Here is a 143,222-nt window from a genome sequence, read left to right as displayed (position 1 = left end):
TTGGGATGTGGTGGAAAAGGGTCGCGGGAATAAGGAAGGATCACGAGAGGATGTCCAGAATCCCACTATGCCATAAGGGTCACGGGAATAAGGAAGGATCACGAGAGGATGTCCAGAATCCCACTATGCCATAAGGGTCACAGGAATAAGGAAGGGTCACGAGAGGATGTCCAGAATCCCACTATGCCATAAGGGTCATGGGAATAAGGAAGGGTCACGAGAGAATGTACAGAATCCCACTATGCCATAAGGGTCACAGGAATAAGGAAGGGTCACGAGAGGATGTCCAGAATCCCACTATGCCATAAGGGTCACGGGAATAAAGAAGGATCACAAGAGGATGTCCAAAATCCCACTATGCCATAAGCACATGGTAACCTCCCCATGTCATGCCTCACTTTGTATAAGTTTTTAAGACAAAATTAAATTTTAGAAAAACCTAGCCTGGTGTTGAAGTCCAGCCCTCAGCCTATTAAAACGCCAATGGATTTTAATTAAACGACCAGGCATGAAAAACGAGACTCAGCTTTCAGCTCCGTGGTATGTCGTTGGCAGCTTTGATGGGCCAGCCTACAAATCATACAGAGAAGCCCGTCTCTGAATGCCCGTCTCCCTACCCTCTGTGACCACATGGGGTCCGACAGCAGGGCGGCCAGAGCGAGCTCCAACAGCTAAGAATTAATGCATCCATTATGGGAAGGAGTGGGAGGAGCTAGAGCTGTCATGTGATCCAGTCTCCCAAGTCCTGGGAGTTCACACAAAGGAATCCACGTGTGACTTGTACACTAACAGCTCAGTGACCAACACTGGGTCACGAAGTGGCCACAATTAGCAAACCAAAGCAGAGGCGTGTCCAGGTGAATTGTACGCAGTATGGTTGAGTTCAGTGAAAGCAGACCTGCAATATTGCTGGGTGATGCTTTTATTTGAAAGGGTCCACGGGGGCCAGCAAGATGCCTCAGCCATTCACAGGGATTGCCATCAAGACTGACAACCTGAGTTCAATCCATAGGACCCAATATGGCAGCAGGTAAGAACCCACTCCTGAAAGTTGTCCTGTGACCCCCAAATGGGGGTTGTGGCACGAATGTACACATGAACAAATAAAAAGATTTTAAAAAGCTGTCAAGACAGCTCCATAGGTAATGGGAATTGCCATACAAGCCTGGCAACTTGAGCTTGGTTTCCAGCACCTATGTAAAGATGGCATGTTAGAACCAACTCCACTAAGTTAGCCTCTGACCTCCATGTGTGTACCACATGTGTGCCCACTCTTACACACCCACACACAAATACATCATGCACATACACATGATCGTCATAATAATAATATATAATTTGTTTTTAAAGAGCAGTGCTCATGGGGACTAGAAAGATGGCTTGGGAGGTAGTGCTTGCTGTGCAGGTATGACAACCTGTATCTGGACCCCCCAGCACTCACATAAAAGCCAGGCATGGTGGTGCACACATTGCTGGAAGCAGGAAAAGACAGAAAGAACCCTGGAGCTCACTAGCTAGGTAGTCTAGACCAAATGGCAAGCCCAATCCGATGATAGACAGTGTATCCCAAAAATATAATGGAAAGTGATGAAGAAAGATACTCAAAGTCAACCTCTAGCCTCTACATATAAACACACATAATAGTGTTCACATACATGCACACAGATGCAAACATAAATGCATGTATACACATAGGTGTGCACACATATGTGCAACAGACACACAGATGTGCACACATATACACACGGATGTGCAGCACAATGCACACACACATACATATAGGTGTGCATACACATGTATGCATGCATATACACACAGTGTTTGTTGCTAAGGTTGGTCACTAGTTATCAACTTACAGTAATATGAAAGCAGCACTCTGGTGTGCAATTGCACAGAAGTGTGCCTCTCCACGCTAACTCAGATATACATCTCCCCCCCCCCCAAAAAAAAAAGCTAGAAGGAAGTGTTGCCTGGGTTTCTGTCCTGCCCGGTTCCCGCAGTTGTTAAGTCCCAAAGAAATAACACAGAGGTCTACATTAACTATAAACTGATTGGCCCATCAGCTCAGGCTTCTTATTAACTCTTATAATTTGTATTAGCCCATTGTTCTTGTCTATGCTAGCCACGTGGCTTGGTACCTTTTTCTGCAAGGCAGTCACATCTTGCTTCTTCTGTGATGGGCTCACAACTGCAGATGAATGGGCTTCCTCCTTCCCAGAATTCTCCTGTTCTCAATGACCCACCTCTACTTCCTGTCCAGTTGTCGCACCTATACTTCCTGCATGGCTACTGGCCAATCAGCGTTTATTTAAAATATAATTGACATAATACAATTGTCCCACACCAAGGAAGGATCCTTAATGTGTTTGCCACAAAGAAATGTTCAGTACCAGATGGGAAGAAATTCTTCCTGATCTGAACATTAACAGTGCATACGTGTACTTCAGCATTGTGTGCACAGGGCCACTTCTATGTCAGTAAAAATAGCCAACTGCTAAGGTCTAGAGAGACCCTGCCTCAAAAAAACAGCAAAGAATGATAGAAGCAGCCCCTACACAGCATTCTCTAACCTTCAGATACACAGGACTTGAGGCCAAGTGTTCAGTGACTCCAGAATTTAGGAGGTTGAGGCAGGAGGATTCCAAATTTGAGGCAAGCCTAGGCTACAACCCCACGTTGGGTGCCACTCTGTAGTACAGAGGAGCAGACTGTGTCCTGCCGCCCAGCTAGCTTAGCCCCAGAAATAACCACACAGAAATTGTATTAATTAAAACACTGCCTGGCCCATTATCTCCAGCCCCTTATTGGCTAACTCTCACATATTAGTTTAATCCATCTCCATTAATGTGCATCGCCACTTGCCTGTGGCTTACCGGCATGAGTCTAACCAGCATCCGTCTAGGGCAGGAGAATCATGGCATCTTCCTGTTTCTGCTTTCTTCCTCCCAGAATTCTGTTCTGTCTTCCCCGCCAACCTGAGTTCTGCCCTATCAACTAGGCCAAGGCAGTTTCTTTAATAACCAACGAAAGCAACACAGATGCAGATGGACCTGCTACACCATACAGTTGTCTCCAATATAGTAAAAGGATTTTGGAAATTTTCTTCTTCCAAATTGTTCACATGCTAACCACAGAAAAAACGGAAGTCCCAGTTCAAGAGTGACAGGAACATAACAGTGGTCCTAACTATTCAAAGCTGTGCTCTCCAAGTCTCAGAGGGCAACTCCTACCATCCCATCCCTTCCAAACCTAGAGATGCTTCTGGCATATCTGGTATCTGCCCTCCCTGATGAAATGGAAATTCTAGACAGTGTTGTTTCGAGTGTTTGAACACAGCTCCCTCTGACCCCGGTAACACAGGGGCTGACATGTCCAGGAGGGTTCAAAAGCCCAGCCTGTGTGGCTCAGACCCCTGACTTCTCTCCTCTCTCCCTGTGCCCCATTCTCTCTTCTTCTCTCTCTCCCTCTCTCTCTTCCTCTCTCTCCTTCTCCCTATCATCATAGATTGCTCTTGAAGCCATTACCTATTCAAGGATGATCTTCAACTTCTGATCCTCCTGCCTCCACTTCCTAAGTGCTAGGATTACAGACAGGCAGCACCCCCTCCAGTTTATGCAGTACTGGGAATGAACCCCAGAACTGTGATGCTGGGTGTGTGTTCTATCCTGAGTCATGACCCCAGCTCTTTGTTCTGACCTTAAATATAGGAGGAAAAGCTGATTGAGGTGACGTCAGTCTGTCATCCCAGAACTAGAGAGTTTAAGAGTGTATCATGAGCTGGATGTGGTGACGCACACCTTTAGTCCTAGCACTCAGGAGGCAGAGGCAGGTGGATGCCTGATTTTTAGGCCAGCCTGGTCTACATAGTGAGTTCCAGGACAGAAAAACAAAAAAACCCTGTCTCAAAATAGGAAGATAAATTCAAGAGGATGAGGAGAAGCAGCTGTAACCCCTGGCTTCACAGCGCTCTACTCTACAAAGGACGGGCCAGATTCCAGGGCACTCAGGAGACATGCTTGCATAAAATTCCACCCTGACCCCAGAGCTGTGACAACACAGAAGGCTTGGCTCCTCCATCCCAGCTGCACACTCCAGAGTTCTGAAGTGAGATGTAACCCTTTGCATTCTAATGAGTGGGACACCCAGGTGACACTACTGTTGGTCATCAGAGGTGCCACTTTGGGAACCAACAACCAAAACAATTCTGTTAGGGAATATTGGGCAGCTGGGGAAACTGGGACTCTCAGTGAAGTTGGCACAGTGAAGGAGTGGCAGTCACACCTAGTTCTTTCTGATTACAGTGACAACCCCCTGCATCACCAACCCTGGTGACAACAGCTTTTGTTAGGGTGGAGCACACATGCAGTTTAAGGGACAGGGTTGATAAAACCCAAAGAAATAAACCCTTCACTCTGTGACTCAGAGATGCCAGGTCTAGGAGCACAGGGCGGCACTCGGCAGGTGTCTCCAGTGAGATCTGGTCTCCAGGTGAAGGTGGAACAGCTGCACCCCTCTCCTGACACCCGTGCTAACCAATCTGCAGGGCCGGAATGACGTCAGCCCCAGTGGAAACTGCTCTCCTGCTCTGACCTGTTTAGAGATTAAGAACACAGACCAGAGGGCGCGAGAGAATATCAAAACGCGTGAATGGAAAAATGGGATGGAAACACAGTCACCTGGGAGAGTGCGAGGCTGGCGCGGCAAACTCACACTGTTTGGTCATGGAGTACAAATGGGAAAAAATTAACAGAGAGGTTTCCAAAATCATCTGGGGATGGGGGTATAGTCGCATCATTTTTTTTAAAAAAAAATCCTTTATTATTTTTCTAAAAGTATTAAATAATGACTTCAAAGTAATGTTATTGCCACCCTTCTTTAGGGACTAGCGAATCACTGAGAGAGGATTCAAAATAATGGCATGCTTGGCTTCTAGAGAGAAAAGGACTAACTGAAAGTTCTAATAAAGCCAGAAGATTCTAGAAGATTCTGTCAGGTGAAAGGAAAGAGAAGACAGATTGCAAACTTTCTCATGGTATCTCTTTTCTTTTTCTTTTATTCTTTGAGACAGAGTCTCACTCTGTAGCCCAGGCTGGCATCAGACTCACAGCAATTCCCCTGCCTCAGTCTCCCACATATGGTATGAGCCACCACACTTGGCTTTCAATTTGTATTCCAAGTTGAAATAAAAATAATTCACATATGGAAAAGCAAATCTGAGAACATATTTAAATGAGTTTCTCATACAACCACGTCGAGCTGTTTCTAAAGAAACGTCAGAGGAGAGGAAAATAGTTTAAAGACATATCAACTATGGCTTTGCTTGGCTCTGTTTGTTTTTCCCTAGGACTGATCATTCGCTGGTCTGGCTTTCTCCTGGATGCCATGTCAGAACCCCTCAGCAGTGCAGATGGAGCAGGGCAGCTTTATGAGGCCGCGAGGCTACTCACATCTGCACAAATGCAGCCACGTAGGCTCTCCCCATTGCTTTTAAGGGAATGCACCGACACCAAGTATTCCTGGGCAACACGCCTCAGGAACAGAGCCATGGGCAGAAACGAGAGCCACGGTGGTGGCGCACGCCTTTAATCCCAGCACTCAGGAGGCAGAGGCAGGCAGATCTCTGGGAGTTCGAGGCCAGCCTGGTCTACAAGATCTAGTTCCGGGACAGGCACCAAAGCTACAGAGAAACCCTGTCTTGAAAAACCAAAAAAAAAAAAAAAAAAAAAAGAATGTCACAATCTATACATGTCTGTGACACGGAGCCAATTATCAATTAGCTGTTTTCAGATCCTCCACAGATCCGCACAATTCTCCAGTCAAATATCTTTTTTACTATTATTACACTTATTCGAGCATTTGGGGTTGGGAATGCCTGGGTGCCATCGTGGACTTTTGCTGGTCAGAGAACAATTTGTAGGAATCAGTTCTTGCTTTCTATCAGTGGGTCCCAAGGACTGAATTCAGGTGTGGTGGCAAACGCCTTTACCCACTAAGCTATCGCAGCAAGCCCTGCCAAAGATATTTCATGTCAGTCACAGACTGAGGCAGGAGTGTCATGGATCTGAAGTCAGTCTGAGCTACAGAGTAAGGCCCCACCTCAAATGTAAGTAAATGGGTTATGCTAACATAGAATACCAAGTTCCATTGCTTCAACAAATATTCTGTTACCAAGAAGAGGCATGCGTGTCAGATAGACCATATGTGAATTCCCACAATGCACTGCCATGAGGCAGTGAAGGACACTAGCCCATTTTGATATGACCAACTGCAAGTGGAGAGCTGCATCTCAGAACGATGGAAGTTCAGCACCTCCCCACCCAGTTGTGACTGTAATTCACTCCTGGACACTTCTGCCTTCCACCATGGAAGCTTGGGGGACTGAACCCAGGTTGGTCAGGGATAGGCTGCAAGTGCCTTTACCTTCTGAGCCAGCTCATTGGCCCCAAGATGCCAAAGCCCATCTGTAAGGCCTCTTCTGTCCAACCTTCTTTAGCTGTGACCAATATCAGTTAACGTTAGAGAAAAGTTATGTCACTTGGGAGGGCTGGTTACTTGGAAGTCTAATTCAGAGTGTTGCTCTCTCTCATCTCCCTTGTTAAAAAGAGAGTAGGGTTGAGAGAAGAAATAAGTTCCTCTGTTCAGTTGTACAAGCCTGGAGGTGGGAAGGTAGAGACCTGGTGGCTATGATATCTGTGTCCCCTTCTGCTTCCCAGGCAGAGTGCTCCTTCCCCAGGTGGCCCCACAGCAGCAATGTCCTGGGATTTGCATAGTGCATTTCTGGACCAGGACTCCAGGACCTGGTTTCTTTGAGCTCTAAGTAGCTCCTGTGTCACTGCAGCAAAGGGAGCTCAAGAAAATGTCTGAACCCGTCCAGGACACGGTGACCTCTGCCGGGTTTTGTGGAGAAACTGTCACACCTCATCTTGTCCAGCGCTTCCACAAAACCAGCCTTAGCTTCTTTAGGTTCTTGGTTGTCCACACAGTGGGCTCCATACCATTCCCCTAGGATTCACAGAAGAATGTGGCCTTGCTTAGAAAGAGCATCCTATGTGGACGCAAGGGTGGAAAGAACTGGGAGGGATCCCGCTAAATCAGCCTGACCCTAAATCCAAGGAGAGCATCCTTATAAGACATGGAAATAGAGCATGAGGTAGAGACAGAGAGAAGGCCACGTGAGGACATGGGCAGAGGAGCGTCACACAGCGAAGAGTGAAAATATACTGAAAGAGACAGGAGTCTCCTCTGCAGCTTTTGGATGGGACATGGCCCAGCTGAAACCTTGATTTGTAGACTTCTGTGGAGTTCTGGCCTCCAGAACCACAAGAGAATACATTCCTGATATACCAGCCCCTGAGTTGTGATGGGCTGACCACTGTACAGGGCTGATGATACATTCCTGATACACCAGCCCCCGAGCTGCGATGGGCTGACCACTGTACAGGGATCCTGATACACCAGCCCCCAAGTTGCGATGGGCTGACCACTGTACAGGGATCCTGATACACCAGCCCCCAAGTTGCGATGGGCTGACCACTGTACAGGGATCCTGATACACCAGCCCCTCAGTTACGATGGGCTGACCACTGTACAGGGCTGATGCGCTCCTCTTCTGCCCTGAGGGTCTAGGCAGCCTGGTTCATTGCCATCTGTCTGGAGCCCAGCATACTCCGTACCAACCTCTCCCCAGGCCTTGCTTCTCTAAAAGCAGTGGGCTCCAGGGCTCCACCCACTTCCAGCCGGGGTCAGATGGTACATCCTACACCCTGCTTAGCAGATATCTCAATCGGGCACTAGGAAGAATAGCATTCTGGGACCATGGTGCCCTCCAGAGGACCAAAAACGTAACCCATGCAGAGCACATTACAACATTTGGGGAACACGAGATTTTTTTCCCTAATAATCAGCACAGCTGCAATCAGCCTTCACTGTGCCTTCATTAGCCTTCCCGCCTAGGGTGTTCTTCACTGTGCCTTCATTAGCCTTCCCGCCGAGGGTGTTCTTCATAGCCTCAAATGAAAACTGAGCACGTTTGTTTGAATAGGCAGGGTCCCCATAGACTCATGTGTTTGAATGACTGGCCTAGAGTGAGTGGCACTTTTAGGAGGTGTGGCCTTGTTGAGGAAATGTGTCACTAGGAGGGCAAGCTTTGAGCTCTCATAAATGCTCAAGTTGCATCCGGTGTGGGAGACAGTTCACTTCCTGTTACCTGCAAATCAAGATGCAGAATTCTCAGCTCCTTCTCCAGCACCATGTCTGCCTGCACACTATGATAATGGACTAAATCTCTAAAACTGTAAGTCAGCCCCGAGTAAGGGCTTTCCTTTATAGGAGTTGTTGTGGTCATGGTGTCTCTTCACAGCAGTAGAAACCCTGACTAAGACACGGAGCCAGGAGGGTTCTGGGACTCCTGGAAGACTCAGAAGCGTAGTCAGTTCTGAATAATAAACTGCGCTGGCATTACAGATGACCGGCTTACCAAGCTGTGATTTGTTTGATTCCTGCAATCACGTTGCAAAGAAACCATTGTCCCAAACAGAAGCCCTGTGAGTTGAGTTCAGACCCAGCTAGCATGTGCTGCTACGACCCTTGATAGGCTCTCTGGTGTATTCCCCTCGCTACCCGTGCCTGTCTCTTGAGCTGGTGATAGATGAGAGCTGATCACGTATTTGTGTTTTTAATTATGTACATGTATGTGTTGGAGTGTGCACATGAACACAACTGCCCTTGGAGGGCAGAAGAGGACATCAGATCTCCTGAAGCTGGAGTTACAGGAATAAGTGACTTGGTCACCGTGGGAGCTGGAACCATACTTGGGTCTGCTATAGAAACCATGGCACACTCAACCACTAAAGCGCCTCTCTAGCCCCAAGGGCCAGTAATCTGATAAAAGGAGAAAAGTGATAAAATTCTACACATTGTGAGCTGTGTTCACGCTGTGAGAACTGGGGCTGGGTCGTCGGGTGGGGGTGGTGATGCCAGCAGAGCATCTTGGAAAGACAAGGCCATTAGTGAGCCCTCAAGGAACCCAGAATCTCAGTTGTGCAATGACAGTCCAATAGCAGTTAGGTTACAAGGCACCCAAAATCACTACTGTACCAGGAACACTCTGTGCCCACTGATAAGGATTTTGAAAAGCCCTAATTTGGGGGTTCCTCCACTGATGCAATAAGCCAAATTAAATTGAATTAATAAGATCAGATTTAAAAGAGCAAAACAACTCCTGGGTGACTCTCTGAAAGGCAGGAGAGAAATCCCGAGGTAGGTCTAATGGACCCGTCTTAAATACCCCGTAGGCATGGTCTTGAGCAGCTCCAGGGGAGGAGCTGACTCTTGGCAAGCTTTCTGAGGGGTGGGGTCTGGAATGGGAGGAGTGGGGCCAGGTTCCCAGATGAACATCTGGGTGATGATGTTTAGAATGGGGGGATGAAATCGGAGCAGAGATTCCCAGCATCCACGGTGACTTTTTGCCATGCCAAAAATCAGGATTCAAGATCTAACACTGGGCTGAGGAGATAGCTCAGCGCTAAAGTGTTTGTTTCAGAGAGCAGTCATGATGACTAGAGTTTGGGTCCTCAGAACCTTGTAAATGCCACATGGTTATAGCAGCCCGTGTAATTCCAGTGCTCAGAAAACAGAGACAGGAGACCCCACAGCAAGATGGCAAGTGAGATTAGTTATATTGGCAAGATCCAGGTTCAATTGAGAGACCCTGCCTCAAAGAATAAGGTAGAGAGAAATCAAGGAAGACTGGACATCAGCCTCTGACCTACACACACACACACACACACACACACACGTTCACCTGCACATTTGCAAATACTCATGCACACCACACATGCACGTGAAAACAAGGAGTGCTAACAAGCCCCACTGACCCTTCTGCTTCCATTTTGCTGCCATGACAAAGCATTATTGGCCAGGCAGCTATAAGCAACAGACACAACTTCCCAGGGTTCAGGAGGAGCAAAGTCCAAGAGCCAGGTGTCACTGTAGTCTAGAGAGGTCTCTCTTGGAGCCAACAGACAGCTAGATTCCCACTGTGCCCCCACATAATGGAAAGAAAACAAGAGAGCTCACTGTGTCTCTTTAATGAGGTCACTAATCTCACTCACAAGGGCCCCACCTTCAAAGCTCCTAAACCACCAAATGCCCACCACTGACATCATGACCTTGGGGGCTTGGATTTCAACACAGGAATCTAAGGGGTCACAGACACCTGCTGTGTTCAGTTTATAGAAACACTGGGGCAGGGTCCTTTCAGCTGAGGTGACCTTGAACTTGCTCTTTGAAATGACATTTAACTAAATTCTATAGAGATAAGAAAGTAAGGAAATAGGGTTAAGAAAGACAGAAGCATCTCTCTCACCAGGCTGACCCAGGAAATCCCAGGCAAACCATCAGCCCTCTGTCTTTCCGACAAGATTAGAGGAGGTGGCTTGAGACATGCCGAAACAATCTCATTTCTTCCAAGACTGGCTTCTAAAGCCACCCTCCCTGACATCTTTCCCCAAGGCTCGAGGAAGAATCCAGATGTCTCACTTGCACATCTGGATTGCTTTCCCACGCCCCATCCCCACCCCCATCACGTACGTGTATATACTCAGGATCACCTTCTCTACCACTGAGTGGGTTTGAATCACTGACTGGATTTCCAGGAAATAGCCAATCTGTCACTTCCCAAAGTCAATTATCCTACCTCCAGTTGTACACACACACACACACACACACACACACACACAGAGAGAGAGAGAGAGAGAGAGAGAGAGAGAGAGAGAGAGAGAGAGTTCTAATTCATCCTGACACCAACCATGTCTGGAAACCAAGATACAGGTATGTCAAGGGCTCCCAGGTGAATTCCCAGAGGTCTCCTCTAAGTGCACACAGGAATTTCATATCATTGTAAAAAGATCCTGTGGTATAACCATGAGCTCCTGAGCACATACCCAAGCCAGCGAACCCCAGAGATGCCTGCCCGCGTGTGTTTACTGCTACATGGGCCAGGGTAGCCAAGCTATGGAGTCAGCCTTGATTCCCATCAACAGACAGGTGGATACAAGGAAAAGCTGTGATCTGGGGCTGGAGAGTCACTGCTCTCGCAGAGGACCCAAGTTCACTTCCCAGCACCCACGTGATAGGTCACACAGGCTCTGGCGCCCTCTTCCTGCCTCCATGAGCAGCAGACATGTACACAGTACACATGCAGGCAGACACTCATAGACATAAAACAAAAATAAGTAAATCTTTAAAATAAGAAAAGAAAATGTGATGCACACACTGTAGAGTTTTATTCTGCCATAAAGAACAAAAAGTTATCATTTCAAGAAAATAGATGAAATTAGAGATGATTCTATTAGGTGAAATAAACTAGACTCAGAAAAGCCTGTAGAACCTAGGAAATGGGGGAAAGGAAGGGGAGAAGAAGACGGCAGTGGGGAGAGAGAAATGGGATATGAAAAGAGAAAGAGCTATTTGGGAGACAAGGGGAAGGGGTGAAGCCGGGGGAAGAAAGGACAAGAGAGATGCTGGCTGATTATGGTAAAAGTACAATCCATACTACACCAAAAAACGGCATCGTGAAACAGCGCTTTGTTAACAAAACACACCAGAAAAAATGGCAGTGGCTGATGAGGTTGGGGTTAGGAGGCAGTGGAAGAGCATTCATGGTTCAATCCCCAGAACTGCCCCCAAGCCAACTCCAAAAATGTCCTGGTGAGGGACGGCCACCCTGAAACCCCAGCATTTGGGAGGTTGAGGCAGCAAGACTGCTGTGTATTCAAGGCCAGCCTGGTCTATACAGAGAGATTCTGCCTCAAAATAAGAAGTTTTTCTTTTGCTTTTGAGATAGGGTATAACTCGGTAGCCCTGGCTGGCCTGGAACTCGCGGAAATCCCCGTCTCTGTATCCTAAGTGCTGGGATTAAACATGCATACTCTGCACACCTGGCTAAGGAGTTTAGCCTTGCTTTCATTTTTTTTATGGATTTCATTTATTTTTATTTTATGATGTGCATGAATGTTTTGCCTGCATATATGTCTGCATGCCGTGTGCATGCCTGGTGTCCATAGAAGCCCGAAGAGGGGGCCACTGGGACGCTGTGAGCAATGCATGGGTGGTAGGAACTGGGCCTGGGTCCTCTGCAAGAGCAGTCAGTGCTTTAAACTGCTGCATCATCTCTCAAGCCTCAGAAGTGTTTTAAAATAAAAACTTCAAGTTCTTATTTCAAATTTAAGTTTTCAGAATGGAACCTAGGCAGCATACCTGCTGGGTGACCCGAACACCCAAGCTAGAAGCCAGGGCTGCCAAGGGCTCTCAGCAGCTCTACCGTAACACAGCTGGCACCAAGCCATACCACTTTAATTATCATAAGCTAATGAGAATTGAACTTCAGCAGATTCAATACACAGGCTCATGTCCCATCCCCCGAGTGAAGACCAAATATAGTCACTCCTGTGGCCCATTCCTCCTGACACCTCAGGAAAACTAAACCACCAAATGCACAGGCCTGAGGCTCACCAGGGACCAAATGACCCACACAAGAGCAGGTAGGGCCCATTGAATTTTAATGAACAGTTTATTCTCAGCAAAATATCTGCCTCATTGGTGTCAGGCAATGACATGACCTGATTTTGCAAAACTGCCTGGGCAGGTTGGTTTGGGCTTCACTGCTGCTGGGCATCTCTGGGAATTAGACCCAATGGCTTGGTGCGGACATTAGAGTTTCGCTTGAGCTCTGCAGGTGCTTGGGGTGGGTCATCCTTCATTGCGGTGAGCTATTCTACTGTAGGATGCAGATTACCCCCTGCTCTATTTGCTAAGTCCTGTACAATATCCTCAATCAAGTCACACTCACAGAAAGTCTCTAGACTTTAATAAATGTCCCAGGCTAAGAACCAGTCTTGCGGGCCAGCAAGGTGACTCGGTAGACAAAGGCATCGCCTGCCAAGCCTGGCGAGCAGAATTCAATCCCTGGGACTCACATGGTGGTAGGAGACCACTTCCTCCATGCTGTCCTCTGACCTCCACACGCAAGCCATGTGTATATAGCAACAACAGTTAATAAATTAATTAATTTAGTAAAAGAGCTTGACTTGTGTTGGGGGCTATTTAAGTAACAAGAAAAATAATAATATTTGTGGAAGCTATCTGAGAGTTTTTTCCTTTATTAATAAAGTAATCAGGCAAAAAAAAAAAGCACAGAGAGAGATTTAAGCCAGGCAGTGGTATGCACACCTTTAATCCCAGCACCTGGGAGGCAGAGGCAGGTGAATTTCAGTGAGTACAAGGCCAGCCTGATCTACAGAGCGAGTTCCAGGACTGTTACACAGAGAAACCCTGTCTCAAAAAACAAATAAATAAATCCATACATACATAAAGTAGCCAGGCTTGAGAAGCCCCAGCCAGCACAGCAGGTGCCCCAGGGAGGGATGATCCAGCTGCAGATGTTGCCTGGCAGCCAGGCTCTGAAGCCACACAGTAGGTGACCTCCCTGTGCCCCACTCGATGTCACAGCTCCCAGACCAAGTGCCTTTCATGTGTCACGTTAGCTATCAATCAGACTTTGAAGTGAGGAGACATTGAAAATGAAAATGTGGAGACTGGAAGGTGGCTCAGCAGTTAACAGCACTGGCTGCTCTTCCAAAGGACCGGGGTTCAATTCCCAGCACCCACATGGCAGCTCACAAGTGTCTGTACCTCCAGTTCCAGGGGATCCCACACTCTCACATAGACATACATGCAGGCCAAACATCAGTACACATATAACAAAATAAGTAAATCAAAATGTGAAAAATCTGAAACCTGGGCTAGAATTCAGGAGTAGCTCCTTCAGGCTTGGGTCCCAGCGCCTCCTCCCCAGCCCGGGTCTCTTACTATCATCTTGTCCCAGTAGAAGCAACTCCTCTGTGGATGAATTTCTGATGAAAAGAAGGAGCCACACGGGGTTTCCCAGACACCAGGGCAAGGACAGCACGAGAGCTGCTGCTGTTATGGACACTGTGCATCTATTGAGGAGGTGTGTCCCTGGAGAGATGGAAACAGAGGTCCTCCCCCTCCTTATAGAGCCCAGACCACAAGCCGAAGATTCCATGAGAGTGCAACTTAGGAAACCAATGTGTTTACTGGGCTCACTTTCAGAACAAAGGTGACCCCAAAACAGCCACACCCTGAAAGTTTCACCCCAGGATGAATGGTGTACCCCAGCTGCATGGATGGAGTCTCCCCTTCAATTAATACTCCCACTCTCCAGAGACTCTCAATTAGGGCAGGATTACCTGCTCATGGCCAGGAGTTACAGAGGGAGCAGGACTCTCTGGTGAGAGTCTGGGGACCAACCCCACCTCGCTGTCTCTGAGGAAGGTCAGCAGGCTGAATCAGGCTCCTTGCCAGTGGTCTCAGCCGCCCGATGATGGTGACAGTTGTCAGTTCAGCAGACAGTGTTCAGCCACTGCCCTGTCCGTACTGTGACTCCTGGGGAGTGTTTGTTAGTTTGTTTGTTATCTGAAACCCTGCACCAAATCCTAACATCTGCCTCCAGCCATGCCCCCTTCCTGCCCATGAACTTTCCCATTCCTAACTTCTCAACAAAGCATGCAATGCCCTCGACAATAAGGTTCAGTCCACAGCCAAGATCTTCAGACTTCAGCCGCAAGCCCTGCAACCCCCCTGCCCTGTCGTCCTCTGTGGTCTCCTACCAGCTTCTCAGTTTTTCCTGGTCTTTTTTAAACCACGCCTGACATGGATCCTGCACTCTCAGCGACTTGCTGGTGAAAACCCAGAGTCCCCCCGGCTGCACAGATCCACAACAAGACTGAGATTGTCCAGATTCCCCATGAGGCCCAAAGCACAGGATTATTAAGCAGGATTTTTGCAACGTCGATGGTTCTTAGCAGCCTTGAACAGGGCAATGGGTCAGGAGGAACTAAGCATGGAACATCAACAGCTCTGAACACAACGGGCCAGAATATCAACCACCAATAGCGCCTGGCCAACAACTCCATACAGCGAGGCTTGTAATGGCAAGCCCCTGAGTGGTCTGTGGCGGGAAAGTGACTGAGGAGACTGAGACTACCACACGCATACGATAGAAGTGGCTCACACTCACTGACTTCATCAAAGATCACGCATCCAAGCTGAGGAGTGGCTCAGAGGAAAGTGACTGCCTTGGCTGTGGAAAAGCTGGGGTGAGGTAGAAATGAAATTCCAGAACTAGGTGGCTAGCCAGACTAGCTAAGCCACCGAGCTTAGGATCCAAAGAGAGCACCTCAACATAGAAGAGGGAGACACCTGCAATCAACCTCGGGCCTCCACTCCCTCTCACCCCCTTTCTGTGCCCCCCCCAAACAAACAAACCTACACACATGCAAACATGGATCCCATACACACTTGCACACACAAGTACATATACAAAAGAGAGGAAAAGACAAAGAGAGGGAGACAGACAGACAATACATCCTTCAAAGTGAGGCATGACCTTGGGACCTGCCTGGCAAGTGAGTCCCAAACAGAGGGGAAGTATCCACATTCTAGGGGAAGCTTTTAGGAACCAGTGCATCTCAACCCTGTTCTGCCATGGCTATGTTTTATGTGTGTGTGTGTTTACACCATGGCTGTGTGGAGTTACACCATGGCTCTATGGAGTTACACCATGGCTGTGTGGAGTTACACCATGGCTGTGTGGAGTTACACCATGGCTCTATGGAGTTACACCATGGCTGTATGGAGTTACACCATGGCTGTGTGGAGTTACACCATGGCTGTGTGGAGTTACACCATGGCTGTGTGGAGTTACACCATGGCTCTATGGAGTTACACCATGGCTGTGTGGAGTTACACCATGGCTGTGTGGAGTTACACCATGGCTGTGTGGAGTCATACCATGGCTCTATGGAGTTACACCATGGCTGTGTGGAGTTACACCATGGCTGTGTGGAGTTACACCATGGCTGTGTGGAGTTACACCATGGCTGTGTGGAGTCATACCATGGCTGTGTGGAGTTACACCATGGCTCTATGGAGTTACACCATGGCTGTGTGGAGTTACACTATGGCTCTATGGAGTTACACCATGGCTGTATGGAGTTACACCATGGCTGTGTGGAGTTACACCATGGCTCTATGGAGTTACACCATGGCTGTGTGGAGTTACACCATGGCTGTGTGGAGTTACACCATGGCTGTGTGGAGTTACACCATGGCTGTCTGGAGTCATACCATGGCTGTGTGGAGTTACACCATGGCTGTGTGGAGTCATACCATGGCTGTGTGGAGTTACACCATGGCTGTGTGGAGTTACACCATGGCTGTGTGGAGTTACACCATGGCTGTGTGGAGTTACACCATGGCTGTGTGGAGTTACACCATGGCTGTGTGGAGTCATACCATGGCTGTGTGGAGTTACACCATGGCTGTGTGGAGTTACACCATGGCTGTGTGGAGTCATACCATGGCTGTGTGGAGTTACACCATGGCTGTCTGGAGTCATACCATGGCTGTGTGGAGTCATACCATGGCTGTGTGGAGTCATACCATGGCTGTGTGAAGTTACATCATGGCTGTGTGGAGTTACACCATGGCTGTGTGGAGTTACACCATGGCTGTGTGGAGTTACACCATAGCTGTATAGAGTTTCACCACAGCTGTATGGAGTTACACTTCTACCAGTCTAACTTCTTGGATAACTCTAATCCGCAGTCCACTGCTGACCAGCATTGTACACTTGTAGAAAACACATGCATGTTGTGTAAAACCACTGAAATTTGAAGACTGACTGTTTCTGTGGCATATCCTAGCCCATACTGACTGGTATATGTCCTATGGGAAACAAGACAGTGGATTAAAAGCTGGGACTAACTATTACAAACATATACGCGCCCAACAACACAGTCCAAAAATACAAAAAACAAAAGTCCACAGACCTGAACAGAGAAGCATGGTGTGATAGTAGACTTCAATACTATGTGGCCAACTGTGGTAGAGTAACAAGACAGGCTGATCAAAGGCAGACAGTCTCAGGAGACTGAACGTGATGGTGCACACCTATTGTCCCATAGAGAAGCCCAAGAAGGGGTGTCATGAATTTGAAGCCAGCTCGGTTAAACAGTGAGAACCTGGCTTAAACTGAGGAGTAGTCAAAGTGGGTGGGAGTTAGCCTTCTCGGTTATTAATGAAGAAATGCTCTGTGCATGGTATATCAATTTATGAATTTTTTGAGACAGGGTCTTGAGATTTAGACCAGGCTAGGCTACAAATCACTAGCCCAGGCTGGCCTCAAATTCATCCCAGTCCAACACACATGGCTTGGATGACTTTAAATGAACAAAAAAGAATGTAGGTCTAGGATGGTGGCTTTGATTCACATCTTAAGTATGAATGAAACAGATCAATAATGGTAAATCTTGGCTGCCATTGGCTGAGGCTCCCTGTGTGCCAGCTGCTGAATCAGCTATTTAGTGTATATGAACTTGAAACCTCAGAGAAGTCCCATGGGGGAAATACAGTTAATGTTTGAGGGGCGTGTGTGTGTGTGTGTGTGTGTGTGTGTGTGTGTGTGTGTGTGTGTAAGAGAGAGATCATGTTTGTGTGTGTGCATGTGTGCCCACATGTGGCAGACAGAGGGCATTGTCATAAATCTTCTCTATCACTTTTCACTTTATTTTTTCCTTTTTTTAAAAAAAAAAAATCCTTTGAGACAGAATCTCACTATCTCACTATGTAGGCCAGGCTGGCCTGAAACTCACCAAGATCCTGCTGCCTCTGCCTCCTGAGTGCTGAGATTAAAAGTGTGTATCACCTCCTTAATTTTTGACACATAGGGTTTCTCACCGATCCCAGAGGTACATGGGCATGTCTTTCTCTGTCCTGTCCTGCCCCAATACCTAGGGTAATAGACAGGGCCACTAATCCTGGCCATTACATGAGTGTTAGAAATCTGAGCTCAGGACCTCATGCTTGTGTACCAAACTTGCTGTGGAATAATGCACTTATACTCTGTCACTCGTATTGGTTTAACAAAACTTTGATTGGCCAGAAGCAGGCAGGAAGTATAGGCAGGGGAACCAGACTAGGAGAACTCTGGGAAGAGGAAAGCCTCAGTCTGCAGTTGCCCCCCAGACACAGAGGAGCACGATGAAAGAAGCTGCACTGAGAAAAGATACCAAGCCATGTGGCCAAACATAGATGAGAATCATGGGTTAATTTAGTTGTAAGAGCTAGTTAATAATAAGCCTGCGCTAATAAGCCAAACAGTTTGTAATTAATATAAGCCTCTGTGTTTCTTTGGAACTGAAAGGCTGCAGGACTGGGCAGGACAGAAACTTCCATCTACAGATACTTTGTTCATTTATTTTGCTTTTTAGATAAAGAAACAGAGAGATGAACTCATCTTCCTCCCAGTGCATCCTAGTACCCAATCTTTTATTTTTTAAAAACAAACTGAACCCCAAGGTTGAAATGGCAGGTGCCCAGATCAATGCCCACCCCATAGACAGGGAGGATTTGAGTCTAGAAACCCAAGAATTCCCAACCTGCAAAACACCCTGCTTCAGTAAGTCTGAGACCAACAGACAGGGCATTAACATCAGCAAAACTGACAAATTGGAACTCACTCTTGGTAGACACCCCAAAGCCCTCCCAATTCTCAGTCAAAATCAACTAGACACTGTTCTCACTCCCAATAATGTTTTTGATTTTGTTTTTTTAAATTTCAGACACAGTAGCAGTGTATTGAGATGACTCAAGTTGCTGGCACCTGCATGCTTACATGAATCCAGCCTTTGCTGACTTTGCTTTCTTATTTAACCTCTCTGGGCCTCAGTGCCTATGGTGTAAAAGGAGGCTGCCAAGAAGACCAACCTTGGAGGGTTATTACAACGATTCCTTATGTCGGTATATGGAAAGAACTCACAACAGGGCTGTGGAGATGGCTCTCTCGGTAAAGTACTCACCTCACAAGCATGAGGACCCAAGTTCAATCCCCAGAACCCATGATGTTTTAAAAAACCGGGCATGATGGCACACATGCCTGTGATGCCAGCAGTAGGAAGGTGGAGATCCCTGAGGCATGCTGGTCCACCAGCCTAGCCTATTCTGTGAGCTCCAGGCCAGTGAGAGACACTGTCTCAAAAAAATAATGTGGAATGTGCCTGAAGTATGAAATTGAGGATGGCCTGTGCCCTACACACACACACACACACACACACACACACAGCTCAGGGCAGTGTCAGTCATGATCAATACTGGGTAAACATGGGCTGCTGCTTGTTGATACCTTTCACAGATGTCAACTTCGTAGCATATATATCCATAGGATAGGAAATGATACGCAAATGTAATAATACCACCTTCAAGGTCGCAGAGTGAGGCTGTATTATAAAGAGGATTTAGAGACACCACTCAGCACGGTAGTTCAGGTACAAGATTGGAGTCCTGCAGACCTAGACTCTGCCACTTGTAGGCTGTGTGGTCCTAGGAAGCTGACTTCTGAGATTTGGCTTCCTCATCCGGGAAAGAGAGATAATGGCACTCCTGCCTAAGCAATCAATAGGAAGCTCTTAGTGAGGCAAGCTCATCAAGTGAGTGCAGCCAGAAACTGCGAACCCTTGCCTCGGGCTCGCCTAATGAATAGGACCCCTTCCATGAAGACAAAGTTCTAACGGGCCCATCATCTAACTAATAAAGCAGCGTGGATCTTCCAAAATGAAGCCACAGGCAAGCCAGAGGAGCCCCCTTTCGTGGATAAAAGCAATCCCTCTGTGTGTGTGTGTGTGTGTGTGTGTGTGTGTGTGTGTGTGTGTGTGTGTGGTGAGGGGGTTAGTGACTGTGTTTGTGTGGCAGCTACTTAGGGAAGCCATAGGATTTTATTTCCTTGAATCTGTATCTGAAGATGCTAATGGAAGGCGTGCTCCAGACAGAGCCAGGACGCTTTCCCAAGCTCTTGGGAAGGTTGGCTCTCTGCAGGCGTGTTGACGGTGGTATATGTAGGGTGCTAATCACACCCAGAAACAGTCCCACCTATCTCAAGACAGGGCAAACCCAGCAGAGGCTCAAATTAGCAGCACCCTACAAAACCCCACCAGCCTTGAACTACTCAGGAGAGTTTGCTGGGAAATTCTTCCCAACCCTCTAAGGTTCAGCACTCAAGGTCAGCTATAAGGACAGCCTCATGAATGACCCTCCTGCCTGACTCCCTGGGCCTGAAAAGCGGTGTGCCAATCACCTTTAGGTAAAAGAAGTACCAGTTTATTAATTCCTTAAAGAAAATCCAAGGGGAACAGCAATCAGGGTTGAAGCATTTGGGCAAATTTCACACCCTCTGGACATCATGGGAGCCACCCCCCCGCCACCCCTCCCCCATGCCTGATCTCCTAACGGCTATGCCAGCTCTAACCTGTACTAAGAAACAACTAAGTATATTTCAGAACAATAGAGAAAGAAATAAACCACCTTAAATACAAGTATGTAGAACCCCAAGGATCAAAGCTGGGAACGGTGATACCCAACTGTTATCCCAGCACCTGGGAGGCTGAAGCAGCAGGATGGTGAGTTCAAGGCTAGCCTGGACCACATGCAAGACCAATCTCAAACAAATAACCATTCAGGAAGCAGAGACAGGAGAATTATCTGGGAGTCTGGGGCTAGACTGGTCTATATTGTGAATTCTAGAGCTTCCAGAACTGCATAGCGAGACCCCGTTTTAAATTAATAATAAATAAATAAATAAATACATACATACATACATACATACATAAATAAAAGGTACACAGTCAGGGCCCCACCCTTCCTGGGGATCACATCTCAGGCTGAATGGAACATGAAGAAGAAAGAAAAACTCCACAGAGCATCACAATTTGAGATCATGGTTTGTAGTCTTGGCTACGCATTGTAATTCATTCATAACCTCAAAATCAATACGCATGAGATTCCCACGGTCACCCGAGGACACTTGAGCGTATAATTTGTCCAAAGACCATGTCCCTAGCCATGCTCAAGTGAGGTGGCATTCGGCTGGCTTGCTTTTGTCCCTTTTATTGTAGTTGTTGGGTCTCAGGCAGTCCATATTTCTAGAAATGAGCTCAACCTGGACTGTGGATGGGTTTCTGGCAGTTAGAGAAAAGCCAGTATTCCTCAGGAACTTGGGAAACTGGTTCTCATCGGCCAAAAGGAGTCCTTTCCCTTACTCCTGACAGAATCTACCACAGCATATTAAAGTCCATGCTGGCTTCCAGGCTCCTTCAGTCTCACAGCTATTCCATACACATTTCCTAGCCCAGGCTAGCTCCTGGCCTTCCCTCTCCCACAGCTACTCATACTCCTTACAATCCATGCGATTTCTCTCCCACTCTCTCTCCCTCCCTCCCTGTCTGTCCGTCTGTGTCTCCCACTCTCTCTCCCTCCCTCCCTGTCTGTCTGTCTGTCTCTCCCACTCTCTATCCCCCCTCCTTGTCTGTCTGTCTGTCTCTCCCACTCTCTCTCCCCCTCCCTGTCTGTCTCTCCCACTCTCTCTCCCTCCCTCCTTGTCTGTCTGTCTGTCTCTCCCACTATCTCTCCCCCCTCCCTGTCTGTCTCTCCCACTCTCTATCCCCCCTCCTTGTCTGTCTGTCTGTCTCTCCCACTCTCTCTCCCCCCTCCCTGTCTGTCTCTCCCACTCTCTCTCCCTCCCTCCCTGTCTGTCTGTCTCTCCCACTCTCTTTCCCTCTCCTCTTGCTCTCTCACTGTGCTCCTTCTCCACTGTCCTTTCCCACTTCCCGAGCCCTGGCCATGTCCGGTCTGTCTGTCTTTCTGTATACTTTGGACTCTTTCAGATGCCTCCTTCACTGTGCCCCTTGCATACTCCTAGCCATGCTCAAGTTGATTTCAAATCAACAGTACTCACTGTTGATTTCACTGTTTTTAAACAATTACACATTTATTACTTTTTGCAGGGGTGCTGCTTGTAAGTCCACAGTGTGCGTGCGGAGGTCTGAGGACAAACCTGCGGGAGTTAATTCTTTCCTTCCACTATATGGGCTCTGGTGACTGCAATCATGTCAACAGGCTTGGCAGACAGTGCCTTCAGCTGCCACGCCATCCCTGGGCCCCCATGGTCTCCCAGCTAAGGCAGAAACACTATCTCATTTGCCTAAGTGCAAGAAGGGACCATGTGCCTAACGGAGGAAGTATATGTGCCAGCTCAACCTTCCTAACGCTGTGACCCTCTAATACAGTGGGTCATGGTGTGGTGACCCCAACCATAACATTATTTTGTTGCTACTTCATAACTGTAATTTTGCTATTGGTATGAATTGTAATGTAAATATCTGATATTCGAACTCCAAAGGGATCACGACCTACAGGTTGAGAACCAGTGTGCTAGAGGACCTTCACATATGAATACAATATAATATATTAAGAAACACCCAAGAGCAGGGTATGCAGAGACGGAAAGGAGATTTGTAGGACCCTGACACTGGGTCTTTCTTCCGGGATCCTTGATGGTATAGTGTAACCGCTGTGAACCCTGAGACCTGACTACATACAAAAGCTACAGCTGCTGCTGAGTGTGGCAGGATTAAATAAATGGTTGGTTTGTTTGTTTTAAGATACGTCTGTAAATTTGATTTTTAAGAAAAGAACAAAACAGGGGCTGGAGTGATGGCTCATCAGTTAAGAGCACTGGCTGCTCTTCAGAGGACCTTGCTGAAATCCTAGGACCCACAAAGTAGCTCACAACTGTCCATGACTTCCATTTCAGGGAGCCCAGTATCCTCCCCTGGCCTTTCGGATACCAGATACACATGTGGTCACAGACATGCACATAGGAAAACACCCATGCACATAAAAATAACAAACAGAATCTTTAGATTTTAAGTTAGGGTTTCCCATCAGCCTCTGCTGCCTCAGGAACCTCCCAACTGTCATTGGTTCTGTACAGCATGCAAGCCAAGACTACTGTCAACCCCAATCAGGAAACCTCCTTTGCAGTGAACCGTAGTGAATACAGAGAGAGATGCATGGCTGCCCCGAGATGCTGAGAGCAAGTGATGGATGAGGGACGAGGGCTCACCACTAAATAAGTCATCTGATAAACTGCTCCCTCAGAGACTGGGGAACACTGAGGAGACAAAGAATGTCAGAGCCACGAGGCTGAGAGACAGGCTCATTCTGTAGACAGAGCACAACCAATGTAATCATGAAACTCACAGCAGTGAAGATTATTTGTACTGGACCCTCACCACAGTCATGGTGGGAGAGGGGCCCCATGGAACCGCCCCTCACAGGGATATCCCCTCACCATTGAACTACTAGCTACTGATGGACTCTGGGAAAGGGAGTTCTTCAGGTGTGTGCCTTCTGGCGAATCCATCAGGCTCCATTGCACAATTCTAATCCCGAGGCCACATAGATGTCCTTGAACAAACCCAGAGGGACAGACCAAAGCAAAAGGGCGTGGAGGTGGGAAGGAGATTAATAAGAAAGAGGAGAGAGAGAGGGCATGGATAGAGGGGGGAGGGGGGAGAGGGAGAGGGGGAAGGGAGGGAGGGTTGAAAGAAGGAAGGGAAGGAGAGGAGAGAGACGGCTGAGGGCGATCAGAATGCCTTACACAGAAGCTTGAAATTGTAACAGAATTAACTTAATTAATTAAAAAAAAAATCACTAAAAATGCCTCCTGTGGTCTCTATTCTTTAAGGGGAAGCAGTTCATACTAAAAGTTTTTATTATATTTTGCAAATATGGATGTTTTGCCTATATGTATCTGATCACTACATATATGTAGTACCAGTAGAAACCAGAAGAAAGCATCAGATCCCCAGGACTGGAGTTACAGAGCTGCCATGTAGGTACTGGGAATAGAACCCAGGTCCTCTAGAAGAACAGCCGGGGCTCTTAACCACTGAACCATCTCTCCAGCCAGTAGCTTTTAGCTAATTCCAGCGTTTTCCTCCAATGAGTGCACATGCGGTAGGATCTGACATGCCACACTTTAGAACAATGACAGCAGCAACCACTTTGAACATCGTTAATTCCTGTGTAGCTGAATGAAGTTCAGCTTTTCACCTGGACCATCTCATCACATCCCACCCGAGAGGCAGTCCTAGGGATCCAGGGGATGCTACATTCCCCAAGATAGAAAACCAACATTATAGTTAATCAAGACACAGAGCCAATAAGCAACAAGTGAGATCCATGGGGAGGGGGATGTCTCCATGTCTGTATGTATATGTGTGTGTACTACCTGTCTGTGTGTCTATATGGTTATGTGTGTGTATGTGTGAGAGTGTTTGTCTGTGTATATCTGTCTGACTATCTGAGTGTGTCTGTCTGTCTATGTGTGTTTATGTGTGTGTATGTGTGAGAGTGTCTGTGTCATATATATCTGTCTGTCTGAGTATGTTTGTGTGTATATCTGTCTGTCTACGTGTTTATGTATGTTCGTGTGTGTGCCTGTCTGTATCTATGTGTTTATGTGTATATGGGTGTCTATCTGTGTGTGTCTGTGTGTTTATGTATATGTATGTGTGTATGTATATCTGTCTGCATTTGTGTGTTTATGTGTATGTATGTATGTGTGTATGTTCATGTGTGTATCTGTTTCCGTGTGTTTATGTGTATGTATGTATATTCGTGTGTATATCTGTCTGTCTGCATCTGTGTTTATGTGTTTGTTTATTTGTGTGTGGTCATGTGTGTGTATCTGTCTATGTCTGTGTGTATACATGCATGCACTGCCCAGGACACTGAGCAATGGCTTCCTTTGGATTTTGATTCAAACAATATAGAAAGAAGGAAGCAAGGCGCTCTCCCCCCACCACCTGACTCTCAGCTCCCTTGCTAGGCAAAGCCTCTAACAATCCACCCTGTTCTCTGCAGCACACACAGATGCCCTGAGCGCTCACTGACAGGGACTCGGGAGCCCCGCTGCGATGCTCAAAGCGGCCCCTGTGGACAACATTTAAAGCAGCTGATAAGCATCTCTCAATCAGGACTCTGGAAGCTACAGCTTTGGAGGCAAATTGCAAATTCAATTTACATTCTGCTTGGCCGCTTTGGATAAGATAATGGCTGGTGGCAATGGAGGGACCCAGCAAGGGCCTCTGCAAGAACTCTGGGTACATGGGCAGCTCCTCTGATGATCCATTCTTCTTGAAGAAAATTCACCCACACTCACAGATGGCTGCTCTTGGCAGCAGCAGACCAGTGACCTTCACCCGCCTCCCACACACCCTCTAAGAAACACTAGAGAAAATGTAAGCTGAGGTTACATATTGCAGTGTAAGCTTGAGGTCAGCCTAGGTTACCTAACAAAACGCTGTCTCAAAAAAAAAAAATCTGCAGTTGTCCAGACTAGCCTACTTTTTGGAAGCATCTTGAAAGGCAGAATACATAATACATATCCTTCCAGCCCTTATATCCTGAGGTTCTCCAATCCTGCCTCCACCATGACTTGCTGTGTGTCGTTATGAGAATTACTTGCCTCTCTATGGTTCCTGTAACCTGTCAGATGTATCCAACCTCCCAGGCTAGCTACATGGATGAAGCTAGCACTGTCCCTAGGAAGTGCTTAACCAGCTCACTGACTCAGTTCAGCACCCAGTAATGCTGAACCTGGTGGATAACGATTTTAACATTATTTAAAAGCAAGTGGAGGACCACATTGATTTCCCAGGCACCAACTAAACATCAGTCAGAGCAAGTGGACCACACACTAGAAGAAAACCAACACCCAGAAAGCTGTTCTTCCCCTTTCCTTTTCCCATTTGTTTACTGCAGTAGAATACGCATGCTCGAAAATCTATCCTTGCTCAGCGCCTTTGAGTGCACCAGCATTGCTGTGCCACCAGCCCCAGGACCTTGGTATCGACACCTAGAGACATTCTGCCCACCAGGGCAACCACCATCCTGCTTCCTCTCTTCATGGCTTTGCTGATCTAGGGATGTGATGTAAGCAGTCACTTACTTGCTTTCTCCAGCCCGTCTTCTCTCACTTAGCACAACGCTGTCAAAGCTCATCTGTGTCATAGCATGTGTCCGTCCTATGTGCACACGTATTCACAGCAGCAGCAATCGTGAGCAGTGCCAAGCCGTGTGCTCATTGGCACGCTCACAACAAACAAAAGGCAGTGTGTCTGTCCATCATGGGATGGATAAAGAAATGCCCTGTGAAGGTAATCGTGTGGAAGGCTCCACCATGATGCTCTAATTTAACTACCAGATCTCTTTGTAGATCAGCAGCTAGATGGACCAACCCTGGAGGAGGCAGGTCATGAGAGGTGTGCATGCTGTCAGAGTCTAGTTTGTCCCTGGCTTCTTCCTGTAAACCACATGCTCTCCCTGGCCACAGGAGAGTCACATGACCAGAGCCCAAAACCCCTAAAGTCGCAAGTCAAGAATACATTCCCTCTCTTCGATTGTTTTATTCTGGTAGTCCCTTGCCAAGCAGAAAATGACCAATATAGCATAGAATGGAATATTACACAGCCTCAAAAAAGGTATGAAGTTTATGTTACAACATAAACAAACCTAGAAAACGTTAAGTGTCAGAAAACAGACTCAAAAATAAATACTGTATTAATCTACGTGTATGTGGTACCCAGAAAAGGAAAATTCAGGCATGCAAAGTAAAGTAGCAACTGTGGGGGGGGGGAGTTCTTGTTTAATGTGTGTAGGGTTTTTATGGAGGGGCAGTGGGAGTTTGGATGACCAGTTATCTTAACATTCAATTGTACAGTTACAAGTCAGTGAAAATGAAAAAGCAGTGAACAATATGTATATTTGACCACCAAAATAATAATAATAATAACCTATTTAGTCTATCTACGACCAGACTCATGTTTCTCAAACTTGACCGTGAGACTGTCCCTGCTGACGACAAAACGCCCCAATGGTAGTACGGGAAGGCAGTTGCCACCTGCAGTCAGCCTCTAGGGGGCGGTAATGCTGCCATGGGTGGAGATACCCAGATGGGCAAGTAGTAAGCACCCCATAACATAGCCCTTGTGTGGGGTGGGGGTGAATAGGGCCACGGCTCAGCAGATGGAGTGTTTTAGTTTGATACCATGGACCCACGTAAAAACCCAGTGGTGGTGGTGGTGTACGCCGGTAAGTCCCAGTCTTGGAAAGACGGGTCAGGCAGATCCCCAGGGCACACTGACCAACCAGTGTAGCCAAAATGGTGAGTTCCGGCTCGGTGAGAGGTCTGTCTCAAAAATTAAATGGGAGAACTATAGAAGGTGATACCCATGTCTGCCTCTACCTCCATGTACACACTCACAGATGCGCGAGCATACACATACAGCAAAAACCTTCTGCTATAATTCTGGTTCTGTGAAGAATGTTGAAGGGCATCCAGTCGCTCCCAATGACTGTCTCTCTGGGATACGCTCACTTTAAGAAACATGCTTCGACTGGCCACCATGGGCCTCACACACCTACCCATCTGCACAGAGCTTTCCCGAGACACCCAACACATTTCCCACACAGCAATCAGATCGCACACAGCAAGCTTGTTTGTTACCATATGAAAAGACCTCAAGCCAAAAGAAGCACGCCTAGGCCCTGGGAATAGGGCTTGCTGTAGCACATCTACCCCCTGCTCTCAGCATCCCTGAACACTTCTGGCGGCTGGAAGCTTGCTTTATGTTGTCAGCATCTGCTGATGGCTCACAAGTGGGAAGGCAAATTGAACAGTCAGGGCCAGGGTCTCAGAGAACAAGGCAGAGGGGCTCGGGCCACACATCCTTGTGAAGGAGGGTGTGTCCTCTTGATGGGGGCAAAATGCACTCAAAAGCCAAGCTCAGGCCCACCCTACCACGGGACAATTAGGTGTGCTCTGAAACACCCGTGCTCAGGAGCCTGGGGCAGGAGGAGCCTGAGCTTGAGGTCAGCCTGGACTACACTGTCTCCCAGAGAGAAAGAGAAAGAGCAGGAGGTGGGGAACAGGAGGGAGGAGGAGGAGAAGGAAGAGGGGAGGAGAAGGGGAGGAACGAAGGGAAGATAAGGGGAGGTGAAAAGTAGGAGGAGGAAAAGGAAAAGCCAGACACTGGATGGTGGTGGCGCATACCTTTAATCCCAGCACTCGGGAGGCAGAGGCAGGCAGATCTCTGTGAGTTCAAGGCCAGCCTGATCTACAAAGTGAGTTCCAGGATAGCCAGGGCTGTTACACAGAGAAACCCTGTGGGGTGGGAGGGAGAAGGAGGGCATGAGGAGGGGTGAGGAGGAGGGGGAGATTTCACTCCCCAATCTAAACTGAAAACTGCCCATGTGGATTAAGACTAAAGACTGCACCTGGTGTTTTGGCTGGGGGAGTCCATCTCCTAGACACAAACCCTAAGCCGGGACATCTCCAAACAGAGCTCAGAAGTTTCCCTGGGGGGGGGGGGGGAGAAACCCCAGTTTTTCCCAGGCAGCTAGATGCAGGCACATAAATCTCCTCCGTTACCATGACAAGCTTTTCTGAAACCCATCATGGGCCGGATGAAGCAGAGCACATTGCGTGTGCTGCATCGGTTCTCAACCTGTGGGTCGTGACCTCCACATGTGAGGTGTTTACATGACAATTCATAACAGTAGAAAATTACAGTTATGAAGTAGCAACGGAAATAACTTATAGTTGGGGGTCACCACAACACGAGGAGCTGCATTAAAGAGCCTCAGTGTTAGGAAGAACTAACAGCAGAATTAACAGCCAGTCTTCCCAGCACTGTGAGGTAATCACACTCTTCTTCCTACTTTGACAGATGGGGAAACAGAGGCACACAGACGTTTACCCCCCCCCCACCAAGGTTGCAGCTCACATCTAGAAGAGGCAACACTGTGATCCAAACCCACATAGCTTTAAATGGCAATTTAAAATGTGATTTACGTAGGCTGGGGAGACAGCCCAGGCATTAAGTGCTTTGGCTGCTCTTGCAGAGGATCGACTTGGGTTCCCAGCACCCACACCAGATGGCCCAAAACTGCCTGCCATTCCAGCTCCGGGAGATTGATGGCCTCTTCTGTGTGTATGCACACACGCACAGAGACACAAATAAGATATAAACTATATCTTTCTTCACAGTGCAGTTCGCGTCCTGTGAGGTTGATGCACAGCCGCAGGAAACCACAGGGAACTGAGACTCAGGAATTCAATCTTAGCCACAGAACCACCATTACAGTGCCCCCAGGGGCTCACAAGCTAAGGGCTAGCTCAGCAGCCTGGGGAGATGTTGGCAGGTGGTAGGACCTTTAAGTAGTGAGACCTGGTGGGAGGAAGTTAGGCATTGGGGAGTGCCCTGGAAGGCTTCCTGGGACCTGCCCCTTCCTGTCTGCCTCTCTCCTTTCACTTACCCAAAAAGAGCAGAGACCAACTATGGGCTGAAACTCTCAAACCACAAACCAAAATGGAACTTTTCCTTTTTATAAATCGCTTTTTCTCAGGTGTTTTATCACAGCAACAGAAAGCTAACTAACCTAACAATAGTTTTTTTAAAAAAAAAAAAAAAAAAAACAGCCGTAACAAAACCAGGGCAAAAGGTAAAGTCACATCCAGCCACAAAACACCAGTAGCAAGGACAGCTCACGATTCTCTGTCACACAGAGAGGGTTAGTCATGAATGGCCATGACAGTACCTCTCCATTATCTCGAGTTGCCGGCTTTGTCAATGCCTTTTCATGATGGTGCTCACAGCTAGCGCGCTGCCCCAGCAGGCACAAAGCCCTGAGCTCCATCCAGAGAGAAAGAGGTGGGAGGCTGAGAAGCAGTTAACCTTGAATTCCTGATACACCGGTTTTTGTTAGTGTTTGCTCACCCCACATGATGCTGGGGTACACTGTGCCCTCTGTATTCATCTGTACAATGTGTCCCGAGAATATATCGCCCAACAGCGTTTTTAGCACAAATATATCCCATGCATATATACAGAGAGACATACTCAGACTCTTGGTTCTTTACCCGAAAGTCAAGTTTGGCAGCATTATACCGACCACCTCATGATCAGCTGCATCATGAAGTCTTGGTGAGTGCACTTGAACCTTTATTAACCTTTATTAATTCTCCCAGGATCCTCCAGAGCTTCATAAGATTATGTAGATTGCCCAGATCACAAAGTGGCGGGGGGAGGGGGGGCAGAATCAGGACCTAGGCACTGGTTTTCTGTCTACTGACTGTCCCCAACAAAGAAGAGGCCAGGCTGTGCACTGTGGGCTGGCAGAAGGCGGGCTACAGCATACGCCCACAGGCACTGTCTGTGCTGACTTGAGATCACCATGGCCTCCTATAGACACCTATAATGCATTCTTTACCCAGTTGCACCAAGGTTGCCGCTCACATCTAGAAGAGGCAACACTGTGATCCAAACCCACGTAGCTTTAAATGGTGATTTAAAATGAGATTTATGGGGGCTGAGAGATAGCTCAGCCATTAAGAGCGTTGGCTGTTCTTGCAAAGGATCAAATTGGATTCCCAGCACCCACACCAGACAGCCTGAAACTACCTGTAGTTCCAGGCTATAATGGCATGAAATGGCTACTACCCCAGGTTGAGACTTCTAGACACACTAGTTTCATCTAGCCATTCTTGTTATGGCCTCTAGTAACAGCATCCTAGCTCTCCTTTGAGGACCATGCTCGCCGGTACATGGTGCTTGGGAAGGGCTGATCTCACTCCCTGAACTGACCAATGAGAGCGATACGTCTTCCAGAAGCACAGAACAGAGAGATGGTCACTCCTGACAGGTAGGCAGGATGCTCCACACATCCACAGGAGCCACTTGGAAGTAAGTGTGCTCTTCCTATACAGAGCTAAGGGGATGGGATGCAAGCGTGGTGTTCCCAGTAGCCACTCTGTCACCATAGGAGAACCTGCTTGACTGAAAACAACATGGAAACAGGTGGGGCCGAGAGTTGGGGATAGCCCCTAACCTTGGTTCTCCAAGTAGCTGGGTCTTCTTTGTAGCTGATGCTACCCCAAAACACTTCTCAGTTATATAAGTCAAGGAACAGCAGGTTTGGGCCAGTTCCTGTTACTTGCAACCTAAAGAGTTCAGATAATTACAACCATAAATTTCTAGGTTTTTTTTTTCCCAAATATCCAACAGGCAAAGCCCAAGTCCTGTTCACAGTCGTGGCTAAACACAACATCCAACCACAGTCCACCAGGCTGAGAAAAGCCACCGCCTAACTCTTCATGCCTGGGATTGCTTGTGGAGTCCATTTTCAACCCACTCTATGAGAGAAACGATGAAAACTCCGAGTAGCTCATGTGACCCCTCTGCCCTAAAAGGAGCAGCCTGAACTGGACCTCCAGCGAGTCCCCGAAAACCCCTCCTCTATACCATCCTAGCCATCAGGGGGCATCTGGCCCCAGACCCCAGCCAGTTTAGCAGACAGGCAAGGACTGCAATTATACAGAGAACGGACTATGGGGGAGTTCGCCTCTTAATCTCAGTTCATTTGCGACTGCTCTCATCCCCGATAATCTAATCAAACAATGGCCGGCCTCTCCGCCCTCTAGAATGCTACTAATGAATTTTTCATAACCCCGCGGAGACGCTTTCTCTGCTGTTGTTGATAGTAACAGCGTGAGGATCGAAAAACATATTTCCACTCCCCCACTTCCAACTGCGCCTCCTCCAGCTCCACCTTGCCTCCCTGAGTCCTGCCATCCGTGCTTAGTCTCCTAGGGTACCGGGTGTGCCACGCTGCTAACAGAACCTGCCTCTACCTTAGGGGAGCAATAAATCCATGTTAGGCTTTCAAATCGTATTTGAGAAGTGGAGATGGTAGATTAGAGAAGCTTATTCAATTTGGTCAATGACACGCCTCGCTTTCCTATGAAAAGAAGCAAGGAAGCCAGCGGAGGGAAGGGAAAATGGACTGCCCAGTCTCTTGGCTTCCCAGAGAGCTTGGGGTATTGGAGATTCCAGACCCATTCGAGTTTGGCTCCTTGAATGTCCATACGTTTCCTGCCTCTGAGCTTCCAAGCATTCTGTTCCCTCTCCCTGGAACAACCTTTCCTCATCACGTTGTCAGAACTCAAAGTCTCGCAGTGAAGAACAGGTCTCCCTTAGTACCTGGGGCTTCCGCCAGCATTCCTCACCCTGCCTCCTACCCAAATCCCCTCCCTTCCAGGGGCGGGGCTTCCGCTTCCCCCAGCCCCCACCAGCCTGAATGCCCTATAACTCAGCCATTTTAAACTTGGTCTCTTAGTCTCTCGGCCCAGGGGCCACCTCTCTTGGTTCGTGGCTTCTCTCTTGCTCTCCATCCCCCTCTCTCCTCTCATGATCCATTTTAGTCTGCAAGCCATGCTCATCCTGGACTCTTGCCTTCGCCGGCTTTCTCCCTTAAGTCTATAATAAAGTCTTCTCCACACTTGAGGAGTCCTCCTCCCTTTTAACTCACTTTTCGTTCCAGATGCCACATGGCCGATGTCTGAGAACTGCCGTCCCTGTCCAGACCATCAGTATTGTGACCTCCAATTCCAACTAACTTGTTCTTAGAGAGGGTGGAGCCGAGCACAAGCTTTAAACAGACAGATGTTGGGCACTTCAGGACTTGGGAGGCAGGGCCTGGAGTGTCTTGAGTTCAAGGTCATCCTCAGCTTTAGTTCAACCTGGGCTATGTGAGACTAAAAGAACAGAAAGGAAGAGAAGGAGGGAGAGGGATACCTGTGACTCTTCAGACTGTCCTCTGCGGTGTTTTCAGAGGTACCTGGGGAGCTCAGGCAAGCGTCTCCCCACAGTGACTGCTTCAAGGAATACAAAATTCGTTTGTGTATTAATATTTTCGTCTGTTTTTCAAGGAAATAACCTGGTTAAGGAATGGCCAGCAGGAGGATCTGACTCTGTTTTAAGAGGGGAGCACTATCGTTTATTAGAAATACAGAAATGCCGGCAATGATGGCACATGTCTTTAATCCCAGCACTTGGAAGGCAGGGGCAGGTGGACCTCTGTGAGTTTGAGGCCAGCCTGGTCTACCCAGTGAGTTTCTGGACAGCCAGGGCTACACAAAAAAAACCCTGTCCCAAAAAAAAAAAAGATAAAAAAAGAGGGAAGAAGGAAGGAAGAAAGAAAAGGAAAGGAAAGATGGGGCTGGAGAGATGGCTCAGTGGTTAAGAGCATGTACTGTTCTTGCAGAGACCAGGGTTCAGTTCTCAGTACCCACACTGGGAGGCTCACAACAGCCTATAACTTCAGGACATCTATACCTTCTTCTGGCCTCTGAGAACTTGACATGCATGCACATAAACACACACAAGAACACACATACACATAAATAAAAATAAATAAACTTTGTAAAGAAATAAGTACAGAAATTTACTGAAGGCAGAAATGCTACAACGTTTGGAGGATGTTTTCAAATAATCCGGGGTAGTTAAAGGGGGAGACCATGGTTGAGTGACCACATGGATTACTGTGCTTGTGCGATAGGCACACTATAAGATCCACTGTTGTCCTGGCTACAGCCATACAGGTTCAACGTGTGTGTGTGTGTGTGTGTGTGTGTGTGTGTGTGTGTGTGTGTGTGTAATGTTTTCTAGCCTTGTTATATTTTTTCCCCGTTTTTGGGACAGTCCCTCATTTCCAGGCTGGCCTCAAACTCACTATGTATCCAAGGCAGACTCTAAAGGTCTGAGTCTCCTGCCTCCACCTCCCAAGTGCTAGGATTGCAAGTGTACAGCGTTAGGTCCCAGGAAGTGCATATGTCTAGAAACAGCAATTTTGGCCGAGCTCAAACTGGACTATAGAAGGATGCCTGGCAGTTATATAAAACTCAGTGTTCCTCAGGGGCTTCTGTCCTCTGGCGGCAAGGACTTGTGGCTCTCTCTTGACATAGCCCTGTGACTGCACATAAAACCTGTGCTGTCTCTAGGCTCCTCCAATCCCCATTCAAGACTCCCACAGTAGCTCCTTGGCCTTCTCACCTCTCCCCCATTCCTGCTGCACTGTGTTTAGTCCCAAGGCTGTTCCAGATCCCCCTTCTCTTTATAATGGCAAGGTTTTTCAGCACCCACTACTCTCCCTTGTCCCACAGATAGGCCTGACCATGTCCAGCCCACTTTTCTCTCTATGCTGGACTCTTCCAGATGCCTCTGGCTGTTCTCTCTCTTACTCACAATAAAGACCTTCCTCTCCATTCATGGAATGGCCATTTCAGAACTTTCTTTACTGTGCCCCTCCAATACGTGCACCACAACACCTGGGGATGGAATCCAGGGCTTTTTGCACACTAAACCAGTACTTGCACACTAGGCCAGCACTTGCACACTAGGCCAGCACTTGACCCAGTCATGTTTCTTGTCACGTTCTCCTCAGAGATGGAATGAAGCTACCCCATTAGGTCACCAGTACAAAGCCAAGAATTCATTGGCTGCCCCTCTTTTCCAAGCTGAACAATTCAAGCCTGATTTTTTAAAAAATTTTATTGTATGTATTATTTTTGTGAGTATGGTCTCTCTCTGTGTCTCTGTCTCTGTCTCTGTGTGTGTGTGTGTGTGTGTGTGTGTGTGTGTATGTGTAGATTAGAGAACAAGGGCCTGCTTCTTTCCTTCCATCATAAGTTCCAGGGATCAAACTCAGTTGTCTCGCTTGCAAGGCAAGGGCTTTTGCACCTGCTGGGCCACCTCACTATCCCTATATGTGTCGTTTTATTTATAACCTACAGGTGTATTAGACTCAGAAAAAAAAATCACAAATACCACATGCTACTAACACGTGGCTCCCTCCAATCACCACACTGTGGGTCCTTACTTTCTTCTTTATATGAACACACATACACGCACGGGAACACGCACATGTGCACACACAGAGATTTACAGGGAATTTGCTGGTACTCTGGACTGGATGACGGCAAAGTCGTATTCACTTCCTATCAAAGATCATGAATACAGCTGTCACTTCATGACCAGAGCGACAGCTCAGGCATGTTCCCACGGGGACATCAGCACCAGGAGATCTGCAGGAGTTGTCACACACTGTAAATTCACCCTCTGCTCTAAAGGCTATCATACCAAGGAGACACAGGTATTGTGAGTTAGAACTCTGAAGAGAGATCCAAGGTAGAAAGTTCACCCAACAGGCTTGAGGTCCCAGGTTCAACCTCCAGTACCCCCACCAAGAAAAGAAAAAAATTAATACTTGCGTGTGCTAGTCACGGTTACTATTGTTATGATGAAACACATGACCAAAAGCAATTAGGAGCAGAAAGAGTTTCTTCACTCACAGTTCCATGAAACAGTTCATCATCAAAAGCAGTGAGGGCAGGAACTCAAGCAAGACAGGAACCTGGAGGCAGGAGCTGATGCAGAGGCCATGGAGGGTGCTGCTTCCTGGCTCCCACGGCTTGCTCAGCCTGCTTTCTTATAGAATCCAGGACCACCAGCCCAGATGGTGGTCCCACCCATAACGGGCTGGGCTTTCCCCCACCAATTACTAAGAAAATGCCCAACAGCTGGATCTTGTGGAGGCCTTTCTCAATTGAGGTCCCCTCCTTTCAGCTAACTCTAGCTCGTGTCAAATTGACATGAAACCAGCCAGTCCACTGTGTCTAACAAATTAGAGGCCAGTAACGCAAACCAGTGATAAAGAGAGCACTCGCCTAGCTTGGGCAGGACCGTGGGTTTGGTCTTAGCACTGCAAAACAAAAAAGTGAACACACACACAGCCTAAGAGAAGCACCCTCATAGTGTCCGTGACCATACACGGTTGATGTTGACGGTCTGCCTGGTTTCATCTCTGTTGTCATGACAAAAAGCAGCTTATTCAGGTTACAATTCCAGGTCACAGACTGTGATTGCAGGGAAGTCAAGGCAGGAACTGTAAACATCACATCCACAGAGCAGAGAGAGAATATCTACACAGATGCTGGCTTGCTAGCTTGTGCTCAGCTAGCTTTCTCCTCTTATATGGTTCAGGAACCCCAGTCTAGGGGATGCTGCTGCACACAACGTACTAGGTCTTCCTGTATAAATTCACTGATAACGGCAATCCCACACAGACATGTCCAGAGGCCAACCTGATCTAGGTAAATCTTCATTAAGATTCACTTCCTAAGACCTGTATGAGAAGAACTTTAAATCTTTGAAGAAAGAAGTTGAAGAAGACACCAGAAAATGGGAAGATCTCCCATGCTCTTGGGTAGGTACCAAAGGCAATCTACAGATTTAATACAATGTCTATCAAAATCCCAGCAAAATTCTTCACAGACCTCAAAAGAACAATACTCAACTTCATATGGAAGAACAAAAAATAACCAGGATAGCCAAAACAATCCGGTACAATAAAGAAACTTCTGGAGGCATCACAATCCCTGACTTCAAACTCTATTACAGAGCTACAATACTGAAAACAGCCTGGTATTGGCATAAAAACAGAGAGGAGGACCAATGGAACCGAATCCAAGACCTAGATATCAATTCATGCACCTACAAACACCTGATTTTTGACAAAGAAACTGGAAATATAAAATGGAAAAAAGTATATTCAACAAATGGTTTAGGCATAACTAAATATCAACATATAGAAGAATCAAAATAGATCCATATCTATTACCATGCATAAAACTCAAGTCCAAATGGATCAAAGACCTCAACATAAAACCATAATGAACCTCATAGAAGAGAAAGTAAGAAGTACACTTGAACTCATTGGCACAGGAGACCACTTCCTAAATATAACCCTAGGAGCACAGACACTGAGTGAAACAATTAATAAATGGGACCTCCTGAAAATAAGAAGCTTCTGTAAAGCAAAGGACATGGTCAACAAGACAAAATGACAACCTACAAAATGGAAAAAGATCTTCACTAACCCCACATCAGACAGGGGTCTGATCTCCAAAATATACAAAGAACTCAAGAAATTGGCCATCAAAAGAACAAATAATCCAATTTTTAAAAAGTGGGGTACTAGCCGGGCGGTGGTGGCGCACACCTTTAATTCCAGCACTCGGGAGGCAGAGGCAGGCGGATCTCTGTGAGTTTGAGACCAGCCTGGTCTACAAGAGCTAGTTCCAGGACAGGCTCCAAAACCACAGAGAAACCCTGTCTCAAAAAAACCAAAAAAAAAAAAAAAAAGTGTGGTACTGACCTAAACAGAGAATTCTCAACAGAAGACTCTAAAATGGCTGAAAGACACTTAAGAAAATGTTCTTCAACATCCTTAGTCATCAGAGAAATGCAAATCAAAACAACTCTGGGATTCCATCTTACACCTGTAAGAATGGCCAAGATCAAAAACACTGATGACAACTTATGCTGGAGAGGATGTGGGGTAAGAGGAACACTCCTCCATTGCTTGTGGGAGTGCAAGCTGGTACAGTATGACGATTTCTCAGAAAATTAGGAAACAACCTTCCTCAAGACCCAGCAATAGCACTATTGGTATTGCTCAAAGGAAGCTCAACCGTGCCACAAGGACATATGCTCAACTATGTTCATAGCAGCTTTGTTTGTCATAACCAGAACATGGAAACAACCTAAATGCTCCTCAACTGAAGAATGGATAAGAAAACTATGTTATGTTTACACAATGGAGTACTACACAGCAGAAAAAAAATAATGCCATCTTGAAATTTGCAGGCAAATGGATGGAGCTAGAAAACATCATATTGAGTGAGGTAACCTAGACCCAGAAAGACAAATATCATATGTGTTCACTCATAAGTAGCTTTTTGAAATAAAGCAAAAAATAAAAACGAAAACCAGTCTACAATTCACAATCCCAGAGAATCTATACAACAAAGAGGGCCCTAAAAGAGACATACATGGATCTAATGTACATGGGAAGTAGAAAAAGACAAGATCTCCTGAGTAAACTGAGAGCATGGGGACCATGGGAAAGGAAAGAAGAGAAAGGGAGAGGAAGGGAAGGGAGCAGAGAAAAATGTATAGCTTAATAAAAACAATAAAAAAATGCTTCCCAGGTGAATCTAGGTGTCCCGTGGGCTGATGACAATTGCACACAGTGATGTGATGGCTACATGCTTCCACTGAGTCTCACCAACCATGTCCCATACCGGTTTAGAGCATCAGAGTCTAATGATACCAGCCTGAAGCTAACGTCTGTGTGTTTGTTCTCGCTATTTATCATATTCATTTTGTTTGCAGGCAGGGTCTCACTCACTGTACCTGGCTGACCTTGAACTCACTGCAACCCTGAGATTACAGGCAAGAGCCACCAATCGGAACTGTTCTTATTTTAGAAACACGGCAGAGAACACAAGAATACATCTTGAGATCAGAAGACAATCTGCAGGAATCATTTCTCTCCTTCTACCACACAGCTCTGGGGATAGAACTTGGCCGTCAGGCGTGGCAGCAAGCACCTTTCCCGGTTGTGCCATCTGACTGGCCCAATATGGATATTTTGTAACTTGAACCCCAACTGATCCCCTGAAAAAGCTTCAGGGAATAGTCACAAGCAGCCACCACACACAGCCATGCACTATGCACAGCTCCTAACCAGAGGTTTCCCAACTGCCCCGCAGCCTGATTCATGGAATGTCGACTTTGGAAAAGGAAAAGCAGTTTCCAGTTTCCTCCCGAAGTATGCTCATCCCTGCTAACAAACAGCACTCACAGAAGCGTTATTCACAACAGCCAGAAAGAGGAATTAAACAGAGTGGCTCTTGACTGATCAATAGATAAACACACTGGACCGTGAAGGCCATGGAATATTATTCAGCTATAAAAATGAAGTGTTGATCAATGCTATAGCACAGATGACTTTGGGGGACATTGTGCTGGATGAAGAATGAGAAAGGCCGTTTTCTGTATGACTCCATGGATATGAAACATCCAGAGCTGGCAAAAGACCTCCCTGTCAGGCGGGAGGCGGCTTTGTGTGATGTCACAAGACATTGAACATGCACGGGAAACTGCCCACCGTACCCTGCAAACCGACTAGAATGCTGATCCTACCTGACATGCATTACAAACCTCAGCTCCCAACAACCTGTGAGAAAATAACCCCGAAGTGGCCACATCAGGAACCATGGGAATAGTTTACAGAGCAAGGGAAATTGCTAAGGATAAGAAAGAAGTGTTAATAAGGTTTGAAGAGCAAGTCAAGGGCTGTAGACAAGGCTTGATGGGTAGCATGTTGCCTCAGACACAGAAGTCTCTGGGTTTAACCCTAGCATATGCCTGTAATCCTAGCACTCAGGAGACGGCAGCAGGAGGATCAGAAGTTTAAGGTCATCCTTGGCTACATTGATTTAAGGGCAGCCTGGGCTACATGAAAACTTGTCTCAAAAGACGGAAGGGTGAGAGATTCTGTGGGAAAAGGTACTACCTCAAACCCCAACATGCTGAGTTCCCATCATAAGACCCACAGGGCCTAAAGAGAAAACTGTGTGCCCCCTTTACCACACACACATGCACATACACACACATACACACACAAAATAAGGGCAAAAATGATCTTAAGAAGAAAAAGTCATCAAGTATAATCATTCTAAATGTAAACGCTTAAAACAGACCAAAATACATAAAGCATAAACTAAGAGGACCATAAAGAAATGGAAAAAAAATCTACAAAACATAGAGGGTGTCAAGATTCCTCAGTCTATAACCAATGGAGCAGCCAGAGAGAATGTGGGCATCAGAGAGAGTATAAACAATCCCATCAGAGCCCGGGGCTCACGTTTACAGAGCACTGCACACACCAACAGCAAAATACTCACTCACTGCAAGCACACAGAGGCAAATTCACCAAGACAAAGTAAGGAACCTTAGACATCTGAGAATGGAAAGCGCACAAACCATAACCGGATTAAACTAGAAAACAAAGGGAGACTCCTAAACACTAGGGATTTGGTCACACACTTGGAAAGATTGTCTGCATTAGGACCAGGCCTGGTAGCCCATGTCCTTAGTCCCAGCACTCAGGAGGCAGAGGCAAGTCTACAGAGCAAGGTCCAGGACAGCCAGGGCTACACAGCCTTGAAAAAAGAAAAACAAGAGACATAAAGAGGAGAGCAAAGTAAACCCAGAGAAGAAAACAGGGGTGGGTGCACAGTTAGAGCAAGTTTTTATTGCTGTTGTTGTTGTCTTCAGAAATTGGAAGAAAAAAGTGATAATAAATGAAACCAAAAGCCCATCTTTCTGAAAAGGTAAAATTAGAATGATAAGCCCTGTCCAAACTGACAAAATCAGGCACAAACAAGGAGACATCACTATAGATCCTATGGGCACCAGATGGGCAATAAAGAAAAGCATGAGGCCTCTGTAGACGCAACAATTTAAATAAAACTTACCAACCAACTCCTTGAAATCACAAGCTACCCAAATTTACCAAGAATAAATTATTCTCTCTCTCTCTCTCTCTCTCTCTCTCTCTCTCTCTCTCTCTCTCTCTCTCTGGTTTTGGTTTTTCAAAGCAGGGTTTTTCTATGTAGCCCTGGCTTCCCTGGAACTTGTTCTGTAGACCAGGCTAGCCTCAAACTCACAGAGATCCGCCTGCCTCTGCCTCCTCTGAGATTAAAGGCGTGCACCACCACTGCCTGCCGCTGCCCTCCCCCTCCCCCAGGTTTTACTTGATCTTAACACTATCGAAGAAATTTGATTTGGGGATTGGAGAGATAGCTGATCAGTTAAGAACACTTGTGGCTCTTCCAGACGACCTGAGTTGGGTTTCTGACACCCATATAGTGTCCCTCACAACTGCCTGTAACTCCAGCTCCAGGGGCTCCAACACTCTCCTCTAGCCCCCATGATCACACACAAAGTAACGCACATGCATAAAGACACATCCACACAAATAAAATAATAAGAATAAATAGTTTTAAATTTTTAATTAATTAAAAACCTTTCATGAATAATTAAAAATAAAAGCATTGTAAAGGAAACAAGCTGTACTAACTGATAAAGAAAATAAACTATATGACCATACTAATTGGCCAAGGAAAAGCATTTGACCAAATGTAAACTCAGAGTGAACCAGGAAAGAAAAGAATGTCTTAATCTTTTAAAGGAAAGGTTAATATACCAAAACAATATATTTTAAATACCCAAAGCAAACATTATTATGATGGAAAAACTGAGTGTTTTCCCCCAAAAGACCAGGAGCAAGGCAGGGACGCCAGCTCCCACTGCTCCTATTAAACATCACAGTAAAAGTCTTAGCCAGTAAAATGAAATATTTAAAAATACAACTATCCCTATCTGCAGACAGCGCAATTGTCCCTGTACAAAATTCCCACAGCATCTACATTTTTAAAAATTCCTAGTATGTTTATTCAAATCACAAGATGTAAGGTCAACATAGAAAAGTTTCACTTGGAAAATACACTACACATAGCTGGAGTTACCTACAGTCCACATACAAAGAAAAAACACGTTAGTTGTTCTGAGGATTTCATGATCAGACATTTAACTCTTGGTAAATTATCAACTACAGGTCTTCTTAAGGGGCATGAAGAAGCCACTTAGAGAAACATAGCTCAGGTAACTTTGCAGCAATAGTGCTGATCGTTCTAAGTGTGACTGTCCCATCCATCTCTTCTATCTTTTGTTCACTTGCTTTGGGAAGATAAACCCTCTCTGACATTGTTAACTGACATAGAAAACATAAAGCTTAGAAGGAAACATTTTAATTAAATTGATTTATTAATGTGAAAAAAAAGAAAAGTTTCACTTGCATTTCTAATGCTAAAAAGCAACAAAAGCAAATGAAAAATCTCTAAGTCATGTCATTTAATACGAATGCAAGACTAAAATGAAACACTTGGGCAACTGCATGCAGGACCCACACACTGAACACCCTGTGCCAACACCACACCGCCTTGACTGTCGTAGTGTTAGACTAATGCTTAAATCAGATGGTTTCAGTTCCTCCTAACTCCTCTTTCTCCTCCTCTGCCTCTCTTCTCTTCCTTTCTTCTCTCCTCCTGCTGCTTCTTCAATACTGTTTTGGCTACTTAATTCATTCCCTTTTCTTTTTAGAATCAGCTTGTTTATCCTTATTTTTAAAACCCTGTTATAGAAGTAGAGAGATGGCTCCATGGCTGAGAGCTCTTCCAGAGGACTTGGATTTGATTTCCAGCAACCCTATGATGAACCACAACTGCCCATACCTCCAGTTCCAGGAGATCAGATGCCCTCTTCTGACTTCCACAGGCACCAGGCACACAAGTAATGCACACACATCTATGCAGGCAAAACACTCCAGCAGGGCTGGAGAGATGGCTCAGAGGTTAAGAGCACTGACTGCTCTTCCAGAGGTCCGCAGTTCAATTCCCAGCAACCACATGGTGGCTCACAGCCACCTAAAATGAGACTTGGTGCCCTCTTCTGACATGAGGTATACATGCAGAGAGAACACTGTACACATAATAAATAAATCTTTAAAAAAACCCTCATACATGAAATTAAATAAAGAAATCTACAAAAAAGAAAGTTTATAAAAAGAAAGAAATTTGACATCAAGGAGCTATGGAGATGGCTCAGACACCAAAGTGCTTGCTACCGTGAGGACCTGAGTTTAGGTCCCCAGAAATCATATAAAAACCCAGGTATAGCATGTGGAAGAGACAGGAGGATCCCTGTGGCTCAATGTTTAGCCAAATCAGTGAGCTCTACATTCAGTAAGAGACCCTGCCTCAAAAAATAAGATGGAGAATGAATAAGGAAGACACCTGCAGCAACCTCTGACTTCCACATGCATCCACATACGCAAGTACACATACACTGTGCTCACACATACAAAGAGACACCACATATCAGCACACCACACCACACCTCATACATGCATCTAGGTACGCGTGTCAATGAAAATTAAATTTTTTTAAAAGAAAAAGTGGGTATTGGTAAAGGTATAGGTAATTGATCCTACAGTCCAGATACAATAAAACAGAGGAAGAAACAGTCTTTGGAACAATATACCCAAAGTGAGGAGGGGGAGAAGAGTATGCAAAAACTGACTCAATACATCATGGGTCTAAACACGGGTTAGCAGATGCAAGGCATTTACAGTCAAAGACAGGAGGCATTCTTTGAGGTCAGTGGAGTTCTCAGCCAGAACGGCAAAAGATACAATATACAGAAGGCACGACTGATCATTTCTGTTTCATCGTAGTTTATAAGTTCTGCTCTGAACAGGGCATGGTGGCGCACACCTTTAATCCCAGCACTTGGGAGGCAGGTGAATCTCACTGAGTTTGAGGCCAGCCTGGTCTACAAAGCAAGTTCTAGAACAGCCTGGACTGTTACACAAGCAAAACCCTGTCACGAAAAACAAATCAACCAAGCAAAAAAGAAAGTTCTGCTCTGTCCAAGACACGATTTAAAGAAAGCACGAAGAGCAGGAGACAGAGCTTGTTCCGGGCCTATAAAGAACTAAGTGGGAGAAAAGTCTCTGCACATTTGTTTTCTGATGCCCTGATTCAAGTCTTGACCAAAAGTAGCTTTAGGAGGACAGGGTTCATTTGGCTAAAGTTTACAGTCCATCACTGAGGGAAGCCGAGACAGGAACTCACTGAAGGAAAATGGAAGCAGGCACTGGAGAAGAGGCTACAGAGGAAGCTGCTTGCCAGTTTGCTTTCTGCCTCTACTCAGTCTGACCACAGAAACATCTGATGGAGGTATTTACGCTGCTGAGGGTGTGTCAAGGGAACAACCAATATTGGCCACCATAGGCTTGAGCCTACATGTTCTCAACGAGCATTTACGGGGGAGAGACATCAGAGCGGCACCACTGGAAACTGTTATGTTGATACGCTGATACGAAAGGGACTGGGAAAGTACTGGGGGCTGGTGAGATGATGCTGACGGTCAGGGTGTCGGTTGCCAAGCTGAAGATCTGAGGGTGCCCCACACCCACAAAGCATAAGGAAAGAACGCCTAAGAGTTGTCCTCTGCTCTCTCTCCATATGTGCCACAGCACCTAAACTTCCCACCCTGATACACACAAACGAGTAAATACAATTAATACAATTTTAAGACAAAAATAAACGGTGCTTGTGGTGGCTTGAATAAGAAAGGCCCCGCAGCTCATCTATCTGAATGCTTAGTCGTCAGGAATGGTAATGCTTGAGAAGGATTAGGAGGTGTGCCCTTGTTGGAGAAAGTGTGTCACTGCGGGGGGGGGGGGGGATGTTGAAGTTTTTTAAAAGCCCAAGCCAGGCCCAGTGTCTCTCTCTTCCTGCTGCCTGTGGATCTGGATGTAGAACTCTCAGCTACTTCTCCAGCACCATGTCTGCCTATGTGCCGCCATACTTCCTGTGCCATGATGACAATGGACTAAGCTTCAGAAACTATAAGCCAGCCCCAGTTCAATGCTTTCTTTTATAAGAGTTGCCACAGCCATGGTGTCTCTTCACAGCAATAGAACAGTAGCTAAGATAGAGACCATCCCAGGAGCTGGTGAAGCCGAGGAGCTTCATGCCAATAGCATGTCAATACAGATGCAGAGGGTGGGGCTTATGAAAAGCAGTTATCAATCCCTATAATCTGGCCACTCCACAACTATGTTTTTATCCCAGAGAAATTTAAAGTTGAGTTCACATAAAACAAGTTTGTGGGGCTGGGGAGATGGCTCAGTGGTTAGCAGCACTGGCTGCTCTTCTGGAGAACCCCAGTTCAGTTCCCAGCACCTACATGGCAGCTCATATCTGCCTGTAAGTCCAGATCCGGGGATATGGTGCCCTCACATAGACACACACACACACACACACACACACACACACACACACACAAACACATTTACACACAGAGGAAGTACTGCCCTGTGCAACCATGTGGATTTGAATCTCACAGACATTGTGTGAGAAAAAAAAAAAAGCCAATCTTGAGAGCAACCTACCCAGTGATTTCATGCATAGAACATTCTTTAAAAGAGTATGAGAAACCTCAGGGAGTAAAGGCGATTGCCACCAAGTCTGAGTTCACTTCCCAGGACTCACAGCATGGTGGGAGGACAGAACTGAACCCCACAAACTGTCCTCTGACCTACAAACACACACTGCAGGGCATGCACCAATGTATACATACACATGTGTATGCATGTGTGTATCACACATACACAATGAAAACATAAATGTAATTAAAATGTTAAAAGCAACTTTTTGTTATGTTAAAAATGCAATAAAGTTCCTGCTCTAATAATTTTTAAGTTGGCAGCTCAGAGGTACCAGGTGCCCTGGAATGGCGAGGAATCACCTCCACTATCGGCCCCAAAAGGAGTTCAGTATCTCCAACAGGATTCCATGAACATTCCATCCCCATCACAGGGACTCCTCACAACCAGCACACTGAGTCTTCTGCTCTACTGTCTGTGTTTAAGTCCCAGCACCCAACTCAAGGGGAAGGAAGCGGAGGAGAGGAGAAGGGGGAAGAAGAGGGGTAGGGAAAAAGGGGAGAAGGGGAGGAGAGGAGAGGGGAGCACCACTATTCCTCACACAAATATCCCTTATGCCACTAACGTTGTTTGAAACTTCTCATCTCCTTAAGGAGAAAGGCACCAAGATACATGTGAATTAACTTTGAGAGAGTTAAGCCAGTATATGTAAAATATTATCATTTCTACATACCCCGTATAAAACATTACTGAACCTCTTTCTGTTCGTTGCTGTGCTCTAAGAGATTAGAACCCTCGGGCAGTCCGATCTCGGGTAGGAACCCACCACATCAGTGAGCGCGGGTCTCTGTGACCACCTTAGGTTGTTTCCATTTCAATTTAAGGACTGTCACTCCAAAAGACAGTGGTCGAACAATATTCCATCATTACAGCCATTATTAATCTATAGCCATCACCTCCATCCACATCGGAAGTAGCCCCTGCCCCATATCTGCTCTGGTCTCACCTCTTTCTCTTCGGGGCAATGCCACCCCTGGAGAATACAGGGTGACCCACGACCTGTTCCTTATCTGTGGCTCCCTTGCCACAATGGCTTGGGTTGAACTGATTGCTTTAAACCTCTGTAAATTCGCTTGTAAAACTGGATCGACCACAGTTACAGTCATGACCAACTGGGGAGGCATTCCAGCCAGCCTGGAGGAAACCTGCAGGAGAAAATCACTCCAGGCTTCACTTTCCTTCTCCTATGTGTGTCCCTTGTCTCTTCCCATCCCTCAGCTGCTTCAGCCTCCATCCCAGCCACCTAGAGCCCTTAGTTGCCTCTGGTCTCGAAATATCTCCCCTGTCCCAGACCCACACTGGGTGGAAAGTGGGGAATAGGAAAGTTAGTCTGTTCTTTTCCCCAAAGTTGAGTGGGGACCTAGAAAACTCCACAGTTAGAAGCCATTCCAAAAGTCAGAGGTGGACAGTGAACCCCTCAGACACAGTTTGCCACTCAGGATTCTGAGAATCTCTACAGTGGAGTTGGGGCTGAAGGGGAGCGTGGGGTTGGATCAAAACCAACACCTTAGAAAATAAAATATGCATTCATGATGAAGATACGGGAAGCAGGCCTTTTCTCACACTGTTCATTGAGAACAATTTGATAAATCTTATTAAAGGTCCAGAAATATGACCTTTGACCTAGCAGTTTCACTTCTAGGGACCAGCAGGCAAGCCCCAGCCATAGGATGTCCAGCACACGCTCATCACAGTGGAAAGTCACACAAAAGCACCTATCTGTAGAATTTTAGTCAGGGATGTGGAACAGCCTAGAATAATATGCAACCATTGAAAATAACACTTGGGGGAGGGAGACTGGAGAGATGGCTCAGAGGTTAAGAGCACTGGCCACTCTTCCAGAGGTCCTGAGTTCAATTCCCAGCAACCACATGGTGGCTCACAACCATCTATAGTGGGATCTGATGCCCTCTTCTAGCATAAAGATAACATGCAGATAGAGCACTTACATAGTGAGGGAGGGAGGGAGGGAGGGAGGGAGGGAGGGAGGGAGGGAGGGAGGGAGGGAAAGAGAGAGATAAAAAAACATTTTAGGGTTTGCGAGATTTCTCAGTGGTTAAATGTGCTGCCAACAAGCCTAGAGACCTGAGTTCAATCCTGGAACTCACATAAAGATGGCTAAAAGAAATCCAAATTCACAAAGTTGTTCTATGACTTTTGTACATGTACTGTGGAGCGCACGCACACACACAGACACCCCAAACAACACCTGAATAATAGGAAAGATGTACTTGGTATAGGGAGTGGCCACTCATCTTGGGGTGGCTTTTTCTGTAGGAAAGATCTATGCAAAGTGCGTGCATGTGTGTGTGTGCAAACCTGGGTCCTCAGGTACTATTCACCTTGTTTTTTGAGAAGTCTCTTCATTAGCCTGGAGGTCACTGAATAGCCTACACTGGTCATACAGCCCTGGGTTGCTGTGCCAGAGACCCCTTGCCCTCAGCAAACCTAGTCTACTCTTCTTCCTGGGCCCACAGCCACTGCAACACATACAAACACACACACACACACACACACACACACACACACACACACACACACACGACCTTCCCAGGAAGTTGCAACTGAACTCTAGCTCAGGGAGGCAGGCGGATGTGACGAGGATGACCTCAGGAAGGAGGTTGTTAAGCAGTTCTGACTTCTCAGCACTCTCTGCCCTTCCTAGAAGTAAAGGAAGATGATACAAGTTGGAAAGTTGCTGCCTGAGAGAACAGGGGTCAGTCAACCCACCGGGAACTGATTGTGAGCAAGGAAGCCACCACACTCTATTAGAGTCTAATTATCACAGCCAATCCCATTTAACTTGGTGGCCACTCCCACCAAGAATGGGGGGCCCTGCTCCCCTCCCCGGCATTCAGGCCGACCACAAGACTCACCCCAGCTCACAGGACACAGTGGAAACAACATGGTGCCACTCTGCAGCCTCATACTCCCTGGCAAGTGCTGTCCTTGCTCTCCTGGGACACTAATACAATAAAAGTCACCCAGTCATTGCCCTGTGAGGCTCATCCTACCCCAACCCCTTCTTCCAGCTTCATGTGGCCCCATGAAGGAGGTCAGACAAGACTAGCAATAGAATCGCCAACTGGGCACAGCCCACAGACTCACAGGAGTCTGTCTCGAGGAAAGTCTGTCTTAAGCACAGACTTTCCCAAATGAACTTAAGTCCAGGGAGGACTCATGACAAAGAAACCAAGAACTGAGGTGGATGTGTGGAAAGCAATTATGGCTAAGTACAGCCATGAAGCCTGTACCACATGAGATGTCATGGCATCTGCCCTTGTCCCCCAAAGCCATCACTTCCCTCTCCTTGCACTCTGACCACCACAGAGCCAGCTCAGAGCCATGTCCCTGTGCACGGCCAGAGCCTTCCAGACCTCATGTCACTTGATCACCATCCAGATGACCCCTGTCTAATCCCATTCCTCCTCCGGAGCAAGGATGAACCAAGTTTCACCCGTGGCCAGTCTTGTCAGGTCCCAAACTAAGAATAGTTCTTTTATATTTTTTAACATATAACAAATCAAAAGAAAAAGAATACATCATGGTATATGAAAATAATATCAGGCCAGGCTGTAGTGGCGCACGCCTTTAATCCCAGCACTCAGGAGGCAGAGGCAGGCAGATCTCTGTGAGTTCGAGGCCAGCCTGGTCTACAAGAGCTAGTTCCAGGACAGGAACCAAAAAAAAACCTACGGAGAAACCCTGTCTCGAAAATCCAAAATAATAATAATAATAATATCAAACTCAAAATTCAGGGGCCACGAATAAAGTTTTACTGGGAAACTCCCCCACGCCCCACACCTCATTGTCGACTGTGGCTACTTCAGGCTGTTAGCTCGGTGAGCGTCTGTGAAACTTGGGTACACAAATCCTAATGTATTTGCTATTCAGCCCTAAACAGAAAAGGCTGGCTAGCCCCTGCTATAGACTGTCAACAGACTTGCTGTCAATCATCTTTTTACAGTATTCACTCCAAAATCTCTAAAGATGTCTATCTCCTCCCACAAAGGGATGCAAATGTTGAGTGTGACTCCCCTGTGCTAAGTAAGACCCCAGGAATCAGGGACTTGAGTTCATTTCCCGTGACATTCCATCAGGCGCCCTCCATCCTGAGCAGACCAGTCCCTGTGCAGCACTGAGAAGTCTAACGGGCCACAGGGTCACCTTTGCTACAATCTCTACCCTTCCCATCAGCCTTTCCACTCTAAATCCCTACCTCCCCAGTCAGGCAGGCCTCCCTCACTGCCTGGCTAAGTTTCCCCAGGTGGATTCTACGAAATAAACACCCCCAGGGCAATCCTTGGGAAAGGCAAACAGCCCAGACTGTCCTCTCAGAGGCACAGTGCGCACAGATGCCAGGGCAAAGGCTCTGAGAGGGCATGCACTCCGTGTTTCCAAACCCTGCCCGAACAGAATTTGTTTTGCCCACAGAATACGTGTTGCATGGTCGCTTCCGGCACAGGACTAACATTCCACATAGCCGTCATGCTCCCTACCATGCTCAGAAATGCCACTCAAGCTCTTCTGCACCCAGCCACTCTCCTGTCATTTATCCCGCACCATCCCCTGCTGACCACCATCACTTTCCACAGGCTCCTGTGTTTGAGCACTTGGTCCCCAACCTGTGTCATTGCTTTAGAACGTTGTCGAAGCCCAGTGGTTCCCAATTTTCCTAATGCTGTAACCCCTAAATACAGTTCCGCATATTGTGGTGACCCCCAACCATAACATTATTTCATTGCTACTTCATAATTTTTGCTACTGTTATGAATTGTAATGTAAATATCTGATATGTGGAATATCTGATATTCAACCCCAAAAGGGTCACAAACCAAAGGTTGAGAACCGTTGCTTTAAAACTGTTGCTTAGCTGATAGAAGTGAGTCACTGAAGGGCGAGTCTTAAGTTTGATATCTGCTCTCTGCTTCCTGACTACTGACTGAACAAGACCCACCGCCTTATGTCTCTGTCACCACGCTTTCCCATCCTGATGGGCTGTGACTGGTTTGTTTGTTTGTTTGTGAGACAGAGACTCATTATGTAACCCTGGCTAGCCTCAAACTCACAGAGATCTGCCTGCCTCTGCCTCCCGAGTGCTGGGATTAGAGGTGTGTGCCACCACCACCCAGCAACAAACCTTCTTTTAAAGTACTTTGCAACAGTATTCAGTAGCAACGAAAGGAAGAGTAATAAATACAATCTGCCTATGCCCTATTGTCTGCTTAGTACCTAATGACACTTTAGCTCATTGGTGTCTTTGAAAGTGTCACCATTGGCGACCCCTACAACTCCCGCTGAGGCAGGAGTTATTACTCAAGATTGTCAGTTTGGCTAAAATGTTTCCCTTCGTATCCAACATAAAGCAGAGCAGCTAGGAGGCCAGCCTCTCTCAAACTCCACAGCACAGATTTTCTTCTCCATCAAAATATCCACTGATATCCCAGCACTCAGGAGGCAGAGGCAGGTGGATCTCGGTGAGTTCGAGGCCAGCCTGGTCTACAAGAGCTAGTTCCAGGACAGGAACCAAAAAAGCTATGGAGAAACCTGTCTCGCACAGGGGTCATCCCGGGCAAGGAAAATGATGGCATTTCCACTGCTCTCTGTCCAGCCTCCCTTGCAGCTAGAACATTTGACCCTACTACGGCCAAGAAAACAGCTGAATGTTGCTGTTGAGAAGGAAGGTTACCACAGGAAAGTCTTTGTTTCCTGAAACCAAAAATGTGAAGCTTTCATCTCTCCACACTCACAGAGTCCTTCTCTTTCCTGCCTTAAATGCGGATATGACAGCTGGAGCAATGGAGCCATCTTGAACCAACCGTCACAGAAAAGCCATCAGAACTTCCTCCAGGTTTGGCCCTCATCGTCACTTTACTGAGAAGTAAACCTCTCTTCCCTACCAAGAAGAAGGCTTTGTGAAGGCCAAGTTCATGTGGCGTGTTTTTATTTCTTGAGGAGTGCGCACTGATTATCATCCATATGTTCAGGTTGGTGTTTGTGAGCAGAGAGTTGTCACCCTCAAACGGCAGAAACAACAGGGAACTTGTCTCTCAACATGTGATGCCTTGAGCCACCTTGGGATTCTGCCCGAAAGATGGATATCATCAACCTTGACAGCCATGAGCCAACTAAATCACCCACATACACAAGGGCTGGCAAGGTGACAAACACTTGCCTTGAAAACCTGAGGACCTGGGTTCAATCCCTGGATCCAAAGCAGAGTGTGTCCTTGTACTCACAAGCACAATAATCAAAGTTCAAGGTGATATTAAAACAAAAATAGCTGGTGCACACATTTATGTCCTAATGGATCAGGGGTTTTGTTGTTGTTTGATTTTTGCTGTTGTTATTTGTTGTTTTTGTTTTTATATTTTTCAGAGTTGCACAGGCTATATTAGGCAAGATCTCCACCCCTGAACCACAATCCAGCCCTCTCTTCCTTTTTAATTTAAGGCACAGTCTCTCTATGTGGCCCAGGCTAGCCTTGGACTCTCCCTCCTCCGGTCCCAGCTTCCCAAGTACTAGGATTACAGGTGTGTACCACCGTGCCCAGCTTGGATAAGTAATTCATAAAGTAACCCTATCAAAACCTGAATCAGAAACCTGGGGTTTGGGGTTATAGTCAGTGGTGGAGCCCTTGTCTAGCTTTTACAAGGTACCGGGATCAATTCCTGGCACCACCAAGGAAAAAGTATACACAGAAGCACACTGTCTGCTTACTAAATGCAGATTCCTGGGCCCTCTTTCCAATTTCAGCTAAATTAGAATGTGCCCACACTTTAGCCAGCACCCCTGTGAGACTTTCAAAAAAGCTCGGGAGGAAAACTCAGTGAATGCAAACATGAAGTCCAGCAGGAGCTTACCCTCCCCAGGGCTCCTTCCCTACCCCCTGGTCCTAGGGACTTAGAAAGTCAAAGCTGACATAATTGTTCCAAAACAGTCACCGGGCAATATGGATCAAGTGACTGGTGTGTCCTGTGGTACCCTCAGAAGAAAGATGTGTTCCCTATTGTGCTGGCTGGTTTTATGTCAGCTTGACACAAGCTAGAGTAATCTGGAAGGCAGGAACCTCACCTGAGAAAATGCCTCCATTACATCCAGCTGCTGGGCATTTTCTTGATAAGTGATCAATGTAGGAGGGCCCGGCTTGTTACGGGTGGTGTCATCCCTAAACTGGTGAAAGCAGGCTGAGCAAACCATGAAGGAACGCCAGTAAGCAACTCCCTCCATGGCCTCTGCACCAGCTCCTGCCTCCAGGTTCCTGCCCTGACGTCCTTTGCTGATAAACTATGATGTAGATGCATAAGTAGTATAAACCCTTTCATAGCCAACTTGCCTTGGTCATATTACTATTATAGCGGCAGTAACCCTGACTAAGACGCCTGTGATTCCAACTTCTTGACCAGTGCTCCTGTCCTCCAGTTTCAAATGTAAACCACCTTGCAGAGAGACAACACAGAACCAAGTACCCACTCTTGTTTTGTGTGTTTGCACAGTGTTGGGAATTGAACCCAGGGCCTTGGCATGCCACAAAAGCACTGGACCACTGAGCTACACCCCAGCCAGAGTGCCCAGCTCTGGCTCATCAGAGGACGGAATAGAAGGGAACCCGTGAGAAACTTAAACTGCAATGATGATCCCAGCATGGTGGGTTCTTTTAGAGGAGACGTGGTGGCCTTCAGGGGTTATCCATATAAGCTTTCCCAGGTATAGCTCTGAACCAATCTACTGTGGGCCCCCGTGCAGAGACCAGGGCTGGGCTAACACATCCCACACTTTTTCTTCCAGCAGCAAATGTTAACTAAACCTTCTCTCGCTCTCAAAACCCTGAGAAAGGCGACGCCTGTGCCTCCCAACACACATGCCACATGGCTGTTTATCTGATTCCATCTCTGGGATCGTGTTACCGCCTGACAGGTGAGCACAGACATATATCCGAGGGTGGCAAGCGCTGTATTAAAATCTACAAGCACAAACTCCTCTTTCCAAATGATAATCTCCTGCGTATTGATTACCTCCCCAAATTTAAAACCCCACTGGAGAAATAAAAGTGAATCAGAGAGGTGCATTAAGATGACCCGCCAGCCAAGACTTCAGGCTTCAAGAACTCACAAGCCAGAGACCAACCAAACCACTAAGCTCCATGATACATGGCCACACCACTAAAAGGGAAACCCTCCTTTGCTCTGATCTCCATGGCCACCACCCCCTGGCAAATGCCAGCTAGTGGGAATTCCCAAATTAAATAAAAAATTGTGGACAGCTGGGCCATTTTGTGGGAAGGATGGTGAGGGGGCTGGATCTGTCTGACATTTTGAACAAGGTGGACACCCAAGGATTTCAGAACACCAGGCCTTTCCCATAACCCTGAAAGTTTCCTCTGAGAAAACGACCTTCGAAGGAAAGTAGTTCCTTCCACCTCTTTGTGGTGACTTTGTAGCCATCCCTGTCACTGTCTCTCAGCAAACTGCTTCCAACTCCACTCAAGTTCTGTTGGAGAGATGCTATTAAGAGCCAAACACAGCTCCTCCCCCCGGCCCCCCATCCACCAAGTCTCACCAAGACAACTCAAGAGGATTTCCCCCACGCCACCTAGTGCAAGAACCACCCAGGCAACCGTAATATTGTTTCTTTGTACACATTTTGGGCCTGCATTCACCCCCTTACATCAAATGACTATGTCAGAAACGGGTAGTTCCCTGGGGACTTTTTGTCATGCATCTTATGTATATGGGGGGTGACGGGTGAGACACAGAGCAAAGGGTCGAATCTTTCAGGCAGCCCCATCAAACCAGTCAAAACCACCTTTGACCACCTGCAGAACGCACAAGGTCACGTGGGTTCCCTGCAGCCCCTACTGTGCCATCAGCACACAAGCCCTCCCGCCCCGTGGCATATAAACAAATCCCCAAACGCAAAAAAAGAAAAGAAGAAAAAGAAAAAGAAGAAAGAAAAAAGAAAAGAAAATAATAATAAAGTGAAACTCCCTCCTCTCACAGGAAAGAATAATCATGGCAACAGCTACAACCCATAATAATAAATACGGAACAGCAATTATTACTGCTACCACCGCCACACACACAGACAACAGCCGCACTGGGAAGGGACATCCGTGCTGGCTTTGCCAGGTAATAAATCATAGCGCATCATTGGTGCCCACCTGCTTCACCCTTCCCCTCCCCAGGCCCTCCTTCCGCAAACAGAACCCCAAAGGGATGGGGTAGGACTGGAGAAGGGGAAAGGAAGGCAGGATTGCCCCCCCCCATCCCAGGCAACACCTACCTCCAGGGTCCGGATCTCCTTCTGCGTGAGGTCGTTGGAAGCTGCACACTTCGTCCTAAGCCCTTCCAGATTGGAGATGCTCAGGTCTATCATGTTCTGAACCAGCTCGCACTGCTGCAAGGCTTTTTGCAAACTCAGAGGTTGCTGTTCTTCGCTTTTCGTCATGTTTTCCTCATCCATCGCTTGCTCTGCAACCCCCCTTCCCCTCCTCCTCCTCCTCCACCTCCTCCCAGAAAGAAAAAAGGGGGAGGGAGGGAGTGGAGGTAGAGGGAGTCCACCCCCCTACGCCTCTCCAACCACTGCGACTTCTCAGCAGTGTCTCCTGAAGAAACCCAACATCTCACACAAGCTTGAGGGGGTGGGGGTTGGAGGAGGGGACAAGAGCCAAAATTTATTATTATTTTTTGGGGGGGAGTATCAGGCAGTCTGCATTAGAATGTCCCTTGTCTCTCTCCTCTCTCTTTCTCTGTGTCTCTGGTCCCTAAAAAGGGAGAGATGCCCGTTTGTCAGAAGCCAACCAGGTGGTAGGGTGCAGTCTGTACACTTAGGAGGAGGAGAAAGAGAAGGAGGGAGAGGAGGAGGAAGGGGAGGAGGAGTGGAAGGAGGAGGCAGAGGGAAATAGAGCTCACGCTTCGCACACCGGCTCCGTGAAGGGCGGACTTATATGTATATAAATCTTTTTGACCGGCTGGATTTTATGTCAAAAAGGAGCGCGCCTGCCCCCCTCCCGGTCGCGGTGACACGGCATGGTCCGCGGGTCTCCACGCTCAGCGCACTCTCAGGATGCAGTGCGCACGACTGGCGCGGCTGCGGCGCCCACTGCGGCTGGCTGCGGTCTGCTCCCCGCGATAACACTGCTGCTGCTGCTGCTGCTGCTGCTGCTGCTGCTGCCGCCGCTGTCGCCGCTGCTGCTGCTGCCGCTGGGCTCCAGGGGTGAAGGCTCCTGCCTCGCTCCACACCGACATCTTGCCTGTCAATCACAGGGCGGGGTGGAGAGCGGAGCGAGGGATGCAGCGCCGACAGACGCCGTGCGCGCAGCCGGTCCCCGGGTCCCCCCACCCCGGGCGCGCCTGGGACCCGCTGGCGGCAGGCGGCGCGTGCACCTGCCCACCGGGCCACCGTCCAGCCTGGGAGGCCGGGTCCTTAGGGACTGAGGGGCTCGCGTGCGGGAGCGCAGCCGCTACGATGCGGTGGGGGTGGGAAGGGGGGGCGGGCTGGTCCCCTAGGTGGCGGGGAGGCCCGGCCCGGGGGCGGGGAGAGGTACTCGGTGGCCGGGGTGGGGGTGGGGGCCACTACGCCAGCCCTGATCTCGCGAGACGAGGCCGTAGCGCGGCTCAGCAGGTGCGCGGGGGCCCGGGAGCAGGTGCGCGCCGGGCTTGCTGGGCTCCGAGTCTGTGCGCCTTGCTTGACTTTGCCGGAGTCTTCTTGTGGCTTGGGCAGGGGACAGGGGTGGGGATGGAGGGCTTAATGGGTTTCCTTGAGTTGGGACGGTTATGGGGACGACGACTACCTGGGCCCGATCTAGCTAGGGTCCATTTGCAGAGAGAGAGGAGGCGTTGTCTTGCTCCCGATTGCTAGCTTGTCCCACAAGGGCCTCTCTGGAGTACTCCAGCTACCAATCCTACCCTTTGTCAGCCGCCTAGGGTCCTGGAGTAGAAAACACCGGTGTACATTTTAAAGACGTTGCGGGCAGGGAAAGATACGTTGTGACAAGAAAGGGCTGAAGATACAAGAAATTCACATTTCACTCCGCAGCTAATGAAGTTTTACTGGAGTGCCTCTGTTACAGATACGCTTTTATTAATTGATGGGGGGAGGGGCGACACGTGCACCGCAGCGTGCCTATGAGGTCAGAGCACAGCTTGTGAAGTCAAGTCTCTCCTTCCACCTTGGGTTCCAGGAATTGAAGTTAGGTATCCTTATACTCGCAGAGTACTCTCCACCAGTTTGTTATAAAGTAGTAATAAAGATATCACCTTTCTTCTTAGCCGCACGTGATGGCGCTCGCACTTTTAACGCCAGCACTAGCAAGGCAGAGGCAGGTGGATCTCTGGGAGTTCGAGTCCATCCGGCTGGTGTATATAGTTAGCTGCAGGTCAGCCAGAGCTATATAGTAAGACCCTGTCTCAAAAGAAGAGGAGGAGGAGGAGGAGGAGGAGGGGGAGGGGGGAGGAGGGAGGAGGAGAAGAAGGAGAAGGAGAAGGAGAAGAAGAAGAAGAAGAAGAAGAAGAAGAAGAAGAAGAAGAAGAAGAAGAAGAAGAAGAAGAAGAAGAAGAAGAAATTATACTTTGGCTTGGCTAGAAAGGAACGAAGATGAATTACCCCCAGGAGGTTTCTTTATTAGAATAGAATCCATCAGGATAGCACATGGACAGCTGGAGAGGCTGCAACCTCAAAATTACCACCCACTCATGAATGGTGCATGGCTACTTCTGCCCTGTTGTAAAGCCAATGGTTGCAGCAGAAATGGCATGGCTCGTGGGAGCTAAAATATTTACTCTGTGGCTCATCCCAGGGAGCTATGCCAACTTCTGATTAAATCGGTGTTCTCTATACACACTCTGCCCAGACCACACTTCACCCTAATTCTCTTCTCTTTGACTTTTTCCTTGTCGTTCAGGGTGAAGTCAAATGTCTCAAGGAGGCCTCCCATCTCTGACGGACAGATCCAGTTGTATCCCTAATGAACTGCCCACAGGCTGTGTTTCCAGTAATGAGTAGCCTGGTGTGGCCTGTATGTACCTGAAGTCCTAGCCCCTTGGGAGGCTGAGACAGGAGGACTGCTTGAACAAAGGAGTTTGAGGTCAGCCTGGCAACAAAGAACAATTACCGTTCCCTCCAGAGAGAGAGAGAGAGAGAGAGAGAGAGAGAGAGAGAGAGAGAGAGAGAGAGAGAACATGTTAGCAAAAGGCATTCTTTTCTCCTGTTTCTGGGATTCTAGAGGGCTCGGCCAACAGCAGTGTGAGATTCAGAACATACGCTAAAGTTGATCATCCATCCCTAGAGCAAGCCAGCAAGCCACCTGTGGCATGGAGAAGACACCACTGGTGGCCAAGTTGGATGAAATTGATTTGTAGACTTGGAGCCAGAGGCTTTAGAACTCACACAGAGTTGCATCTATATGTTCCAAATGTCTGGTGGACTGGGTGTGTGCTTCAGTGGCAGAGCGTTTTACCCAGCATGCCCTGACCCTGGACCCCATCCCCAGCACCACACCTGCAGAACACTCTCTATCCATAATGAGGCCAACCAATTTTAAGCACTACGAAGTCTCCGGAGTCCAGTTCTACCACAAAGTTGTCTCCCTCCTATTTTCTCCATTCTTCTTTGTTTCCCTTGAACTTATTAACATCAGTTACTTTCCTCTGACCCCAGCATCTCTCCACCTTTGAGGAGCTTTCTAGTTACTATGTTTCTCTTTGTTTTTAATGATCTGGTCCTATCAGTGAGCCTTGTTAAATTTTGTTTGGTGGCTATGAGACATATATAGAGTCTCTAAATGACTGTCTGGCCCTGAAGAGACATGGGGAATGATCACAGCTCTGTCAGCCAAGCTGGGTGAAGGGTGTGTTTCTGTTTCAATGTGACACCATCGTCCTTGTTCACGAAGTCCCCTCTCTCTGCCCCTATGACCTAACCTCCTAAATATGGCAAGAGTTTAGAAAACTGGTTTGTTTGGTTTTTTTTTCTGGAACTTTCTACGCGGCTTCTCAGCCTTTTGCTCTGTGCTGCATCCAGATCTGCCAGTTATCCCAAGCTAGAAAATGCCATTTTCAGACTCATTTTCTCTTCTACTCTGGGATATCAACCTCCCAAAAGCCCCTTGTTTTGTCCCTATAGATTGCTGAGCAGTTCTTCAGGTTTCTCTGTCCCACCCCTGCGTCACGCCAACAGTCCATATACTGGTGAAAGTTTATGTTCTCAGCCTTTTGCCTGGCACCCATACCAGCACACCCACTTAGAATTCTTCTGTCTCAGAAGCCTGAAATGGGGCCCCTTGGGTCCCAGGGTCTTCTACAGATCTCTTAAGAGAATTTAGTAGGAATCGATAGTGATGGCGGGAGAGGCTTTGATATTGTTCCAAAATGGCTTCTGTTTGTCATCAAAGATGTTTCTACTGAAACTTAGACAACGAAAATAATCATAACTCATCAATTGGCAGAGCAGCAGCCAGTGCATCTCTGTCCTGTTTGAAAACAGCCCACATTATGGAAACAACCTCTCTATAGGAGAAACACTCTTTTTTTAGAATTGACTTTTTAAAATTTATATTAATCTTTATTATATGTATTTATTTATGTGTGTGTGCTCAAGTGTGCATATATGTGTTTATGTAAGACAGGGTGGGCACATTTTAGGAGTTCATTCTCTCCTTTTACCATGTGGGTCCCGGGGTTCCAACTCGGGTCCTTAAGCTTGACTGACTGCAAGCCCCTTCACCCCTGAGCCATCTCGCAGACCCTGAAGTACTCTTTCGGAACCTTTCCGGCCATTGACACAGCACATGGAGGTTTTAGTGGAAAGGAGACAATGGAGAGGAACCTGATGGGAGATGGCACACCTGCTCTCAGGTGCCCAGGCCCACGTGACTTGTGATGGCTATGCTGAGGGGCCATGTTCACAGGCGGCCCTTACCTCAGAGGCCAAGCTGTCTCTCTAGTCTTCCTGGGAAGTCTTGCTAACCACGCCTTGGTCTGCTCAGGCAGTCCTAAGTAGTGGATGGGGTAGATTCAGTAGAAATCTCCTCCCTCCTAGCCTCCTCCCCTTCAGGGTCTATTGTAGACTGGAACTTACTACAGAGCAAAGGATAATCTGGAATGTATGACACCCCCCCCCTTCCCTTTCAGTGCTGAGATGTAACCTGAGATAGTCCAGGAGTCTGCAGTGGGCTCCAGGTAGGAGTGGATGTCTCCTTCCCTGCCTGCTCCCCATCCCCTGCAGAACTGAGCAGGAAAGGGGCCATCCTAGCTGAGAAGTGATGGGCACAGAGTATCAGCTGCCTCACTGTGTCCTGGTGACCCGTGGGGCACACAGGGACTCGTTAGTGCCTTAAAGACCTAGGAACCCCATCAGGGTTAAGGCAGGCAGGGATGACCTCCCACGCCCCTGCCTCCATTCTTGCTCTAGGAAGCACACCCTCCAGCTCCCAGGGCCCCTCGGTTCAGTCTTTTCAGGGTGGTTCAAGCCCAAGTATGCTTTGAAATTGTCACCTGGCCTCTGGGGAACAGGATCAGCTTGTCAGAGAAACTTCTAGATAAGATATTGATCTTATCATGTATAGGCTGGAGGTTGAGAGTTACAGATGGTCAAGGGACAAGCCTGACCACCTCTCCCCCAGCGAGGAGGCTTACCCTTCCCATCACCTTTACGGATTAGCTGAAATTCTAGGGCACCAGAAAAGTGATGCTCTCTACCCCTGCTTGATTGGTGATGAGCTGCCCTCAAGGTTTTCCAGGTCACCCTGGGCTCAGAGACTGGGGAGTGGTAGATTAGGAGGCTAAGGGCCGTCTGTGTGGAGCTAGCTACACAGGAGCAACATTGACTTCTGAAACACCGAGCAGCCAAGGATGACCTTGAACTTCTTGGTCCCCTTGCCTCCACTTCCCCAGTGACAGGAGGACAGGTCTGTGCCACCGGTGGTGGTTTATACAGTGCTGGGGGACCGAGGTCAGGCCTCCCTGAATGCTCGGTTCAGAGCCAGACCCCAGCCTCCTCTTAAACGCCCGTGTGCATCTTCCCAGGCTGTTTCTCTTGGTAGCTTTTCTTTTTTTTCTTTCTTCCTACCAGTTTTTCAGAGGGAATAGCATCAGAACAGCAGCGCCTGAGAGACAACCAAATATCTCGCAGCTGCATGGGGACTGTAATCCTGTTCTAACACATAGAACTCCCCAAATATAAATGACTTTAAAAATCGCTTTGGTAAGAGCAAACCAAATGCTCCTCTCTTTAATCTTATAAGGTCTCTCTGACATCGAGGAAAACCACTTTTCTGGAGTCCACCTTTGAGGGTCCTTCGTTTCTACATCTTCACTTCCGGAGCAAGTGGGTCACTCTGTCCATGTCAGGATCGTCTGGGCTCACGGGAATGGGCCATTTGGCCCAGGGATTTATGCTGGCTTTCTGAGTAATTATTACTTTGTGGTATACCGTGTGTGTTTTCAGTTACAGCACTCAGGACACAGCGAAAAGTCTTCCTGTCAGCAGTATCCCAGACACAACCTACTTCCACCTCTCTATCCATGGGCACCGCGTGCACGCAGTGCCCAGGAAGACCAGAAGAGGGCACTGGAGCCCCTAGAGCTGATCACAAGCAGCTGCAAGCCACCATGTGGGTGCTGGGATTTGAATCTGGGTCTTCTGGAAGAGGAGCCAGTACTCCTAACTGCTGGTCCATCTCTCCAGCAGCACAAGTTCTTCCTTTCTAATTGATTTATTCTTGGATAATTTTATACATATTACGTATTTGATCACGATCACTCACCTACTACTGTCCCTTATCTTCATTCCACTCCACTTTTACTAAACCCTTTCTTTTCCCAATATACTTCCCTTCTACTTCCAAATCTTTGTGTGTAACCCACACGGAAAGGGTTGTTTGCGTGAACATGGCGGTGGGGGTATTTACTGGACCAAGGGCAACCTACCAGTTACCACTTTAGAAAATACTCTTCCTCCCCAGCAACATTCAGCTGCCAATAGCATCTCTGGTTGGTGAGAAGGTCTGCTGTGCACTCCTCCCCCCACAATAGGCCCAGTCTTGGACAGGTCTTAAGCAGGTAACCACAGCTGCTATGGGTTCATGTGCACAGGGTCATCTCATCCCTGCATCCCTGGCCGTCTTTGGGCTCTTATGCTTTTCCTACCCCCTCTTCAGTCGATGTTCCTTGAGTCTTAGAGGCAGTGACGCAGATGTCACAACTTGTTCTCAAGATATTGGCTAGCAATGAGTCCCTATTAACTACTGCCCACTATAGATGTCTCTCTGACCAAGACTGGAGACAGCGCAAACCTATAGATAGAAATATTTGAAGTCAGTTATATAGCATATCCATTTAGCAAAACAGCAGTCTGCCTAGGGCTTATAACTTCCCTAGCAATGGGATTTTTACCAGGTTCACAGTGCCAGGTCTGAATTTCTTTATGTGGGGCAGACCTCAGTTCCAACCAGAAAGCAATTGTCTACCCGCAAAACAATGGTGCCACTGGGACAGCCGCAGCGTACAGCGTTCGCAGCCAGGTAAGGCTGTGGTGACTTTCCTTCCGGCAGACCTACCCAACTCTTTCAGCACGGTGAAAGCTGGCCAGCAGGGAGGAAGCCTCCAGTTGGGGTCCAGCTTGATGTCTCTGTGTCTGCCACCAGAGTGTGTGATCTATTCAGCTACAGGTCTTGTCATCTAGTTTGAGTGGGAAGCCAAGAACAATGGCACAACCTGTATTGTGGGATAGGGGGATTCTCTGGTTCTTGGGGACTCCACAGCCCACAACTTATAGGGGGTTAACCCATTTCTGGTACTGAGGTTTTTTATTTAATGTCTTGTCTTCTGCAAGCATCCACTCCTTTTTTAAAAAAATTTTATTAGTTTTTAGAAACAGGGTTTCTCTGTGTAGCCCTGGCTGTCCTGGGACTCGCTTTGTAGACCAGGCTGGCCTTGAACCTACAGAGATATGCCTGCCTCTGCCTCCAGAGTGCTGGGATCAAAGGCTGCCACCACCAACAGGCTCCACCCCCTTGTTAATTCTTCTCAGTGTATCCCAGGAGAAGGGTTTGGAGTTAAATGAAAAGTCTGTGTTTAGCTTCTTGAGATAGTGTTGACCTATCTCACAGGATGCTCCATTTCACATCCCCAGCCTGCAATTCCGAGAGCCCAATGCCTTCATACCCCAGCTCATAACTTGTCTTGAATCGAACTATTTTTTTCCTTCCTTCCTTCCTTCCTTCCTTTCTTTTTTTTAAAAAGATTTATTTATTATATATACAACATTCTGCCTCCATGTATGCCCACATGCCAGAAGAGAGCACCAGATCTCATTACAGATGGCTGTGAGCCACCATGTGGTTGCTGGGAATTGAACTCACGACCTCTGCAAGAGCAGTCAGTGCTCTTAACCACTGAGCCATCTCTCCAGCCCCTTCCTTCCTTTCTTATTTTCTTTTTTTTTTTAATGTGATGCTAAGGATTGAACCCAGGGGTGTAGAGTTACACAGCACAGTCACCAAGCAGAGCGATCACCTTCAATGCCTGGCATCAACAACCCACTGCCCTCCGCCGGGGTACACCACATAAAGGCGCCATGACTGCGCAGAACAGCGCCACCATCTGGTGACCCAGTGTTCACACACCTAAACCTGCCTGCTGCACGCCACAGGCCAGTCCTAGCTAGTATACAGGGGACCCCTCCATCATTGGTTAGAGCTCCCTGGGCGCCCTCCTAATATGCAGAATAGCCAATGTTTGAGCAGAACAATGAGAAGAAAAGCAGGTTATAACGGCATAAAATATACAGTGATTTCCACACCCCGTACCTCTTCTGAGCAGGTAAGGAAATTTGCCCTTTAAGTAGATAGTCACCTTGTCTGAAGTGGGAAATACCTGGGAAGTTTCCAGACTTTCAGAGCCTGGGTTCCCTGCCCTTGACATCCTACTTTTCTTTTGATCCGATGGATATGTGGGTTTCGAGGTGTTTTTGAAGAGCGCCCCTCCCCTTAGGTACCAGAGACCAAAGCATGCACCGGTTAAGTCTCTTTCAGTTTTGACTAAAATATCACTTTTCTCATTTTTCCCCCAGATTTACTTATTTTAATTTACGTTTACGAGTATATTCTGCCTGTCTGTCTTATCGTGTGCATCCTGGGACTGACATTGTGGAGCCTTGTGGGACTCCGTGTGTGTGCTGAGAATCGAACCCAGAGCACTCGGGAGGCAGGGGCAGGTGGATCTCTGTGAACTGGAGGTCAGCCTGGGCTACAGATCAAGTTCCACAACAGGCTCCAAAGCTACAGAGAAACCCTGTCTCGAAAAAACAATAATAAATAAATAAATAAATAATTGGGGGAAGAGACAGTGGCTTCATATCAAAAGTGTCTCATAAGACCCCGCTTACCCCATCTGTACCTAGTTGCTGTGAATCATTGTATCTAGGAAACAATTCGACACCCAGCATGCATGTCTACCCATACTAGAAGGCTTTGTCATTTGTTTTGTTCTTGCTTTTGAGACAGGGTCTCACTCTGTAGACCAGGCTAGCTTTGAACTCACAAATATCTGCCTGCCTATGCCTCACAAAGACTGGGATTAAAGGCAGACACCACTATTCTCAGCTGGGGCTGGAGTTCGAACAGGTTTGTCATGGAAGTATGTGCTAGGTGCAGATGTTGTCCCCTTGTAATCCCAGGAGTGGGGAGGTGGAGGTAAGGGGGACCCCAAAGTCCTCTGGCCAGCCAGCCTAGCCTAATCCGTGAGCTCCAGGTTAAGCAAGAGACCCTGTCTCAAAAGATTTAATGGAGAGTAACTGAGAAGACAGCAGCAACACTGACTCCAGTCTTCACACACAAACATCGCTACAAAATGAAAACCTGTCTCAAAAGAAAACAAGGAGAGCTTGATAGTCCTCCTGAACTCTGTCTGACTCCTCAGTACCCTTCAATGGTTCTATTAGGGCTGTCTTGCCAGGACACTCCCAAGGGCAACCCTCAGGGTGCACAGCTGGGAAAGAGAACACTTTTCTCCTCTGGGATCACACATAAGCTGCCAGCCCTGTGGAAGCTCGCCAGTAGGGGTGACTTTTGTTAAGTTTTGTTCCACTTGATTCCTCCATCCCCTTCTATCATGATGTCATACGCCTCCCAGTCGACCCCAATCCATGGAAATGAACGGCCGTGGACTCAAACTCTAAAAGCAAGAACCAGAAGAAATGTGTCCTCTCTTCAGGTGTCTTGTCAGAGCAATGGAAAGCTGCCACCCTGGCACTCTGGAACATCACAGCAGTGAGCTGTGCTTACACCTCAGGAGGAGCCGCTCATCCCCACGCTAGTGAGTGGAAAGGAGGGGCACGTTGAGGTGACTACTTGGCATTGTAGACTACACCTTCACCCTTGTAGAAAGAAACTAGAGAGCCTTATCCACATAAGGAGCACAATGAAGTTGCTCCCCAGCAAAGAGAAAGCCTGCTAGCTACAGTTAGTGATCTCTAGGCGTAGTGGGGCTTTTATGGCTATCTCTATGCTTCTGTCCCTGGGAGCACTTTCTCCTGGTGTGGTAATTTTGCGGTTTGTGTGGAGGGTGGGGAACAATAGTTTGCTGGAGTCTCCAGCTCCTCCTTCTCCAGACCCTTCCCCTTCAGATCGACTGCCAAGCCCCCTCACAGAAAGTCACTCTCGAATGACTTGGCCCAGAAAAGCCTGGTCTTTTGAATTCGGCTTGATCTGGCTTCCTGTGTCGGTGGAAAAACCTATTGTCGGGTTTGAAAACCGATGAAACAGAGCACAGCTGGGTGATTTGCTTGGGTCAGATGCTGCCTTGGGGTCCATTCTCACCCTACTTGTGGTTTTTAAAGAATTAACACGACCTTGATTTTGCCAAGACGATCGTGTTGCCTTCTCTACATTTGAGTACAGCCAGCTCTAACCACTGCAGGCCTCCCTGCTGTTTAAGCAGATGAAGCATTTTGAAATAAGCATATATGGAGGTCTAAGTTCTGTGACTTTCCAATCTGCCACATCACCTCCCCAGCACTCTGGAGTTACGCAATAGGAAATGTTTTCAATGTTGCCCTTTTAGGTGTTAATTTTGCAAAATTAATCCACAATTAGAATTTCAAACCACCTGAGCAACAGAAGAAAATGAGAAGTTGTGCATCAAAACTAGAAACATAGAATTTATTTAGCATTAAGAAGACAATTAGTTAATCGGCACAGACTGAAGATAACCTGTGATCCTGCTCAGGCCGATGTTTGCCAGACTACGACATCCTGAATTGGTTGTTTTTGTCCAATGCTCCTTAATAAACAAAACGTGCCGGGTGGTGGTAGCACACACCTTTAATCCCAGCACTTGGGAGGCAGAGGCAGGAGGATCTCTGTGAGTTCGAGGCCAATCTGATCTACAAAGCGAGTTCCAGGACAGCTAGGATTGTCACACAGAGAAACCCTGTTCTCAAGAAATCAAGCAAAACAAAACACTAAGCCTAAAGCAAAGACTAGCATGCCTCACTGTCTTTCCCCTCTGGAAAGAAATGGCTTTTGTTAAGTTTTGTTAAACTATGTACTTGGAGTAATCTTTAAATTTCAGAACTTTCCCAAAACATTATTGTCCAATAATAATAACAAATGTAACAAATATAGTAAGAAATGGGTGAATTATTAATTTTCCACAGTCTGCCACATCTCTCAGATTTGGAAACCATCTACTTCTACTTGTTTCCCCTTCAAATGTTTCTTTTTTTTTTTTTAAGGGGCTAGAGAGATGACTCAGAGGTCAAGAGCAGCAGCTGCTCTTGCAAAGGACCCCGGTTCAATTCCCAGCACACGCAGGTGGCTCACAAACATCTGATACTCCAGTTCCAAGGAATCTGATGCCCCATTCTAACCTCCACAGACACAGGCACACACATACGTACGTGCAGGCAAAACACTCACGTGCATAAAATAAAAGTAAGTAAATTTTTAAAGTTTTAAAAAGAACTTTCTGGAGCCCATTCCCTATGGTGTGATACCTGCTCAGCCTTGATGCGGGGTGGTGGGTGGGGGCTTGGTCCAGCCTCAAGTTGGTATGCCAGCCAGACCTTGTTGACTCCCCAAGGAAGGCCTTACCCCCTCCGAGGAGTGGATGGGGAATGGAAAGGGGGAAAGAGGACGAGAGAAAGGGAGGGAGGGAGGGAGGGAGGGAGGGAGGGAGGGAGGGAGGGAGGGAGGGAGGGGGAGCTGGGGTCTGGAATATTGGCCACTGGTAGACTGCCCATGCGCCCGGGATAGCCTGCATCTGTGTACTAGTGGGAGGCACTAGTTGGACTCTGTAAATGGAGGTTTCTCTGTTTCACCCTGTCCCCACAGGGCTTCTAGATAAAAACAGTCTGGACTATAGTTCAGGCTTATTACTAACTAGCTCTTTCATTTTGAATTGGTCCATTTCTATTAATCTATGTATTGCCACATGGCCATGGCATTACCAGCCTACTGGCAACTTATTTCTTGGGTAGCTGGCTGGTGTTTTCTGCCCCCCCGCCCCAACTCTACCCTTCAGTTTGACTTTCCTGCCCCGCTTTATTCTGCCTTGCTATAGGCTGAAACAGCGTCTTTATTAACCAATGAGAGGAATGCATATTCACAGCATACAGAGGAAGTGTTTGTTGTCTCACTGCAGGACTTGATGGGTTAAAAAAAGAAGGCACGAAGTAGGAAGGAAGACAGAGTAAAATACTGAAAGAGTTGGGTGGAGGGGGTATGGATAGATATGATAAAAACAGATTAAATAAATGTATGAAATTCTAAAAGAAGAAAATTTATATACATATTATATATATGAACTTTCTGGGTTGAAAGAATTTATGGTGGGGGGATGAAGTCTTAGCTAGGATTACTATTGTTACAATGAAACAGGATGACCAAAAGCAAGTTGGGAAGGGGAGAGGGAAAGGCTTTATTTGTCTTCTCCATCCACATCATAGTTCATCACTGAAGAAAGTCAGGACAGGAACTCACACAGGGCAGGAACCTGGAGGCAGGAGCTGATGCAGAGGCCATGGAGGGTGCTGCTCACTGACTTGCTCCTCATGGCTTGCTCAGCTGCTATCTTATAGAACCCAGGACCACCAGCCCAGGGGTGGCACCACCCATAATGGGCTGAGACCTCCCCTTTTAATAACTAATTGAGAAAATGCCCTACTGGCTCACCTACAGTGGATCCTAAAGAGGCATTTTTTTTTACTCTCGCATGTTTTTTGGGGGGGGGAGGGGAAGAGGTGGAGTTCAAGACAGGGTTTCTCTGTAGCTTTGGAGCCTGTCCTGGAACTAGCTCTTATAGACCAGGCTGGCCTCGAACTCACAGAGATCCACCTGCCTCTGCCTCCCAAGTGCTGGGATTAAAGGCGTGCGCCACCACTGCCCAGTCAGGAGGCATCTTCTCAATTGAGGCTTCCTCCTCTCTAATGGTCAGACTTGGTCTCAAGCTGACATAAAACTACCTGCAGAGAGGGTATCCGCAGGTGTATTTGGCTGTGAGAAGAGAACAGATATCAACGTCACAGGAGCCCTCCTCCAGCACCAAACTCACTTGCGTGTTTGTTTGTTTTTACATAGGGTCTTTCTACGTAGCCCTGGCTGCCCTGGAACTCACAATGTAGACCAGGGTGGCCTTGAGCTCACAGAAATACCCACCTGCCTCGGCCCCCTGAGTTCTGGGACTAAAGGTGTATGCTGCCACGTCCTCCTCTCTCACTGTGAGGTAGGGCTCTCACTGGCACCAGGCCTCCCTCAGCAGGCTAGCCTGGCAGGCCAGCCCCGGGATCCTCCTGCCTCTGCTTCCCCAGTGCTGAAATTATAAGCACCCACGACCTCACACACTTTTTTTCCACATGGTGCTGGGGATCGAACTCAGATCCTCACGCTTACATGACAAGCACTTTACCAACTAAGCTGCCTCCCCAGTCAGATTTTGAAAGAATACAAAAAGCATATTTTGACTGTTTCTACTTGAAACACAAAGATCTCTTCAGGTTTAAAGCTCTTCACGTTGACTGGAAGCAGCCTCTTTCTCAGTTTTTGCCGCTTACTCACACTTTAGGGAGCACGGTGTGTGTTTAAAGCATACGTCTAAAAGCTCATCTGCTGAATTTTGGTTAAATGCTTCGAAGGAGTGAGTTTAGGGGGAATGAGAGGATTGGGGGGACATCTCCAGATGGCCATTCTTTGTGTCGTGCTGCCCACTGCGTTATGAAGTGCGATGACACGTGGCAGGAATTTGTATCTTTCCATCACTGTGTGTCCTTGCGTGGAGGACATGGCCTTTGACTGATGAAAGTCTAGGGACCAGCAAGATACTTTAAAGTTTACGCAAGCCTGACGACCTAAGGTTGAGCCCCAGAACTCACGCTGGAAGGAGAAAACTGACTCCACTCCATGCAGTTATCCTCTGACCTTCACATGTCCAATCACTGTAACATGCATGTGCACACACATACACACACAGACACACACATATACACACATACAGACACAAACACACCCACATACACCCACACCTACATACACACACAGACAAATACACACACACATAAATACACACACAGAGACACACACATATACACACATACAAACACACACATAAATAGACACACAGACACATACACACAGACACACACACATACCACAGTCATACCCACATACACCCACACACACATACACACACATAAATACATACACATACACAGACATACACATATACACACATACAGACACACACATATACACACATACAGACACACACACATAAATACACACAGGCACACACATATACACACATACAGACACACACATAAATACACACACAGACACACACAGACGAATACATATACACACATACACAGACACACACAAATACACACAGACACACACATACACACATACAGACACACACACATAAATACACACAGACACATACACACACACACACACATATACCACAGACACAAACACACCCACATACACCCACACACACACACACACATATACATACAGACACACCCACATACAAACACATAAACATACACAAACACACACAGACAAATACACACACACACTTTGTTTTGTCTTGAGATAATGTCTTACTCTATAACTCCAGAATTCACTATGTAGCCCAGGCTAGCTTCAAATCACAGCAATCCTCCTGCTTCAGCCTCCCGTGTACTACGCCTGGCTTAAGGTTTATTTTTCTCTTCTTCATACCCTTGGGCCCCAGTGTGAGGAGAAAGGCGCCTTGACCATGCTCACTGTGCACACAGTCAGTACGACGGGTTCACACCCAACCTTTGTCACCAGTGGCTTTTCATGTTCACAGATCCAAAGCAGCCTGAGACAAGCCAGGCTTCTTAACACGCTTTCTTAATCATAATGACCCCAGAGATTGTAGCCCAAGGCGATGAGGCTGAAATCAAAGTAGGAAGAATAAGGAACGACTCCAAAAAAGGTTTTGTTTTTGTTTTTTGTTTTGTTGTTTTTTTTTTTAATTCCCCAAGCTGGCAGGGTCTTTTATTAGGGTGACAAAATAGCAGGTTGAAAATTAAGGACTGCATTTTCCGGGCAGATTCATCATAAGAGGGAATTTCCCTCTCCCCCAAGCAATTAAGTCTTAGAGTTCTGGGGTATCGGGATTGCCCAACCCAAGGGAGCAGGAAAGCCTCAGAACAGGGGACAACAGCTGAACTGTTAAACCCCCAAAGGGCCCTAGAGGGAAGAGGTGGGAGTGGAGGATGAGAGGGAGAACTCTTTATTTCTCCACAGAGCTGTTGAACAGCCAGGAAGGGCAGGACAGGGGGCTAGAGAAGGGTGCCCGTAGCTAGGGTCTTACCAACTGACACGGGCAGGTGATTTGCCCAGAGACCCTATTCACAAACAGATACTGGGCCCCCACGTCTAACAAGCCCCCAGGCGCTGGAGCTCACGTTCTGTCTCCACTTAGCTCTCAGAGGAGTTTAAACTAATTGTGTGATTTTGGAGCGATGATAAAAGTTCAGGATTGTCACAAGTCTGTCACAAGCTAAGAGAAAAAAAATAGAGCTGTCAGTATTCAGAGAGGTGTGTCTGTGTGTGTGTGTGTGTGTCTATGCATCTCTGTGTGTTTGTCTGTGTGAATCAGCCTTATGTTACTTTAATGTGACACCTAAGGTAATGAATTTACACACAGAAGTTTCCTTGGCTCACAGTCTTACGGGCATCCATCTGTGGTAGGCTGGTACCTTTGCTTTTAAGCCTGTGGTGAGACAGAACATCATGGCTGGAGCACATGGTGGAGAAAGTATTCATTTCATGGTAGACAGGAAGTGAAGAGAGATAGGAAGATTCTGGGTTCCGGTTATCCCCATCAAGGGCACTCCTATCTATGACCTAAAGACCTCCTACCAGGTACCACTTCTGAGACAGTCCATCGCCTCTTGATAGTACCAAGCAAACACACAGGCCTTGTGACCCTCATTGTGACTCTGGCAGATCTAAACCAACTGACAAAGGGCACCTCTTTCAACAGGCTGCAGGAAGCACTAATGGACCGATGGCCCTCTTCCAACATTTGGGCCAGTTTCTCTACAGTTTCCTGAACAACGTCAAGGGAAAGAAGGGGAAAACTGGGCTCTCAGTCCCAGTGGTCACCTTTGGCCTTGGCCCATGTTCATGGGTGAGAAAGCCTGCATGCATGCATACACTCACACACACACACACACATACACACACACTCAAAAAGACAAAGACAAAATAAACTTAAACAAACTGTTTTTATCTGTAGCTGCTTGCACCTGAATCCAGGGCCCTCCTAAATGACAACGTGGCGGGCCAGAAAGTGCTCCCTGCTATGGGTTGAGGCATGAACTCCCAGAAGTGGTGAGCTCCCCCTGACTTGATTTGCTGGAGGTACTTCGGCCCTTATTTTGAACACAGTTTGTCTCTGCTCTGTCTCCCAGTGGAGTCCTCCAGCCTCCCTACTGATGACACACATGAGACACTGTCTCAGGTTTCCTGATCAAATCTTATACTGGAAACTTGAGCTGAGCGCAATAGCTTGTGCCTTTACTTCCAGTATTTGAAGGGCTGAAGCAGGGGCATTGCCTTGAGTCTAAAGCCAGCTGTGCTACATCACCTAAAAGGAAGAGAGGAAGGGAAGGTGGCAGTGTGTGTGTGTGGGGAGCAACAACACTTTTGTTGAGGGGAGGTTTAAAGCCTCCCCGGCACTCTTTAAAAACCATTTTACTCTGTGTGTGTGTGTGTGCACGTGCGTGTGTGTGTGTGTGTGTGCACGTGCGTGTGTGTGTGTGTGTGTGTGTGTGTGTGTGTGTGTATACAGGTAAGTGTAGGTGCTCTTAGAGGCCAGAAGAGGGCGCCAGATCCCTCTACAGTTGGAGTTACAGGTGGTTGTGAGCCACCTGAGATGGGTACTGGGAACTGAACTCCACTCCTCTGCTGGATCGGTAGGAACTCACATCCTTGCAGCCCATGCCCAAGTAATTTTAATCCTGAACCATCCATACCCATTTTTCAGATGCCAGTATTGAGATCAAGAGCCATGCTAAGTAGCTTACCAACAGGACTCTATCTTCAGATAATGGCCAAAGTGGAAATATGCAGCCTCCTCATGTACACACAGGGCATTAATAGAATACCTCAGTTTTTACACAATGTCCCAGTGAGTACTGCTAAGTCAGACTTGATGGGGCAGGGCACTGGTTGGGACTAAATTCTTTTTAAGTAAGAACATTTACGGCAAACACAGTGTCAGTGATAAGCTTCAAAAATTTACTTAAACCCTGTGCCTCTTTCTTTGAACTATACCACATTGTTACCTCTGTCTCTCATTGGTCTAGAAGCTAAAAAAATTAAATAAAAAAAATCAGATTTTACAGGCAAAAAAAAAAATTCTTTTTAAGTTAGATCCAATACATCTGACCAAAAAAGATGGAATTACCATACCAGGACACATGTCATCAAATGGAACTTTAAGATGAACCAGTTTTCCAAAAACAGACAATATGGGAACAGGTGTCCAAACGGGCCCAGCTGACTGAAGTAGGCACAGTAAGAATGTCCTGTCACTTTAATCATTTATATTATTCTATGTTCTGTGAGTATAGTGAAATACCCAAGTCATGTGTGACGCAAAAAGGTTTATTTAGCTCACGGTTTTTGAAGCTAAGAATCCATAATTGGACTGGGCATGGTGGCACATACCTTTAATCCCAGCACTCGGGAGGCAGAGGCAGGTGGATCTCTGTGAGTGTGAGGCCAGCCTGGTCTACAGAGCAAGTACAGAGCAAGTTCCATGACAGCCAGAGCTGTTACACACACAAAAAAAAAACTCATCTCAAAATAATAATTAATAATAATAATAACAATAATGAGTCTATAATTGGTGCCATCCATTGGATGAGGACAAATGGGGATGGCATCACAGTGGCAAAAAAAGCCAGAGATAATCAGAAGTCTGAATTCTTTGTCATATCACCACAAAACAATACTTAGTCTCCTGTGCGAGAAGATACCAGCCCTTCATAGGGAACCACATTTAATAAAGATGGGAAGACCTACCCTAAATGTGGGCAATGCCAGTCCTTGGTCTGGGGTCCAGAACTATAAAAAGGAGAAGGCAGGCCTGGTGGTGGTGGTGCATTTGCCTTTAATCCTAGAGGCAGGTGGATCTCAGTGAGTTCAAGGCCAGCCTGGTCTACAAAGCAGGTTCTAAGAGAGCCAAGACTGTCACTAAGAGAAACCCTGTCTCAAAAAAGCAAGGGGAAAAAAGGTGAAAGTGTGTTGTGCGTCAGCGTTCATCTGCTTCTGCCTCTTGACTGCAGATGCAACATGGCCAGCTGACTCTCTTGCTCACTGCCATGCCTTTTCCACCATTGTGGGACATCACACCCTTAAACCAGGAGCCAAAACAGACACGTCTCTCCCTTCAGACGCTTTTGTATGGTATTTTGTTACAGCAATGACACAGTAATTACCATAGACACAACTGTAAAACAACCACTTGACTCTCTGACCTTTGTGTCTGAAGGGGATATAATGAAGGGCTGACAGTCTGTTGATAGAGGTTTCTGTCCTGCCCGTCCCCCAGCCATTCAGTTCCAAAGAAACACACAGAGGTCTACAGTAATTATGAACTGGTTGGCCTATTAGTGCAGGCTTCTTATTAACTTAGTCTTACATCTTAAATTAAACCATAATTCTTCTGTGTTAGCCACGTGGCTTGGTACCTTTTAGCAGTGAGGCAATCTCATGTTGCTTCCTCTGCATCTGGGTGATGACTGCAGACTGAGCCTTTCCTGGGTTCCAGGCGGGGGTTAGGCTGCAGCAACAGCTGCCCCTGTGTTTGAGGTCTGTCCTTTCTCTCCCCTCCCCGCCCCCGTTGGTGACAGTCGCTATATCTCCCTCCCAGCATTGCTCCCCGACCCCAGCCTTGGGTGCTCCTTGTGTCTTCATCTTGTCCATTGTGACAGTGTCTTCCCAGGAGTTGGGAGACTGGAAGCAGGGAGTTCTAATCCACAGAGTAAACCCTAGGTCAGTTGAGGCTATAGAGACCCTGTCTTAAAATGAAAGCAAGTAACTAATAATAAAGGCTTTATTGTAGATGCTATGCACACTTTTTATGGAAAATTCAGAGCAACAAAAAAAGTGAAAGTTGAGCTGTTGAGATGGCCCAGTGGAGAAAGGGACCTGCAGCCAAGTTGCAGATGAACACAGATTAATTAATTTTTTTTCAAGACAGGGTCTCACCATGTAACTCTGGCTGTCCTGGAACTCACTCTGTAGACCTTGAACTCAGAGATACGCCTACCTCTGCCTCCCAAGTGCTGAGATTGAAGGCGTGTGCCACCATGTCTGGCTCAAAATAAATTTTAAAGATGAAAATAAAATTGATCTGGAATTCTCTTGATGTAGGGGAAAAGGTATGTGTGTATGTATGTGTATGTTTAGGTATGTGTGAGTGTATGTGTTTATGTGTGTAAGCGTACATGTATCTGAAAGTGGAAATCTATGTATGATGTATGTATGTTTATGTAACTGTATTCCTGTGCATATGTATGTACGTGTATGTGTATGTGAGTGCAAGTGTATGTATTTACATGTATGTGTGTGAGTGTAAATGTATGTGGCTGTTGTGTATACGTATGAATAGATGTATGTTTGCATATGTAACTGTGTTTTCGCGTGTATATGGCCGTACGCGCGCGCGCGCGTGTTTATGTGTTGTTGGTTATGGAACCCAGGGCGTGGAATTGTTTCTGGCTGTGGAACCTGCTGCTCCTTTGCGGCTTGCCCTTGAGCTGGCAGGGTCTGACTCTGACGAGGCCCTCGGTGGCACGGGCTGCAGCGCGCGGTCTCCCTGGACCTCCTGCGTGGCTGAGACAGCTGGCTCCTGCTGGAACGGCCAGCTGTAGCGGGGCAGCGGGTCCGCGCTTCGAGTTACCTAGCAACTAGCGCCTTAGCAACAGGGAGGAGGCGGGCGGGAAGGAGGAAGCCGGAAGCGAGAGCCGAAGCCTCGCGAGGGTTGGTTTGCGCGCGGACTCCGAGTGCGGCCGGTCGGTGGCCCGGTCCCGTAGCATCTGTCACTCATGGCGGCGGCGCCTCCGCAGCAGCGGCCGGCCGAGGCCCGGGCCCGGAACTTGCCCTGGTAGGAGCGGCCCCGCATCCTGCTTCCCGCCCTTCTTTCTAGAAGCTTTGCGACCCTTTTCCCTCTCCCGGCCTGCGGCCCGGATCGGCGCTGCAGACACCCGGCCCTGGCGCCGCAGCCTTGCCTGCAGCCGTCCGCTCGCCCGCGTCCACACCAAACAGCCCCGCTACTGGGGCCTGAGCGCAGTTTAGCCATCCTCGGGTGCCTCGAGCATCACCATTGCGCTTTGATGACCCTAAGAGATCGATCCTGGCTTTCTTTAGAAAGGCTCAGAGACTGGGGGAGTGGGTAGGCTTGGATTCGAACTCAAGTGTCCGAATTCAGCGCTTGCTTTCTTTTTTTCCTTTCATATTACTATTTATTTATTTGCGGGGGAGGGGAGCGTAGCAGCACACCTGCGTGGAGGGTAGAGGACAACTTGTAGAACCCGGTTCCTTCCGCCAACGAGGATTCACTGGATCGAACCCAGGTCCTCAGACTTAGCGTCAAGTGCCGTTACTTGCTGAGCCATCTCGGGCTCCAGGGCTTGCATTCTGAACAGTCCCACAGCACCTAGCGATGTTTCAAGCAAGCCTGACCATTCTTTTTACTTTCCTGGTCTATGCCCGAAGAGGAAGAATTATCTTGGGCCACACGTTAAAATCACAGGACTGGAGTCACAGACTGTGGCATTTTAAGTCTGGCTTCTTGAACTCAAGTTGTCCCATGCTGTAGCATGGCTCGGCCAAATCCTAACTTGCTTGTGGAAATCTGAGTGTGACTTCCTTCGCAAATTCACGTGCCAGTCCAAATTGTTGAGGTTCAGTGCTGTTGACTTGGAGGCCTCCTGTGGGGATGGGGCAACAGGGAGCTCCTGCCCACTGTGGGATGTTCACCAGAAGCCACTACCACCCACTGCCCACGTCTTACAGCTAATGGCCTGACAGATGTCCCCTGGGGGACAGACCCCACCACTGGTTGTGAGAGCTATTGGCTGTGTTGGGATGTGAAGGGGCTTGTTTGCGTGTGACAAAACGTGGCTGTATATGCCGTGACTCGTGCTGAATCCCGTTCCAGGGTTGAAAAGTACCGGCCACAGACCCTAGGCGATCTCATTTCTCATCAGGACGTTCTGAGTACCAGTGAGTATCCCTGTCAGTAGCTCTTGTCCTTGTGGGAGGGCTTGGTTACATCTGGTGATGATGCTGTCTTCCCTGGGTGACAGTGTAAAGGATGATCTGGACTTTATAGGAAGGGGTGTGTTCATTCCTTTTCCATATGTGCACCAAAATACCTACAAGGACAAAATGTGAAAGGTGGATTTATTTTTTTTTTTTTGTTTAGGTGTTTTGTTTACACATTTATGTCTGTGCACCATGTGTGCCTGGTGCCTCTAGAGGCCAGAAGAGGTAACTGGGTCCTCTGGAAGGCAACTGTGAGCCAGTGTGGGTGCTAGGAGCCAAACCCTGTCCTCTGTAAGGACAGCAAGCCCTCACTTGACTGCTGAACCATCTTTCCAATTCCCCACCCCCTAAGAAGACAATTTAGAGGAGGGAAGATCGATTTTCCTTCATGGGTTCAGAGGTTTTGGCCCACAGTCTCTGGATCCATTAACTATAGGCCCTTGGTGAGCACAACTTCATGGCCTGGGGAGCACTGATCTCTCCATGGTAAACAGGAAGTCGAGAGCTAGGAAGGGGTCAGGTACGACCCTCAAAGGCATGTCTCCAGTGACCTGCTTCCTCCAATGAGGCTGTGCCTCTCACTTTTCTAGAACATCCCAAGGTAGCTAGTGTAAGTCCACAGAAGACACAGCCAAACCATGATGTGACTTCCGGACTTACCCTCCCCACATCTGCCTCTGACTGGGACTGGAGGACTTCCGTGAATGTGAGGGTCCCAGGGACTGACGGTGTCTCCTTCCTCCTGCCTCAGTTCAGAAGTTCATCAGTGAAGACCGCCTGCCACACCTGCTTCTCTATGGCCCTCCGGGGACAGGAAAGACGTCCACCATCCTGGCCTATGCCAAGCAGCTATACAAAGATAAGGAATTTGGCTCCATGGTCTTGGAGGTGAACAGGACAGTCTCGCTCTAGAGGGAGTTCAGCCTCTTACTTTTAGTTCCGCTACTTCTCTTTTCCTCCCTGGCCTTCTGGGTCCTGGTTGGGGTGGTGTCAAATGGGGATGCTGTTTGGACCCACTAGGGAGTTAACACTGGGCAGCCTCCACTTCCTGCAGGGCCCAACTCCCCACAGCCTGTTTGACCTGCTCATAGCTCTTGTTGAACCCCCTTCAGATTTAGGGGTGGTAACGACAGCCTCTGTACAGCAGTGGTTTTCAACCTTCCTGATGCTGCGACGTTAATGCAGTTCTTCCTGCTGTGGGGAACCCCAGCCATAAAATGATTTTCGTTGCTACTTCATAACTGTAATTTTGCTAGTTGTGAATTATAACGTAAATATTTGTGTTTTCCATTGGCCTTAGGTGACATCTGTGAAAGGGTCCATTAGATAGATGCCCCTCTAAAAGGGGTCACGACCCACAGGTTGAGAACCATTGCTTTAGCCTCACAAACACCTTTGAAATGTCCTTTTCTTCATCTGGATCTTCTTAGATTACTGCACGGAGATATGCCACCTGAGGCTGGTGGGACCCTGACTGATAATACCCTTAGGTTATAAAAATCTAAATGTTGTGTTTGAAAGAAAAGCATTTGAAGGACTAGGGATGTAGCTCCGCTGTTAGAGTACCTGCCACCATACCTGCAGGCCTGGGTTGGATCTGAGCATAGAATAACAGATGCACACCTATAATCCCATCACTCGGGAAGTGGAGGCAGGAGGATCAGACGTTCATGGTCATCTTAGGCTATGTGAGCTCAAGACCAACTTGAAGACAAGAGACCCTCACTCAAATAAAAGTGTTTGACTTACACAGTAGACATGAGGCTCGGCCCTAGCTGTTCGGTGTTCTTGCTTTAGCTTATTCCACACCTGATGACCTCCAGGGGGTAAGAACTAAAATTAGCATCATTTTCTCATGGTAGAGGTACTGGCTCAGGATCACCAGGCCCCGTGTTTATTCCATAAGTTTATGTGGGTGTGGTGCAGTGAGGTTGAGTACAGGGGATTCATTCTGAACGATGGTATCTTAGCTGTCATTAGGTCTGGAGAACTAGCTGGCACTACTGGAGTATCTTAGCTGTCATTGGATCTCAAGAACTAGCTGGTACTAGTGGAGTATCTTAGCTGTCATTGGATCTCAAGAACTAGCTGGCACTACTGGAGTATCTTAGCTGTCATTGGATCTAGAGAACTAGCTGGCACTACTGGAGTATCTTAGCTGTCATTGGATCTAGAGAACTAGCTGGCACTACTGGAGTATCTTAGCTGTCAGATCTAGAGAACTAGCTGGCACTACTGGAGTATCTTAGCTGTCATTGGATCTCGAGAACTAGCTGGCACTACTGGAGTATCTTAGCTGTCAGATCTAGAGAACTAGCTGGCACTACTGGAGTATCTTAGCTGTCATTGGATCTAGAGAACTAGCTGGCACTACTGGAGTATCTTAGCTGTCATTGGATCTCGAGAACTAGCTGGCACTACTGGAGTATCTTAGCTGTCATTGGATCTAGAGAACTAGCTGGCACTACTGGAGTATCTTAGCTGTCAGATCTAGAGAACTAGCTGGCACTCCTGGAGTATCTTAGCTGTCATTGGATCTAGAGAACTAGCTGGCACTAGTGGAGTATCTTAGCTGTCATTGGATCTCGAGAACTAGCTGGCACTACTGGAGTATCTTAGCTGTCATTGGATCTCGAGAACTAGCTGGCACTACTGGAGTATCTTAGCTGTCATTGGATCTAGAGAACTAGCTGGCACTACTGGAGTATCTTAGCTGTCAGATCTAGAGAACTAGCTGGCACTCCTGGAGTATCTTAGCTGTCAGATCTAGAGAACTAGCTGGCACTACTGGAGTATCTTAGCTGTCATTGGATCTAGAGAACTAGCTGGCACTACTGGAGTATCTTAGCTGTCATTGGATCTAGAGAACTAGCTGGCACTACTGGAGTATCTTAGCTGTCAGATCTAGAGAACTAGCTGGCACTACTGGAGTATCTTAGCTGTCATTGGATCTAGAGAACTAGCTGGCACTAGTGGAGTATCTTAGCTGTCATTGGATCTCGAGAACTAGCTGGCACTACTGGAGTATCTTAGCTGTCAGATCTAGAGAACTAGCTGGCACTACTGGAGTATCTTAGCTGTCATTGGATCTAGAGAACTAGCTGGCACTACTGGAGTATCTTAGCTGTCATTGGATCTCGAGAACTAGCTGGCACTACTGGAGTATCTTAGCTGGCAGATCTAGAGAACTAGCTGGCACTAGTGGAGTATCTTAGCTGTCATTGGATCTCAAGAACTAGCTGGCACTACTGGAGTATCTTAGCTGTCAGATCTAGAGAACTAGCTGGCACTACTGGAGTATCTTAGCTGTCATTGGATCTCGAGAACTAGCTGGCACTACTGGAGTATCTTAGCTGTCATTGGATCTCAAGAACTAGCTGGCACTACTGGAGTATCTTAGCTGTCAGATCTAGAGAACTAGCTGGCACTCCTGGAGTATCTTAGCTGTCAGATCTAGAGAACTAGCTGGCACTAGTGGAGTATCTTAGCTGTCATTGGATCTCGAGAACTAGCTGGCACTACTGGAGTATCTTAGCTGTCATTGGATCTAGAGAACTAGCTGGCACTACTGGAGTATCTTAGCTGTCAGATCTAGAGAACCAGCTGGCGCTACTGGGGTGCCGAGAAGACAGGACTTTATAGCTGGCATAGGGTGTGATTCTCACTGCAGCCTCTCTTCCGAGTGTAGCTGAATGCTTCCGATGACCGAGGAATAGATATCGTTCGGGGGCCAATCCTCAGCTTTGCCAGCACAAGGACAATCTTCAAGTAAGAATTCTATGTATTTCTCTCCCTAGAGGTCTCAGCACATGAAGTCAGGACATAAGCCTCACTGTTTGGTCTTCCCTTTGACCAATGTCTAAAGGGAAGAAGGAATGGCTTAGTTAGAAGTGAACAGACAAGTCAGGGATGGTCCAGGAGATGTGGGGGTGCTAGGGCCGGGTACTGCCTGAACCTACATCAGAAGCAACCCTTGCGAACATCAGCTCATGTGGTCATTAACTGGGCAAGACTGGAAGAGCTGGTCTGAATTTAAACAGGGATAATTGAGGTCAGGAAGGATGACTGGCATAGTGGTCAAAATAAGAAAAGGAAGGGACTGTTAAGATGGCTCAGTGGGTTAAAATATTTGCCACCAAGCCTGATGACAAGTTCCATCCCTGGGACCCACATGGTAAAAGGAGAGAACTGACTTCCACGGGTCATCCTGTGACCTTGTTTGTGCTGTGGCACTCGGTGCGTGTGCACACACACAGTGTCATAAATGGGCTTGGGTGTGTGTAGCTGCTTGGCCTACTACTCATGGCCCTGGGTTCCAGCCCCACAAACAAGCAGCAGGCAAAAGAATACTATGAACAATGAAGAACGATTCAAGAAGAAATTAGCCCTCACTTCTGGCTACGAGTGAAGGCATGACAGGCGTGAACACGGGTGTCAGCCTTCCTCAAGGTCTTTTCTCAGACTAGATGGTCTTGAGGTACCCAGGTGTGAAGATGTAGGCTTGGCCTGGGGTGGGAGGGAGCTAAGGAAACCTCAGCATGTGTTTGTTCTCCTAGGAAAGGATTTAAGCTTGTGATCCTGGATGAAGCTGATGCCATGACTCAAGATGCCCAGAATGCCTTGAGACGAGGTAAGACTTGCTGCCCCACCTGACATGTTGGCCAGGAGCGTACTGAAAGCCAGGAATTATGGGTGAGATTATTTTCCCCACAGGAGGCACCTCTTAGTCCCGGTGATTCAGACAGGACTGTCCTGTAGCCAGGTCCCCTTCATCACCTGAATATGGCTAGTCCCTGTCATCTCGTCCTCCTCTACTGATGGCTTCTGTTCTAGATTTGGAGTCTGTGTCATTTAGTGGGGATAAGGCTTGATTTCCTAATCTACCGGCAGACCCACCACCGTTGGGCAAAAAAACCAAACGGCAGGCAAGACTGTCAGAGTGGCTACAGTGCAGACTGAGCCGTATTTTCCTGTGAATGGGGCTGGTGCCACTCCTGTTAAAGACCCTTCTGTGAGCAGCTCCCACTAACACTCCCAGGGAATCTGCTGTGAGTGAAGAGCAGCTTCGGGAGCCTGTGGAGATGACACCTGGGAGGGAAGGAACGACAGCACTCATAGCAGAGAGGAGGGAACAGAATTGCTTCTGGTCTTAGAGTGTTGGCATCCTTCCTTCAGCATCTTGTTCTGCCAAGTGACTGTCAGTGTGGGCAGATCTCTGGGGACACTGGGTCCCTGCAGAGTGACACTGGTGTCCTGTGCATCTCTCAGCACTGGCTGTTGCTCCCTGGATGCTCCTAGATTCCAGGCATGGCTGCAGTGAAATGTGCACAGAGCCATCCCCTTGAGAAGGTGACCTTGGCAGCCTTTCAGACGGCATCTTACACGAAGGGATGGGACTCATATGCTAGGATTGTGGCAGATCATAAGAAGCAGCATTTTGTGCATTCTAATGATGTGTTTGTTAGCTTTGAAAGTGTAGTGGCAGCTGGGGGTGGAGACTCAGGGCCAATAATCCTAGCACTCCAGGGGCTGAAACGGGTGGATCGCCTAGAGTTTGAGGCCAGCCTGGACCACAGAGATCTACACAGGGAGGTGGCTGAGCTGGACAGGTTGCTCAACACCCCTTATCACCCTCTGCCCTTGCGGGCAGCTAGCGTCCCCACTCTTACTGTCGTTAAACCTTCTGAACGGTCAGAGTGGACTCTGATGTGAGGTGTTTGGTTATCTCCCAGTGATCGAGAAGTTTACAGAGAACACCAGGTTTTGCCTCATCTGTAACTACCTGTCCAAGATCATCCCTGCCTTGCAGTCAAGGTGCACAAGGTTCCGATTTGGCCCTCTGACGCCTGAACTCATGGTTCCTCGCCTGGAGCATGTAATAGAACAGGAGAAGTGAGTTGCTTTATAAGAAGGAAGCGGGAGGGTCTTGGGCATTGAGTGGCATGGAGGCAAGTTGGGCAGAGCGCCCAGTCCAAGGGGAAGCCTTGGGGACCACTGGCTGCTGTCATTTTCTATGGGCCCTGGACATTCTACCTCATGAGCCCTTTTGATTTTTCTTGACCCCTCACCTGCTTTCCTGAAAGCTGTTCCTGTCATGGGAACTGACTTGCTGGGTCCCTCTTTGGAGATACTGCCTCCTGGCTGAAGGGGAGGTTCTGAGACATCCATTCTGAGCAGTCAGATGCAGGGCTGTGGCCTCTTCTTCCCAGAGAAAGTCGTTCATGGCAGCAGCTTCCTTAGGGCCTTAGTTCACAGTTAAGACTCTGGGTGCGGCATGGCTACTTGCATGACTCGCCCTAAGCACTGTGTCAGCTTCTAGATGCCGTAGGTCAGGAAAGTGCTGTCACCGCCATTCTGTTGCTTTTTTTTTTTTTAAAGCTCTAATCATTTGAGGCCATCTTGTTACATGGTTGAGGGTGTTTGTGCTCTTGGGGAGGGGGACGACTTTTTAACTCCTTTTCCTGTTCCCTTTTAGTGTTGATATAAGTGAAGATGGAATGAAGGCCCTTGTCACTCTGTCCAGTGGGGATATGCGAAGGGCTTTGAACATTCTGCAGGTATGAACCTGCTCCAGGCATATTAAACCATTGCTTTGAATAGCTTTACAAGACAGACAGACAGACAATCCATACATTCATTCAGAAGCCTAGACCTGGTAAGACACACCTTGTCGGGGACCAGTTCTCTGCCTGGGTGTTCTCCTAATGGAGACTCGGAGCTGCTGCAAGAAGCTGGGGAAGGATGCTGACTCTACAGCAAGCAGCAGCATTGGCAGCAGAGAGCGGCTTCCTGTGTAGAGAGTACAGGATCCACGCTGTCCTTGACTGTGCCTGTCACTGCTGCAGGGCAGTTGTTGACAGACCCTGGGTCCTCCTGTCTGCAGAGTACCAATATGGCCTTTGGGAAGGTGACAGAAGAGACTGTCTACACCTGCACCGGGCATCCCCTTAAGACAGACATTGCCAACATTCTGGACTGGATGCTAAATCAAGACTTCACCACTGCCTACAGAAGTATCCTTTCTGGTGACTGTTGCCAGGTTCAGGCCTGGGGGGGCCTAGGGGCCCAGGCTGCAGCCATCCAGGTAAAGGGTGTCAGCTGATGGGAAACAGGTGTCCTCAGGTGCAGAGAACCCTTCTCTTCCTGATGGCACTGGCCTGTGAGAGGCTGAAAGGAGGTTCTCCGTCTGCATTGAGATGAAAAGCTGCAGATAACAGGGTGTGGTCTAAGCAGCCACTTGCTCTGCGCCCTAAGAGAAGCCTTATTGAAGATAAAGTGGGACAAATTAGAGTTAGGCCTGCGTGTAGCTCCAAGTGGAGAGGCATCTGTCTGTGCTGGGGTGAAAAGCCTCACTTTGAAGTCTCCCTGCAGCATGTTCTGGAATGGCTGCCCATCCCTTAACTGCTCTTCGCAGACATCATGGAGCTGAAGACTCTGAAGGGCTTGGCTCTGCATGACATCCTGACCGAGGTTCACCTGTTTGTGCACAGAGGTAACTGGTGGCCGGGTGTGGAGTGGGGTGGAGGCATAGGTTTGGGGTAGCTCCCAGGGTATGACAGGAGCAGTTCTGAACTGCTGTTAAAGCTTTGTCCAAACCCTTCCTCATCTCTGGGCTGCGGGGTGAGCAGCGAGCTGTACTTCCTCAAGGGAACGTCTTGGCGCAGCAGGAGGATATTTTACTCTTCACTTGTTGTATGTCCGCACTCTAGGGCCCTGCACATGCATGTGGCTCACCTCGGGTCTCCACAGAGCCCAGGACTGTGGCACCCTAAGCTGCTCTCCAGCTTATGAGTTGTATTTCTAGGACCACCTCTCTTGGAGAGGAGATTGTGTAAACAGCAGCCTTTAGGATCTGCTTCCTGTCTGCTGTGCTGGGGTCGTCTCAGCTTGGGCCATACCTGGGAGTCGGCCCAGATGATTCAGTCAGCAGGGTGGGGGTAGGGAGAGCCAGGTGCCAGCTTTTCTAAGAAGCTCTCAGGGACCCCCTCCATATAACGTTTTAGAAGCTTTTCTCCCAGTAGCCTGCTCCAAAGGGAGAGGCTCCATCAAGCAGCCAGTACCGTGTGTGGAACCTGCTGTCAGGTTTGGCTCCAGAACTCGGTATGAGCTTTCTAGTTAACGTGTGGCTCTCACCCACCATGGACAGTGTTGACTTGTCCGTGTTCCAGGTCCCCGAACTGGGATGCAGACTATGCGTATGATTCAGTGTTCTGTGCTCTGGTGATACAGGTGATGTGATTAATCTTATGCCTGCTAGCCAAGCACTCTTCCTGAACTACATTCCAGCCTGGATATTTTCATAGCCACACGACAAACAAAAATCACAAAACAGCTGATAATGACCTACAGGGCCTGTACCATCCTCAGTTTCCTGGTTGGGTGGCTGTCATGGGCCTGAAGCTCGGCCCTGTCAGAAGTCCCATGGGTGATGGCTGTGGTTTTGTGTTTTGTATTAGGAAGTGACACATCTTACTCGTTTTTCTTTTTCCACAGTTGACTTTCCATCTTCAGTTCGGATACATTTACTGACCAAGATGGCAGACATTGAGTGAGTGTTTTCCCAATTTCAATCCTTTGCCTGTCCCCTCTCCTGCTGTAAGCTTTTTAGTTTCAGCTTGTATGCTCCTCAGACATGGGCGACCTAGCTTGGGTAGTGTCAAGTGGAATGTGCTGGAGGACAGAGGCTGCCTGCAGAACATAGTGCACAGGGCAAGCACAGCCCAGTCCAGGGCTAAGCAGAGGGTCACTTCAGTCCTTAGAGCTCTAGCCTTTGGCTCTGCCACAGATCGGGTACGCAGGCTGTTTGGAGGTGCCCAGCTATCCTCTTATTAAGACATTGGCATACAGGAGCACACTGGAGGAAAAGCAAACAAACTCAATTTTCCACTTTGCCCAGTTCAGTAAACACTGTCATTAGTCCCTAGTGACACTGGTAGCTGTCATATAAGTGGACAGCACACTGGGCCTCGATCAAATGCCAGTATCACCAGCTCCAGCAGCTGTCACTGGCGGGTCATTTTCTATCACGGCATTGGGAATGATTTTTGCTTTCTGTGGCTAGGCATTTAAAAGTGACAAGATGAACAGCCAGTGCCCTGCTTTGCTGCCCAAACCACAAACCTCCAGCTCCCTTCTGCAAAAGTTGTGTCAGTCTATAGCCCCCATCACATGCCCCTGCCGTCTGCAGGGGGTGGAGTGGGTAGAATCCAGAGCCTCCCGGTGCTAGCTTTTCAGTCTGTCCTCAGCAGTGTCAACCAGTTGGTGAGTGAGCAAGCGTTGGGGTGCTCACTGAGCAACTGTTGGAGGACATGGACAGCACCCCTCTGCAGGACGGGTTTATCAGCTCTGGCACCCCCTGGCAAGCCACCGCAGCTCTCACGTTCTCCCACTCACAGGCAGGGCCTAGGTGTACTTTATTCTCAACTTGGGGTTGGTGTCTACAGGTATAGACTTTCCGTTGGTACCAATGAGAAGATACAGCTGAGCTCCCTCATTGCTGCTTTTCAAGTCACCAGAGACCTGATAGTCTCAGAGGCCTAGCCACTCCAAGGCCTGCTGGCCCTGCCTCAGGCCCAACAGTGACAGAGGACTTGCTCACTGGTGAAGTACTGCCCTGGACTACTGGTAAAGATGGTCACAGAAGTCTCTCCCCAGGCATTTGGGCAGTGCTATCTGTGGCTTTTTGGAGCAGGACCTACCAAGCAACTTTAATTTGTAACTATCCACACTGTTTGTCTTTTGTAGGGAAAAATAAATCTTTTTGGGGGTGGGGGGAGAAATGCTTTAAATCTTTACTGTCAGTTGCTGAGTTGACAAAATTGGCCTTACCTCAGGTCTGCAGTGTGATGTTCAAATTGAACGACCCTTCAGGTGTCTTCCAACTTAGGGTCTGCATCCCTGAATTTAAACTTTCTCACTTTTGAATGGGTGCTAGTGGGTTTCTGATCAAAACTGTTTTGTTACAAAGTTTCAAATCGGTCTTTTGCCCAGTGTGGTTACATGCCTATAGCCTCAGGACTCAAGAGGCTGAGGCAGAATTACTAGCCAATTGTAGGCCAGCCTGCTGAGATAAACCCTATCAGAAACAAAACAACTGTCTTTTTCTTTTTCAGAAGGCTTCCCAGCAGGTTCCAAATTCTCTTGTGACAGTCTCAGAGAAAGTGTAAAAATACAGCTAGTCTTCAGACTGTCTTTCTGGGCCAGTGATTGTCCCCGCCTGCAGGGCCGGGCTGCACTTAGACCAGTCCTTCACGGTAGGAGTGGTGCCTGCTCGGTGCCCTGTGCCTGCTGTCTCTAGTGTCACAGGATAAGCTCTCCTTGGAGGCTATTCCTAATAAAGCTGTTCTGGCAGGCTTCTGTACAAGGTAGAAAAGTGTGTGCATTCCCTTGGGACCAAACTTCCCCTGGGCTAGAGAGGAGCTGTGCTCCCTACTCACATGGAGTGCACCTGGTGTGACATGACCCACCTGCTGTTTACCGGGTTAGCTGTGTGAGGTGCATCTGAGGTGGAGGCATTTTCAGCACAGCACCATGGACCCTGAAGTTGAGCATGTGCTGTCTAAAGGAGAGATCTGCTTGTCCATGGAGAGCTTGCTCCCCAAGTCTTCCAGTGGAGTTTGAAGCTGCAGCCAAGTGGTCAGGGCCGGAGGCAATGTCTCAGTCACATGGCTGAACCTGAACTGCCCACTGGAGTCCAACTCTCCCTTTGTGCTTGTTTTAAAAGATTTTTTTTTTAATGGAAAAAAAGGGACAGAGACAGGTTTTTATTCCCTCTCTTTTCTCCCTTCAATGAAAGCCTCATTTTGCAATGTTTCTCTTCAGATAATAGAGGAAAGTTCTCTATACACACACTGTACAATGTTAACACTGCCTCCATAAAGCATCAATTAAGAAAAGTCCAAGAATAAGGTGTTGCGTTTCTTTTAAAATAATTTAAAATATATTAACTTTCCCAAGGCAGATCTTGTGTGAGTGAGGCATCCCGAACAGATAGCTCTGCCGCTGGTGAAGAGCGGTGCTTGGGAGGGGCTGTGTTTAGGGCAGTTGAAGTAGAGGGTGAGTCCCATGAGGTCAAGCAGCAGAGACAAACGCACGCACGTGACAGCATGAGCCAGTGACGACACTGACTCCACACAACTAGACATGGCTTCACAACTGGGCCACGTAAGAACTCCTGGCTTTTAAAGACCACTGAGAAACCATAGTTGTACCTTAATATCTGCTGAGAAAATACAAATAAATATGGTGCTTATAAATGGCCATCTGACCGTCATGCAGTTGAGGAGCACCTCCTCATATGATCTGATGTACTTGTTTGTCATTTCCTACACATGCACACCACTGTTTAAATAAAAGTAAAAGCCAGTACTTGTATTGGTGAGGGGCACAGCCCAGACCACCTGCCAAACACGAGTGTTCCTTTGACCAGAGCATAGGAACCTCAGACCATGCAGCACTGACTGGACACAGGCAGCAGGTGCTATGCTATGCTATGCTATGCTACGTGGCAGGCACTTCCCAGTGAAAGGAGTGTGGACTTGGCCATCACCAGACAGGCTCTGGAGCCTGCACGCTTTTCTATCCAAACAACATCCACAACTGCACTTGGCTTCAAGACAACTAGACTGACGAAGGCCGCTCACAACGGACGAAGACGAGGTAAGGCTGGCACCACGGAAGTGGGGTCCCTCAGACCTACTTGCACATGCCAATGGGGAGAAAGGTCCACAGCGGGTCCAGTGTCGTCTGCTGGCTCCATCCGAGCCAGTCCCTTGCATTGCTTCTCTACAGGAGTCAGGATGGCTCGTGCTACTACAAAGTCCTGTATGTGAGGAACTCTTTCATCTTCTTAGGGATTGGCAGTGCTAGGACTTGGTATGTTGTGAGGAAACTTCGAAGGGCTTTCCTGCATAAATGCTTGAGTGAGGACAGGACGCGGGGAGCCGTCCAGAACTGGACATGGCCATCTCTTGTCCTGAAACAACAGAAACCAATCCTTAGCAGGCCCCCTGAAATAGGGGGCTCCAGAAACTGAAGTGCACTCTTGACTGGGATGGGCTATAAATTGCTAAATAACGACTGTTTGATAGAATTATGAGAGCCCAGGATATGGCCCGTGCCAGTGGTCCCAACTGTTGTATAAGATTAAAGCAGGGGAGCCGGGCGGTGGTGGCGCACGCCTTTAATCCTAGCACTTGGGAGGCAGAGGCAGGCGGATCTCTGTGAGTTCGAGGCCAGCCTGGTCTACAAGAGCTAGTTCCAGGACAGGCTCCAAAGCCACAGAGAAACCCTGTCTGGAAAAACCAAAAAAAAAAAAAAAAAAAAAGATTAAAGCAGGATGCGAGCCCAAGTGTTCAAGGCTGGCCTGGGCAATACAGTGACACTGCCCACAAACAGATGTCTTTGATGACATCATAGCCCCTCTACATACTAACTCAAAAAGAAAAGGGCTGGAGATAGAGCAGAGTACTTGCCTAGCACGAGAAGGCCCTGGGCTCACACATAATAGACATTGCCACTATCAATTACAGACATCATCTGTAAGGTGGCCACATCACCTTATCTGAGGCCTCCTTGTGGAATTGGCCATTCAGGGTAATATGAGCCATATATGCGTCTTTTGCTGCATTTAGGTTAATTATTAACATCTATAAATGACACAGTGGCAGGAGAAAATATTTTATGTAACCGTAGATTTTCTTAGGCAAGACTATTCTAGACACTTTCTTCTCTTAAAGAACGTCACAGTATAGGCAAGAGATACCACTGCCCATCTGTTCAACACAGATACATACCCTGTGGCTATAACTCCACCATGTGGGAAGAATGTGCAGCAAAGACCATTGGTCATGGGAGCAAAGGCAACTGGAGCCTTCAGTTCCAGAGCCCAGATCCTGAGGAGCCTGGATGGGAGAAAGGTTACATGTATGCTGAGTTGGAGGCCAGCGAGGAATGCCTGCCATTACTCACAAGTATCAGCTCTAAGGCAGCCTCCAGCATCCCTCCTTACCTGTCATCTGCCACTGTAGCAAGGTACAGGCCTTCAGGAGAGAAGCACACAGACCGCAGGGAGCTCATGTGGACATCACTGTCATCCATGACAGGTTCGAGCTGGGTGTGGCTACAAAGAAACAGCACCAGGTCTGGACCGTGGTTACCCTCCCCCAGCATCCCCACCTGCAGGTAGTACGCCAAGTGCTCTGGCTGTGCTCCTGTAAAACCATAGCATCTGCAGACGGGAAAACAAGGCCCACTGAAAGCCCCGAGTGTTTTAAGGTGTCAGGGGTTATCAACACTTGTGCTAATTTCCTTATGTGAAGTAGGTCAGCCCCACTTTAATGCCACAGTGAAAACGCAGAGTCCTTTCTAGGCTAGTCTGTGATAATTATAGGATTACTATCATTTGCTTTGGAAACAACAGAAAGTAAGGAAAAAGTAGAGCAAGCTTGCAAGGACAGAAATTTAAACAGGAGGTGACAGTTCTGATGAGAGTCACTCTGAACCTGGTACTACAGTTAACAGGTAGGAAGAGTCACTGGTTTCACATTCTGAACCAAAGCCAGCTGCGTTCTTCCACCCAAGCTGTTCCTCCCTGTCCCAGACTCCAAGGGAGTATGTATAACCCCACAAGGTCCTTACTGAAGTGACCTCAGCCTCTCGCCAGTGTAGGGGTCCCACATAATCACGCTGGTGTCGTAAGAAGCTGTGACGAGCAAGGCAGAGTCAGGAGAGAAGTCACAGGAGACAACACTGCTCTGGTGGCCTTCCAGCTTCCGGATTAGTGTGTAGGACCGCATGCTCCACAGAAAGACCTGCAACAAGACAGAAAGTGCTCGCACAGACACCAGAGCAATCACAACCACAGCAATCCCCATCCTGCCCCTCAACCAGGGAAAGTATAATTTTTTTTCTACAGCCTTCCTAGGACCCACCATGCAGGTTTAAGCACTTACAAGGTGCACTACATTTTAAGAGCATAGGCCAGGCTAGACAGCAGAAGGTTGCCTACTCAACACTCTCATGGCTTTCTGAGCCCTCCTTGTGCCTCTCTATCAAATAGCTTGTTCTGCTTGAAACCAAGCATAGCATCAGATGAGGTGAGGAGTGGGCCCCATAGACCAAGCAGTAGCACCCTTCCCAGACACTTAACATTTACCTGGTTTAAGAACCTTAGCAAGCAGGGCTGTGGTGGCACACACCTTCAATCCCAGCATTTTGGAGGCAGAGGCAGGTAGATTAATTCAAGGCCAGTCTGGTCTACAGAGTGGGTTCTGGGACAGAACTAAGAAGAGAAACCCTGTCTCAAAACACCAGATGACACACACTTGCACCCTCCCCTGGTAATCATGCCCATGACTGCATCTGACCTAGCTCATAACTTTAAACCTTGCTGAGACTTGTCAAAACAGGGGTCCTTTCTTCCCTTTTTTTTTTTTTTTTTTTTGGTTTTTTGAGACAGGGTTTCTCTATAGCTTTGGAACTCACTCTGTAGACCAAGCTGGCCTCGAACTCACAGAGATCCGCCTGCCTATGCCTCCCAAGTGCTAGGATTAAAGGCATGCGCCACCACTGCCTGGCTCCATTTTTCCTTTTTATCTTCGTAATTCTCGAGGCTGGAGATGTAGCTCAGTAGAGAGCTTGCCTAACTCTCCCCAAAACCCTGGGTTCCATCCCCAGCACTGCATAAAATGGGCCTGAAGGTGCAGCTTGGAGGGTCAGTTCAGGGTCATCTTCAGCTACAATGAGTTTGAGGCCAGCCTCAATTACCTAAGATCCTGTCTCAAGAAAAAAAAAAAGAAAATGCCTCACTTGCTCATTCCAAACATTACATGATCAAGTTCCTGAGCTATGCTAACAGTCACCCCTTCTAAACTGTCCCATCCTATCACATCTAAGGTCAGCCAAGTTGCACAAACAGAACAGAAACCCCCTCTCCAGACTGTCCCTGGGCTTTAGCACCTTTAAACAACAGGCCAGGACTGCTGCTATCAGGGTTTGAACTGCAAATCCTAATCAGAAAGCATCAAACTGGAGAGATTCCAACTCACAGGAAATAGGTCGGGATGTGGGCTGTAGATTCTAAAATCCTGGCTGGGCTGTGGTGGCGCACGCCTTTAATCCCAGTACTCAGGAAGTAGAGGCAGGCGGATCTCTGTGAGTTCGAGGCCAACCTAGTCTACAAGAGGTAGTTCTAGGACAGCCACTAAAGCTACACAGAGAAACCCTGTCTCAAAAAACCAAAAATTAAAAAATTTTAAAAGTTAAAAAAAAAACACGCCTGTTAAAATCCTGGACTCCAAAGGAGAAAAAAATAATTTAAAAATACTGTACTTGGCCATTCTGGAAAAGGTAACACTCCCAAAGATGACGTATTCATTTCCAAATCCTTTCCCATTGTCATGTTCAAGTATCAGCTTCCAGAGAGTTGTGTAGGGCTCAGGCACACACATGCTGTGTATGTACACTCACATACAGGCACACACATGCCGTGCACACAGGCAGAGTGCTGTGCACATTCACACACTGGATGCTTACCGACTTCTCACCAGCTGCGGAACATAACATGCTGCAGTCAGGGGAGATAGAGCAGCAGTAAACCCACTGCAGGTGGCCAGACAACACCTGGATCTGCTTACCTGCCGGAGAAGAGCAGAGGGAGAATCAGCCCTCAGAACGTGAGAGACCCAGTGTAACCATCTAGTTCTCAGCCAGAGCCCAAACCCAATTCTAGTGCAGGACAAGACCTGGCATTTTAAGCACTAGGAAAAAGTCAATACCTACAGTCTGTGAATGCAGCAGCCAGAAAGCCAAGGAACTCACGCCCTGTGGCGTCCTCTACAGAGGAGCAGGGCAAAGCTGCACAGCACAGAGGACAGTCTTTTCATGAACCCAGCACTGTGTACTTAAGTATCACACGTGCTGTGCTTTTTCAAGGCGAGTTAATGGGGCGTATACCTAGCCCATCGGACCAGAAGGAATAGAAAGAGATTTTCCCATGTGGGGTATTGCTTAATGAAAACTGCAATATACAGGAGAAAAGATGAGGAATAAGATTCTGTTTTTGTGAAATGACCTCAAAACCCTATGTGTGTGTTCAGGACTACGTGTGTGTTCACAAGTATAGACAGCATGGACAGAGGTTTGTGACATGTGCTACCAATTGTAAGGGAAGTGTAGAAGACAGAAGAGGGAAGGTAGGAACAATGGGGACATAAAGAGCTAAGCAAGAAACACACAAGAATTCAACAAGTTCATGTGCACATGTGGCTATAAATGATAAGCTGTGGAACTCAACCATGGTCTCTTCTATAGCAATTTAGCAGTCATAACTGAATGTAATATGGCAAGTTGGGCTAGTAAGACAATGCCTGGCACCTGGTAACACACCTTGTCCCTTTTCTTGGAAAGCCCTACTTGGGACTGGAGAGATTGTTCAGTGGTTAGAGCACTTGCTGCCCTTGCAGAGGACCCGGGTTTGGTTCCCAGCACCTACATAATAGCTCACAACCATCCTTAACTCCAACTTCAAGGGATCTGACAGGCCCTGACCTCTGTGAGTAGCAGACACACGCACTCTCACTGTGTGCATACATCCATACACATAAACTTAAAAAAAAAAAGTACTCCCCAAAATCCACTTTGTCCCACCCACTCTGAGTCATTGTCACCTGGTCCATTCTCTCCATCAGCAAGGGATTTACTGAGCCTCGCCTCAAACCTTCCCATCAGGTGTGCTCAGCACAGGGAAGGAGGAAACACAATCGCCAATGAAGTCCAGGGCCAGGCTAGGCTAAGCTACATGGTGAGCAAGCTCTACACACATAGCATGAAAAATAAGAGAGCTGGGAATAGAGGTATAAGCCTTTAGTTCTAGTACTTGGAAGGCAGAGAGGTCAACTTGGTCTATGTAGAGAGCTCCAGGACAGTCAGGGCTACATAGAGAGGCCCTGTCTCAGAAAGAAGAGCACACAATGGTTCAGGCTGGTGGGCAGAAGCCCATTTCAGACTGCTTGTTTTCAAGCTCCAGGCACAGACAGAAGCCACCAGGGTTCTAGTAGTGAGCAGGTGGTGTGGATGAGGACACTCCAAACACCTTTGTAACTGTTCAGCTACAAGCTGCTATGGACTGTGGAGACCCCAACATTCATAGGCTACAAACATAATCTCCAAGGTGAAGGCATTTGGAATGGGGTCTTTGGGAAATTAAACTGGTCATGAGGGGGATTTAGTGCTTTATGAAAGCAAGCAAGCCTAGAGAGCTTTCCTGCCCTTTTTGTCTTGTGAAATAGACATCTACAGACTGGAGTGAACTCCCTGTCATCAGCCATGTGCCGCACCCTTAGACTTCAGCCGCCTTCAGAAAGAGAGGCAGATGCTTACTGACAAAGTCTCCAAGCAGCAGTACAGTGGTTCTCAACCCCTTTGGGGTGGTCCAACTCGTAAATCCAGGAAAACACAGATGTTTACATTATGACTCATAACAGTTACAAAGTAGCAATGAAAATAATGTTATGGTTGGGGGTCACAACATAAGAAACCATATTGAAGAGTTGTAGCATTAAGCAGGCTGAGAACCACTGCTATAGTATGTACTATGCAAGCCCAAACTAAGGCAATAATTACCATTCTCATTTCTTTGTTTTGTTTGTTGTTTTTTTGAGACAAGGTTTCTCTGTGTAGCCTTAGGTATCCTGAAACTTGCTCTGTAGACCAGGCTGGCCTCAAACTCACAGAGATCCACCTGCCTCTGCCTCCCAAGTGCTGTAATTAAAGGTACCATTCTCTTTTCTGAGAAGGAGAAATGTTACATAATGGCAGGCAGAACAGCCACCAGAGCTAAGTTCTGACCCTTCTCACTCGGGGTTATTAGCCTCTTCTACGACTGCCTCCTTTGCCATTTCTTTCTACCATGTGGGTTCATACTTGGCAGCAAGTTCATTTAGCATTAAGCCATCTTGCCTGCCCAGATACCCTTTTTTAAAAAGGCATTTCAACCTATGTTCAGTTACAATAAATCCATATGTGTGTTCCTGGGTATGTGGACTAGCTGCATATTAATGTTCTAAAGTGCGTCTGTGCTCTATTACAGGATAGCATATCAGACAATCAGACATTCCCGAGTGCTGCTGCCCCTAAGGATGTGAGATCCAGAACAGGTTTTCGGTATGAGCTAGCCTGTGCATTCCAGGCTGTCAACCAGCATGCCATGTTGTCTTTTTAGAGGACTTTTTTTTTTAACATTTATTTATTTACTATGTATACTGTGTTCTGTCTGGGTACCAGATGAGGACACCAGATCTCATTACAGATGGTTGTAAGACCATGTGGTTGCTGGGAATTGAACTCAGAACCTCTAGAACAGTCAGGGCTCTTAATATCTGAGCTATCTTTCCAGCCCCTAGCGGCCATTTTTTAACTTCTTCAGACATTGCTGGTACTCCCTGGAGGAGAATGCCTCCTCTGGCTGGGAGGCCATGGTCTGGAGTCCAGTTGGGGGGCTTCCTGAAAGAAAAGGTGTCTTTGTGAAGTAGGATCTCAGCTTAGAGTACTTGTCTCTCTGAAGGTGGTCATTTTTTATGGCATTCTATTTGAGATAGCTGTGTACAGGGGACAGTTCCATACAGCTCTGGTGTTGACCCCTGAATGGTGACAGAGGGAAGAAGACTTTATTGCCATCATTTCCCCACAAATGGCTAGAAGGAGAGAACTCACTCCTGCAGTCTGACCTCCATGCTGTGGCATGTGTTATGCTCCCCAAAGACAATAATAAATTAGAATTTTAAGAAAGACTATCTGTATTGAGGATAAAATCTTGTCAGTGCTGCCTAAACAAGACAGTGTAACAACTGTTTTCGGAGCACTGCCCACATTAGGGATCAGGAGTCCTCTAGAGATGGCTTACAGTAGGGCGTATGTGTGAGTTCTGGGCACAGTCTATGGCAGTTTATATAAGAGGCACAAGTACTCTCTGGTGTTGGTGTCCTGGGGGTCTAGAACCTGCCCCTACAGGAGAACATACAGTGAACTTTTGGTGCTAAGGTATCTTTAACTCAGTACTTTGGGAACACCGGGTGACAAAAAGAACATCTTTGAAAGACTTGTTGGGTAAGAAGGAGAAGGAACACAACTCTAAATAAAATGGCATTGGTGAGATGAGGAAAGCAAGTGCCTCAGGCGCCTCTCCTACCATGTTTATTCAGGTCCCAGATTCGAAGAGTCTTATCCCGGGATGCAGAGACCAAAATCAAACTTCCACTGGGTGTGAAACTCAGATCTCTCACGACATCTTGGTGGCCAGAAAGATTCAGAAGCAGGAGCCCTGGAGGGAGCAGAAGCCCTTGGTCAGTGTAAGGCGAAGCAGACTGGGTAGTCACTGCCCACTCTCCTCAGCTTGGTGGTCGATGGAGCCTATGGGCCTGACCGCATGTCATGAGCACACCGCCCTGGCCCTTACTAACCAGAAACACCTACCTGTCTGCACCTCCCAAATCTTGATCTGTCCGTCATTGAGACCCGTGGCCAGGATCAGGCAAGAAACATCTGGCACCTGGGGATGGTGGCGTGCCCAGAGTTTCCTGCTGGGTGGTGAGGGCCACGGGCTGAAGGCCAACCCCCATACAATCTGACCACAGTCCAGTGTCTTCTCCTTCAGGCTGCCTCGTCCTTTTGAATCATTTTTGCTGGTCCGGCTTTTGGCTTCGAATCCTTTAGGAATGCTGGGCAAAGCAGACATTTTCTGAATGAATCTACAATTGTAACCATGTCAACCAACATGCTATCGAGACTCAATTCCTAGAAGCCACTTTTGGCATTCGGTGAATTCTGGTTTACTTCCTTTTGAAATTCATGGGACAGAGGCTTCATTGCTTTGGCCCATCCAACTTGCAGCTCCCTGCAATGGGGCACCCTGCCTTGTGGGATAAGTAAGTAGACCACAGAGGCTCCAGCAAGCACACGCTGCTCAGCAAGTTCTCGTGGGTTTGGGTCCTGGAGAGAAACAAACACTTTTCCCTCTGAGAAAGTATGCAAGGCACTGCGAGGGGTTAAAACCAGGACAGACAGAATTAGAACATGGAGACTCTCCATCTGCCGCTTTCCTGCTCAACAAGGCCCCATCTACAACTCAGAAATCCCCAGGAGTGAACTCTCTTTTGCCATTATAGCCCATGTAGTGCATACCCATGTCTGCCCTCACTGCACTCCTGGCAGCACATCTAGCTGTGACCCATCAGTAGAATAGGTAGCCACAGCACTGCACAGATGGCATTGCCCTGGACCTCTCAGCCCAGCCCAGCCATGACCTTTCACATTCTACTGGGAAACAAGTCCAGGAAAGTGAAGCTCAGGTCTCAGACACAAGGTCCTCTCCACACTGGACCCAATACTATCACAATGGCATAGGTGAAGTAGACGCTCTAGGGTTGGGTCTTAAAACGTGTTTACTATTCCACAGTGTACATGACCAGCAGACAGGAAGACCCACTCTTCTGAGCGATGTTGACAGTTTTTGTACAGTCAATTGGGGAAACCAGATGAGGACCCCAGATCCCAAGGCAAGCTCAGATGTATTTCATGAGGAATTCTATACCTAACAACACATGTGACTGAATTGCTATATTCTCATGTGCCCTGAAAAGATCCATTAAACCACAGTTCTGTCAATCGTGTAGTGCAATATGTTAAAAATTGTATCAAGCTCATTTGGAGAAATGGAGGCTCTCCAGCCTAAATCGGAGGGCAGCAGAATACACCCAGGGCAGCACTGTCTGCTTTTGCTCAACAATTCTTTTGTCATTTGTTTTAAAAAATGTCACAGTATGTTGACAAAACTGTATATATTTACAATGTACAACATGGTGGTGTGCATGTGTAATGTATAGAGACAAGGGTGAGCCTCTCACACACTCCCCCCCCCACCCGGGGGCTCTGCAGCCTTGCCAACATCCAACCACACACCACTCTCGCCCTCGGTAGCCGCACTGTACTCCTGCCCTCTAGCAGGCGATTCTTCTTTAGATTCCACACATGAAGGCCTGCGGCTTATTTTACTTTTTATGATGTCTTCTAGGTTTACCGACATTGTAGAAAATGACAGGATTTGTTTGCTTTTTGAAACACGGTCTTACTATATAGCCCTGGCTGGCCTGGAACTCAGAGATATGCCTGTCTCTGCATCCTAAGAGGTGAGGCTAGTTCATTCCAGTCAAATGACAGGCTTTAAAAATAGAGATTTTGATCCTTAGTCATCAGAGAAATGCAAATCAAAACAATTCTGATTTTCCATCTTACACACCTGTAAGAATGGCCAAGATCAAAAACACTGATGACAACTTATGCTGGAGAGGTTGTGGGGTAAAGGGAACACTCCTGCATTGCTGGTTGGAGTGCAAACTGGTACAGCCTCTTTGGATATCAGCATGGCGGTTTCTCAGAAAATTAGGAAACAAGCTTCCTCAGGACCCAGCAATACCACTTTTGGGTATATATCCAAAGGATGCTCAATCGTACCACAAGGACATGTGCTCAACTATGTTCACAGAAGCATTATTTGTCATAGCCAGAACCTGGAAACAACCTAAATGCCCCTCAACCAAAGACTGGATAAGGAAAATGTGGTATATTTACACAAAGGAGTACTACACAGCAGAAAAAAAAATGCCGTCTTGAAATTTGCAGGCAAATGGATGGAGCTAGAAAACATCATATTGAGTGAAGTAACCCAGACCCAGAAAGGCAAATATCATATGTACTCACTTATAAGTGGTTTTTAAAAAAGATTTATTATGTATTCAGTGTTCTGCCTGCATGTATCCCTGCAGGCCAGAAGAGGGCACTAAATCTCATTACAGATGGTTTGAGCACATGTGGTTGTCGGGAATTGAACTCAGGACCTTTGGAAGAGCAGGCAAAGCTCTTAACCACTGAGCCATCTCTCCAGCCCTCATAAGTGGTTTTTAAACATAAAGCAAAGAAAACCAACCTACAAATCACAATCCCAGAGAACCTAGACAACAATGAGGACTCTAAAAGAGACATACATGGATCTAATCTATAGGGGAAGTAGAAAAAGACAAGATCTCCTGAGTAAATTGGGAGCGTGGGGACCTTGGAAGAGGGCTGAAAGGGAGGGAAGAGGCAGGGAGGGGAGAAGAGAAAAATGTAGCGCTCAATAAAATCAATTAAAACAAAAAAAAAATAGAGGTTTTGTTGGAACCCTGACTCCCTCATTTCTGTGTAGAGCACAATACTGAAGGAGCCAGTCAGGATAGAGCTGACCCACAGAGCCCAACCAGTCATTATCTGGAGAAAGAATGCTGCTGTTCCGGATAAAAACAGCATTGGTAAGATGAAGGAAAAGGCAATGTAGGATTCTGGTGCTGTTAAACAATCAGGCACCTCAACACCGTGTTTTTCAGCTCCCAGATGTGAGAAGCATCTTATCATCCTGGGATGCAGACACCAAAATCAAAGTGCCTGTTACCTCTGATCCAAATGGCCGAATGTCATCTCGTTAGGGTCTCTACTGGTCCTGATCAACGCACACACTCCTGCTCACTGTACTGTCTATACTTTTCACACCTGCCTGAGCCTGACACAGGGACCAGGTTGTCATCTTGGGGTAGAATTAAAAACAGGCCACAAAAGCCATGGTGCACACCTTTAATCTCAGCACTTAGGAGGCAGAGGCAGACAGATCTCTGAATTCAAGGTCAGCCTGGTCTACAGGATAGCCAGGGCTACGTAGAGAAACCCTGACTGAAGAACAAAAACAAGAGAAAGAAAAGAAGCCACAGTGCTAGGTGGGTGGTCCTGCACCTGTGAGCCTAGCATTTAGGAGGTACATGGAGGAGGATCAGTAGTTCGAGATCAGTGTGGACCACACAGGGAGACTTTGTCTCTAAAGAGGAAAATGAACAAGGCACAGGAGGAATGAAACAGCTTCGAACCTCCAGTTTTTCAAAAGCACAACTCTTATTTCTATATCTGAATGAAGGGCACCTCTGTGCCCCTTCACTCAAAGGGATAAGAAACTATGTGTTATTTGATTTCATTTAATATGTTGGGCTTTTCTGGAAAGGGAAAGTCATGTATGGCTCAACAATAGGGTTATACTGATCATGCCCTTGAGAACTTCGCAGTTTCTCCTTGGGGACCCTAAAGTATCCCACATAAACTAGAAGAGTCACAACATCAGAAGCAGTACAGTCTCACTGACATACACACACAGGCTCTTTCTTCACTGAGCAAGGCATGGAGGAGTGGCATGGGAACACAGTGAGACTTCAGAGGAATAAATCTCACTGGGTCACAAGAGGGGAGTAGAGCTGGAATTCAAGTCCACACCACAGGTATCCTAGCCCAGTGCTCAAAAAGTGCTCTGAGCGACCCCCAGAAGAGAGACTCTGGAAGGGGAGGGGCAGCAGAACGCACACTGAGAAGAGGGGCTAACTGAGTGGACTCTAGCAGAACCTGGCTTCCTGAATGAAAGTTTCTGAGATCTGGGCAGGTGGGATGGCTCAGCAGGGCAGGCACTGACAGTCCTAGCTCGATGCCTGGGGCCCACATGGCGGAAGGAGAGAACTGATGCCTACAAACTGTCCCTTGGCTTCCACACGTGTGCAGACGCACACATGCACACACCTAACTGTTTAAACAATTTCTAAGATCTTTATTCTTGAGAGTGGTGCCTATGATTAATAGTTGACCAGGTAGTCACTCAATGGATTTTTTTTTTTTAGACAGGATCTCTCTATTTTATAGCTCTGGCTATCCTGGAAGTCACTATGTAGACCACTTGCCTCTGCCTATCCAGTGCTAGGACTAAAGGAGTATTTCACTGGCTGAAGAGATGGCTCAGTGGTTAAGAGTACTGGCTGCTCTTCCAAAGGTCCCAAGTTCAATTCCCATCATCCACATGGTGGCTCACAACCATCCGTAATGAGATCTGGTGCCCTTGTCTGGCCTTGTCAGGCACAACACTGCATACATAATAAACAAATCTAAAAAAGAAAAGAGTGTTTCACTATGCCCAGCTAACAGGATTTAAGGGAAAAAAATGAGTAACAGCTTATGCTTTTGGGATCTCTGGGAGTTCAAGGCCTGCCTGGTTTGTATAGCAAGTTCCAGGACAGCCAGGGCTACACAGAGAGCCTGTTCTGGGCTGGGCATGTAGCTCAATTACAGAACACTTTTTTCACACAGGCAAGGTCCTACCTTATATCACTAGCTCTGCCAAAAAATGAATAAATAAGTAGACAAAGGTCAAAACCCCTAATAAGAATACAAATACTACCAGTAACAATTATTTTAACTTATAAAACATAAGAAACAATGGTGATCCAGAAATGAAACAAATAATCAATGTTACTCAGACTGGGCACATAGCTCTGTGTAAGGACACTTGCACCAAAGGCCTGGTCCAAGGTCCAGCAAGGACCAAACGACTCACAGTCCAAGCACACTTTAACCACAGTAAACACAGCACACAAATGGCTGTGTGTTCACTTCTAACTAAGTTACATGTGTCATGTCACACCACTGTTCTACACACGCCACTGCACACCATGACTGCATATGTACTGCACCACCGTCTGTGTGGTTTTGCTGTCTGTATTGTTTCCAGAAGGGATGGAACCCAGAGCCTCACATTCAGAAAGAAGCCCCACTGCTGAGCTTCACCCTACTTTTGAGTCTTGCTAAGCTGCTTGGGCTGCTTTCCTGCCTCGGCTTCACAAGCACTTGTGATGACAGTCTACTGCCCTGCTGCTCTGCCTGCTGTTTTAAAAAGAAGCCATCTGCTTGTACTGCACCAGATTATCATTCCTCAAAATCTGTGATTTCCCACAAATAAGTACTCTCTCACTTAGCACACTAGTAAATCCTTTTCTTGCTTTGGTAAATGACAAGGAAAAGAACTGACATTGGAACACCTCTTCCGGTTTTCTTTTTTTTTTTTAAATATTTATTTAATTTATTTATTATGTATACAATATTCTGTCTGTGTGTATGCCTGCAGGCCAGAAGAGGGCACCAGACCTCTTTACAGATGGTTGTGAGCCACCATGTGGTTGCTGGGAATTGAACTCAGGACCTTTGGAAGAACAGGCAATGCTCTTAACCACTGAGCCATCTCTCCAGCCCCCTCTTCGGGTTTTCGTACTCATCAAGGGAGGGGTATTTACCTACAACAATGTATATACCTGCGAAAGAGTGCCCTGGAGGAAAACAAACACAAAAGCAAAACAACAAAGACTTTCAGACAGCAGTTTACCCTAGACTCAGAGCTAGATACAAAGAGTCTCTCTTGCAGTTTCCTTAGAAATAGAACACTTTCTTCAGAGCAGTGAATGACCTTGATGTTCCCCTACCTAGACATTAAGCAGGAACTGGAAATCACTGAGGGCCACCAGTCCCCCTCCTGAAGCCACCCACATAGGAGGCAGCCTACCACCAGTCACTTCAGAGGCCTCCACTCTGGACATTCCAAGGATTCTTGAGAATTGGGTAAATCACACCTTCCTCCCCAGCAGTGCAGGCGGCATAGGACAAGGACTCTTGGTGGCATTACCATTATTGAGGCAGCATATTTCCCACAAAGGTATACAAGCTGAAATCTAGCCCATTACTTATGAGACACCGAAAGCCCCCAAAACAAACTGATAGCCTTAGTCAGTGTCCTCCACCTCTAGCTCAGTGCCCAGTGAAGATCTGCAAGACGTACATACATACATACAAACATACATACACACATGCTGGGTGAATAAAGAAATGCGGAGACGCAGTGACCCCAGGACAGATGGGAATTATTACATCAACTAAGAGCTCAGGACATTTAGACTCCGAAACCCCTCTATCCCAAGAGAAACCTCTGCCTAGGAAACTATAAACTAGGTGCTGGCACATGCCTTTAATCCTAGTACTCCGGAGGCAGAGGCAGGCGGATCTCTGTGAGCTCAAGGAAGGCCAGTCTGGTCTAACAAAGGGAGTTCGAGGACAGACTCCAAAGACACACACAGAAACCACGTCCCAAAACAACATCAAAAAACAAACAAACAAAAAAACCAAACAACAAAGAAAAACAGAAAAAAGAAAGAAAAAAAGAACACAAAGGAACAAACAAACAAAAAGGAAACAAAGACCCAGTTAGAAAATGGCCAAAGATCTGAGAAGGCATTCCTGAGAAGGAAGGACTCAGAGATTCATTAGCAAAGAAAAAACGCTCAACAGCAGCAGCCAGGAAGGAAATGCAAACCAGACCCCACCTCACACCAGGAGTGCCGGCTGGAACAAAACAAGGACAAGTGTTAAGTGTACCAAGGATGTAGAGAATTTCAAACCCGAAGACTCTGCTGGGGAAATGGAAACCACTACCACCTCTTTGGAAAACAGCCGGCCACTCTCTCAGTCCGACCCTGGACGTACACAGCCATACAATGTGTCCAGAAACATTTAGAGCAAAACTGTTCACAAAAGTCCGAGAGTGAAGACAAAACCTAACATCCACCATGAGCAGTGGCACACAGCATGAACCATAAAGCACTATGCGGGAACTGTGTTCACACGCATGCACAAAGATCCCAGGAAGAAGCATTCATGACAGGTGGAATCCACAGTGGTCGCCCGACCAGAGCCCAAGAGGAAGGGCAGAGGTGTCTTCCCGAGGAAATGACAATGCTCTAGAGTTGACTGTGGTGACAGGCACACATCTCAGTGCAAACGCTAAAGCCGCTGCACTGTGCACTCTCCTTATTTTTTAGTTTTTCTTTTGAGACCGTCTCCCCAACTCGTGCAAGATATCCTTGGACTGGGAGCCCTGGCCTCCCTCTCCCGAGCACTGTGATTACAAGAATACATCACAGAGCACAGCAGTGCTGTGTACTTCAAATGTACAAACTGGATGGGTGTCCCCTCTACCGCAATAAAACTGCCAAAAAAGTGAGTATAAGGCCAACACACTCTAGAGACCTGGCTTCTGTACTAACAGAATGGGGGCTTTGGGCTCCGTGATCAAGTCCTCAGCTGTTTAGCCTTTCTTTGCTCACCTGTTTTTGGAAAAGACCCCAAAGAGCAGGAACCAACTTGGGAAAGCACCCCATGACTCGCCAGGGACCTCCCTCATTCCCCAGGGTACAAAGAGGACTTACAACTGCTCTTCTAAAGGCCAGGGGACCAGCTTGACCACGCAGTGTCCTTGAGACCAGGCAAACCAGGAACCATCTGGGGAGAAGGCCACACTCCAGGTCTCACAGCTTGACTTCCAGTCAAACTGATGGGGACGTCCAGGCTTGAGTTCAGCCAGCAGCAGCGGTTCCTCTGGGGAAGGAGACGTCATACTTCAGCCTCACTACCAGACTAGGGAAGCTGCTGTCTGCCCAAGACTAGGTGGGAGAGAGTAGTCGTTCAAATGACCTAGGGCAGTAACAGTAGCCACAGGCTGCATTCCACTGTTGTTACTCAGTGGCAACCCTCCCCATTGCATGACTCACGGTAACCAACCCGGTGTGGTGGACCTGGTGAATGAGGCCTCATTTTCCTGTGAATGCCTAAGCAGGAAGAAAGTGAGAAGCAACTGTGCCTGACTCCAGCCAATGAATGCCTTTAAGATCCCCGTCAAAAGGAACCAGGAGCCTTAGGCCCAGCTTAACCTGCTCCAAGTTACTACTGATTCATTCTTGTGCCCCCAGGGACCCTCCAAACACCCTATGAAAACACAGCCGATATATTCCAAGGTCTGCCACGGAGGTCTGCCACCACACTCCTGCACTAAGCCCTCTATCAAGCTACTTCCTATGTTGTTCCTTGCCCTGCAGAGAACAAGCCCTTTCCATTCACAGCCTGTTCATTTTCTGCTTCAAAGACTCACACCAAGGTCTACTGTCAGGCAGCACCCCTAGCCAAACCTATTTCAATCCCTTGTATACCAGCACCTGAGCATTTCCCACAGTGAAATGACTGCACCCCCTCTCCAGGGGCTGCTGCACCTCCTCAAAGTGGGCAGTGTTTGTTCAACCCAACCCCACCTCCTGTTGTTCTCTTCAGAGTGAACCAGTGAAGAAACTCCACAGCTGACTTCTAAATCAGAGGCCGGAAGAGGTTTCAACACCATGACTACCTTTGTGCTCATTCCACTTCAAAAGTTCTGGGATTTGAAGCTTTTGTAGGTGTTATTAGATAAACAGTAACTTAATTTTTTTTTTTCCGAGACAGGGTTTCTCTGTGGCTTTGGAGCCTGTCCTGGAACTAGCTCTTGTAGACCAGGCTGGTCTCAAACTCACAGAGATCTGCCTGCCTCTGCCTCCCAAGTGCTGGGATTAAAGGCGTGCGCCACCATCGCCTGGCTCAGTAACTTAATTTTTATAAGTTACTTATGTGTATAAATGTTTTAGCTGTGTGGGTGTGGGTGTCATATGTATGCAACGCCCACAAAGGTCAGAAAAGGAAGTTGGATGCCCTGGAATTGTAGTTACAAATAGTTGTAAGCCACAATGCGGGTGCTGGGAATCAAACCTGGATCCTCTCTCTAAAAGAGCAGCCAGTGTTTTGTTTGTGAAAAGCTTCTGCGCCCCATAAGCCTCTCTGCCAACGCAGCAATCCAAATCAGACCAAATCAAACCCAATTCGAAAAAGCTCAGGTTTAATGGGTAAAAGGCTCCCTGATGATTTTCCGGCCCCTCAGAGAGGAGACAGGGAAAGAGACCAAAAAAAAAAAAAAAAAAAAAAAAAACACAAAAACCTCGTGTCTGTTTTGTTTGGGGGGGGGTGGTTTAAATGCCCTATGGGAGTGGTCTTGAGCATCTCTGGGGGAGGAGTTGTGTTTGGGGAGAGAGACAGGGAAGGGGGGTTAGGGTGGAGCTTCCACAGGAACATTCCAGACTCTTTGAATATATGGATACCAGGGACTGGGGTGGGGCTTCTGCCAGAACAGTTTGGGTTTTGTTTTTTGAGACAAGGTTTGTCTTTGTAGTCCTTGGCTGTCCTAGAACTCACTCTGTACCAATCTGTCCAAAAACTCAGAGATCCGCCTGGGTCTCCTGAGCGTCAGGACTGAAGGTGTGTGCTACCACTGCCCAACTGAGCCAGCGCTCATAACCACTGTGCTACCTGTCCAGACTCCATAGAAACTAATTTAAACAAGCTGTATTTCATATATTTAAAAACCTGCTTTTACATGTTTTTTTTTTTTTATATTTGGGCCTCAAAGCAGCTGGCATACACCTTACAAGAGAAACTTTGCTAGAAAGAGGGGCTGTCTCTTTCCTCAGTGACACATAGTGCTAACGCAGTCCGTCCATGGTTAGCATGGCGGTATCAGTGAAACAGAGGCAATAATGATTCACATAAAAAACAAGCATTTTCTGCTATATGTACAATAGGAAATACATAAATGTATCTCTTTAAGAATCTTTGTATATGTGTGGTGCTCACACAGGAATGCCATAGGGCGTGTGCAGGAGGTCAGACAACAATTCTCAGAAGCCAGTTCTCTCTCCTTCCATCATGGGCTTGAGGGCTTAAAATTTTTGTGGCAAGTACTTTTAAAATCCCACTGAGCCATCTCGCTGGACCCAAAGATGCACCTTGTTTTATAAAATATGGATGTTGCTGAAAATTCAGTCTTCTGATAGAATTTTAATGCATTGTATCTTAGCTTTCTGAAGAAAAAACTCATTGCTGAGGTTCTATGTGAGATGTAGGTTTTAATACATTGGGTCTAAACTGCTCTATATACAAACTCAGATTATTCCTCCTAGAAAGCTGTATGGGTTTGTGTCCGGAATCCTCTGGCGTATGCAGCATGTCCGCATGAGCATTATCTTCAGGAAATGAATGGTGATGAGCCGGGGAGCCCGCCGCCATTCTATACTATTCACGCTTGCCTCACCCTCCCTGACACACAGCTTCTACTCTTCTATATGCTGGTGCACCACACAACATAGAAGGGCCCAGCCTTGACTTCTCTCTGCCCAGACCAAATTCACTGTTAAGTTCAATCAAGTCTGTCTCCAAAAGCCTCATCAAATCCTCCTTCCCATCTCATGGCTACTACTGGACTCTGCAGGACTGCCTGTTGTCTGGCTTATAGGCAGTCTTCTAACTGTTCTCTGGCTCCTACTCGTCCATTCTCCTTGCTTCTTAGCTTCTGGTTTCAGTTACCCTTATAATCAACCAAACCAAATATACTGCCCTCAAGTCCCAGGTCCCGCCTGGCCCTCTGCCTCTCTGGTAAGTCCCAACCTCAGGACTCTACACCAGCCTTTCCCTCCACAGGAGTGCCACTCCATGGCTGCACCTCACCTACACTTTGACCCCCAACCTCACTATGTCCTCATCACTAGGAGGTCTGCTCCAGCAGCAACCTCGTATGCTTGTTCCTGAAGCCACAGTCAGGCTACCAGGAGACACTCGGTGACAGACAGACAAGTCAGACCACTTTAAATATAGAGGAAATGAGACCCCTTAGAATATCAAGACGATTGTGCCATTATTCACTTGAAATTCTTCCTAAACCCTAGCCCTGCCCAGAATTCATACTCTATTTCTGGGATTTGGGGGTTTCATCTCTTGCTATTTCAGGTTAGGAATCTAGAACCTAAAAGAAGAAACCGGTAACTGTGTCTTCAAGTCTGGGCCCAGCCTAAACTTGGCTACTAGAAAACAAAACCATAATTAGCGTAGAACTTCAAAACAAACGAAAGACTGGAAAGATCCAGCTCCATCTGAGATTATACCTGCATGACCCTCTTGACCCTCTTTGGTTGGACGTGTGGGGGGGGGCAGGGGGGGTTATCCGACTGATATGCAATACATACTTACTGGATATCATGTGACAGATAAACTGATACTCAGAGACACGGGTAGTGGGGGAGGGGTCTGTCGAGCTAATGAGCATATGCACACCTTCATATTCTTAGCATTTCTTTCAAAGACCTGTCAGCAATTTCCAAAACCCTAGCAGTGTTATTAACTGTAGTCACCATCCTAGGGAACCAAAGTTCAGTAACCTTTAACCAGCGTTACCTTACCCCACCCCCTTCCAGGCTTTCCAACCAAACAAGGGGATGTACAGACAGTCAGGCAGAATGGAAAGACACCTCTCATCAGCTTCTTGGCACGGCATAAGGAGCCTTGCTTTAACTGAGGTGGAGCCAGGAACCCAGCTGGCAGCAAGCTTTGTGCTCCTTCCTGCCTTGGGAACTTTGCATGACTAGGCTGCTCCCTCATAATAAGCAGGGCTGTGTCCACATCACCTTCTTGGTGACATTCCTGACTCACCAAGGTGACTAAATCACCTTTCTTTAGTTTTCTGTACACTAGGGTTTTCTGGGTAGTATTTGTGACCGATCTCTCCTCAATCCTCCTTGCCTATCTGTCAATAGTCCCTAGTCACAAGCAGTTACTGACCAATGAAGTGTAGGAGGGTTGTTAAGAATAGAGCTGGAGAGATGGCTCAGCAGTTAAGGGCACTTGTTACTCTAGCAGAGGACCTGGGTTCGACTTCCAGCACCCACATGGTGGCTTACAATTGTCTGTAACTCCTATTCCAGGGGATCTGATTTCCTCTTCTGGCCTCTTCAGGCACCAGGCATATGCATGGTACACAGACATACATGCAGGCAAAACACTCATATACATAAAAGATGAATAAATCTAAGAATTAGTTTTTTATTGTTGTCGTTGTGTTTTTTGGTTTGTCAAGACAGGGTTGCTCAGTAGCTTTAGAGCCTGTCCTGGAACTAGCTCTCGTAGACCAGATGGCCTCAAACTCACAGAGATCCGCCTGCCTCTGCCTCCCAAGTGCTGGGATTAAAAGCGTACGCCACCACTTTCCAGCTAAGAATAGTTTTTAAAAAGAGTAAAATACACACCAGATTGTAAAAACTTAGTGGGAGTGATGGCTACTACATTTAAATTACATATTGCTATTCTATTTCTATGGGCCAAAAATGAACTAGAAGGTGCCCGGCACATAGGAGACAGTCCACAAATATTTGTTGAGTTAATAAGAGTAATTCTAACCACTATTCCACTGTTTTCTATTGTAATCCCTTTACAATAGCCTTATTCAGTCTGAAAAGAGGGTAAAACTCAGGCCTAGTGTCTGGCCATTTTAGCAGTAGCTTGGCAGCTCTCACCAGCTCTGCCCACACCCCTACACACAGCTGTCAATCACTCAGGGAAAAACTGCTCTCGAACAGATTCCTGTTAAGAAGAGGGAGTCTGGTCACAGATTGCTTTGAGATTTAACTAGAAGGCATCAATGGAAAAGAGAGCGGAAGCTATAAAAAGATTCAAGAAGAAAACAGTAGAGGCCATTTAAACAGAATTCTGTGAGGAAGATAACTCAAAGGCTTTATCTATCTAGATAGAAACCAGGAGAAGAGCTGCAGGCGACACCTATCCCCGAAAGCCTGGCTACTGCAAACAAAGAAATGTCATTTCCTAAAAGCAAAGGGGACACCACCCCAGGGAATACCCGCCTATCAAACATCCCACCCAGCACTGCAAGCCCTGGGGCGCATCCGAGTCCTGCAGACCTAGGTGAAGCTTGAACTTCACTGGAGCAAGTCTGAGCCCTAGGCCTTGACTCCTAGGACTGCCCTACCGAAGCTGCCTTTAAACCCGGGTATTTGGGGACCCTGGGGTCTGGTAATAGACCCTCTCTCCCCAAAATGCATGCCACTTTAGGGAGAAGCCCCGGGGACTGTAGGTCTAGCGTTCCTGAGCCACTCTGCGCTCTCCAGGCGGTCAGGAAGTTCATCCCAAGCTCTCTCTTTTCCAGCTTTCATGGTGACAGCTGTGGACCAAGGCAGAGCCAGGACTGAACCTCACACACCAGGGTGTCGGGTCCTACGTGTCACCGCGGGGCAGCGTCCGGGGCCCAACCCCGTTCCCAGGCACCCACCCAGCGGCCGCTGCTACCTCCCGAGCCGTGGCGGACAGAGAGGCCACGGCCGCAGGCGACCCGGGCCCAGCACCCTCGGCATGAGCTCGAGAACCCGGCCAGTCTGTCAGCCGCCCTCTCCGGTCCCTGCGGCCGAGCGGGGGACGGCGGGCGCCGCTGACAGCGAAAGTGAAACAAAGCTGAGCTCCCGCCTCGGTCCCCGCCCTGCCGCCGCTCCCGCCGCCGCGGTACTCACCTCCGGCCTCCATGAGGACGCGCGGGCCGCGCCAGGCGGCGGCGGGAGCCTCAGCCCCCAGGGCCACGGGCCTTCATTCCGCGCCGCCCGCCCCCTCCCCGCCGCCGCCGCTGCTGCTGCCCGCAGAGGCCATCAGCTGCTTCCCGTCACATGGCGGCCGGCGGGGGCGGGGCCGGGAGCGCGCAGGGGATCGCAAGGCTGCGGGGGCGTCGGGTGGGCCGGCGGGACTGAGGGGAACGTGAGGCTGGGGGAACGCTGAGCGCAGGGGACGCGGGGCAGGGGGAACGCTGAGCGCAGGGGACGCGGGCAGGGGGAGTGCTGAGCGCAGGGGACCCTGAGCTGAGGGGACGCGGGGCTCGGGAAACGCTGAGTGGAGGGGACGCGAGGCTACGGGGAGGGGGGTAAGTAGGGCTGAGGGACGTGGAGCGGAGAGGACTCGGGGCAGGGGGAACACAGCGCAGGGGACGCGGGCAGGGGGAAGGTTGAGCTGAGGGGACGCAGGGCTAGGGAACCACCGGGTTAAGGGACTCGAGGCCGGGGGGGGGGGGCGTGAGGCCGGGAGGGAACGCAGGGACAGGGGACTGACGCAGAGCTGAAAGGAATGCGGCGGCGACGGGGGTGGGGGTAGGAGTGGGGGGAGCGTCGAGCTAAAGGGACCCGGGACTGTGGGAATGTTAGGCAGGCGGGAAGGCAGGGTGAAGGGACCCGGGACCGGGGGCTGGGGCAGGGCGGACGGATACGGGGGGTGTGTGTGTGGCGGGGGGACTGGTGCTAAAGGACCCCTGGCCAGGGCAAAGGCCTGAACGGCGGGGTTGGGAGGGTAGGGAGCAGGCGCGAACTTGACTGGCTGAGAGGAAAGTGGGATTAGGGGTAGTTGCTTTAGTCCCTGCAGTTAGCTGGCCTTGGGTTTTCTCGTTTGGGCTCTAATTGTTGTCCCAGGTAGTGCCCTGTCACCACCCCCACTCTCAGGGTCGCTCAAGTCCCTTTTCCTGTTCCCAGACTGGACTTTTCTCAAAGTTCAATCTCCCGATTTCCTTTCCATTTGAGTCACATGGTTCTTTTATTGTGGAGCCGGGGGAAGGAAAAATGGTGGGTTTAGAAGTTGCTCTAACAGGCTTTGTGAGTCCGAAACCTTGTCTGCCTTCTTCCTTTGTAAGCTTCTCTTTGACTTACCTTTTAGTCGGGGCACACTGTCATCTATGACCCATTTCTCCCCAGTCTCCTGGAATAACCCGCCGTTTACCAGTTGTCTGTTTGAGGACCACAACCACCACCGACACATCCATCCATCCTCCCTCTTGTTTTCTACTGCCTGTCCCTCTCATCCTTTTTTTCTTACCAGCCCCCCTTCCACCCTAAGGCATTTTTTCTTTGTCCCTGATGTCCTTCCCATCTCCTTAGATCCCAGTTCTACTCTTCAGACTCATTTCCACTACTCTTCCAGTTCTCTTTAACCTGCCTTGTTTCCTCCAGTTCTACCATTTCCTTTTCATTCTTGCGTGTGAGAATACACATCCTTGTGGAGGCCAAAGGTACCGTTCCCAGATGGTTATTTTATTATGTGTTTGTGTGGTGTTTTGCCTGCTTGTGTCTGCACATGCGTGCCTGGTGTCCAAGTAGACCAGAAGAGGACGTTGGATTCCCTGGAACTGATTGACACACATTATGAGCTCTGACGTGGGTACTGGGAATTGAACCCAGATCCTCTCAAAGAGCAGCCGGTTCTCAGTAAACTAAGCCATCTCTCCATTCAAATATCCATTTCTTGGTGTCTTTAGGTTCTCATTTTAATGTTTTTCTTGTCTTTATTTTGAGGTGCTGGAGACTGAACCTAGGACCTCCCCCATGTAAACATTCTGTCAGCAAGCCACACCCTTTCCTGTACTTAGTATTCACTGTGTACAAGTCATGGAAAGTCAAGTGGGAAGAATGACAAAAACGAAACAACCTTTCTTGGCTCTTTTCCAGGTCATTTTTGTTCTTCCTTGGTTTTCCTTTATTTTGTGTTTGTATGCAGCTAAGTGAGGGAATCCATGGTGTGCATGGGGACATCGGAGGACAACTTTTGGGACTAGGTTTTCTCTGTCAGGCTTGCAAATAAATGCCTTTATGGGTTGAGCCCTGATTGATTTTTTTTTTTTTTGAGACAAAGTCTCTTTCTGTAGCCCAAACTGGACACAAGCTCATAGCAAACCTGCCTCAGCTTCCCAAGTGCAGGGATTATGGGCACAACTAACCCCCAATCCTTTACTTGTCAGGTGTAAATCAAGATCACTGAAGTATCTGTTTAAAAAATAACTTTATTCCAAATCCTTTAAAATTCATGACCTTAAAACTGATTTTTTTTTTCAAATTTCCCCTATTGAATGGTAAGATCAACCACACAAAGCCACCTCCAGTTTGTTTTTTTTTTTCAGCTGGCAAGTCCTGTGTTGAGAGATTTGATTGGCACTTAGAGTACAAAGTTGTACCCACCAAGGATGACAGTCCCATGCTCCTACAACTGTGAGGAGTGGAGCCAATGCCAAAGCACAGGGCTGCAGAGCCCTCTCCATGTCTGCTGGGGTTGAGGGATCAGTGTGATTTCAGCAACCCTGAAGGGGTGTTCTTCCTGGTTCAAATGGATCTCCTGAGTTAACTGATACTTGCAGATACGTTTGTTTGTTTGTTTGTTTGTTTGTTAAGGTCAATGCACAAAATGGACTTCCCCATACAAAGTCTGTAACCCATTGTCCATATGCCTTGAGATCTGGGTATGGATTGTGTTAAGGAAGAAGGGGGTGAGGTCTCCAATTTTTCACAAATCCTTCAAACATGAAGCCCTTTAGTGCCTGGCTATTAATTGATTTGCCATTTTATAAATGTGCACACAGGCTGATAATAAAAGTGACAATGATAACTGGTCAGGGCTTCATAACAGCATTTGGCACCAAGCCCTTGAAGCTCCCATTTGCTGGTGGAAAACCCTCAAATATTTCCTACTGCCAGGTGTGTGCAGAAGAGGAAGCTGTGGGAAGCACCCGGGGAATCTGGCAAAACATTCACCATGTTCCCAGCTACAACTTCCCCTCTAGCTAGCGTCTCCTCTTTTAAAGTTGCCTCTGAGTCACAGAAACTCAGAAGTTCTATCATCAGACCACAAAGGAGAGGCCAGCTTCTAGGACTGAAGGCACCCTGAGTATCCCATCGTGAAATGACAGACTGGAGTGATCCAGTGCATGAGGTACCATGGATCATGAAGCAAGAGAACTGCACTTCTTCACCGCCATTCCCAAGGACTCAAATTCAGAGCCAGCTGAACTTCCCGGAGCTCAGACTGGCCACACAGGCAGTGGCTTCAGTTCAGAGCAGCCAGCCCCTCCTGCACCTTGCAGTATTTCTGCTAACCAGCTCCTCAGGACTCCTGGGTCCCGGAGTTACAAAGTCCTTAAAGCCCTAGACCTTGTCCTGTCTGGCAGGATGTGCACAAGTACAGAGTGCAAATTCCAAGTCAGATTTCTCATAGCTAGCACATACCTATTGCACCTTTAGAAGATCCCTGACTTCATAATATTTAGATGAAATTTTTAAAAAATCCCCAGAACTTAGCTGTCCCGAGCTAAACTCATCACCCACTATTTTCTTTTGAAATTTACTGTCTTCAATCAGCGCATCATCCTAGTAAGTAGGAAGAGAACATACATTCCCACTTCTGTGACACAGAAGGCTAGAAGGAACGGTGTGTGTCCCTCTCTAGGACAAAAAGAATAGCTGGGGTGGGCAGAGCTGGCCCCAACAGCAACTCTACTGAGCATCCTCCAAACACCTTTACACCCTATACTACTATCTCCTTCGTTCTCAGGAGCTTCAGAAGTGGTACTGTTTCATGGTTGTTCTAGATGGGGAAGCAACAAGAAAGAAGCCTCATTGTGTGACCCCCTTTGTCTAATTCAGCTGCCTCCTCTCTGGAAAGGGCCTGGCTCCTCACCTCAAGAGTGACTTTAAAAAAAAAAGCCCCACCACCACATTCCCCTTTGTATTGGGCAAGCTGGTTGCACACCCTGAATAGTGGCATGGCGCACAGACACCAAGTGAGTGCCCCCCATCAGTGTCTGTCCCAGTGAATTAACATGGGTAGAGCTGGGTGTCACAGCAAAGGGGCACCTTAGACACCACTGTAGCTTTGCCCTTCATGAGCTGCTCCTTCCAAGTGCCTTTCACATCACATGAAGTCAGTGGGAGAAGATGGGAGGAGAGATGACAGCCTATGCTGGGAAAGCCCAGCGGTCATAATGCAAGCTCCCAGGCGGCAGGGAGAGGGCAGTCAAGACGGAATGAACTTGCACGACCCATTAACAGTGAACTATCTTCATCAAACGGGCTTGTCTTCCTCCTGAACAGTGTCACTTAGCTCTTCATCACCGTCATCTGTTCAGGGGCAAAAGAGATGGAACCAAATATCTCAACATCAAGGGGGGTTTTACCATCTGTCTCCTGTCATGTTGGTGACTTGTGAGCCACAGAATTGGATTTTATGGAGGAGGTAGGGTACATAACAATCTCCTTTGTTCTAGTTTGTGTTGTTGGAGACAGGGTCTCATGTAGCCCAGACTGGTCCCAAACTCACTATGTAGCCAAGGATAATTCAATTTTTGATCCTCCTGCCTCTGTTTCCCAAGTGCTGGCCAGCACAACCACACCTGTTCTCTGAATTCAGAACCTAGACAAAGCCCGATGCTTGTCACTCAACAAGCTCCTGCCTCAAGCACAAATGACCTCTCTCCTCAACTGCCCTGGGAGATCTGCCTCAGGGCCACTTCTTCCACACAGGGCCCCCAACCAAACTACCCCTCCCAGCTCTGGTCTTCTTTCAAGGTCTTGAGATTTCTGTTTGTTTTTCAGGGTCTCTCTAAACTCACAGAGATCCGCCAGCCTCTGACTCCCCAGTACTGGGACTAAAGGTGTGAGCCACCACCGCCTGCTGGTCTCAGGATTTTTAAATGTACCAACCAACCATCAGAACTTGAGCACAGCACTCCGTGGTCTTTCTCTCAGAACTAGGTAAATTTTACTTCCATTTTAATTCCTCCCCCACCCCGATTTTTATGCATTTAGCCTGCTGGTCTTAGCTAGCTACCCACTCACGGATAATACAGGGCTTTCTTTCCTATTCAACAATCCCCATACTGTGTCTTCCCCCACGTACTTTGTTGGATGTTTCTTCTCTGTGCTGGTAGTTAATACATGTTGATAATCTTACACTAAATGCTCGGGACCAGAAGTGATATGGACTTCACATTGTGGGTAATTTGCATGTATAGAATGAGAATCCATGGGATGGGGGCCCAAGTCTAAACATGAACTCTGATTATTTTATAGTTTCCTTAAATAGGTCATTTGTAGGTAATTGCAAAAAATTTTATGGGTTATTTAGTGGGGGTGGGTGGAAGTCAGTCAGAGGACAACTCTGAGGGGTGAATCCACTCTTTGTACTAGAGGCTGAACTCAGGTCGCCGAGGCCTGGCAGCAAGAACATTTACCCGTTTAGCCATCTTGCCAGCCTCATTTTATACAACATTTAAAATAATCTCAGGCATGAGATAAAGCTCAACTACGCTGACACATCAGGCTGTGACATGCTTTGTTTTGGGGATGGAGTACTCAACCTAGCATGGAGTTTCAGGTTCTAGACTAAACCTGAGCTAGCTCACTTCCTGCTCCTCAGAGACACCTCCCAGGAAGCTGATGCCACGGGTCTGAGCATCTAGAAGGCAGGCAAGCTTACCGTGCAGCTCCTGGAGTCCGTTCCCCATGCGGTCTAAGTTCCCATTGACCAGTGCAGTCACTCTGTGGATGTGTCCATGCTTGTACGTCTTTTTCGGCAACTCCTCGCTCTCATTTGTCTCCTGCTCTTCCTCCCCAATGTCTTCCCTGTCCTCCTCCTCCTCCTCCTCCTCCTCGTCTTCCCCTTCGGAATCCACCAAAACCATGACGTCACCCATGTCCTGCCCCCTAATTTCCAAAGGAGAAAAAAATAATCAGGATGTCATCTATCTCAACTCAAGCCCCAGACACCACCAGACTCCTTGCAGTCCTCTTCACGCAGTCAGCATGGCTTGGTCATGAGAGTGAGGTTGTAACTTCAGGAAGAGATGCAGCCACAGTTGGTGAAAGATTGTGGCCATATCTTTTGTAAGGTATTTGTTTATATGCTGTCCTGGGCATCTGGCACTGTGTTTCTCAACACTGGGGGTGTAGCAATGCTGCATTCTGAGCTGGGAGTGTAGCTCAGTAGCTGGAGTGCTTGCCTAGTATGTATGCATTGTGGGGTATGCCCACAGTTCCAGCACTTGGGAGGTGGGCACATGAGGATCCAAAGTTCAAAGTCATCTTTGGTCACCATAGTGAATTTGAAGCCAGCCCAGGATACCTAGGAACCTTCTCTAAAGAAAAAAAAAAAAAGGAAAATAAAAACAAAGCTGGTTCTGTCCTAAAATGCCCTTATTTCTGTCTCACTCTTGAAGATCTCTCCTGATCGTCTGGTTGGGTCTTCTACTCTCTACCTGCATCTGAGTTCTATGCCCAACAACTTGGTGTGGGACTGCGCTTGGCTCACTGTGCCGCAGCCTGCCTCACCCACCTACACGCTTCTTACAGAGGGAAGGTATACTTTAGCTACCCACGACAACCACCACTGCACCCACAATTCACCCTCCTCACACCCTCGGTGAGATGCATGGAGGGGACAAAGGCTCAGAGGATCAGGAATATTCCATACAGAAACTGGGAACAGCAACTGGGGCCCGGGGTCACGGTTCCAGTAACTTTCCACAATGCCACACTGGTATCGCCTTGTGAAAAAGCCTGGGAATGATAAATTTGCTGGGACAGTGGCCCTCAACAACAGAGTGGCAAAGTGAATGGTTTCCCATGAAAGATGGTTCTGGAACAATGAGACTCCATTGTGAGAAATATGAAAAAAAAAAAAAGACCTACTTTCTACAGATCATAAAGAAGAATTTTTTCTACTGCCCAGCATCACCTTGGGAAGTAAAATATACAAATTCTATTTGTTTACTTTTCCCTCTCGTGTGACGGTGGGGACTTCTGGGCATGTTGAAACTTGTCTTCTAACACATTCCATGAGCTTAAGACTTGGTCTTCCTTTTGCTCTTTTTAGAAAATGAAATAAAGCAAATGCCTGGGTAACCTGGCTCATGGGTACACACATGTTTCATCATGCCCAACCCATAGGTTGCCACTGTAATGGAGCACAGGACTCTGGAATCCATCAGACCCAGGTCAGAGGGCAGACCCTACCATCTGCTTCCTGGATTCACTGGCAGATCCTAATCACTCCATTGGGTCTCTCCACCTTCTCATCAGTAAAACAGACACATGTACACACCCACCTCAGGATGTCACCAAGATGGGGAGTTTCCCACAATGCCTAGGGAAGCCCAAGGTCAGGGACATGGTTGGTCCTATCAGAGTAACTATTATTGTTCTTATGAAAGCAGCAGTGATAAGAAATGATGGCAGTGGGCTTTGGATTAGAGCCCTAAGAACACTCACCTGAAAGTGCTCCCTGCTGAAGAGAGAAAAGAAACAAAATTAAGCATCATGTGCATCATTTAAGTCTCATCAGAGCTGTCAATCAAACCAGCAATGGCTGAGGAGATGACTCAATAGTATGAGGACCTGAGGTCAAATTCAGATGCATGGTTGTATGTACCCAGAACCCCAACACTAGGTGGGGAGAGAAAGGTGGAGCCTAAGAGCTTGCTGGTCAGACAGCCTAGCCAAAGGGAAGAGAGCATCCAGTACATGGAGACCCTGTCCCAAGCCAGTGAGGCAGAGTGATAGAGGAGGTTGTAAGCCTTGCAGCTCTGATGGAAAGGGATCCCGGCAGTTGGGAGCCAAGGAATACTAAGGGCTACAGCTTGGATGGAAATGTATTCTGGCAGCCGGGGCCAGGAAATACTGAGTGTTACAGCTGGGATGGGAGAGCACTCTGGCAGTCAGGAGCCAGGGAATAGCACCGGTCACAGAGAGCAACAGCTCACAGCTCTGCTCTAAGGAAGGTTTCCCCAATGTAACAGCTCTGCTGAAATTGTTACAGTTCAGCTTGGGGCCGGGAAGTGTAACAACTCCACTCTGCTAGGGGAAAGTTTCCCCAGTGAAAGTGTTACTGCCCCCCTCAGCTGTCTCTGCTCCCACCAAAGAAGGTCTTCACCCAAACTTCATTCAAGAGATTTCTTGGGAGGGAAGAATCCAGGAGAGTGGCTGCCTCTACCAGGGTGGAAAAAGAGCAGCAGCAAACTGAACAGGCACAGGGCTTATACAGGGCTTCTTAGGGGCAGAGTTTTTCCAGGGAGAACATTTGCAGGGTGGGAATTGGTTACATCCGAGTAGCTTGGTTTCAGGGCCAATCTCTGTTTCTTTTTCTGGTCTTTTTTTAGCTTTTTGGCTCTGGTTTTGAGGCCAGGGCATATTTCTTTCACTGACTCTGACTCTAGGGCCAAAGTGTGTTTCTTTGGCCCAGGTTTCAGGGTCATGGTGTATTTCTTTGGTTCTGGGTCTGGGGCTAAAGAATTTCTTTGGCTGGCTCTGTTTTCAGAGCCAGGGTGGGCTTCTTTGGCTGGCCCTTTTACCCTACAGAAGCCACCCCAGGGTCTGCTGACTTCTACATAGACACACGTGGGTGCTTACACCCACACATTCCTGTGCATACAACATATACACAGAGAAAATAATAAATATATAATTAAAGATTTTTTTAAAAAAACTAACACTGATAAAAGATGAACAAGTGAGAAACATTCTGAATGTGTGGGGATGATACTTAGGGACCTCATTATTATACACATTGCTACAATGAAGCACTATAGGCTAAGGCAATAAATGGAAGCTGGGCATGGAGTTTTCTTCCTACACACAGCTTTTTAAATTATTATTTATTTTTATGGATATGAGTGTTTGCCTGCATATATGTCTGTGTACCACATACATGCCTGGTATCCAAGGAGACCAAAAGAGGGCACTGGATCCCCTGAAACTGAAGCATCAGACAACTGTGACCTGCCATGTGGTTGCTGGGAATTGAACCTGGGTCCTCTGGAAGAGCAGGCAGTTCTCCTAACTGCTGAGCCATCTCTCCAGCCCACCCACAGCTTTTTTTTGAAGTCTGAAAGAGAAGCAGGGGGACCAAGGGGCTCTTACCTTTCCAGCAGAACACAGGACTATAATACAGCATAAGCCCTGCAACAATAGCCAGTCCCAGCAGGAGGAGGCTCACCACCGTCGCCACGATGCCCCCGACATTCAGAGGTTCTGTAAAGAGATCACACCTCAAGCTCTTTCATTTGGTCATACAAAACCTCCCCTCTTCAGCCCCAATCTGCTTCTTGGCCTGTCTTGGTTCATGTCCCTGTGACCACTCCAAAACCAGCCTCAGGCGGAGATACTTTCAGAAGTCAAGAAGCAGCGGCATGAAAGAGGACTGCAAAGTTAAGGGGCGCTGTGTGGGGCAGACGTCGGGACTGTCGCCAAGGCCACAGCAAGTGAGGGTGGGAGTTAGAGCTGTGGCAAACAGGCTCCATCAGTGGGATGACCTTGAACCTCCACCTCCCGAATGCTGGGATTTCAGGCAGGTGCCACCACACCCAGTTTACAGGGTGAAGGAGATGGGACCCTGGGCTTTTGTGTCTTCATATATAAAAATTGTTAATAATGACTTCTAGGACTTGCCCTGCCCCCACAGGGAGTTCCATATACATTATAAATAGAACTATGAATTCACTTTCCTGTTACAATTCACTATACACATGGGTGAGTGTACACATATGTGCATGCATAGTTATATATGCATGCTCTCACACACATCTTCAGTGAGAGACAGGAGCAAATTGTTCTGTGTCCTAGGCATACGTCAGTGCTTCCGGGATCGGATGCTAATTTTCTCAGCCACCTTGTCAAGCCATAGGCAAATGGATATGGCGTCTTCAATTGGCCATGGCCTACGTGAAGGGAGGCCCCGAGGCCTCCCCCCTCAGTGGTGTCAGGTGCTCTGAGGCTCTTAAGTTTTCAGGGCCACCCTCGGCACCTACCTTTCACACTCAGCCAGATGTCTACAGCCCTCACCCCCACAAGGTTCTCGGCCCGGCAGAAGTAGAAGCCCTCATCCAGGTCCTGGGAGCAGTTGTAGATGGTGAGGGACGAGCCCTGGCCATGCTGGGTAATGTGATAGTGATCGCTGGGCTGGATGGCCCCCTTGGGCTGTGTGAGGTTCCTCAGCCACTGGATCTTGGCAGATGGGTTGGCGCCTGTCACTTGGCAGGTGAGCGTCACGTTGCCCCCCATGAAGCAAGTTTTCATAGGCTGAGAAACAAGTGAGGGGCTCGCTGGGGGTGGGAAGAGGGTAAACAGAGGCAAATGTTTCAGGAGATTCAAGCCATGGCCTATTTTACCCACCGAAACAACCAATGCTCCTAATTCCCACATCTTGCCTGGTCCTCTGGATAAAGCCTGCCTCCTATTGGGTACTTACTGTGTACAAAGAGCCCAACTCAGTCTCAAAAGAGTCTCAAGATTATTCCCATTTTGTAGAGAAGAAAAGTAAGGCACGAAGAAAGCCAAGAGACGTCTAATAGTTTAACAGTGGAAGGCAACCTTGGCGGGTGGGAGCCAGGGGGTATCACAACGTCACACCATGCAACAGAGCTCACGTGAAAGAAAGGCAGGGAGAAGCAGAGGCGGCCTCTGGGTGAGAGCAGAGACGGGCAAGAAGGGCTTGCCTTATTTTGTTTGTTTTGGTTTTTTTTTGAGACAGGGTTTCCCAGTAGCTATGGAGCCTGTCGTGAAGCTCACTCTGTAGACCAGGTTGTTCTCGAACTCAGAGATCCTTTTGCGCTGGGATTAAAGGCGTGCACCACTACCGCCTGAGTGCTAACACAGCCTGCTCAGTCACACAAGTTAAATGAGAGGACACAGGGTGACCACTGTCCCACTTTTCCTAGGACTCGGAAGACTGCTGGGTTGTGAGGTTTTCCAGGCAACACCAAATCAGCTCTGGTGAACCCAAACAGGCTGACGACCAGGGACCCCGAGACCCAAGCTCTATGACAGAGCTAAAAGTCAGGGCGCTAACAGAGCTGGCTCCTTTTGGATGCTTCAGTGAGCCCAACCTTCTTTCACTGCAGGTGGTTCTGTGAGGTTTTGTTTTTTGAAACAGGGTTCATGTAGCTCAGGGTGTTCCTTGAAACTTGCTATGTAACTGAGGCTGGCTTTGAACGCCTACTCCTTGCCTTTACCCTCCCCTTAGTGTAAGGATTATGAGCATGTTACCACACCCAGATTCCCTCTTCTGTTTGGAGTGTGAACTTTTATTTTTAATTATGTGTATGTGGTATGTGCATGGTTGGGGCGGGGGAGGGGGTAGTGGGGGATATGTGCTTATATACGAGTGCTATCAAAGGCCAGAGGCATCAGATTCCTCTGGAATTTTAAGTCACCTGACAAATGGGCTGGGATCTGGAACCTTACAAAGGGTTTGGATCCTCTATGAGCAGAAAGCACTCTTAACCACTGAGCCATCTTTCTTTCCCTCCATCTTTCCCTCCTTCCCTCTTTCCCTCCCTCCCTTCCTTTTTTGGTTTGTTTTGTTTGAGACAGGGTCTCACTATGTAGCCCCTGGCTAGCCTGGAATTTACTATGTAGAACAGGCTGGCCTGGAACTCGTATATCTACTTGCCTCTGCCTCCCAAGTGGTTGGCTTTAAAGGCATATGCTACCATGTCCCGCTCAGGAGGCAGAGGCAGGTGGATCTCTGAGTTCAAGGCCAGCCTGGTCTACAGAGCAGTTCCAGGACAGCCAGAGCTACACAGAGAAACCCTGTCTCAAAAAACCAAAGAGTTTATCTGAGAGGATGCAATGGACTAGGAGAGGGGGGAAAGATTACAAAAGATTGGGGCGCATGGAGATCACCAGTGAAACGGATGTGGGGGCCTTCACCTGATGGGTGGGCAAGGGTGGTCCTTCACCCCAAGTATAAACTACCTTCTTCAACAAATGGACCTGCAGCAGACAATGGCGGCTCTTGTCTGTGGTCCCACTGTTTTGGAGGTTGAGGCTGGGAGGCACTTGAGCCCAGGAACTCAGAACCAACCTGATAATATAGCAAGCCCCTCTTTTTTGGGGGGAAGAAAGTGCAGCGGGTGCTGGGCACAGAATCCATGGCCTCACTCAGACTAAGCAAGGGCTGTTCTACCCTTAGCCTTGGTTTCCTTTTAAGCTCTCAAGAGACAGGGTTTGGGGCTGGGACAGGGGTGGGGGTGTCAGTGGAAGGACCTCTGTGTGGGAGAGCTGGGGTTTCATCTACTGGACAAAACCAAAAGAGAACAGGGAGCCTGATGATTCTCCCCACTCCCCTTGAGCATGGGCTTCAGGAATGTTGCTAAGAGATAGAATGTTCCAGAAGACAGACCAAGCAACTCCAAAGGCTAGGTCCTACGAAGAAAGGGTCACTCCTGCCCGGCTTAGCCCCTCTTCTATCACTGGGTCTCTCAGCAAAGTGGGTGGTGGACACACTGAGACACATGCTGGAGCCCCACAGAGGGGGGGGGTGGACACTGAGACACATGCTGGAGCCCCACAGAGGGGTGGACACTGAGACACATGCTGGAGCCCCACAGAGGGGGGTAAACACTGAGACACATGCTGGAGCCCCACAGAGGGGTGGACACTGAGACACATGCTGGAGCCCCACAGAGGGGTGGACACTGAGACACATGCTGGAGCCCCACAGAGGGGGGTAAACACTGAGACACATGCTGGAGCCCCACAGGGGGGGGGTGGACACTGAGACACATGCTGGAGCCCCACAGAGGGGGGGGGTGGACACTGAGACACATGCTGGAGCCCCACAGAGGGGGGGGGTGGACACTGAGACACATGCTGGAGCCCCACAGAGGGGGGGGTGGACACACTGAGACACATGCTGGAGCCCCACAGAGGGGGGTGGACACTGAGACACATGCTGGAGCCCCACAGAGGGGGGTGGACACTGAGACACATGCTGGAGCCCCACAGAGGGGGGTGGACACTGAGACACATGCTGGAGCCCCACAGAGGGTTGGACACTGAGACACATGCTGGAGCCCCACAGAGGGGGGTGGACACTGAGACACATGCTGGAGCCCCACAGAGGGGTGGACACACTGAGACACATGCTGGAGCCCCACAGAGGGGGGGGTGGACACTGAGACACATGCTGGAGCCCCACAGAGGGGGGTGGACACTGAGACACATGCTGGAGCCCCACAGAGGGGGGTGGACACTGAGACACATGCTGGAGCCCCACAGAGGGGGGTGGACACTGAGACACATGCTGGAGCCCCACAGAGGGGTGGACACTGAGACACATGCTGGAGCCCCACAGAGGGTTGGACACTGAGACACATGCTGGAGCCCCACAGAGGGGGGTGGACACTGAGACACATGCTGGAGCCCCACAGAGGGGTGGACACACTGAGACACATGCTGGAGCCCCACAGAGGGGGGGGTGGACACTGAGACACATGCTGGAGCCCCACAGAGGGGGGTGGACACTGAGACACATGCTGGAGCCCCACAGAGGGTTGGACACTGAGACACATGCTGGAGCCCCACAGAGGGGGGTGGACACTGAGACACATGCTGGAGCCCCACAGAGGGGTGGACACACTGAGACACATGCTGGAGCCCCACAGAGGGGGGGGTGGACACTGAGACACATGCTGGAGCCCCACAGAGGGGGGTGGACACTGAGACACATGCTGGAGCCCCACAGAGGGGGGTGGACACTGAGACACATGCTGGAGCCCCACAGAGGGGGGTGGACACTGAGACACATGCTGGAGCCCCACAGAGGGGTGGACACTGAGACACATGCTGGAGCCCCACAGAGGGTTGGACACTGAGACACATGCTGGAGCCCCACAGAGGGGGGTGGACACTGAGACACATGCTGGAGCCCCACAGAGGGGTGGACACTGAGACACATGCTGGAGCCCCACAGAGGGTTGGACACTGAGACACATGCTGGAGCCCCACAGAGGGGTGGACACTGAGACACATGCTGGAGCCCCACAGAGGGTTGGACACTGAGACACATGCTGGAGCCCCACAGAGGGGGGTGGTCCCATGTGGGGAGGAGACAGCTCGCCCTGTATGCGAAATTGGCTCCTGTGGAGTGTATCTTCTCATCCATTCAGCACCCTGACTTCTGAGTCTTCTGGCTGAGACCCCGCCCCAGCACATTCTTGAGAAGAGAACTGCACCCTACCAGACTTCCTCAGGCAACAAATGGTATTGTCTAAGCCGAGTATGGGGGCCAGGAGCCTCGGTTACATAATAAAGAAGATAAACAGAGGCACCCCATCCATCCGTGCACTGTGCCGTACCAAGAGACTAGAAAGGAGAGCACAAGAACAGTTTCAGTGAGGAAGAACCTAAGCCAGGCATGGTTAAACTCCAATGGGAACAGCCACGAGGCACAAGGAGAGGTGGGGGAGGGGTCTGGGCACTCCAACACTGAGACTCTCACAGGACTTCCATCAAAGGACTCTTTGAGAAGAAAGGCAGGCAGGTGAACCCCAACCCCGGGACAAAGCGAGCCAGACTCACAGATCTGTACCACACAGCTGGCTTCCGACGCTGGTCCCACTATGTGGCTCCCAACGCATTTGAACTTCTTGCCCTCAGACAGCTGGGATGGGCTCAGTGTCTGCAGCTTTGAATCTCCCACGACCACCCCTCCCGGTTCTTCCGTCCACAGGAAGGTCGGATCAGGGTAGCCCCCATCCCAATTACAGGTGAGTTCCAGGGTAGCCGATTCTGAAGACACCTCCACTGAGCACTGAGGAGCTGACGGAGGGGGCCCTGCAAAAGAGCAGAGGAGGAGAGTGCTTCATCTCAGACAGAGTCAGATGGCAAGGCAGCGGGTGCAGGTGGTGTGTGTGTGTGTGTGTGTGTGTGCAAGAACACCGACGGAGGGGGCCCTGCAAAAGAGCAGAGAAGGCAGAGAAACATGCTTCATCTCATATGGCACTGCAGTGGGTGCATGTGAGTGTGTGTGCACGCGTGTTACAGAACCAGGGTCTCAGAGAGCCATCAAAGCCAGCTAGTCTATCTTCAGAGAGCACCTTCTGGGCTGAAGGGTGTAGCTCAAATAGTACAATGCATAGCACACTACGGTTCGATCCTCAACACAAAACAGTCATGGTGGTATTTGTCTGTAATACTAACACTTGGGAGACACACACAGGTATACGTGCAAGCAAAACACCAATAAAAAATTAAAAACGAACAAAAATTTTGGATTTTTTAAGTTCATTTTATGTGCATTAATGTTTTGCCATGAGTTTTGGGTTCCCTGGAACTGGAGTTACAGACAGTTGTGAGCTGCCATGTGGTTGCTGGGAACCGAACCTGGGTCCTCTGGAAGAGCAGTCAGTACTCCTAACTGCTGAGCCATCTCTGCAGCCCAGAACTTTGGATCTTCTATGAGTGGGTGGAAATAGTGCACCCACCTATAGGAAAAATTACTGGGAACAAACATAGCGATGCTCAGAGCTACCGTACCTGTGTGAAGTTGTAAGCACACACATATAAAGATTTACATTACTTATGTGTGTCAGTGTGCTCCTCAGAAATCCTCCTGCCTCCTCTGCCTTCCTCACGTGTCAGGTGCCAGGTTTGTTACGTCTGATGCTGGCACCCAAACTCTGACCCTCATGATGATGGAGCAAGCATGCTTGATCACCAAGCCATCGTCACTGCAGCCTGAAAGACACAGTTTCTACATTACTAATAACCACTCGTGAGAAAGCACACAGCCAGTGGGGTGTAGCGAGATACACTTTGGATTCTTGCTGTTGGTAACAAGAGTGGGCTGGGACACCCACAGGGTTTACAGAAAGATGGATGGACAGATGGGACACATGATAAGTAAGTTGTGGTATTTTCATACATTGGATCATGATTCAACCATGAAAAGTGAGTTCAAGACCAGCTTGGCCTATGAGCAAGAATGAAGCATGGATGCTGCATGATGCAGTGTAGATGAACACGCTACACGAAGGGACAGAAACCAGACAGAAGGCTACGCTGTGAAAACCTACTCATAAAAATATAGGGCTGGAGACAATGCCTTGGTGTTTATGAGCACTGGCTTCTCTGGAGGATCCAGGTTCAATTCCCAGCACCCACATACATAGCAGCTCACAACTGTCCGTAACTCCAGTTCCAACACCCTCACGTAGACATACATACACAGACAAACAAAACACCAATGCACATAAAAAAAATAAATTAAAAAAAAAGAATATTCAGAATTTGAACTGGCAAGAGACTCAATGACTAGCCTGCCATGCCTGACACCCAGAATCAGATCTCTGGGACCCACGTGGTAGAAGGAAAGAAAATGACTCCTGCAGGTTATTCTCTAACCCTGACGTGTGTGGTAGCATGTGCACACACATAAACATATATTAACAAATAATGAGCCAGTCCTGGTAGTGCAAACACTTGATCCTAGCATTCAACAGCAGAAACAAGTGGATCTCTGTGAACTCAAGACCAGCCTGGTCTGTCTAGCAAGTTCCAGGCCAACTAGGGCTAAATAGAGAGACTCTGTCTTAAAAGGGAAAAAAAGTAAATAAATAAATATACTGTTTAAAAATTCCAAACACCTGTATTAAGGTGGGAGCCAAAGATTAATTGGTTCAATCCTATTGTTTGGGAATTAACTAGTACCAAAGGCATCTGAGATAAAGATGAAGGGAACAACAGTCACATGGCTGGAGAGATGACTCAGTAATTAAGAGCACTGCCTGCTCTTGAAGAGGACCAGAGTTTGATTCCTAGTGTCCACATGGCAGTTTACAACTGTCTGTAACTCCGATTTCAGGGGATATAGCGCCCTCTTCTGGCCTTCCTGGGCACCAGACAGGCACACAGTGCAAATACAAAAATGCAGGCAAGCTAAAAAGAAGAGGACAGTCAGTAGATGGAAGGGCTGGAGAGATGGCCCAGTAGGTGAAGGTGCTTGTGGCTAAGCCTGAGGAAGTGATTTGATCCCTGAAATCCAAGTGGGTACCAGAAGGGTACATGATGTAGGAGGTCCTTCTGTATATGTGTCGCTTTTATTGGTTAATGAATAAAGAAGCAGCTTTGGCCCGTGTGATAGGGCAGAGTTCATCTAGGTGGGAAAACTAAACTGAATGCTGGGAGAAAGAAGATGGAGTCAGTGAGACGCCATGGAGCCACTGGAGGAGACAGACACATGTGCCCCAGAACTTTACTGGTAAACCATGAGCTTCTGGTAAAATATAAAACAGCTAGCTAGCAATATGCTTAATTGATTGGCCAAGCAGTGTTTTAATTAATACAGTTTTGTGTAATTATTTCAGGTCTGAGCAGCCAGGAACAAACGAGAAGCCTCTTTCTACAGGAGCAGAATCTTCCAAGTCGTCCTTGGACTTCCACATGGCATGCATGTGCCATCACAGATGCACACACGTGTGAAAAATAGATAAACCCAGGGATCAGGGTTTTCAGAACTGAGTAGAGGAGGAACAGCTGCCGGATGAGGTTCAGGCCTCCTAGGGACGAGACCTTACTGAGAGAGGTTTAGAGTCATTGTGGGTGTGCCCTCAGAGGGGAGTGTGGAACTCTAGCCACCTCTTTCTTCCACCAAGCTGTGAAGTGAATGAGTCCCTTTGCAATGTGCTTCCTTCATGACATGTCGTGTGTGGCCAAACAGTCACAGGCTGGAACCCCTTACATCTGTGAGGCAAAAGAAACCTTTTTTCTTTATAAGCTTATTGTGTCGGGCCATTTATGATAGTACCGAAAAGCTGACTAACACAGAACCTGCTAAAGGTGATAAATGCACAGCACACTCAAGCCAATGAGTTGTGCCCTTTTGTGTGATGAATGCACGTGTGTGCATGCACATGTGTGCGTGTACATGTGTACAGGGGCATGTGAAGACCAGAGGTCAACCTTAGATGTTGTTCCTTACATAACCACCTTAATTTTTGAGGCAGGGTCTTTCTCTGGCCTGGAACTTGCCCAGCAGGCTAGGCTGGCTGTCTAGTGGGCTCCAGTGGTCCTCAATCTTTGCCTCCTCAGCACTGGGATTGCAGGTACAGGCTGCCATGTCCTGCTTTTTTTTTGTGGGTGCTGGGGATTCAATTCCATTTTCATGCTCGTGTGGCAGACGCTTCACCAACAGTTGTATCCCCAGCACAATTTTTTTCTGAGACAGTCACTTTGTTGCAGAGACTCATCATAGTCCTCCTGCCTCAGCTTTCCGAGTGCTAGGACGGCAGGCATGAGCCACCATGACCAGCCTTCACGTATTTTGAAACATTAAATACTTTCCCCACTATTTAAAAAAGCTCTATATTAGCGTCCTTCTGTGACTTAGAGGACTCTGCTACATCCCAGACAAGAAGAAGCTCCTAGGAGCTGCAGAGATGGCTCAGAGATTAAGAGCACTGGCTGCTCTTCCAAAGGTCCTGAGTTCAATTCCCAGCAACCACATGGTGGCTCACAACCATCTGTAATGAGATCTGGTGCCTTCTTCTGACCTGCAGCATACATGCAGGCAGAATACTGTATACAGCCGGGCGGTGGTGGCGCACGCCTTTAATCCCAGCACTCGGGAGGCAGAGGCAGGCGGATCTCTGTGAGTTTGAGTCCAGCCTGGTCTACAGAGCTAGTTCCAGGCCAGGCTCCAAAGCCACAGAGAAACCCTGTCTCAAAAAACAAAACAACAACAACAACAACAACAAAAAAGAATACTGTATACACAATAACAAATAAAATTTAAAACAAAAACAAGCTCCCAGAAGCAATGGGCCTCACCTGACAGTCCAGGTATGTGCATGCATGTTGAAACATGCAATGAAGCATGCTAGGATCTGAGCATGGACATGCACTAGAGCGTTATACAGCCCCCAAAAGAAATGAGACTCTAAAATGCACCACAAGCCATAGTGTGGAGGAAACTGCAAGGCAGGAAGGAACGGTATGAAAGCTCAGAGAAGATACAGACAGGGTTACGGAGGGGCGTGCCGCTTACGCACAGTAGACCAGGAGCTCGGTGGTCACCTTTCGCTGTCTGCCGCTGAGCACGTTGGTGGCCGAGCAGGTGTAGTTGCCTTGGAGGTTCTGGGACATCTGCAGCAGCGTGAAGCTGTTGGCCGTCAGGTTCCTTCCGAAGACCTCCGAGATGCGGGCCTGGAAGCACCACTCCACCTCAGGCGGAGGCCGGGAGGCACTGTGGCAGCTGAAGTCCACCTGGGAGCCCTTGGCTGCATACAAGGTGCCATTGGGGAGGGCACCTGTGGCTGAGATGTTCACCACAATCTGATTGGGGCCGCCTGGGAATGATGGGGAGAACTGGTATAAATCAACACTGTGGGGTTTGAAATCAACACCTCTAAAGGAACCGGACAGCAAGGACAGTCTGCTAAGTGTCCTCAGACCCCCCCACTTGTTTGATCTTGGACAGCTGTATGACGTTGACTGTGGATCGGGAAGAATTTCCTTAAAGGACCTGCCATTTGTTTTGGGGTTTTTGTGTTTGCTTTTACGACATGTAGCCCAGGCTGGCCTCAAATTATGTAGCTGGGGATGACCCTGAGCCTCCGATCCCTGTCTTCACCTCTCCTGTGCTGTGGTCACAGGTGATACTGTGCCTGGTTTATGTGGTGCTGGGCATCAAACCCAGGTTTCATGATGCTACGCGAACTCTAGCAACTGAGCAACACTGCAGCCCTACCTTGAACAACTTCCAATCCTCCCGCTTCCTCTTCCCAAGCGTTGGTGTAGAAACACTGCAAGTGGCTGGGACGTCCCAGAGGGTAAGTGCTTGCCGCTCTTACAGAGGAACCAAGTTACAGTCCCAGGACCTGTGCCCAGCGGCTCACAATTTTCCCCAACGCCAGGTCCAGAGGATTCAGTCTTCTCTGAGCCCCTGTGCGTGCGCATGCGCGCACACACGCGCACGAAATAAATCTTGTCAGACGTAGCACTGAAGACCTTTAAATCCCCCAATCAGGAGGCAGATACAACCTGTGAGTTCCAGGCCAGCCAAGTCTACACAGAGAATTCCAAGACAGCCAGTGCTACATAATGAGGCCCTGTCTCCAGAAAACAAAAATGAAAAAGAGGGACTACAGCCAAAGCTCAGTTCAACAGTGAAGCCTACAAACTTCTCTTCCGGAGCACCTGAGCTGGATACCCAGACCCACATGGTCGCTCATTAACTGTCTTTAACACAGTTCCAGGAGATCTGATGCCCTCTTCTGACCTCCACAGGCAAAACACCCATATGCATAAAATAAATTAAAAATAAATTTATAACACTGAATTTCAAAAAACAACAAAAAACCCTTCCTGCCAAGGGACTAGCGGTTATGAGCACTTGCAGCAAACATCAACAAAAACCACATCAAGTCCACAGCTGCTCAACTGCTTCCCTACTGAGGGTCCCAACCCAAAACGACCTAAACCCAGCCGTCAGAGCGGTTTCCACCATTCCCCAAACCTGTCACCACGGCTCGCCAGGTCTCAGCCTAGCACAGTGAGTGGTTTAGAGGACACTGGCTCTCCTCAGGGAAGCTGGAATTCTACTGTGTGTGGGTAGACCAGAGCCCACAGAAAGCTCTAGGTCTTTCTCCTCAATCGCGCTGGCTCTGGAGAGCGGCTGCTTTCTCTCTAACCACTGGACCTGCCGAACTCCTGGGAGTTGCCCTAGAGTATCCGCGAACCTGAGGCTGGTCTTGTCAACACCCCAATCGTCCAGGTCCCCCTGCCCCAACACACATACACACCAGGCTGACAGGAAACAACTGCTTCGGGCCTGACTCAACTCCAACTGTGTAGTTTCAGGCAACTTACTCATCCTTGTTTAGCCTCAGTTTCCCCCTCTGTGAAATGGGGGTGATGACAGTATCCCCACTGCAGGGGCAGAGTTTATAAAACGGAACACCCAGCACGGTTTATAGTGTGGACCCCATCTTAGTTCACTTTAATTTCTGAACTTCTCATTCTCTTCAAGACTGGGTATCAAACTCAGGGCTTTGCACCCCACCCAGACTTGAACTGTCTTGACCCCCAAAATGCCCTGCAAGGTGGTACCCAGTGCATCCAAGATGCCAAGCTCCCCTTGGTAAAAAAAAAAGAGCACAGCTCCCTGCTGGGGAAGCAGCGCAGAGGTGCACTGTGTGTTTAGTGGGTACAAGGTTCTGGGTTCAATGGCTGAGCACCATCAATGTGATGGCGTGGGAAGGAGGAGAGGGGAGGAAGGGGGGACAGGAAGGAGGAGGGGGAAGATGAGCATAGAGGGAGAGAAACCTTTCATCCCAGTCCTCAGGAGGCAGAAGTAGGTGGATCTCTGTCAATTCAGGGTCAGCCTAGTCTACACAGAGTTGTAGGCCAGGCAGGGCTACATAAGGAGACCCTGCTCAAAAACAAACAAAAATTATTAAAAAGAAAGGGGAAGAAAAGAAACATAAATTAGTTTGCCAATTGAAAGACATTAGTGGGTACAGCTAGTGGCTGCTCACGGCCTCTCTTCAGAGAGCTCTCTCTTAGGAAACAGCCCAGGCAGGCTGGAACTTCAGCAAAGGAATTCATTCATCTCCGGCTGTGGAGTTTAATTCAGAAATAGGTCAGTGGGGAACAGAAAATCATCTGTGGGATGCAAAGATTTTCCTATGCAGCCCTCCAGTGGAAAGTACTTTTCCTCAGGACCTAAGTAGCCCAGGCTAGCCTCGATCTTGAGTTCCTCCTGCCTCAGCCTCCGGATGCTGGGATTACAAATGTGCTTTCTTCTACACCTGGACCAGGACAACATCCTGTCAGGTAGCTCCTTGGGAACCATACTGCCCACCCCTCAAGGATTTGGGGAGACTTGGTGGTGGCCTGGGAGGTGCCTGAATGCTCCATTCACCAATGCTGGCTAGTCCATCAGGTATGCAGCCCAACAGGTCTTCCCCTGGCAGCCTTCCAACTAAACAGGGTTCAGCTGGAGTACTGAGGTACTGGTGACCAACACCAGGGACTGGCAATCTCACACCCCTGGTCTCCCAAGTCCTGGTGGCCTGGCCTGGACAGGGTGCATCCCAAGAAAGTAGCTGGGAAGGGCTTTTGAACAGGATAATGAACAAGACGTAGAATTTGCTGCCGAGAATCACTGAACAGGAGTCAGGCGGGAGGATCATATAGGGTGGGAGATGGCTCAGCACACAAAGGCACTAGCCGTGCAGACCTGAATTCTGGAGTCTGATTCCCAGAATCCCTGTACAAGGTGGATGTGGTGGTGTGAGCCTCCCACTGTTCCTGTGCTGAGATGGAAGGCAGAAGCCAGAGAAACTCTGGGAAGCGAGTCGTACAGTGCAGCTGGACACCTCAAAGCGACCCTGACCAACACAGGGAAGTGGAGAACAGAATCCCGAGCTGTCTTCTAGCCCCTGACAGGTATAGACCCACACCGCCATGCACAAATAAATAAATCAACCTTTAAAAAGTGCAAGCAAGAAAAGATGCTTGCCGTCGAGCCTTCCAACCTGAGTGTGACATCCAGACCCACAGAGTGGGAGGAGGGAGCAGGCCCCAAGGTGTCCTCTGACCTCCACACAAACACCCCAGCACATGAGAGCTAGCTCTAGCGCGCTCGCTCTCTCTCTCTCTCTCTCTCTCTCTCTCTCTCTCTCTCTCTCTCTCACACACACACACACACACACACACTAAATTAAAAATGTAAAAAGCAGAGCCAGGCAGTGGTGGTGCACATCTTTACTCCCAGCACTCAGGAGGCAGAGGAAGGTTGATCTCTTTGAGTTGAGGCCAGCCTGGTCTACGGTGAGTTCCAGGACAGCAAGACCTACAGAGAAACCATGTCTTGAAACCTGCCCCCCAAAAAAGAAGTAAAAAAACAAATAAAATATAGTTTAAAAATATTAAAGGAAAAACCAGCCCTGGAGAGACAGCTCAAGGGTTAGAGGCAGCAGCTGCCTTTGCAGAGGACCTGAGTATTGTCCTCAGCACCCAAGCCGGATGGCTCCCAGCTGCCTGAAAGGACCAGCTCCCTGGCTCTGAAGCCTTCTTCTGCTCTCCACAGACATCCTTTTTTTTTTCCTTTATGGCATACACATAATCTTTTGTTTTTTGATGCAGGGTCTCACCGGGTGAGGATAGGCAAGCAGTTCACCACTGAGCCACACCCCAACCCTTACACCATGCTTTTGTTGCTGCTTTTATTGGTTTTCTCAGGTAGCCCAGGCTGGCCCCAAACTAGCATCCTAGCCAAGGATGACCTTGAACTTTTGATTCCCCCCCCCCCCGCTAAAATTATGGACCTGTGACACCACACCCAAGTTCCTTAAATACTACTTTCACTGATGTGGCAGCCAGCCAGCTTTCATCCCAGACCCCAGGGAATGAATCCTAAGTCCAAAGCCCAATCTCTCCCTACGGCTTCTTCTAAGCACCCGTGTGCACTTCAAACCCAAGTGTGGTAGTGTGAATGTAAATGGCCCCCATAAAATATTGGGAATGGCACTATTAGGAGATGTGGCCTTGTTAGAGTAGTGTGGACTTGTTGGGGAAGTGTCACTGTGGGAGCCAGCTTTGAGGTCTCCCATGCTCAAGATACAGCCAATGTCTCCGTTCACTTCCTGTTGCCTGTGGCTCCAGAGGCAGAACTCTCAGCATCTCCAGCACTATGCCAGCCTGCAAACTGCCCTGTCCCATTGTGATGACAATGGACTAAACCTTTGAACTGTAAGACACCCAATGAAATGGTGACTTCTAAGAGTTGTCATGGTGTCTCTTCACAGCAGTAGAAACCCCAAGACACCCAAGTTAATCAAACCTTGAGCATGAGGGGACCACTACTTCCTCTCGGCACTCGTCAACGAGCAGGACTGTATTACAGACGCTCAGTTCAGGGAGCATGGACCGTCCCTGAGGCATCCTCTGAGGGAAGGTCACTGAGACTGCAAGATATACAGGATGCTAGGACCATGACCTAGCCCCCAACCCCAGCCGACTGCCAAGGGGGATTGGCAGTTGATACAAGCCTGTTTCCTCATTGTCCTCCTGCCAATCAGTTCCAATGACCCATTGCAACTGCTTGCTCGGCTTGAGAAAACTAGACCCAGGGTGAGCCTTGCCCAGTGTACCCTGAACTGACTTGGATTTTTCATGGGATGCTCTTCGGCCTCCTCACTCAGCTGCAGGACTAGTTGAGACCTGAGCCACCTTCACCACCCCTCCAGCCTTACAGAGAGCAAGCACTCAGCTGGCCCACCCCGTCCCGCGTCCATGTGGAGCCAGGAGCGAATGGGGACATTAAGTTAACGGCTTCAACAGTCCTGGAATATTGCTAGAGGACTTCTGGACCCTTCGGATCAGAGTAACAGAGTCCTAAGACGACTATGGCCCCACTCTTCATCTGACCTTATTTACTTCACTACTTGTTTGCTTTTACTTTACGTGTATGGTGGTTTTTCTGCATGTGTGTAGGTGTGCCTCGTGCATGCCTAATGCAGTTATCAGGTCGCCTGGAACTGGAGTTACAAACGGTTCTTAGCCACCATGCAGGTGCTGGGAGCCAAACCCGAGTCCCCTCCAAGAGCAACCAGTGCTCTTAGTGGCTGATTTATGTCTCCACGCCCATTCATTTTTATTTTTCAAAGGCAGGGCTAGCTATGAACTCCCTAGCCAAGGAAACCCTTGAATGTCTAATCTGACCTTCTCCCTCCTGAGTGCAGCGATCACCACACCTAGCTTTTCTGTACTTTTGAAAAGAACCCAAGGCTTCATGTATGTGAGCTAAGAACTCCACACACTGAGCCACGTGCTCAGTCTTAGCCTCACCCTTAGCAGAACATAACACTACATACTCTTTGGGTGGGAGTGATGGGTGACAGCCTCCTGTGGTGCCCACACCAGGTGGGCTAAATCCCTCCCACCATAGCCTACAGAAAACTGACTCCCACTGGGGAACAGGGGACACTGGTGACAGAAACCTCCCAACCTAGACACAGCTGGACAGAGGCACGTGTGCCCCTGTGGCAGGCGTCCTGGATAACCAAGGTCACCTACAGATAAGAACCTGTTCAGCCTGGAACAGCTTGGGACTTTTCCTCCCTGGTCCCCAAGGCCATGTTAGAATATTTGCAAATGTTTCTCCTTAAGATGGCGTACACACACAAACATGACCAAGTTACCAAAGTGAAATGATAAAGAAAACCCAGGGCCTGACTCTCGCCGAGTCCCATTCAAACACCCAGACAGAAACTGTGACCCAAGCGCTGGGAAGACAGGCAGGAGGATTGCTACAAGGGATTTTATTGTTGCTGTTGTGTTTTGTGGGGTTTTTGTTTTTGTTGTTGTTGTTTTGTTGTTTTCCAAGACTGGAGTCTCAAGTAGCACAGGCTGGCCTCCACTTCGCTATGTAGCCAAGGATAACCTAGAATTCACGATAGTCCCACCTCTCCCTCCAGAGTGCTAGGATCACCCATAAGTAAATTCATTTCTCTTTCCCTCTCTCCCACTTCTCCTTCCTTCCCCTTTTTTGGATAAAAGATCAAAACCCATGTTCTTACTCTTGCTAAGTAAGCATTCTACTCCTAAGCCAGCTGGGGCTACTTAACAAGACTGTCTCATAAAGGAAAGAGGCAGGCAGATCTCTGTGAATACAAGGCCAGCCTAATCTTCACAGTGAGAACCTGTCTATCTCCACAACCCTCCGCCTCCAAAAAGAAATATGGGGAGGGAGGATGCAAGATCAGAGGGAGGCAGGAAGAAAAGGCCTGGATGTGCTGATTGCTAGGACCTTGGGATGCATTTTTTTCCCACGGGAAACCGGTCACCTTTGTAAGCAGCAGACCCCAAGCGCATGGCCAAGGTCGAGTCAACTGCGGCCAGTTTACCTTATCAGTGCATCGGGCGCAGCTGAACTCCACCTCAGCCCTGAACTATGAGGAGCCAGGAGCCAGCAGGGCCTAGATCTCAGCTCAGGCGTGTGGACTGCTGAGGACAGGCGGCACCAGGCCCTTCCAGGGATGTAGAACGGGACACACTCAACACCCCCAAACCCCCTGGGCAAAAGGAAGCCAAGTCCCCTTCAATGCCAGGGTCTTCCTCAGTGGCCAATGAGGAGCAAGCAAGGAGGGTCTGGAAGGGTCTATGGTTCAGGACTCTTTCCCAGAAGGCTCTGCTGCAGGTGAGTCTCAGGGCATCGCCCCCACTTCTTGTGGACAACTGTGTTACCCACAGGCCTACATTTCCCAGCGAAGGACTTCCCACAGTCTGAGCTGCATCAGATGTGTTCAGGGAGTACAAAGTCTCACTTGATTTCAGGGACGTTTGTGCATTTGTTTGCAGGTGTGTGCGCATGCGTGTGATGGACAGAGGACAACCCTGGCTGCAGTTTCTCCTTTTGTTTTGTTCTGAGACAGGGTTTCTCTATGGAGTTCAGGCTGGCCTCCAATTTACCCAGATTAAAATCATCTATCACTCAAGCCCACGCTGACGGTGACCTCTTCCCCAGGCTCTCACTGTTCCCCAAGCCCGTCCCTTCCAGTCCCACTTACTGGCCACCCGCAGCCACACAGGGAACCAGCGGGTCTCATTCAGAACCTCCTGGCAGGTGTAGTTGCCATCATCCTCCAGGCTCAGTGCCTCCACGTGCAGGGCACCTGCATCCTCTAGAGAGAAGCGCAGCGAGGCTGGAGGGAGGCTAGAATTGGAGGACAGTAGGAAAACGGGCTCTGAGTCGTTCCGGTACCAGGTCACTGGGCCCCTGGGTCCTGTCACGTTGCCACAGTGTAGAGTGACGTTCTCATGAACCTCGACGATGGCCACAGCACCTAGGTCTGTAAGGGAAGGTTAAGTGTTAACACCTTTTCTGGCTGGTGGGCAACAACCCTTTGAAAACAGTAGGATTTTCTTCTTTAATAGCATGTGGCGATCAGACTGGCCTTTGCTCACACGCGTGTGAGGTAGGGTCTCACGCAGCCCAGACTGGCCTTTGCTCACACGCATGTGAGGTGGGGTCTCACGCAGCCCAGACTGGCCTTTGCTCACACGCGTGTGAGGTGGGGTCTCACGCAGCCCAGACTGGCCTTGAGCTCACATGCGTGAGCGCGCATGTGAGGTGGGGTCTCACGCAGCCCAGACTGGCCCTGAGCTCTGCAGAACACTACTCAAGCACAGACCCTGAACTTCTGTCCCCACCTCCCAAATGCTGGGATTACACGCCGTCCCACATGTCATACAGTGCTGGGGGGGGGGGGGCGCAGCACACAGATCTCAGCTCCAGAACTATGCAGCAATAGCAGAAATCTGAAAAGACACCTTTAAAAATAGCCAATTAAGGAGCTAAGGAGCAGGGCCATAAAATGTAAGGAGGTTCAGATGCTCCCAAGAGGCATCCTGTCCTTAAAGATACTTTGTCGGTAATTATGGCACTTTGTTAGGTTTTCACGTCCAAAAACTGACCAATGGTTTCAGAAACTACCTTACCCTATGCCCTCCTTACCCAGTCCCAAGACGACAGGACATGAACCCCCCTGATACATTTCCCCTTTAAAAGTTCTACCCTCGGGCTGGAGAGATGGCTCAGCGGTTAAGAGCATTGCCTGCTCTTCCATAGGTCCTGAGTTCAATTCCCAGCAACCACATAGTGGCTCACAACCATCTGTAATGAGGTCTGGTGCCCTCTTCTGGCCTGCAGACATACACACGGACAGAATATTGTATACATAATAAATAAATATTTAAAAAAAAAAAAAGTTCTACCCTCCCAGGGCTCCCTGCCACACTTTCTGCACCCCCCCCCATACTGGGGCTCTGGAAAGGTGTTGGTCCAAACCTGAGTTTGAATATTAAAAACCCTCATGTAATTTGTATTGGAAATCCGGCTCCCTAAATTCATTTGGGGACAGAACTTGGGCATAACAAACCCGAGCCAAATCTGCAGCTATTTTATTAAACATGTTCAGCAGCGGTGTTGTGGTTTGAATGTAAAATGTCCCCCACAGTCTCATGGCCCCAGCTGGTGGCACTGTTTGCACCCTTCAGGGGGTGGAGCTGCGCTGGAGGAGTAAGTCCCTGGCGGTGGGCTCTGAGGGTTACTGAGCCTGGCCACATCAAGGTTTCTGTTTTCTCTCTGCTTCTGGATGGAGGCCCCTGAAAGGGGATGGATGGCCTGAAGCTCCTGCCGCCAAGCCTTCTCTATCATGATGGACTGCACCCCTCGGGAACTGTGAGACAAAACAAACTCTTCCCACCCTTTCAGTTGATTATATCGGGTACTTTACCCAGTAACAGAAATGAAACCCATGGGCGTGGGGGACACCATGACCTCAGAGGGATCCTTTCTCATGCTCTGCTGTCCACGAGGACAGGTGTAGCTCCAGCTGCAGTGTGAGCATGACCCCTACATGGGGCAGAGCCGAGGGGCTCAGAGGTTCCAGCTGCAAGTGCCTAGATCAGCCTTTGGGCATATCATCCTCACATGTGAGGACCCAGGCCAGATCAGCAGAACTGCCTATCCAATCACACCAGCGGTACTGAGCAGTAAGCATCGCCCTCTCCACGTGGCCGTCTGTTAGTCCTCAATCACACGGCCTCAGGCAGCCATCTTGTTGCCTAGACACCCAGATGGGGTAGGGGTGGGGATGAGACCTGCTGGTCTCCCTCCCCGTGGAGTTAATCACTTCGGGCAGCACCATGCAGGAATGAATGGGCTGGCAGCACATACTGTGCAGGCACTGGGAGGCCAGTCCTGTGCTGGGCTCTGTGGATCTGCCGGTGATAGAGGAGAACCACTCAGTTCACAGGCTAGTGGGAAAACACACACACAACTGGCAAGGTGGGTAGAGGTGAGGGGCAGGGAGACAGGAAGGGCTCCCAAGGCAGCTAGGGATGTGCCAGGTAAGACTTCCTTCAGGAAGCAGAGCGGGACCTGATGGACAAGTAGGCACGGGATGGATGCAGAAGGAGCCAGAGTCCCAGGCAGAGGGAACAGCAAATTCAAATGCCCAGAAAGACCAAAGCCAGATGTGATGACAGCCATATGGGGGTCTCAACACTCAGAGGCAGAGGTAGGAAGGTCAAACATTAGGTGTTAGTGCGGGCTACATAGTGAGACCCTGACTCAAGGAAACACGGTGGGGGAGGGTGAGAAAATGCTTGGACCCTAAGTGACAGCTTTGTCAGAAAGACAAATTGTCAGCACCCCGAAACCATCTCAATCAGAACCAGGAGAGGCCAGCCCTCTGTGGAGGATTCCAACGCCTGTTCAAGGCTGAAGGGCAAGCGACAGCTGATCAGGGAGTTAAGACAGTGCGGAACAAGGAACAAATGCAGTCCAATTAATTAATTAATTAATTTTGGTGTTTTTCTCGAGACAGGGTTTCTCTATGTAGCCCTGGCTGTCCTGGAACTTTCTCTGTAGACCAGGCTGGCCTCGAACTCAGAGATCCACCTGCCTCTGCCTCCCAAATGCTGGAATTGAAGGTGTGTGCCACCACCGTCCAGAAAATGCAGTATATTTTTACTGAGACTATTCCAGCACTTTCCACAATCAACACCCCATTCTAGAGAGGCCACAGGGACAGGAATTTGGGCAGAACCTGCTGGGCTGATTAAAAATGTCCTGGAGGTAACTAATGAGGGGCCGGCACAGTTGCTGTGCCCCATATCATCCAGTACACGAGGGTGGGGGGGTCAGAGGGCAACTTTCAGGAGTGTGGTCTCTCCTTCTACCACAGCGGGGAGGGTGCCCAGGAGGGAACTTATGTCACCTCCTCAGCAAGCTCTCTGCCCAGTGAGTCACGTCGCTGGCCCAACAGAGTGGTTTTTATTTTGTTCTGTATTATACTTTATTATGACAGGGCCTCAAGCAGTCCAAGCTGCCTTGACCTCCTGCATAGCTTAGGATAACCACAAAATCAGGACCCTCCTACATCCACTTCCCCAGACACGCGCCGCTACCATGTTGGGTTTCATGGGGAGCTGGGATCCAGGGTTTCTCCCACATCAGACAAGCACTCTACCAACTGAACTACGTCCCCAGCCAAAGGGTAGATTTTATGGTATTCGATTATATCTCAATAAAACTGTTATTAAAAAAAGAACTGCCACCTCCTTCTTGGCAACCTCGCCATGGGTGTCTGAGCTGCTGTCCCTCCTGGGATAAGAAAAGGCTCCTTTCAAAAGACTGAAGTTGGACCAGGCCACAAGAAGTCCTGAGATGGCTCAGTGGTTAAGAGCACTGGCTGCTCTCCCAGAGGTTGCCGGTTCAATTCCCAACACCCACATGGCAGTTCACAACTGTCTGTAACTCCAGTTCTAGAGAAATCTGATACCTTCACACCAAATAAATGCACATAAAGTTAAATAAATATTAAAAAAGAAGAAGTCCCCCCCCCAGTCTGTCCATCCTGGTTGCAGCACTCCTGAAAGGCTTTCAGACCAGAAAAAGACTGCGGGGGGGGGGGGGGGAGTAGGCCAGTGTCTGTGAGGCAGAGAATCAGCTGATGCTAGACACCCTCAAACAGCAAGAAACACTTGAAAGTGATAATTTACGAAGTCAACACTCTGTTACAGCTGAGCCTGGTGTCACACACGCCTGCAATCCTGCTGAGGCAGGAAGATCAAGTTCAAAGCCAGCCTGAGCTATGAAAAGACCCTGACTTAAAAGGGAGGGTGTGTGTGTGAGAGAGAGACAGAGAGACAGAGAGAGAGAGAGACAGAGAGACACATATAGAGAGAAAGCACATCATTTTCAAATGACTAGGCTACCAACCCAGGCTCTCACTTGGTGACTTCCATCATGGAAAGATGCACTGTAGAGTTCTATCAGACCAACAGCTGCCCCTTCGCAGTCCTCAGCCAAGGAATAAGGGACTGTTAGCCTGGAACAGCCTTCATGCAATTTTAACCTCGACACGGGAGCTCCTGTCTTCTCCAAGAAAGACGGCAGCCTGGCTGCTTTTCCCCTGGCTCTGCCCACTCCACTGCCTGTAACACCTGAAGCTAAATATGGCCTTAGAAATCATCTAATCAGTGATGCGGCTGCAGAGTCATCGACTGGTGATGTCTGTCACGGACAAGGAGAGGGAGGCTCCTGAAGACACATCAGTTCCACACATGTGCTGGTCACACACATCCTCATTACCCTGTTGACGCTCAGGGCTCCACACGTGTCCACAGAGATGCAGGACAGTCACAGCTGGGAGTTCTCCAGGTCAGAAGGATTTACTTGAGTCTCATACTTTGGACAGAGTAAGATGAGGGGACTCAGTGGGTAAAGGTACTCAACATCAAACCTCATTCCAGGAACCCACACAGTGGAAGGCGAGAACTGCCCCCCAAAGTTGTCCTCTGACCTCCACACATGCCATGGAACACACATACCCACACACACAGAAAAATAAAATGAAATAAAAAAACTAAAAATCAAAGTAATGAATGCTTGCGCTGCTCAGCAACATTCATTGCTGCAGATGCTTTGTTGGCGCGGGGGGTGGGGGGGATGACCTTAAATTCACATTATGTAACAAAGAAGGGAGAGAAATAAGCAGGACTCCACTACCAGGCTATTCCTCCAGCCCCATGCTCATCTTGATGCTATCCTCATTACACAGCCAGAGGCATACCCAAACACTCGTCTTTTCCCAGGAACCCTCTAGGTGACACTGAAGCATCAATCTCATGTGTAGGTAAGAGTCGGAAGGAAGACACCTGTCCTACCTCTCAACTTGAAAAAGAAACAACTGAAGTAGGCACAACCCCTGGGCGTCTCAAACACACACAGGTAGAGCCAGCCTGAGTGTCTGGGCATAGCAATTATTGAGCAGAAAGTCGGGGGTGGTGGCACATGCCTAGAACCTGGCACTGGGGACTCTGGAATGAGAGGAAGACAAATCTGAAACCGACCAGAACTATCCAGTGAGACCACGACTCAAGCATGTTAAGAGGACGTAGCCGCAGAGGGAGGTCTCCAAGTGGGAAGAAGCGACCGATCATTCTGATAGCAACTTCATGCCAGTATGAATGAACATTCAGGCTCCTTCCAGCTCCAGGACAGAAGATTGACAGTGACCCCTAATGTCCAGAAAAGCCATCAGGAACTGACCATAACTGGAGCTGGTGGTGTGGCTACCTAGAACATATGCATCACCCATAGAAAATGACAAAAGAAATAAAGAAAAAGAAAACGAAATCCATGACCATAAGGGGATAACACAACAAGAGAAAGTGTAACCAATCTGGGGTCGTGTGTGCTAAATAACGCGGAAGATGCCTTACTGCCCAGTCCCAGGTGGGAGAGCCGACCCTGTGCTGTGAAACCTTTTGAGTTTTCCATACATACCAGAAACATAGGTTCCAGACAATGTTGCTGATTTTATATGACAATTAAAAGCAAATGAAAATAAGTACATAGAAAGGGCATCATAATTAGGAACTTCTGCTGCTTGCTGCTATGGAGCTCAGGTATAATAGCTTACCTCTTACAACAAGGATAGCAGGAGGATGGGGTGGACCCGGGACATGCACAAAAAAATAGCATTTCCCAAGCATCTTGGGGAATTACTCACCCCTTGGCTTCGTTTGCCTGCCCCCCCCCCCATTTCCCGCCAAACATTTCTGCACACAGTTGACACGAATTCGCTGGCGAGTTAAAACTCAAACATCCTTTCCCAACCGTCTACATATTTTACTAAACAATCCTCCCCGCGACCCGCGCGCTTTTTTTTTTTTCTTTTGACAACAGCACGGGGTAAATGAGGTATATTAGGAATTTTTGGTCAAGCCTGAAATGATTTCAAAGAAAAAGCAAAAAGAAAACAGAAAAAAGAGTAGAAGAGGAGAAGAGGACGGCGCGGCTTGGAACGCACGGGTCTACACAGGTAGATTCACTCAATGAGGAGGGTGTGGGGAAACAACTCCACACGTTACAGGTGTAAGCCCAGGTCAACCTGGGAGAGGCGGGGAGCCGGACACCAATGGAAGCTTACACTGGGGTGCGCCGGCGCCGCGGGCAAAACCAGAACGCAGAGTTAGGAACGAAAGGGAAAGGGAAAAATAAATAAATAAAACCACCAGTTTCCCCTCCACGTGCCCCTCGGTGGGCCCTGCCGCACGTGAGCGCGGAGCTTTCGAGTCTCCATGCTGGGGGTGGCGGGTCCCTTACCTGCGGAGCCCTGGAGGGCCAGAAGCGCCCCGAGGCACAGCAGGACGCATAGCCCGGTCATCGCGCCAGAGATCTACGGCCCGGGAAGCGCAGGGCTCTGGGTGTGCGGGGCTCTTGGGGCTCCCGGGCCCGCTGCAAGGGGCTCCCCAACTAGGATGCTGCGGCCGAGCCCGGGCGATCGCCTCTGGGGCACGCGCCCCGCCCCTGCGCCCAGCCCGCCCGGCTGGCGGAAAACAACAGGCGCGGGCCCCCTCCCGCCTCTCCGGCAACTTCCTCCACCTTGGCCGGGAGGAGGGCCTTGTGCGACGATCCCAGTCCCTCGGGGCCTGGAAGGAGGCGGCCCCGAGCTCCGACCCGCCAGTGCGGGACGCGCTCCCGGCCTGTGAACTGCGCGCGGGCTGCGGGGCACCGGGCGCCGTCCCAGCCCTGCAGCTTTATCGCGCTTGTCATCTAGGTTCTCGGGTGCAGGGGCGGACCACAGCGCCGCCATCGCTCAGAGCCCAGGGAAAGACGATCCCTCAACCGTCCGGCCAAAAGCAACCACGAGACTCTGGTTCTCGAATGAACTTGGGTCGCGACCACACGGGAAGTGAGAGTTTTGTTTTCAGGTGCTCCCACGCACGTTCCTTTTACTTTCCCCACCCTCCCATCCTGGCAGATCCCCGAAGCACATTTCCGGGATCAGCTTTCTGGCGTCCCACTTCTGTGATCCGGTGGACACCGCCACTGCTGGGCCCTCGGGAGGATATCTGCCCTTGAAACAGCTCTGGGAGAAGAAACTCCGCGTTCAAAACAAGGATGTAGTAGGCGCCGTGGAATCTTCGTTGTGGGCTCCGGGAGGTGGGCGTCCCTCAGCTTCAGCTCTCCCAGCCCTTATAAAAAAAATATTGGGAGAGCTGAGGATGATGCTCAGTGGTACAGCGCCAGCACCTTCCATCCCAGCACCCCAAAACAGAAGTAAAATATGGGGAAAAGCTAAATTTGAAATAAAAATCGCTGGTTCTGTTCTGAAAGGCTCCCCACCCCCACCCCCATGGGGCGTCCTAGAGAGAAATGCCTTGGAATCTGTAAACAGAAGGTGTTTATCTTGTTGACCCCAACTTCCTGTTGTTATCCCCAGGACCACACACCTCGTCCCCACCCCTTATGTATTAAATGGATGTGTATTATTGTTGGGCACACCATGTCACTCAGCCTTCTATTTTTTTAAAGGATTTTTTTT

General features: G+C 48.4%; 4 protein-coding genes across 9 annotated transcripts in view; 1 reads left to right on the top strand and 3 right to left on the bottom strand.

Annotated features, from left to right (window-relative positions):
- The window catches only part of Ksr2 (kinase suppressor of ras 2), a 367,153-nt gene extending 312,088 nt beyond the window's left edge, over positions 1-55,065 (bottom strand). For all 3 annotated transcript variants that reach the window (XR_012911504.1, XM_075981914.1, XM_075981904.1), the window contains exon 1: positions 54,085-55,065. Coding sequence is in view for 2 of the 3 variants with exons in the window: in XM_075981914.1 (XP_075838029.1) it covers positions 54,085-54,264 (180 nt within the window). In the remaining variant the exon portion in view is untranslated. The remainder of the gene's footprint in view (positions 1-54,084) is intronic.
- Positions 55,066-74,322: 19,257 nt separating this feature from the next.
- Rfc5 (replication factor C subunit 5) lies at positions 74,323-86,344 on the top strand. Of its 2 annotated transcripts, none has more exons than XM_075981891.1 (11): positions 74,323-74,453; positions 75,510-75,574; positions 76,368-76,504; positions 79,305-79,384; positions 80,173-80,246; positions 81,349-81,508; positions 82,092-82,173; positions 82,500-82,629; positions 83,031-83,108; positions 84,110-84,164; positions 85,060-86,344. In XM_075981891.1, exons 1-11 carry the CDS (start codon positions 74,395-74,397, stop codon positions 85,154-85,156), a joined length of 1,017 nt encoding a protein of 338 aa, XP_075838006.1. In that variant the 5' UTR covers positions 74,323-74,394; the 3' UTR covers positions 85,157-86,344. The 2 variants fall into 2 exon arrangements, with proteins under 2 accessions (XP_075838006.1, XP_075838012.1); XM_075981897.1 differs by having other exon boundaries at positions 74,333-74,453; positions 76,207-76,504.
- Wsb2 (WD repeat and SOCS box containing 2) lies at positions 86,332-108,901 on the bottom strand. Of its 2 annotated transcripts, XM_075981884.1 has the most exons (9): positions 108,754-108,901; positions 102,760-102,928; positions 95,087-95,331; positions 94,803-94,934; positions 91,151-91,251; positions 89,255-89,427; positions 88,626-88,736; positions 88,411-88,518; positions 86,332-87,590 (listed from the first exon to the last, which is right to left on the bottom strand). In XM_075981884.1, the coding sequence occupies exons 1-9, from the start codon at positions 108,764-108,766 to the stop codon at positions 87,428-87,430; spliced, it is 1,215 nt and encodes a 404-aa protein (XP_075837999.1). In that variant the 5' UTR covers positions 108,767-108,901; the 3' UTR covers positions 86,332-87,427. The 2 variants fall into 2 exon arrangements, with proteins under 2 accessions (XP_075837999.1, XP_075837994.1); XM_075981879.1 differs by lacking the exon at positions 108,754-108,901 and having other exon boundaries at positions 102,760-102,947.
- A 2,134-nt stretch (positions 108,902-111,035) lies between these two features.
- Vsig10 (V-set and immunoglobulin domain containing 10) lies at positions 111,036-142,206 on the bottom strand. Of its 2 annotated transcripts, XM_075981876.1 has the most exons (9): positions 142,001-142,206; positions 135,390-135,671; positions 127,866-128,162; positions 123,397-123,651; positions 118,842-119,135; positions 117,955-118,065; positions 116,308-116,323; positions 114,518-114,744; positions 111,036-113,160 (listed from the first exon to the last, which is right to left on the bottom strand). In XM_075981876.1, the coding sequence occupies exons 1-9, from the start codon at positions 142,059-142,061 to the stop codon at positions 113,105-113,107; spliced, it is 1,599 nt and encodes a 532-aa protein (XP_075837991.1). In that variant the 5' UTR covers positions 142,062-142,206; the 3' UTR covers positions 111,036-113,104. The 2 variants fall into 2 exon arrangements, 1 of the variants encoding a protein (XP_075837991.1); XR_012911502.1 differs by lacking the exon at positions 116,308-116,323.
- Positions 142,207-143,222: the final 1,016 nt, after the last annotated feature.

Source organism: Microtus pennsylvanicus, chromosome 1 (assembly GCF_037038515.1).
Source record: "Microtus pennsylvanicus isolate mMicPen1 chromosome 1, mMicPen1.hap1, whole genome shotgun sequence".
NCBI lineage: Eukaryota > Metazoa > Chordata > Mammalia > Rodentia > Cricetidae > Microtus > Microtus pennsylvanicus.
This window is presented reverse-complemented; position numbering and strand designations above follow the sequence as displayed.

What these genes read in the sequence shown, in the direction of transcription:
- Rfc5 (XM_075981891.1), top strand. Translation starts at nt 74,395, where the DNA reads ATGGCGGCGGCGCCTCCGCAGCAGCGGCCGGCCGAGGCCCGGGCCCGG. An exon ending in GGGCTTTGAACATTCTGCAG is followed by an intron (nt 82,174 to 82,499) that starts GTATGAACCTGC and finishes TCCTGTCTGCAG; the next exon opens with AGTACCAATATGGCCTTTGG. An exon ending in TCACCTGTTTGTGCACAGAG is followed by an intron (nt 83,109 to 84,109) that starts GTAACTGGTGGC and finishes CTTTTTCCACAG; the next exon opens with TTGACTTTCCATCTTCAGTT.
- Vsig10 (XM_075981876.1), bottom strand. Translation starts at nt 142,061, where the DNA reads ATGACCGGGCTATGCGTCCTGCTGTGCCTCGGGGCGCTTCTGGCCCTC. An exon ending in GGCCCTCCAGGGCTCCGCAG is followed by an intron (nt 135,672 to 142,000) that starts GTAAGGGACCCG and finishes CTTCCCTTACAG; the next exon opens with ACCTAGGTGCTGTGGCCATC. An exon ending in TGTGTGGCTGCGGGTGGCCA is followed by an intron (nt 128,163 to 135,389) that starts GTAAGTGGGACT and finishes CATCATTCCCAG; the next exon opens with GCGGCCCCAATCAGATTGTG.
- Wsb2 (XM_075981879.1), bottom strand. Translation starts at nt 102,947, where the DNA reads ATGACGTCTCCTTCCCCAGAGGAACCGCTGCTGCTGGCTGAACTCAAG. An exon ending in GATTTGGGAGGTGCAGACAG is followed by an intron (nt 94,935 to 95,086) that starts GTAGGTGTTTCT and finishes TGCTCCCTCCAG; the next exon opens with GGCTCCTGCTTCTGAATCTT. An exon ending in CCGCAGCTGGTGAGAAGTCG is followed by an intron (nt 89,428 to 91,150) that starts GTAAGCATCCAG and finishes GTCTTGTTGCAG; the next exon opens with GTCTTTCTGTGGAGCATGCG.